General features: G+C 43.3%; 5 protein-coding genes, 1 long non-coding RNA gene and 1 pseudogene across 19 annotated transcripts; 3 read left to right on the top strand and 4 right to left on the bottom strand.

Annotated features, from left to right (window-relative positions):
* The first annotated feature begins 555 nt into the window (after nucleotides 1–555).
* Nucleotides 556–39,516, top strand: LOC138439628 (uncharacterized). The gene is made up of 4 exons (XR_011256783.1): nucleotides 556–706; nucleotides 2,324–2,413; nucleotides 38,062–38,195; nucleotides 38,838–39,516. It is a non-coding gene; the product is annotated as an uncharacterized lncRNA (long non-coding RNA).
* LOC138428440 (protein BEX3-like) lies at nucleotides 3,093–4,106 on the top strand. The gene is given in 2 exon segments (XM_069569178.1): nucleotides 3,093–3,123; nucleotides 3,691–4,106. Coding segments are annotated over 2 exon segments (357 nt in total). The 3' UTR covers nucleotides 4,017–4,106.
* Nucleotides 39,517–44,341: 4,825 nt separating the features above from the next.
* ZNF691 (zinc finger protein 691) lies at nucleotides 44,342–50,133 on the bottom strand. Of its 6 annotated transcripts, none has more exons than XM_069588534.1 (4): nucleotides 49,648–49,684; nucleotides 48,912–48,981; nucleotides 47,864–47,911; nucleotides 44,342–45,900 (listed from the first exon to the last, which is right to left on the bottom strand). In XM_069588534.1, the coding sequence occupies exon 4, from the start codon at nucleotides 45,789–45,791 to the stop codon at nucleotides 44,943–44,945; it is 849 nt and encodes a 282-aa protein (XP_069444635.1). In that variant the 5' UTR covers nucleotides 45,792–45,900; nucleotides 47,864–47,911; nucleotides 48,912–48,981; nucleotides 49,648–49,684; the 3' UTR covers nucleotides 44,342–44,942. The 6 variants fall into 6 exon arrangements, with proteins under 6 accessions (XP_069444635.1, XP_069444653.1, XP_069444644.1 ...); XM_069588552.1 differs by having other exon boundaries at nucleotides 44,342–45,800; XM_069588543.1 differs by lacking the exon at nucleotides 47,864–47,911 and having other exon boundaries at nucleotides 44,342–45,800; nucleotides 49,648–49,719.
* Nucleotides 50,134–51,327: 1,194 nt separating this feature from the next.
* On the bottom strand, nucleotides 51,328–72,452 carry ERMAP (erythroblast membrane associated protein (Scianna blood group)). Of its 4 annotated transcripts, none has more exons than XM_069588370.1 (10): nucleotides 72,232–72,452; nucleotides 63,053–63,142; nucleotides 60,680–60,796; nucleotides 59,954–59,986; nucleotides 58,914–58,946; nucleotides 56,175–56,195; nucleotides 55,409–55,429; nucleotides 55,287–55,313; nucleotides 55,134–55,160; nucleotides 51,328–53,269 (listed from the first exon to the last, which is right to left on the bottom strand). In XM_069588370.1, the coding sequence occupies exons 2-10, from the start codon at nucleotides 63,135–63,137 to the stop codon at nucleotides 52,545–52,547; spliced, it is 1,089 nt and encodes a 362-aa protein (XP_069444471.1). In that variant the 5' UTR covers nucleotides 63,138–63,142; nucleotides 72,232–72,452; the 3' UTR covers nucleotides 51,328–52,544. The 4 variants fall into 4 exon arrangements, with proteins under 4 accessions (XP_069444471.1, XP_069444460.1, XP_069444490.1 ...); XM_069588359.1 differs by having other exon boundaries at nucleotides 72,235–72,418; XM_069588389.1 differs by lacking the exon at nucleotides 60,680–60,796 and having other exon boundaries at nucleotides 72,232–72,412.
* Nucleotides 66,420–67,448, bottom strand: LOC138439617 (peroxiredoxin-1-like; annotated as a pseudogene).
* Nucleotides 72,453–84,894: 12,442 nt separating the features above from the next.
* SVBP (small vasohibin binding protein) lies at nucleotides 84,895–90,789 on the top strand. 4 transcript variants are annotated; one of them, XM_069588651.1, is made up of 3 exons: nucleotides 84,895–84,955; nucleotides 85,635–85,784; nucleotides 90,617–90,789. In XM_069588651.1, exons 2-3 carry the CDS (start codon nucleotides 85,671–85,673, stop codon nucleotides 90,701–90,703), a joined length of 201 nt encoding a protein of 66 aa, XP_069444752.1. In that variant the 5' UTR covers nucleotides 84,895–84,955; nucleotides 85,635–85,670; the 3' UTR covers nucleotides 90,704–90,789. The 4 variants fall into 4 exon arrangements, with proteins under 4 accessions (XP_069444752.1, XP_069444761.1, XP_069444779.1 ...); XM_069588660.1 differs by having other exon boundaries at nucleotides 84,896–84,965; XM_069588678.1 differs by lacking the exon at nucleotides 84,895–84,955 and adding an exon at nucleotides 85,076–85,193.
* On the bottom strand, nucleotides 87,146–111,498 carry TMEM269 (transmembrane protein 269). 3 transcript variants are annotated; one of them, XM_069588607.1, is made up of 6 exons: nucleotides 111,370–111,484; nucleotides 106,749–106,887; nucleotides 102,288–102,385; nucleotides 101,455–101,598; nucleotides 100,637–100,837; nucleotides 87,146–87,887 (listed from the first exon to the last, which is right to left on the bottom strand). In XM_069588607.1, the coding sequence occupies exons 2-6, from the start codon at nucleotides 106,838–106,840 to the stop codon at nucleotides 87,751–87,753; spliced, it is 672 nt and encodes a 223-aa protein (XP_069444708.1). In that variant the 5' UTR covers nucleotides 106,841–106,887; nucleotides 111,370–111,484; the 3' UTR covers nucleotides 87,146–87,750. The 3 variants fall into 3 exon arrangements, with proteins under 3 accessions (XP_069444708.1, XP_069444707.1, XP_069444709.1); XM_069588608.1 differs by lacking the exon at nucleotides 87,146–87,887 and adding an exon at nucleotides 93,712–94,993 and having other exon boundaries at nucleotides 111,370–111,498; XM_069588606.1 differs by lacking the exon at nucleotides 111,370–111,484 and having other exon boundaries at nucleotides 106,749–107,017.
* Nucleotides 111,499–113,867: the final 2,369 nt, after the last annotated feature.

Raw genomic sequence — 113,867 nt, 5'->3', positions numbered from 1 at the left:
GAAGGACTCGGGGTGGGGTTAGGGCCGAAGAGGCACGAGCGGCCACAACTTAGGGATGCAAAGCAGATGGCGCCGAAATAGGGCAGAGCCCGGAAACACTCTAGCCCCGCCACAGCCCAGGGCTCCAGACCTTGTTTGAAAAGGTCCGAGAATCCACTCCCGGGTTCCCGCCCTTCACAAGGCTTGCACCAACGTGCTGGATGCCACCATTTCCCAAACTGCGAGGTGCACGCAGGCGCCTGGAGTTCCGGCCCGCCCCAGCCTGGGTCCACAATTCTTAAGGAGGCACAGTTTCTGGTCCCTTGCCGCCTGTTCTCTAGAGGCCGCAATCCATCGCGAGTGTAGAAGATTCGGTGCCAGGGCGATCTTTCATCTTCACCATAGACCCCTAACACTGGTGCTTCAGGGCTGGCTGGGCACTCGCGCACCCACGTGGTTAGCCTCCATTGTCTACTCGCGGGGAGGGCGGGGCTACGCAGTGTCTTCACCAATCACTACTGCAATGTTGGGCTGGTGAGGGGCGGGCCTCAGGCTCCCACCAATCACAGCCTGGCTGCTCCGGGCGGTGGTCCAGGACCATGTTAGGGACTCTGTGGTTCTATGTCTTCAGGGAGGTGCGTTTGCTCTAAGAGCTGGCGACCGTGGCTGGGTTAGCGCTGGCATCCTGAGGAATGTAGCTCACCTGGGATACCTTATAGCACAAAAGGTGACGCCTTGTGACGAAAAGGGGTAAATAGGTAACGGGGCTCCTCCCAAACTCCCTTCTTTTCCAGTGCTTAGCTTACAGTTTTGTGAGAACCTTTATCTGATATCTCAGGCTCAAAAGCCTATTCTCCCTGGACCCCTGAATCAGGTTCCCCCGCTGGACCCCACAGTGTCCTGTATTTCCTTCAGCAAAGCCCCCTCCACGCTGTACAGGAGTTGACTTATTCCCGCAGAGTGGGGAGGCGACTGCTAAATCATTCCTTGGTTGCCAGTTCCCACCACAGACTGATGAGAACTGCTGGGTGAATTTAGACCTAAAGGAAGTTCCACGATCTGAGTTCTCCCAATGCAGTTTTAGGGAGAAAATCCAACAATTCAGAATGAGTTCTTAATGGGGAGAGAATATTCATTCTCTTTTGTGAAAACTACATTTTGATGCCCTCTTTCTCATTCTATGGTTTTTATGCAAGTCTCTTACAAATCTGACCTGTTCTGTCCACTGACATTGCTGGCCCTGGTTCAGACCACTCTTCTCTACACAGATCACTGCAGCACCTCCTCACTGCTCTCTTTACTTCCTGTCTCTTTCCCTTCATTCTCCACACAGCAATCTTTGTAATCTTTCTAAAAGGCAAATCTCGGCATGTTTCTCTTCTACTTAAAACCCTTCCTGAGCTCCCATTTCCCTCAGGGTAACATTCAGCTTTCTTAGCCTGGAAGCTCGAGGCCGTTTGCAATGTTTCTAGCTCTCAGATGTAGACTCCTCTTTCTCCACTGCCTCCAGCCCCCACCCCCTACCCCTGCCCCACTGCAACCATCCTTCAGGCATTGATCACTCTGTCCTCTGACCTCCACATACTCCTTGCCCTATGTGCCTTTGGGGTTCCCTCCACAAAGACTGATCCCCCACTTACTCTGTGTTCCACCATATCCCAGGACAGCCCAAGGAGTTGGCTGAGGGAGCTGCTGCTTGCGGGGGCTGGCTCACTGATTTCTTGGAACATTGCTGCCAACTAGTGGCTATTGTGTGAATGTGTAGGTGGGAGCTGATTTTAACCTCAACTTCTCATGGATTGAGAATTGATTTCTTTGGCAATAACCCTTCACAGCTGCTGCTCCTGCTGCTCAGTCACTTCAGTCGTGTCCGACTCTATGTGACCCCATAGACGGCAGCCCAGCAGGCTCCCTCGTCCCACATAGACTATTACAAAAGATGCTTTTTCAACCCAGAATGACTTCCTAGAGCAGTGTCTGACCGTATTACAGCTTAATGCTCCCTATTGTCTTGTGGTAAAGCTCAAATTCCATAACCAAGCAGTCAAGATCTTTCACATTCAGGTCCTTGGAGACCTGATCTTCCCAAATGCTCCTTCAACACTTTAAGACCCAGCTAAGCTGAGATACTCAGTGTTCCCTGGACAGCCCTTCACCTCACTGCCTAATCTTAAAACGGTCTGTCCAAGCTTCTTCTTTCTCTTGGTTTGCTTTTGGTCTCTCCATAACTCTGTTTGATCTCAAAAAAGACCAAATGAACAATCACCTTCTTTATGAAGCATTTTTTCATTCCTTCAACAGTTGCTTAACTGAACAAATACTCTTTGCCAAACTTTCTCCTCAGCCGTGTGGTGTCTTGGAAAGAACATTGTTTCTAGAGTCAGATAGAGCTGATTTCAGATTCCGGCCCTGCTACTTAGCTGAAAATCTTTGGGTAAGTCACCTCACCTTTCTGATCTTCAATTTCCTCATCTGTTGTGATACTAAGATGGAATAAGACGATGTGTGTATGAGACAGGTGTCCATTAGAGTTCCACTCCTTTCGAAAGTCTGGTACTCACCCCAAGGTTTCTGTGAATCCCCAGGGATTTCAAGGTCATGTCTGGCCCTATGATCTGCAGCTCCTAAACTACCTGGTATAGAGTTCCCAGTGCAAGCTCTTTCCTGTCATGGAACCCAGATCTTTTGATTAGTTTCACTTCATTCATTTACTGAGTACCTGCTGGGCACCAGGCATTGTTCTAGTGCTGGGGATACAGCAGTAAACAAAACCAAGATTCACTTTCATGGAGCTTACATTCTAGTAGGGGAAACAAGCAATCAACAATCAACAGGTATATAATAAAGTATCAGATGGTGATTTGTGTTATGGGGAAGAAAAGGCAAACCAAAGAACAGAAGATAATAGATGTGAGCGTGGGGTGAGTGGGTCAATTTTAGATGAGATAATTTGAAGGTCGCCCTGAAGGAGTGATAAGTGATAATAAATTGGAATGAAGTAAGAAGTGATAACAAACTTGAATGAAGTAAGGGTGCAAATCAGACCCTTAATTTGGGGGAGAGGCTTTTCTAAGCCAACAGAACAGCAAGTCCAAAGGTACAAAGGCAGGACCATGTCTGATGTGTTAAAGGACCAGCAGGGAGGTCAGGACAGCTGGACCAGGGCAGCAGGGAGATAAGGGCGAAGAGGTGGTGGCAGGACACTAGACCCTGTAGGGCCTCATATGTCACTTGGGGACTTTGGGTTTCGTTTTGGGGGTTTTTTAATATAAAAAGAAACTTCCCAGTTTTGATATTTTGTTTGTATGCATTATAATATGCAGTTATGCTCAGCAGGTTAGTTATCATAGGGTTAGTGAGCAAATCCATCTTCCTATAACCTACTTTACAACTTTGGAGAGGACCTACATTGTAACGCATTTAGTTTTCTATAACAAAGATATAGTTGTAAGGTGAAACAAACCCATAAAGATAATTATGAAAACAAATCTCTGACTCTTACAGAAAATTCACTGGCATTTCCAGTAAGAAGTCTTAGAAATTTCAATTAATTTATCTTAGCTCTCCAAGATAGAAATAAGTATAAAAAATAAGCACAGACTCCTATCTGGGTACCAACTCCCTACTGCTCTGTGCACAGCAGGCTGGCATCAGGCCAGGGGAAGAGGATCAGGTCTGCAGGATTAAGTGGTGTGGCAGGGCACTTGTGAGAATCAGAGGAGCAGGAGACACTGAGGATAGGCCCAGAAAACAAAGGAAGGGAACAGCCCATGCAGAATGGAGAGGAAAACTGTCCTTAGGGCAGGGGCTAGGGCCACCAGCCAGCAGGAAATAACAGAGGAGGACAGGCTTGCCAGCTTGCCCCTAATTTCCAACGGACCATACCCAATGATGATGGAGATAGAGATGATATGGAAATATTCAAAGCAGAGATGAGAAAAGTAAGGGAGCTGCAGCTGAGGAAGTGTCTGTGTATCCTTATGGGGCAGCTCTCTAATCACCCTGACCAGCATGAGGAATGTTGCCTTTGGCCTTGACTCCTGCCATGTTCCGTGAGATTAATAGTGTGATTCCCACTGTGGTCCTCTTTTTCCTTGCATTTTCCTGATACACCTTTACTGATACATTGGCTGTGAACCTTATGTAATTTCTAAGTGTCAGGTGGGTTCTGCGTGACCAGTTTATAATTGGAGATTGCCGTGGCACTCTTAAGTTTCTGTCAACAGTAGAGTTTCACCATTTGCATGGAAAAATGTAAAGTTAATAAAGCAATTAAAAAACAGCAACAGCAAAAAAGAATAAGTATAAATTTAACCTAAACTTTATAAAAACTGGGAGGTAGATATTTTTCCTCCTCCCTCCTTTCTTTCTAAATAGAGAGTACAAATCTGTTGGTGTTTTGAACTTTCAAATGCACTTGTGTCAACAGGCTTCACTCAGAGTTTCTCAGACAGTACCATTGATTCTTGTGGCCTAGGGTTTAAAATCTAATTTTAAAGGAGGGAACGCAAAGTATTTGGGGGGACTCAAAATATTTCCACAAACCTGTGATGTAATTATGGTGTGTCATATTGCCCAGGCAGGAATCCTCATCACTTTTTTTTTTTTTAGTTTTAAAATGAATTTATTAAAGAATGGTCTTAGGAAGGCAACAATGTTTGATATGTCATTTTAACAAAAATTCTACTTCTTCATGCTGTATAATAAAGGTAATATAAGAGGGTACAGAGTGATAAGCTTCTTTCTACTGGAATTATCTGATAGTACGGCACAGTATAGTCATTTCCTCAATGCTAGGATACATTTTTTTTTTTTTTACGTTTTCTATGCTTTTCTTCAAAAAGCCATGAACGATAAAAGGATGTTATTAAAAAGCCATTTCTCCCTATTCATTCTGTGGTACTGGAGCAGTGTGTTTACCATTACAGGCTACAATTTTCACTTTATCCAATTTAATAAATTCTGTCACCTCTCTGAATTCAACATCATTCAATTCAAAAGTCTACACATTATTGCAGAATCTGTGAGTATTTAGAGAGCCCTTCAGTCCTGCAGGTAATGTCTCAGATGTTTAAAATCTCAGTAACTCCTCAGGGAAGGGAGCCAAACATACATAGGCCTGAAACTGACTCTGACGTTTTGTGCATTGTTGAATTTACAGCTTTATCAAACTGAAATAGAACTTGAAGGGCAAGTTGGGGGGTAATGTGTCTAGACAGTATGAGCTCATTGAGGCTCTCCCGAAGACAGCTTCCCATACTGGTATTTTTCTACAGCTGATGTGCCATGGCTTAGGAGGGAGAAATTATTTTTCTTATTCAGGCTTGCATTGATGTCCTTGGAAAAGGCACTTACTGCCTGGGAGTGTAGAAAAGCAGTGCAGCCAGGAACCCCGCAGGAACCCCAGCCCACCTCCCACCCCCCACCCCTCACCTCCCCCATCACTTCCTATTGTCTTTTCACAGAGGTGGAAGTGGAAATTGATAAGGGAAAGTTACTAAAACCTACCCGAACAGAACTGTGAGGATTAGGCAAGACCAAGTTGGGATACTCTTAATGTGATGCTTGATTATAGAAATGGTAAAGATTAGGAGCTATTATTATTTTCTGATAACCTCATTTCTCCATCCTTGTCATATTCTTTGAGCTCTGCTTACCATTGGCCAAGACTATAGCTAGCCAATCATCCTGACTAAATGCCTACTGAGAAAAAGCCAGGGTGAGAGGGGACTTCTCCCCTATTTCTGCTTGGTGGTTATGTTATGTTTATGGCCACAGGGATCCCTGGTAGCCAAGTTTCTATTTTTAATACCAACAATGGCTAATATCTAGATAGTGAATGCTATTTGTCAAGCACTGTCCTAAATCTATGACATATATTAGTACATTAGGTCCTTAGCAACACCCTAGGAGGTAGGTACTATTATTATTATACCCACTGTATAGATGAGGCAACTTCAGTTGGGCCACCAACATGAACCACACTCTGTAAGTGGCCTCTAATTTCTATTCACAGCTATGAACTGACATGGCCTAGCTGCCTTCTTTGCAATCAAACCAAGAGGGAAAACCAGTCTTATCTCCCATTACTCTGCCTGATAAAGAGGCAGCTATTATGTACACTTGTTGCTGAGCAAATCAAACATAAAGAAGTCAAGCAGTTCTATTTTGTCACATCATCATCCTTGGGGGTAGTGCTGTACGCTCCTGCCAAGCACAAGTGCTTAGGTACATGAATTGCAGTGGGTAAAGATGTGATTTTGAAATGAGAAGCACATTCCATTTTAATCCAAGCGATGCTGTGTATTGACTCAGGCCTATCTTAGACTTGGTTTCCTTATCTATGAAATGAGGATAATAAGTGAATCTTTGTCATTGGGTTGCTGTGAGTATTGAAAGAGGAAAGACTACGGTACCTGGCTCATAGCAAGCACTCATTCAGTGGTTACTATAATTTTTTTGTTGTTTATTTGTTTTTGCTTCCCTGTGGCTCAGCTGGTAAAATATTCCTAATATTCTCACCTGCCATGTGGGAGACCTGGTTTCTATTCCTGGGTTGGGAAGATCCCCTGGAGAAAGGAAAGGCTACCCATTCCAGTATTCTGGCCTGGCGAAGTCCATGGACTGTATAGTCCATGGGGTCGCAATGAGTCAGACACGACTGAGCGGCTTTCACTTTTACTTTATTTGTTTTTAATTCTTTTTGTAAACTGAGGTATGTTTGATTTATAGTGTTGTATTAGTTTTATGATTATTATATTGTCACACAGCCAAACTATGCTGGTTCTCTTAAAAACCAATTAGATTCAAAGCAACTTGGTCAAGATCTATAAATTTGGTTTTTCTTTTATTTTGGGGCAACAGGTTCTGGAACTTAGGCAAACTTTAGCCTTTCATCATATACTTTCAAAAATCATGTCTAACTCTGAGACATATCTTCAGAGGCAGGCCCTATTAGGAATATTTTATATCAGGACATTTATGGGAAAAGGTATATTGTTCTCTGAGTAAACTGAAATATCTCAACCAAATTCACTTTCTCGGTGCTCTTCCCATTTCATTCTTCACACTCAGGTCTGGGATTAAAGCCCCTCCTTGGTGGATGACCTTAGTGACTGCACACTCCAGAAAGAATACCTCAGTTCAGTTCAGTTGCTCAGTCGTGTCCGACTCTTTGCAACCCCATGGACCACACCACTCCAGGCCTCCCTGTCTATCACCATCTCCCAGAGTTTACCCAAACTTATGTCCATTGAGTCAGTGATGCCATCCAACCATCTCATCCTCCGTTGTCCTCTTTACCTCATGCCCTCAATCTCTCCCAGCATCAGGGTCTTTTCAAATGAGTCATCTCTTTGCATCAGGTGGCCAAAGTACTGGAGTTTCAGCTTCAGCATCAGCCCTTCCAATGAACACCCAGGACTGATCTCCTTTAGGATGGACTGGTTGGACCTCTTTGCCTACCATTTAAAACTCTGTACTCTCTGGCCTGCTTTTTCATACACCCTACCTCTGTGCTGTTGGAGAATACTCTTGAGAGTCCCTTGGACTGCAAGAAGATCAAGCCAGTCCATCGTAAAGGAAATCAGTCCTGAATATTCACTGGGAGGACTGAGGCTGAAGCTGAAGCTCCAGTACTTTGGCCACCTGATGCAAAGACCTGACTCATTGGAAAAGACCTGGATGCTGGGAAAGATTGAAGTCAGGAAGAAAGGGGACAACAGAGGATGAGATAGTTGGATGGCATCACCCACTCAATGGATATAAGTTTGAGCAAGCTCCAGCAGTTGGTGATGGACAGGGTGGCCTGGCATGCTGCAGTCCATGGGGTCACAAAGAGTTGGACAGGACTGAGCGACTGAACTGAACCGAACCTCCGGTAAAACCCCTAGTTACCTGTAACCTTTTTTGACTAAAAGTCTATTTTGTCTGATATTAGGATAGCTTCCTTTGCTCTCTTTCGGTTACTATTTCCTTGGACTATCTTTTTCCATCCTTTACTTTCAACCTATTTGTGTCCTTGCATCTAAATGAATCTTTTGTAGATAACATTTATTGAATTATGTGTTTTCTATCCATTCACCAATCTGTTTTTTGATTAGAGAACTTAATCCATTTACATTTAAAGTAATTCCTGGTGAAAGTGAAAGTCACTCAGTCATATCTGACTCTTTGTGATCCCATGGACTATACAGTCCATGGAATTCTCCAGGCCAGAATACTGGAGTGGGTAGCCTTTCCCTTCTCCCAGGGGATCTTCCCAACCCAGGGATCAAACCCAGGTCTCCCTCATTGCAGGTGGATTCTTTACCAGCTGAGCCACCAGGGAAGCCCAAGAATACTGGAGTGGGTAGCCTATCCCTTCTCCAGCGGATCTTCCCAACCCAGGAATCAAACTGGGGTCTCTTGCATTGCAGGCTGATTCTTTACCAACTGAGCTATGAGGGAAGCCCAATTCCTAGTAAGGAGGGACTTACTTTTATCATTGTACTATTTGTTTACTACATGCCCCCAGAGCTTTTTTCTCCCTCACTTCCTGTGTTACTGTCTTCTTTTTTATTTACTTGATTTTTTGTAGAAAAACATTTGCATTCCTTTCTCATTTTTCTTTGTTTATATTCTATAGTTCTCTTCTTTGTGATTAGCATGGGAACTACATTTAACATCCTAAACTTATAACGTTCTAATTTGAATGTATTACAGCGTAATTTCAATAAGACACAAAACGTCTGCTCCTTTATATCTCCATCCCCACCCCTTTTGTGTTCTGATGCCACAGAATTGTAGAATTGTGGCCCCAAACATAAATTGATAATCCTTTTAAGTTCATTCAGTTCAGTTCAGTCGCTCAGTCATGTCCGACTCTTTGTGACCCCATGAACTGCAGCACACCAGGCTTCCCTGTCCATCACCAGCTCCCGGAGTCCATCCAAACCCATGTCCATTGAGTCGGTGATACCATCCAACCGTCTCATCCTCTTCCTCCTCGTCGTCACCTTTTCCTCCTGCCCTCAGTCTTTCCCAGGATCAAGGTCTTTTCAAATGAGTCAGCTCCTCGTATCAGGTGGCCAAAGTATTGGAGTTTCAGCTTCAATATCAGTCCTTCCAATGAACACCCACGACTGATCTCCTTTAGGATGGACTGGTTAGATCTCCTTGCAGTCCAGGGGACTCTCAAGAGTCTTCTCCAACACCACAGTTCAAAAGCATCAATTCTTCTGTGCTCAGGTTTCTTTATAGTCCAACTCTCACATCCATACATGACCACTGGAAAAACCATAAACTAAGTTCATTAGTGTCTCAAATGATGTCAAAAACAAAATTTGGAGTTACAAACCAAAGTTAGAACAGTACTAGCTTTTAGACTAATAAATGGGTTTTTTTTTCCTTTAAATATATTGAAGATGAAGGTGAAGTCGCTCAGTCGTGTCCAATTCTTTGCGACCCCGTGGATGGTAACCTATTAGACTCCTCCATCCGTGAGATTCTCCAGGCAAGGATACTGGAGTGAATTGCCATTTCCTTCTCAAGGGGATCTTCCTGACCCAGGGATCGAATCCAGGTCTCCCGCATTGGAGGCAGACGCTTTAACCTCTGAGCCACCAGGGAAGCCCACTTAAATATGTTAGTCTCTCAAATCAAATATGCAGTTACAAACCATCGTTACAATAATGCTAGCTTTCACAATTGCCCGTGTGTTGTGCTCCAGGTTACTGTCTAATGTTGTTTCCTTTCATATTGCAGGACTCCCTTGAGAATTTCTTGCAGGTCAAGTCTATAGATCACAAATTGCTTCAGCTTTTGTTTGTTGGAGAATATCTTGATTTCCCCCTCACTTTTGACGGACAGTTTTGCCAGCTGTAAGATTCTGGTTCACAATATTTTTCCTTGAACTCTTTGAATATGTTGGCCCACTGCCTTCTGGCCTCCAAAGTTTTTCATGAGAAATAGGTCATAAATCTTATTGAGGATCCCTTGTGTGTAATAATTTGTTTCTGTCCCACTGCTTTTGTATCTCAACATGAGTCTCTTTGAGTTCATCTTACCTGAAATTCATGAAGCTTCCTAGATGTTTCTATTCATATTTTTCATCAAATTTGGAAAGGTCTCAAACATTCTTCAGATAATTCTTTCTGCCCTTTTCTCTCTCCTCATTCTGGGACTCTCATGATGCATACTTGATGTTGTCTCCCAGGTTCCTTAAGCTCCATTCACTTTTCTTTCATCTTTTTTCTTTCTGTTCCTCAGACTTCATCATTTCTATTGTCCTGTCTTCAAGTTCGCTGATTCTTTCCACCTGCTCCAATCTGCCTTTGAATCCTCTAATGAAATTTTCATTTCACTTATTGTACCTTCTAGCTCCAGAATTTCTTTTTTGCTTCTTTCTAGGTTTTCTCTCCCGTTACTGATATTTCTGTTTTGTTCACTCATTATTTTCTTGACTTTCTCCACATCTTCCTTTAAGCATCTTTAAAACAGTGGTTGTAAGGGTTTTCTGGTAGAGTTGTCATCAGACTCTTCTCAGGGATAGTTCTGTTGGTTTATTTATTTGTTAAGTGGGCCATAGTTCCCTGTTTCTTTGTAAGCTTTGTGATTTGTTGTTGTTGTTGAAAACCGGACATTTAAATCTAATAATGTATTACCTTTGGAAATCATACTGTCCCCCTTCCCAGGACTTGCTCCTTTCTTTGTTTGTTTCATTGTTATAGGCTGTCTCTCTACCAAATGTCAGCCTGAGATATAAATCTAAGGTCTCCTCAGGTCTTTTCTGGGCCTTCATCTTTCCCTAGGTATGTGCAGTCACATTCTAATTTCCCCATATATGCAGTTGTTTTTGAATGTCCTAGTCTTTACTGTTTTGGCCCCGAAAGGAGAGAAAGAAAAATGGTGTGAAAAAGAGTACTGGTCCTTTAAATCCCCTGGGAGACATTTGAGCCAGAGGGAGAATGGCTTCTAACAGTAAGGGAAGAAGCAACAAAAGCTGCCCTCTTTGCACCTCTGTGAGAAGAAACTGCAATCAAACGCCATTTGCAGCAACATGGATGGCCCTAAAGATTGTCATACTGAATGAAGTAAGTCAGACAGAGAAAGACAAATATCATGACATTACTATAGGGGGAATCTAAAAAAGTAAAAATGATACAAATGATTTGATTCACAAAACAGAAATAGGGTCACAGGCACAGAAAACAAATTTATGGTTACAGGGGTAAAGGAGGAGGAGGGATATATTGGGAGATTGAGATTGACATATACACACTACTGATATAAGACAGGACCTACTGTATAACACAAGGAACTCTACTCAATACTATGCGATGACCTATATGGGAAAAGCATCCAAAAAAGAGTGGATATATATCGAGATAGATAGATATGTATAACTGACTCACTTTGCTCTATACTTGAAACTAACACAACACTGTAAATCAACCATAATACAAATTAAAAGAAGCAGCAGCAATCAGAGCCCAGATCCCCAATATTTGGAGGACAGTGTCCTTTTTGCTCACCATGGCTCCCACTCGCTGTGTGTAGGTTACTCAAGAAATGTGTGTGTTGCCTGCCACGAGGCTAGAGTGGAGGATGAGAACCTGCTGCTGTACGAGAGCTGAAACTGACTGAAATTAACTATTTATCACCTAAGCCTTCCCATGGAAGTTGCAAGCCTTCAGTAGACTCCAGATCTCCCCAATATAAAGTTACATCAGACAGATTCTGCCAGTTTGATTGTTGTCTTGGTGGGGATACAGATTCCAGATGCTTCTTATTCTGCCATCTATTCTACAGAATCCAGGTTCTTCCTATTCTGCCATCCTATGCTACAGAATCCTCCCTCTGTAATTCTTTTTATACATCGTTGGATTCTATTTACTAATATTTTCTTGAGAATTTTCAGATCTATGTTCATGAGATATTTTTCAGCAGTTGTCTCTGTTTGTAAGGCCTTTGTCTAATTTTGGTGTTAGTTTAATGATGACATCATAGAATGAGTTAGAAAACAGTCCTTCTTGACTGTATCTTCTGGAAGAAATTGTAGAAAATCGATATAATTTCTTCCTTAAATATTTGATAGACTTCACCAGTGAAGCCATCTGGATCTAATGCTTTCTGTTTGGGGAAGCTATTAAATATTGATCAAATTCTTTAATAACTATAAACCTATTCACATTGTCTGTTTTTTTCTTACATGAGTTTTGATAGCTTATGTCCTTCAGAGAATTGGTCCATTTCATCTGTTAATGAATTTGTGGGCATAGAGTTGCTCATGATCTTTCTTTATTATCCTTTAGTGTCCATGAGATCAGATGTCCCTGTTTTCACTTCTGATATTAGTAATTTATGTCTTCTATTTTGTTAGTTATCATTATTTATTACTAGCGAGAGGTTTATCAATTTTATTCATCTTTTCAAAGAATCAGCTTTTGGCTCTGTTAATTTTTTTCTGTTGATATCCCGTTTTCAATTTCATGCTTTAATTTTTCTCCTTACTTTGGATTTAATTTTCTCTTCCTTTTCTAATTTCCAAAGGTGGAACTTAGACTATTGAGTTTAGATCTTTCCTCTTTTCAGTGCCATCAAAGCATTGCTTTTGCTACATCTCACAAATTGTGATTAGTTGTGTTTTTCACTTGCTTCAAAATATTTTTAAGTTTTTCTTGATATTTCTTCTTTGGCCCACATTAGAGGTTTTGTGTTATTTAAAGTTTATTTAATACTTTAACTTCCATGTATTTGGGGATTGTCTAGCTATTTTTCTGTTGTTGATTTCTAGTTTAATTCCACTGTGGTCTGAGAGCACCCACTCCATGATTTCTATTCTGCTCCTGAGTGTCCTAAGCTGTGCCAGCTTGGGAAAAGGGCTATTGTGAATGAAATGAAATGGTTCCTCTTATCTGTTTCAATGCAGCTGTTCTTGGCTTTTAGTTTGCCTGGGTACTGTGACTTCTTAACTGGTTTCTAGAATTCTCATAAAGGCTTTTTGGACTGAATACTGTTGTTAAGTCAGTGTCTCTGTTGGGGAAGAAAGAATGGGCTTCCAATTATACCATCTTGCTAACGTAACTCCTGTTAGATTAATTTTTGTAAAGAGTACACTTGGAAACTGAGGATCTTTACACTGATTCCCTTTAAACTAAATATGCTCACATCCTCATGGAAAGTTTTTGTGAACCACCAGGGGTATGCATACCAAGTCTGAAGACCACTTTTCTGGAGGGTCCAGATTAATATTCCTCTGCTTCCCTTGTTTTGTTTTCTAACTCTGCCTCTGATATGCCAACAGGGTGCCCGCTCCCTATCCAGGGTCTCTTCCATCCTCCGCCTGGGGCATCTGGATCAAGGGGAGTGTCTGGCAGCTCTTGAGTGATGAGTGTTGGGTAGCTGTCCTGGGCTCATGTGTAGCAACAGCAGGGTTTCCATTTGACCTGGAGGACAGACTATTCCCTCTTCTCAAGAAGCCCTCCATGTTTATTTCAGACCCACGTACACTGAGAAATGAGTATCATGGTAGGCCTTTTATCACTAGCCTCTCCCTCCAGGAAGGTAAGAGGGAAAAGGAATGAGCTATGGTCTCATAGAGCCTAATGACTCCTTCTCCAGCTCTGCTCCTGATTTCCCACACTTCCTAAACAAGCCTTGGCTTCTGAAAGACATAGACAAGTTTTCGGAATGGGTGCAGTTTAACAAAGATGTCCTTCCTCTGAACAGCCAAGGCGAAACGTGTGATCAGCTGCATTTCACAGAGTCTCAAGCTCAGGCACCCTGCACACCTTCCCTCTGGAACTAGTAGGTACTATTTTTAAGACATGCCATCTCTGGGACAATGCTCCATTCCCATGGGTGTCTGGAAGCATGGTCTCTGCTTTGCCCAATTTGCTCCCTATGTCTGTGGTTTTGTGGGTATCTGGGTCTATTTATGGCTAGGTTCTTCACACTGTGAAGTGGTAGTTTTAACCCTAAGCCAGGGTCTGGGCCTATTCTGGGAGATTTCTGACCTGCCTACCCCCAAGTGTCAGGCCTTGGATAGCAGGAACTTGATAGGGGGGCTCAAATAAATGGAAACTAAAAACCTTAAACCCAACCAACATTACACATGATAACCCCAATCCATTACCAAGGGCTCTGTGGCAGCCCATTCTAACCCAGATCTGGGCCAAAACCAAATCACAGTAACCAACACCCTCCACGTGTCTCTTTCTCTAGCCTGGTTGCTCCTTGAGGGCCACTGGAACACTGTCCCCAGTAGGAATCAGCCTAACACAAAGAAGGTATCAGTAAGTGTTTGGTGAATTTGACCTACCCTCCTTATACTACTGTCTGACCCACCAGGGAAGCCACCCCACAATACCATAAAAACATGTTACCATCTGCCTTATTTCTTTTCTGGGCTAGCAAACCCAGGCTTCTGTAATCTGGGTTTCATTCATTTAGACAAGTCCCTGGACAGCTTTAATGTCAGTCACTAAAGAAAGGCAAGACAGAGATCCCTGCCCACAAACTGAAATCATGGGCAGAATAAAGGATGCCCAGTTAAGTTATAGTGTTGTATCATGATTCCTGGTTGAAAGGAAGTCTATGTCAGCAGTACCTCTGAATGCTATAGTGAGGTATTAACTAAGAGAGAAGATGCCTTGGTGGACATCTGTTTTTGCTGCCTGTCATCCATTCAGCCTTCTTGAGGAGGACTGCCCCTTCCCTACTCTTAGCCCACATATTTGTGGTGGATCTGACTCCACCTCCAACTCTTGTGGTCAACCTGAGACCTCAGACATAGTCAGTTAAACCATCACATTTCTTCAGGCACAGTGATTAGTTCCAGAATAGCTATGAGCTAATCGGAGTCAGTGAGATGCAGTGGTTCCTTTGTGGGAACATTGGAAGAGAGGCAGCCACGTTTTCTAGCTGTCCTTGAGCCCAGAGGTACAATGCCAGTCATCTTGCACAATGAGGGAAAAGAGAGCCTGTGTCTGAAAGGAGCCAACACAGACAGATGGACAGAGAGAAGCAGGGTTTGAGTCTGTAGCAGCCCTGCCTGAAGCCAGAATTTTCTGTCATATGAGCCAGTAAAGTCTCTTTCCTTGATCTGAAATCGACTCTTAGTTGTGAAGTCGACCTAAAACGCACATAAGCAGACACTGATTAAGTCACACCTGACTTTTTAGGAGGTTGGTCCATCAGGAAACCACATGCATACTGGTTAAGAGCACAGGTTTTTAAAGACACACATGCATGGAGTTGATCCCTTGTTTCTTAACCTTTCTGAGCTTCCATTTCTCCATCACTTAAATGCAGATGATAATAGTGTTGATATGCTTTTTTCCATGTCTAAGGGCAGATTTTGTGAGCCACAAAAGACTACAACATCTTGAATTTAAATCAATATTAAATTTTTCATCTATAAACTCAAAACTTTGGTTTTGTTTAAGACTTGAAAGTTCAACTTATAAATGTATTATTCTACTTATAAATTGATTATATTTATATAAAACTAATGATTAGGGCTAAGAGGATCTTATTGTTCAGAGAACTCAGGCAGAACAATATAAACTGTCTTAAACAATTAATCCCATTTTAAAATTTATAAAATGTAATTTCATTAAGTATTATAAACCAAATATAAATTTCATATACTCTCTTTTCATTTTATGCCTATCATATCAGTCAAGTTTCATTTCTAATAAGCAAATTCTTCCCAAGTACTTAACAAAAATTTGTTACATGTATATAAATAGCACATATACTTGATATAGTAGATCTAGTATTCTAATATTAATTACATGGGAGCTCCCTGGTTGTCCAGTGATTAGGACTCTGTGCTCTCACTGCCAAGGGCCCAGGTTCAATCCCTGGTCAGGGAACTAAGATTCCACAAGCCATGTGGAGTGGCCAAAACAAATTAGTTTTAATAATATTTTTTACAAACAATTAATTAAATTCCCTTACATTTAATAAATCTAATCTATCAAATTAGGTTAACCTCTCAGATTTTTCAATATGTCATATTATTTCAAAATTACATTTTAAGTACCAGACAGTCAGAATTATTTTAAACACAGAAGTATGTATATGGTGGTTTTGATTTATTTGTCATGTCTAAATTTAATTCTAAACCTTTTCAGACTTGAAAAGCCACTTACTCACCAAGAAAGAAGTTCTAACATCTCTAGGGAGTTCAGATTACTGAGTCAACAATTCACAGTCATGATAGAGTTACCATCTAGCAGGGCAACATTGAGGTGATTGGCTCAACAATCAGGCCATGATATAGTTACCTTCTTAGGATCCGGCTGAGGTTGATACCTTAATTGGGTTGACAATTTATTAGCCCAATAAGGTCATTATCAGTCAGAGATTTGACCCTGGGGGCTACAACCTAAGCTTCACCTGCTTCCAGGATGACTCCACCTGACCACATATGGATACAGTGAGCCCTTTTTATAGTCTCCACTACAGCAGGGCACTTCGAGTCCCTGTCCTTCTCCTGGGTTCAAATTACACCCCTCTGTAATTCATCTGCTTGGAGTATGCAACTTTACCCAGGGTGCAAGAAAGGAAACTTACACCACAATTGGAGTGGATTCTTGAGTTCTCTTAAGACATGTTAGTGCAACTGTTCTGTAAAACTCCTGAGACTTCACCATTCTTTCAAGATTCACTCGTAATTGGTCTGGGTGCAGCCTGGACATCAGGATTTTTCAAAGCTCTCCGAATGATTCTAATATGCAGCCAACATCGAAAATCACTGTTGCACCTTCTCTCCCAGCTATGAAGACATGTTAATTTTATCATATTGGTTCTGGAATACCTCTCTCTGTCTGTCGCAAGTTGTGTTGATCACAGTAAAGTTATCAAAGAGTGGTTAAAACTTAAAGCTCTAGAATTAGACTGCTTAGGTTGACCTTGAGCGAATTTCTTACCTTCTCTATGCCTTAGTATCACTATCTGTAAATGGGGATAATAGTTATACCTATCTCCTAGGGTTGTTTTAAAGTAGGATGAAGTGGCATTTATACATGTAATGCTTACTGAACAGCTTCTGCATATATTAAGTGCTCAATGCATGTTAGCTATTCTTATCATTATTTTTATGCAAATAATCATATAAGCTGCAAATATATCTCTCTCTTTCCAGTCCTCATAGTTACTCCTTCATTTTCCGGTCTTATTATATCGGTCAGGGTCTCCAACATCATGCATTAATGGTGACAGAGGTACCCCCGCACCTTATTGGTCTCCTTCATTACCAGTGTTGAAGGAAATGCCTCTGAGGTCCATAAGGATACTCGTACTTTAACATATGAGGTTTGATAGAGGTTGTGCTATCAGGCTGTTTCTCACATTAAGAAAGTTAGTTTCTTACTTTTGAGAGGGCATGGAAGTTTATTGCATGCTTTCCTTGCATGGAGGGTAACAATCATACGATTTTCTTCCCTTAAGCTATTAGGGGCTTCCCTGGTGGCTCAGCTGGTAAAGAATCCACCTGCAATGCAGGAGGCCTGGGTTCGAACCCTGGGTTAGGAAGATCCCCTGGAGAAGAGAAAGGCTACCCACTCCGGTATTCTGGCCTGGAGAATTCCATGGACTATATAGTCCATGTGGTCCACTGGAGAAGGGAATGGCAAACCACTTCAGTATTCTTGCCTTGAGAACCCCATGAACAGTATGAAAAGGCAAAATGATAGAATGCTGAAAGAGGTACTCCCCAGGTCGGTAGGTGCCCAACACGCTACTGGAGATCAGGGTAGAAATAACTCCAGAAAGAATGAAGGGATGGAGCAAAAGCAAAAACAACACCCAGTTGTGGATGTGACTGATGATAGAAGCAAGGTCCAATGCTGTAAAGAGCAATATTGCATACGAACCTGGAATGTTAGTTCCATGAATCAAGGCAAATTGGAAGTGGTCAAACAGGAGATGGCAAGAGTGAACGTCAACATTCTAGCAATCAGTGAACTAAAATGGACTGGAATGCGTGAATTTAACTCAGATGACCATTACATCTACTACTGCAGGCAGGAATCACTTAGAAGAAATGGAGTAGTCATCATGGTCAACAAAAGAGTCTGAAATGCAGTACTTGGATGCAATCTCAAAGACGACAGAATGATCTCTGTTCATTTCCAAGGCAAACCATTCAATATCTTCAATTTAAGTTAATATCACGGTAATCCAAGCCTATGCCCCAACCGGTAATGCTGAAGAAGCTGAAGTTGAACGGTTCTATGAAGACCTACAAGACCTTTGAGAACTAACACCCCCAAAAGATGTCCTTTTCATTATAGGGGACTGGAATGCAAAAGTAGGAAGTCAAGAAACACCTGGAGTAACAGGCAAATTTGGCCTTGGAATACGGAATGAAGCAGGCAAAGGCTAATAGAGTTTTGCCCAGAGAAAACACTGGTCATAGCAAACACCCTCTTCCAACAACACAAGAGAAGACTCTACACATGGACATCACCAGATGGTCAACACTGAAATCAAATTGATTATATTCTTTGCAGCCAAAGATGGAGAAGCTCTATACAGTCAGCAAAAACAAGACCAGGAGCTGACTGTGGCTCAGATCATGAACTCCTTATTGCCAAATTCAGACTTAAATTGAAGAAAGTAGAGGAAACCACTAGAACATTCATATAATCCCTTATGATTATACAGTGGAAGTGAGAAATAGATTTAAGGGATTAGATCTGATAGACAAGAGTGCCTGATGAACTATGGACTGCGGTTCATGACATTGTACAGGAGACAGGGATCAAGACCATCCCCATGGAAAAGAAATGCAAAAAAGCAAAATGGGTGTGGCCTTACAAATAGCTGTGAAAAGAAGAGAAGTGAAAAGCAAAGGAGAAAAGGAAAGATATTCCCATTTGAATGCAGAGTTCCAAAGAATAGCAAGAAGAGATAAGAAAGCCTTCCTCAGTGATCAGTGCAAAGAAATAGAGGAAAACAACAGAATGGGAAAGACCAGAGTTCTCTTCAAGAAAATTAGAGACACCAAGGGAACATTTTATGCAAAGATGGGCTCGATAAAGGACAGAAATGGTATGGTCCTAACAGAAGCAGAAGATATTAAGAAGAGGTGGCAAGAATACACAGAAGAACTGTACAAAAAAGATCTTCATGACCAAGATAATCACAGTGGTGTGATCACTCACCTAGAGCCAGACATTCTGGAATGTGAAGTCAAGTGGGCCTTAGAAAGCATCCCTACAAACAAAGCTAGTGGAGGTGATGGAATTCCAGTTGAGCTATTTCAAATCCTGAAAGATGATGCTGTGAAAGTGCTGCACTCAATATGCCAGCAAATTTGGAAAACTCAGCAGTGGCCACAGGACTGGAAAAGGTCAATTTTCATTCCAATCCCAAAGAAAGGCAATGCCAAAGAATGCTCAAACTACTGCACAATTGCACTCATCTCACACGCAAGTAAAGTAATGCTCAAAATTCTCCAAGCCAGGCTTCACAGTGAACTGTGAACTTCCAGATGTTCAAGCTGGTTTTAGAAAAGGCAGAGGAACCAGAGATCACATTGCCAACATCTGCTGGATCATCGAAAAAGCAAGAGAGTTCAGAAAAACATCTATTTCTGCTTTATTGACTATGTCAAAGCCTTTGACTGTGTGGATCACAGTAAACTGTGGAAAATTCTGAAAGAGATGGGAATACCAGACCACCTGACCTGCCTCTTGAGAAACCTATATGCAGATCAGGAAGCAACAGTTAGAACTAGACACGGAACAACAGACTGGTTCCAAATAGGGAAAGGAGTACATCAAGGCTATATATTGTCACCCTAGTTATTTAACTTATATGCAGAGTACATCATGAGAAACGCTGGGCTAGAAGAAGCACAAGCTGGAATCAAGATTGCTGGGAGAAATATCAATCACCTCAGATATGCAGATGACACCACCCTTATGGCAGAAAGTGAAGAGGAACTCAAAAGCCTCTTGATGAAAGCGAAAGAGGAGAGTGAAAAAGTTGGCTTAACCCTCAACATTCAGAAAACGAAGATCATGGCATCTGGTCCCACCACTTCATGGGAAATAGATGGGGAAACAGTGGAAACAGTGTCAGACTTTATTTTGGGGGGCTCCAAAATCACTGCAGATGGTGACTGCAGCCATGAAATTGAAAGACCCTTACTCCTTGGAAGGAAAGTTATGACCAACCTAGATAGCATATTAAAAAGTAGAGACATTACTTTGCCAACAAAGGTCCGTCTAGTCAAGGCTATGGTTTTTCCAGTGGTCATGTATGGATGTGAGAGCTGGACTGTGAAAAAAGCTGAGCACCGAGGAATTGATACTTTTGAACTGTGGTGCTAGAGAAGACTCTTGAGAGTCCCTTGGAATACAAGGAGATCCAGCCAGTCCATCCTAAAGGAGATCAGTCCTGGGTGTTCATTGGAAGGACTGATGCTGAAGCTGAAACTCTAATACTTTGGCCACCTCAAACGAAGAGTTGACTCATTTGAAAAGACCTTGATGCTGGGAGGGATTGGGGGCAGGATAAGGGGATGACAGAGGATGAGATGGCTGGATGGCATCACCGACTCGATGGACATGGGTTTGGGTGGACTCTGGGAGTTGGTGATAGACAGGGAGGCTTGGGGTGCTGTGGTTCTTGGGATCACAAAGAGTCAGACACAACTGAGTGACTGAACTGAGCTGGAGCTATTAAGGTGAATTCCACTTTTTGAAAGGACAACATTGATTAATGAGGGGAACTGAAGAGGGGAATTTTTTATATAAGAGGTGGGAAAGGCAAGTTTAACTTGGAAGAAATAATTCACTAAGTAAATTCAGGAGAAGCTATTCATATGAGTCAGACCTTATGAGGGGAGAGGAGAAAAACAAGTATGGAATGTTTCGACTTTTGTGACCACAAAAGTGAAGGTTTTAAGAACACAGTGGATGATTAACCAAGTAAGATTCAATTTCTGTAATTTAGCACTGCACATCCTTTCTTCCTTGAAGCCCTTGCCTTTTTCCAACTGTAGTAGGTGCCTTTTTGTTTTTGATGTTTTCTTTTTGCTTTTACCCCAAATTTTTATTTTGAAAAATAATCCCCAGAAAAGGTGAATTTATGGTATTAATATAATGAATTAATAGTTGATCCATTACCTAGATTCATCAATTATTAACATTTGGCCACATTTTATTTATCTAAGATGTATCTGCGGAGAAGGCAATGGCACCCCACTCTTGTACTCTTGCCTGGAAAATCCCATGGATGGAGGAGCCTGGTAGGCTGCAGTCCATGGGTCACAAAGTCAGATAAGACTGAGTGACTTCACTTTCACTTTTCACTTTCATGCATTGGAGAAGGAAATGGCAACCCACTCCAGTGTTCTTGCCTGGAGAATCCCAGGGACGGGGGAGCCTGGTGGGCTGCCGTCTATGGGGTCACACAGAGTCGGACACGACTGAAGCGACTTAGCAGCAGTAGCAGCAAGATACATCTGTGTATTTTTTTTTCTTTTTTTTTTGCTGAGCCATTTGAAAGTTTCAGATCAGACATGACGAGACTTTTTGCCTGAATAGTTCAGCACATAGCTTTTTACAGAACATTCTTCTAAATATCTGCAAAGCCATTATCACATCCAGGGAATTTAACGTTAATATATTTAATATACAATAACATAGTAAAATTTCATCATTACCGCCAGTTTCCTTTAGAACCTTTTACGTATTTGATCTAGGATCTAGTGAAGGGTCCAGCGGTGCCTTTGGCTGCCAGTCTTTTGCATACTCTTTAATCTTTATCTTTAATCAAGAACAGTGCACACAGACATGCATGGTCTTCCATGAATCTACTGTTTTTGAAGAGTCCAGGGAAGTTGTCTTTTAGAATGTCTCACAATTTGGATTTGGTCACCTTCCTCCCACAATTAGATTTAGGTTAAACATTTTTTGGCAAAAATACTATATGTGTGATGTTGTGTACCTTATATCCCATCAAAAGGTACGTCATGTCAATTTGTCTTGTTATTGGTGATGGTAAGTTTGATCATTTGTTTCAGGTGATGTCCATCAGAATTCCATTTTAAAGGTACCTTTTCCTCTTTCTAGTTAATCAAGTAACTTATGGAATGATACTTGGAAACCATGTAAATATTCTGCTCTGTAGCAGTCTTTCACCCAGTGGTTTTAGCATCCACTGATGATCCCTACCTGAATCTGCTCATTACATGATGGTTATAAAAGAGAGATCTTCTAAAGCAATAGTACCACCTGCAAATGGAATAAGTGGCGATGTTATTAGAGGAGATGAAATAAGTTAGAGATGTTAACTCTACCTTGGAGAAAGATCTGGGAGGCACCTACAGGGGATTTATGTAGAAGATAGAGACATGAGGTCCTGAAAGAAAACATAATCTTGAACCTTTACACCCAGGAGAGCTTCTGGGTTCTGGATCCATAAGGTAGGTGTTTTTCCTGTCAACTTCAACCTAGTCAGTTTAAGCTAACAAGTCGTGCAGTTACACATCTGTGTTATCTGTATGTTGAAATCATTAGCCTTGCTGTATGAATGAACCCCAGACATTGATTTTGTCATCCTCCGTATAATTTGGTCTGGATCACAGTAAGTGTAGTGACCTACGGCTTGGATTGTTCTCCTTGTTTGTGCCATTTATTGCCTACAAAGTCATGGGACTAGGTTAGGGAGTCAAAAGCACTGATAGTCTCTTATTTTCAAAAATCCTTATATTTCTAGATTATGCTGTATTCTGATTCTAGCACACTATTTTGAAATTTACTGCTGGATTTAAATTTTAATATTTCATTTAAAATTTTCACACCCATGTTCACAAATGAGGTTGCCCTTAAATGGTCTTAGTATCTGTATTATATTAACCTCTTAAAAATAAGTTGGATAATTTCTCCCAATGAGCTGGATGATTTCACATGGAATAACAAGTAAAAGATAAGAATTATCTGTTCCTTTGAAAACTTAGTAAAGATTCACCAGTAAAACCATCTGGCTTTAGTGCTTTTAATGAAGAGAGTAGTTAAATAAGTTGTGGCGTTCCCTAATACAATAGTATTCATACAGTAGAGTGGTGAAAATCAAATACAGCTTCATGGAATAACATAGAAAAATCTTAAAACTATGAAGCCATCAGTTTTGCTATTATAGGCAATGCAGCTCTCAACACTCCTGTACATGTCTCTTGGTGCCAAGCTGCAAGAGCTTCTCTAGGAAATATACCTCAGAGTAGAATTCCTAACTTGTAGAGGATATGCATGGTTCAGCTTATTAAGGTAATAACAGACTATTATTACCTAGGGAACTGCTCCAGTTTGCACCATTATCAGCAACACGTAAAAGTTCCCATTACTCCATATTCTAGCTAACATTTGGTATTATCTAACTTTTGCATTTAATGGCTGTGTAATTGAATTTTATTACGATTTCAGCTTACACTTCTCTGATATCAAATGAGCCAGAAAATTTTTTCATATGTTTATGGATTATTTATGCTTTCTCCTAAGTGAAAATACCATTCATTTCTCTGTCCATTTTACTGATTGAACTGTCTTTTCTTATTGATGTATAGAAGTAATTTATATAGTCTAGATATTAAATCTTACTCAGTTTTATATGTTACACTTATTCTTTCAGTTTGTGGCCTATCTTTTCACTTTATGTGATTCTAAATGCTTAATATAAATGTAGTCAAGTTTATTGATTTTCTTCCTTTTGAACATTTTTTCATTTGAACATTAGATTTTTTCTTTTTGAACATTAGGAAATATTTTCCTATCTTGCAGTCACAAAGACAATTTCCATATTTCTTCTCTAATAATTTTCTATTCAGATTAAGGCCTTTCATATTCTAGGCATTGACTTTCATGTATATTGTAAGATAGGGATCCAATTTTATTTCCTCCCTAAATATGATCAGTTGTTGAAGCACCATTTATTTTACAATGTCTGTGGGGTTTTTTTTTTTTTTTTAATAATTTTAGATTCACAGATAGTTGCAAAAATAGTACAAAGGCCCCTTATACTCTTCACCCAGATCCCCCGAATGGTTACTGAGTTAGCAAAACCCGGGCTTCCTCCTGTGTTTCCCCTTTACTCTCCCACCACCATCACACACGCCGTCTCACACTCACAACACTCCCGACACCAAATGTGGGGGTCGGGAGGTTCCTCACAAGCAGCTCTCTGCAACACCAGCTAGTGTCCTACAACCTAACTCCATTTTAATACAATCTTCCCGGAGGAAGTATCAGATCCCAGAGGTTAAGGGATCAGTTCCACGACGCTTCCCCCCGACCACACACACACAAGCCAGTAGCAAACAGTAGGATCCAGATTAGCCGCAACTTCTGTCCAACTTGGTTCCCATGACCTCCTCTCCCTTCAGTTATTTGCTAGAACAGCTCATAGAACTCAGGAAAACACTGACTGATGTTTAACAGTTTACGAAAAGATATGATAAATGACATAAATGAATAGCCAGATGAGCGGATAGATCCAGAGGGTGAGGTCTGGGAGGGTCCCAATTACAGGAGCTTCTAATCCTGTGGAGTCGGGTTGCATCACCCTCCCAGAATGTGGACATGTTCACCAACCTGGAAGCTCTGCAGACCCCTTCTGCTAAGATTTTTATGGAGGCTTCCTCAGGTAGGCATGATCAGTTATTAACTCCATTTTCAACCTCTCTGATGGGGGAGGGGTTATGCAGAGTAGAAGGGAGAATTCCAAGCTTCTAATCATGGCTTGGTCCTTCTGATGACCAGCCTCTATCTAAGAGCTATCCAGGAGTCCACCCAGAGTCACTTCATTAAAACAAAAGACCCTCCTATCACCTAGGAAATTCCAAGGGACTTAGCACCTTGTATCAGGGATGGTGTCAAAGGCCAGATACTGAAACAAAAGATGTTCTGAGTGCTCTAATCACTTTGGAAATTGCAAAGGTTTTAGGAGCTCTGTGCCAGGAACCAGGGGCAGAGACTAATATATATATTTTCTATTATCTAGCATTATATAATTATGATATACTATCAAAACCAGGACTATAACATTGATACTGTGTTATGTATTATTTATAATATGTGCGATATTTTTGTAACCACACCACTATGAAGTTACAAAACTATTTTATTACCACAAGGATCTCCCTTATTCTACCGTTTATAGTCACACAACCCACCCGCACTGGTGTTTTTATTCTCTTAACAGTGTCTTCCAAAGGTTAGAAGTTTGGGGTTGAAAAAGAAAACAAAAAACCCAATGAAAAATGGGCAAATATTTGAAGAGACACTTCACCAAAGATGATAAATGGGTGATGAATAAGCTCATAAAAAGATTTTCAATATTATTAGTTATTGTGGAAACGAAAATTAAAACCACAATAGTACACTTTGTAAAACAGTTCAGCAGTTTCTTCAAAAGGTAGATAAATATATATCTATCATCTGATCCAGCCATTCCTAGGGAGAAATGAAAAGCATGTGTCTACACAAAGAATTCTACAGGAATGTTCAGAGTAGCTTTATCTGTAATAGGCAAAAACTGGAAACAATCAAAATGTCCATTAATAGGTGAATGGACCCTTATGGCAGAAAGCGAAGAAGAACTAAAGAGCCTCTTGATGAAAGTGAGAGTGAAAAAGCTGGCTTAAAACTCAACATCCAGAAAACTCAGATCATGGCATCTGATCTCATTATTTCATGGCAAATGGGGAAACAGACTTTATCTTTTGGGGCTCTAAAATCACTGCAGATGGTGACTGCTGCCATGAAATTAAGACACTTGCTCCTTGGAAGAAAAGCTATGACCAACCTAGACAGCAAATTAAAAAGCAGAGACATTACTTTGCCAACAAAGGTTCATCTAGTCAAAGCTATGGTTTTTCCAGTAGTCATGTATGGATGTGAGAGTTGGACTATAAAGAAAGCTGAATGCTGAAAAATTGATGCTTTTGAACTGTGGTGTTGGAAAAGACTCTTGAGAGTCCCTTGGACTGCAAGGAGATCCAACCAGTCCATCCTAAAGGAAATCAGTCCTGAATATTCACTTGAAGGACTGATGCTGAAGCTGAAACTCCAATACTTTGGCCACCTGATATGAAGAACTGACTCATTTGAAAAGACCCTGATGCTGGGAAAGATTGAAGGTGGGAGGAGAAGGGGATGACAGAGGATGAGATAGTTGGATGGCATCACCGACTCAATGGACATGAGTAAGCTCTGGGAGTTGGTGATGGACAGGGGGGTCTGTTGTGCTGCAGTCCATGGGGTCTCAAAGAGTTGGACACGACTGAGTGACTGAACTGAACTGAGGTGAATGGATAAATATATAAATGTACAGCTATATGATGGGATACAACTCAGCAATAAGAACAGATGAACTATTTATGAACTCTTCATCATACGTGAATTTCAAAATAATTACGCCAAGTGAAAGACAAACAAAACAAGAGTACATAAAATAAAATAAAAATTAAAAATAAAATAAAAAGTGCAAGTGATCTACAATGACCAAAGCAGATCCAGTGGTCACCTGGGACAAGTAAAGGGTGAAGATGAGAGGGAGGATCACACGGGACCCAAAGAAATTTGGGGATGATGTATGCATTCAGTATCTCGATTGTGGTGATGGCTTTACAGGTGCATATCCATGTCAAAATTTAACAAACTGTAGACTTAACTATGTGTAATTCATTGCATGTTTTTTAATATTTCGTTTTTTAATATTTATTATTTATTTATTTGATTGTTCCAAGTCTTAGCTGCAGCACCATTGCATGTTGACTATACCTCAATAAAGCTGTCAAAAACAAACAGCCCAGGGACTTCCCTAATCCACCTGCCAATGTTCAGTCCCTGATACAGGAAGATTCTACACGCCATGGCGCAACTAAGCCCGTGCACCACAACTGTTGCGGCCACCTGATGAGAAGAGCTGACTCACTGGAAAAGACCCTGATGCTGGGAAAGATTGAGGGCAGGAGGAGAGCGGGGGTGTCAGAGGATGAGATGGTTGGATGGCATCGCTGACTCAATGGACGCATGTTTGAGCAAGCTCTGGGAAATAGTGAAGGACAGGGAAGCCTGCCGTGCTGCAGTCCATGGAGTCTCAAAGAGTCAGACACAACTTAGCGACTGAACAACAGCAACTAGAGCCCACAAGTGGCAACTGCTGAAGCCTGCACACCCTAGTGCCCGTACTCCACAACAAGGGAAGCCAGCAGAATGAGAAGCCTACACACGACACCTAGAGTGGTCTCCACTTGCTGCAACTAGAGAAAACCCACTGCTGCTGCTGCTAAGTCGCTTCAGTCGTGTCCGACTCTGTGCGGCCCCATAGACGGCAGCCCACGAGGCTCCCCCATCCCTGGGGTTCTCCAGGCAAGAATACTGGAGTGGGTTGCCATTTTCTTCTGCAGTGCATGAAAGTGAAAAGTAAAAGTGAAGTCACTCAGTCGTGTCCGACTCTTAGCGACCCCATAGACTGCAGCCCACCAGGTTCCTCCTTCCATGGGATTTTCCAGGCAAGAGTACTGGAGTGGGGTGCCACTGCCTTCTCCGAGAGAAAACCCACAGGCAGCAACAAGTACCCGATGCAGCCAAAAACAACAAGAAGAGGAACACAAACAGCACAGGAGAGGGTTGCTGCTTAACTCATGCTCCGTGTGCATCGTGAACTGCTGGTCATGTTTTCATTTCCTCACTCTGGGCCCCCGGCTGATGGAGAAGCTGCCATCTGGCCAGTCCTGATTGCCATGGTGGAGGGAACGCGCATGCGGCCACGCACATGCTAACTCTCAGAGCTTCCACCCGGGAGCAACAAGACCACGCCCACCTTCTGAGGTTCTACTGGATTCTTACGGCTTCAGGATCTCTACGTGTTACTGATGAGTTACAGTTCATCATTATGTGACCCTTTTTAACCCTAGTAATACATTTTCCCTTATAGTCTGGTTTCTTCATATTAAGGTAGCTACACACTGACTTACTTTTGATGAGTAATTGCCTGGGATATCTTTTAAATTCCTTTACTTTCTCTCTGTGTTCTTCAATCTTTATTTATGCATTTTTTATTATGGTAAGAAGATTTAACATGAGATTTACCCTCTTAAATTTTAAATGAACAGTGTTGTTCCTTTAAGCACTGTGTTTTACAGGTAACGCTATGTTGTACTGTAGTTCCTATGGGCACTGTGTTGTCTTTAAAACTTGTTCATCTTGCAGGACTGAAACTTTATACTCATTGAACAGTACCTCCCATTTCCCTTGCACCTAGCAACCACCATTCTACTCTCTGTTTCTATGAGTGTGACTATTTTAGATTAAGTGGGGTTACGCAATGTTTGTCCTGCTGTGACTGACTTATTTCACCTAGCATGTCTTCAAGTTTCATCCATATTATTGCACATGGCAAGATTTTCTTCTTTTTTAAGGATGATCAATATATATTGCATTTTCTTTATGTAGTCTACTTTAATGTATATTTATAAGTGGTTTCTGCATCTTGGCTATTATGAATAATGCTACAATGAATGTAGAGTCTCTTTGAGCTCATTCTTTCAATTATTTTAGACATACGCCCAGAGATGGGGTTGTTAATCATATGGTAGTTCAATTTTTAGTTTTTTGAGGAATCTCCATAGTACTTTCCACAGTGCCTGCACCAATTTATATTTCTACCAGCAGTGTACAAGGGTCCGATTTCTCTGCATCTCACCAACACTTGTTTTCTTTTTTTATAGTGGCCATTTTAACAGATGTGAGGTAACGGTTCATTATGGTTTTGATTTCCCTGATGATTTGTGCTCTTGAACACCTTTTCATATACCTGTTGGCCACTTGCATGTCTTCTTTGTAGAGATATCTATTCAAGTCTTACCCATTTTTTAATCAAATTTTTATTTTTTTAACTGGATTGTGGGGCTTTCTTGTTTATATATTGTGGATATTAACCCCTCAAGTATAATGTTCACAATATTTTCTTCCTACCAATAAGGGGTAAGTTACCTTTAATTTTGTTGATTGTGTCGTTTACTGTTCCAAAGCTTTTTAGTTTTATGTGGTTACAATTGTCTATTTTTGCTTTTGTTACCTATGATTTTGGTGTCATATCCAAGAAATTACCAAGACCAATGCCAAGAAACTTTTCCCGTATTTTTTATTTTAGGAGTTTTACAGTTTCAGGTGTTATGTTTGAGTCTTCAGTTCATAAGGGTTCAATTTCATTGTTTTTATATATGGATACCCAGTTTTCCAAAACCATTTGTTGAGGAAACTACCCTTCCCCCTGTGTATTCTTGGCTCTCTCTCTTTTTATTATTATCATTGATGTATAGTTGACTTACAGTGTTGTTAGTTTCAGGTGTACAGCAAAGTGATTCATATATGTATTTATATCATATTCTTTTTCAGATTTTTCCCATTATAGGTTATTACAAGATACTGAACACAGTTCCCTGTGCAATACAGTGGGACCTTGTTGTTTATCTCTTTTATATATAGTAGGGTATATCGTTAATCTCAAACTCCTAATTCACCCCTCCCTCCTCCTGCGCTTTCCCCTTTGGTAACCTTGCCTTTGTCTTCAATGTCTGTGAGTTTATTTCTGTTTTATAAATAAGTTCATTTGTGTCATTTCTTTATAAGTGATATCATATGATATTTGCTGACATTTCACTTAGTGTGATAATCTCTAGGTCCATTGATGTTACTGTAATGGCATTATTTCATTTTTTATGGCTGAGTGATATTCCATCATGAATATCTATATCACGTCTTCTCTATCCATTCATCTGCTGTGGACATTAGGTTGCTTCCATGTCTTGGTATATAATAATACACCAAGTATATAATAATGGTACTGCTATGAGCATTGGGATGCATGTATCTCTTCAAATGAGAGTTTTTGTCCTTTCCAGATACATACCCAGGAGTAGGATTGCCAGGTCATATGCTAACTCTATTTTTAGCTTTTTAAGGAACCTCCATACTGTTCTCCATAGTGGCTGCACAATTTACATTCCCACCAACACTGAAGGCGGCTTTCCTTTTCCCCATATTCTCTCCAACATTTATTAGTTGTAGCCTTTTTGATGATGGCCATTTGGACTGGTATGAGGTGATAGAGCTACAATGATGTAGCTTTGATTTGCATTTCTCTAATAATTAGCAATGTTGAGCATCTTTTCATTGCCCATTGGCCAACAGTATGTTTTCTTTGAAAAAATGAAACATTCCTATTTAGGTCTTCTGCCCATTTTCTGATTAAATTGTTTGTTTCTTTGATATTGAGCTGTATAAGCTGTCTATATATTTTGGAAGTTAATCCCTTGTCTGATACATCATTTGCAAATATTTTCTCCTGCTGCGTAGGTATCTTTTTGTTTAGATTTCCTTTGCTGTGCAAAATGAATTGTTTAATTATGTCCCATTTATTTTTGCTTTTATTTCCATCACAGTAAGTCTCCTACATTCACACCTTCAAGCTGCAAACTTTCAAAGAGGCAAATGTGCGTTTGCATGCCCGTTCACCTTGTTAGTTCACATGTTTGACGTACATTGTTACATGAGTGCAAGTCATGGAGAGTGATTCCTCCAGCTCTATTCTTCTTTCGCAAGATTATTTTGGCTACCTGGGACCTTTTGCATTTCTGTACAGATTTTAAATTATTTGCTTTAATTATGTGAAAAATGCCATTCAGTTTGAAAAACCTGAATGAACTTTTTGGCTAACCCGATACCAACGGCATTTTCCACATAACTTAGATGTTATAGAAAACCCAAATGAACTTTTTGGCCAACCCAGTTATTTGATAAGATTGCACTGAATCCGTAGATTGCCTTGGGTATGATTGCATTTTAATAATATTGATTATTCCAGTCCAAGAACACAGTAATTATCCTCCAATCTACTTCTTTTTTTTTTAATTTTTATTTTTACTTTATTTTATTTTACAATACTGTATTGGTTTTGCCATGCATTGACATGAATCCACCACGGGTGTACATGCGTTCCCAAACCTGAACCCCCCCTCCCACTCCCTCCCCACAATATCCCTCTGGGTCATCCCCGTGCACCAGCCCCAAGCATGCTGTATCCTGCATCGGACATAGACTGGTGATTTGATTCTTACATGATAGTATACATGTTTCAATGCCATTCCCCCAAATCATCCCACCCTCTCCCTCTCCCTCTGAGTCCAAAAGTCTGCTATACACATCTGTGTCTTTTTTGCTGTCTTGCATACAGGGTCATCATTGCCATCTTTCTAAATTCCATATATATGTGTTAGTATACTGTATTGGTGTTTTTCTTTCTGGCTTACTTCACTCTGTATAATCAGCTCCAGTTTCATCCATCTCAACAGAACTGATTCTGTTCTTTTTAACGGCTGAGTAGTACTCCATTGTGTATATGTACCACAGCTTTCTTATCCATTCATCTGCTGATGGACATCTAGGTTGTTTCCATGTCCTGGCTATTATAAACAGTGCTGCGATGAACATTGGGGTACATGTGTCTCTTTCAATTCTGGTTTCCTCAGTGTGTATGCCCAGAAGTGGGATTGCTGGGTCATATGGCAGTTCTATTTGCAATTTTTTAAGGAATCTCCACACTGTTTTCCATAGTGGCTGTATTGCCTTCAGTTTCTTCCATCAGTACCTTATAGTTTTGGGAGTAGTCTTTTGCCCACTTAGGTAGGTTTATTTCTTGGCATTTTATTCTTTTTGATTCAATTGTAAATGGAATTGTTTCCTTAATTTCTCTTTCTGATATTGTTAGTGTATAGAAATGCAACCGATTTTTGTATATTAATTTTGTATTTGACAACTTTCCTGAATTCATTGATGAGTTTTAGTAGTTTTCTGATATGTCTTTAGGATTGTTTTTTAATTGAAGTATAGTTGATTTACAGTGTTGTGCCAATCTCTGCTATACAGCAAAGTGACTGAGTTATACACACATCCTTTTTTATATTCCCTTCCATATGATTTATCACAGGTTACTGAATCTAGTTCCTTGTGCTATACATTAGGACCTTGTGATGGATCCATTCTGCATGTAAGAGTTTGCCTCTGCCAACCCCCGAATCCCAGCCCCTGCCTCTCCCTCCCTCACCCCCCTTGGCCACCACAAGTCGCTCTCTCTGTCCACGAGTCTGTTTCTGTTTTGTAGGTAGGTTCATTTGCGCCACATTTTAGACTCCCCATATAGATGATGTCGTATGGTATTTGCCTTTCCCTCTCTGACTGACTTCGCCTAGTATGATAATCTCTAGTTGCATTTAGGACTTTCTATGTGCAGTATCATGTCATCTGCAAAGAGTAACAATTTTACATCTTCCTTTTAAATTTGGATTCCTTTTATTTTGACCTCTGATTGCTGTGACTAAGACTTCCAAAACTCTGTAGAATAAAAGTGGTGAGTGTGGGCATCCTTGTCTTGTTCCTGATCTTAGAGGGAATGTTATCAGCTTTTCACCATTGAGAATGATGTTCGCCGTGGGTGTTATTGGCTCTCTTGTGAAAGATCAGGTGACTCTGTGTGTCAGTTTCTTTCTAGGCCCTTTATTCTGTTCCATTCTTCCATGTGTCTGTCTTTATACTGATACCTTACTATTTGATTACTGTAGCTTCATAATATTAATATATTTTGAAATCAGAAAGTATGATGCCTCCAGCTTTGTTCTTCTCTCTTAAGATTGCTTTAAGAAACCTTGAGGGGGGAGCCTTTTGTGGTTCCATGTGAATTTTAGGATTTTTTTCTATTTTTGTTAATAATGTCAGGATATTGATGGGGATAGCACTGAAGAGTGAAGAAAGGCTAAAGGACCCAAGTTATACTTTGGGTAGTCTAGACATCTTTAAAGCACTGTCTCCCCAAGATGAGCATGGGGTGCCTTTCCACTCATTTGCACCCAGTTTCCTTTATGTCTCTTGCCTCCTTGGTCAAGTTTATTCTTTCATATTTCATTCTTTTTGATGCTATTGTAAATGGGATTATTTTCTTAATTTTCTTTTCAGCTAATTCATTATTAATATATAGGAGTGTTGTTACAAATGCGACTGATTTTTGTATGCTGATTTTTTTATTCTACAACTGTACTGAATTTATTAGTTCTAACAGTTTTTTCATGAAGTCTTCGGGGTTTTCTACATGTAAGGTCAGTTTATTTGTAAATAGAGAAAAATTTACTTCTTCCATTCCAGTGGATGCCTTTTGTATCTTTACCTATCTACCTTTCTTATGCCACAGAAATAAGAAGACTCATAAGAGACTTCTGTGAAAAATTATGTGCCAGCAAATTGGATAACCTAAAAGAAATGGATAAATTTTGGAAACTTATAATATATCAAAGATGAATTACAAAGAAACAGAAAATCTGAACAGACCAATAACTCCTAAAGAGGTTAAATCTGTAATCAAAATGCTCCCAACAATAAAAGGTCCAAGACCAGATGGCTTCATAGGAAAATTCTACGAAGTATTTAAAGAAGAATTAACACCAATCTTTCTCAGTATGGGGAGATTTTTGACCATTATTTCTTCAAACATTCTCTCTGTCCTTTTCTCTCTCTTTTCTCTTTCTGGAACTCCCATAATGCATATATTGGTTTACTCTGTGTTATCCCATAAGTCCCTTGGCTTTTCTTCACTTTCTTTTTCGTTGTTGATCCTCTGACTCTAAATAATTTCAGATGACCTTCTTTGAGTTTGCTGATTCTTTCTTCTGTTTGATCAAGTGTGCTGTTGAACCCCTCTAAAAAGATTTCAATTCACTTAATTGCATTCTGTAGCTCTAGAATTTGGTTCTTTTTTTATAGTTTCTCTTTGTTGGTATCCTCCTTTTGTTCATGCATCATATTCCTGATTTAATGGACTGGCTTCATTCAGGGGAAGACCTTTAATAGCCTCACTAGAGATTCTGGGGATCTCTGAAAACATTTTTGGTGGATACAACTTCTCCAAGCTTGTGTAGCAAATTTTCCAATTAGAGAGGGCTGCTGGTTTCTTTTTCATAATCTCTTGCTCCCTCTGGTGTCTGTCTGTGGCCACTGAAAGTTCTCTGGTGCTACAGCATCAAGCCACCTCACCAAACGGGATCACGAAGTATGTTGATCCCTGAGTCAGGAAGATCCCCTGGAGAAGGGCATGGCAAGCCAATCCAGTATTCTTGCCTGGAGAATCCCATATACAGAGGAGCCTGGCAGGCTACAGTCCATAGGGTTGCAAAGAGTCAGACACAGCTAAAGCAACTTAGCACGCAGGCACATGCTGGTTTCGTCTCGTTTTCTTTTTTGCAATCTCTTGCTCCCTCTGGTGTCTGTCTGTGGTACTGAAAGTTCTCTGGTTCTACTGTCACAGCAGATGGTGACTGCAGCCATGAAATTAAAAGACGCTTGCTCCTTGGATGAAAAGTTCTGACCAACCTAGACAGCATATTAAAAAGCAGAGACATTACTTTGCCAACAAAGATCCATCTAGTCAAAGCTATGCTTTTTCCAGTAGTCATGTATGGATGCGAGAGTTGGACTATAAAGAAAGCTGAGCGCAGAAGAATTGATGTTGTGGTGTTGAAGAAGACTCTTGAGAGTCCCTTGGACTGCAAGGACATCAAACCAGTCCATCCTAAAGATCAGTCCTGGGTGTTCATTGGAATGACTGATGCTGAAGCGGAACCTCCAATACTTTGGCCACCTGATGTGAAGAACTGACTCACTAGAAAAGACACTGATGCTGGGAAAGATTGAAGGTGGGAGGAGGAGAAGGGGACGACAGAGGATGAGATAGTTGGATGGCATCACTGACTCAAGGGACATGAGTTTTGAGTTAGCTCTGGGAGTTGGTGATGGACTGGGAGGCCTGGTGTGCTGCAGTCCATGGGGTCGCAGAGTCGGACACGACTGAGCGACTGAACTGAACTGAAGCCACCTCACCTAGCAGGATCACAAAGTATGTTGTGCTCAGTGGCATCGCAAGTATTTTGGCTCCGCATCAGTATCGCAAATCAAGGGAAACAGAAACTAGTCCCCTGACAACCCTCTGAAAAGCCAGAACATTGCATGCATATTCCACTCTTCTTCCCAGTCTCATCCCAACCCCAGAAAACCAACCCACGTTGAGCTGTGCTTGCTTGTGGGTTTCTGGAGTTCTCAAAAAAGGTATTTTGGTCTGTACATTGTTGTTAAGTTGGTGTCTTGGTTTAAGACTGATACCTGGGACTTCCTATTCCACTATCTTGCCGAGATCATGGCCTCCTCTCTTTCTTATAATATGGTATTTTATCTAAAACATCCAATCAATTATTGGATGTATTTTAGCTTTAGAGATGCTAAAATGTGGAGGAGACATGACCAATGGCAAGAGTAAGACATCATACATAGTATGATGAGCCACAGTCTTACTATAGCAGAAACTCACCTGTAAATATCAGGATGAAAGATTAGGGTGCTGTAATAAAGAGACCAAACAACACAGTGGTTTGGAGTACAAAAAAAAAAAAATGTGTTTCTGTCTCATTAACAGCTGTGAAATGTGCATCCAACTAAAAATGATTCCTTGTTTATCTGAAATTAAAATTTAACTTGGTGTCCTGTGCTTTATCTGGCAAATCCACACTAGGACATTGTACAGTCTGCAACCATCAAAGTTGGGTTCCTGCAGGTTACAGCTGGTGAAAAAGGGAAAGAAAATGATGTGAAGGCACGCTTGCTTTCCTGAGTGCCTTGGCTGAAGAACGTCCTGTATCATTTCTGCTCATTTTCCATTGGCAAGAACTTAAATGAGAGGATTACATCTAATGGCAAAGGAGACTGGGAAATACTAGTTAAGTGCTCCAAATAAAATAGGTGGACAGATTTTGGAGAACAGTCAGCAGTCTTCATCATACGAAGCTGATCTTCTGTGTCACTTATTTCCTCTTTCCCTATCTCTGTATTTTTGCCTTACATTTTAGGGGCTTTTCTCAATGTTATCTTCCAAGTGGTTTCTTGAATATCTTATTTTATCTATCAAATGCTTAATACCCATAAGGGCTTCCCAGGTGGCGCTAGTGGTAAAGAACTCCTGCCAATGCAGGAGACATAAGAGACGCGGGTTTGATCTCAAGTTGGGAAGATCTCCTGCAGGAGAAAATGGAAATCCACCCCAGTATCTGCCTGGAGAATCCCTTGGACACAGCCTGGCAGGCTACAGTCCATGGGGTGCAAACAGTCAGACACGACCCAAGCGACTTAACACACAATTTTAATATCCAAAAGCTGTTTCTGATTTCCAGTTGGTCTCTTTCCACTAGCAACCTTCTTGTTCTATAGAGGTAGTATCTTGCCAGATCTCCCTGAGGATATCTCTAGAGTTTTTAAAGATTCTATTGTGCCAGAGAGCCCAGAAATAAGCCCACACCTTTATGGTCAATTAAGTTCTAACAAAGGAAGTGAGGATATACAATAAGGGAAAGGCAGTCTCTTCAATAAGTGGTGCTGGGAAAACTGGACAGTAACACGTAAAAGAATGAAATTAGCACATATTCTTACATCATATGGAAAAGTAAACTCAAAATAAAGACCTAAATGTATAACCAGAAACCAAAAACTCCTAGAAGAAAGCATAAGCAGAAGTCACAGCAGTATTTTTCGGGATCTCCTAAGGCAAAGGAAATGAAAGAAAAAATAAATGGGACCTAATTAAACTTAAAAGCTTTTGCACAGCAAAGGAAACCTCAACAAAAATGAAAAGTCAACCTAATGAATGGGCAAAAACATTGACAAATTATATGTCCAATAAGGGGTTAATATCCAAAATATATAAACAGCTCATACAACTCCACATCAAAACAATAAACAATTTCAAAATGTTCAGAAGAGTTAACACACTTTTCCAAAGAAAGTATGCAGATGGCCAATAGGCATATGAAAAGATGTTCAACACCACTAGTCATCAAAGAAATCAAAACCACAAGATATCACTTTATACCTGCCAGAATGGCTATCATCAACAAGACCACAGATAACAAACGTTGGCGAGAATGTGAAGAATAAGGAAACTTGTACACTGTTGGTGGGAATGTAATTAGTGCTGCCACTATGGCAAACAGTAAGGTTTCTCAAAAACTAAAAATAGAACTACCATATGACCCAGCAATTCTATCCTGGATATATAGCCAAAAAAAGACAAAAATACCAATTCAAAAAGATAAATGCATCTCAATGCTCATAGCAGCATTATTTACAATGGCCAAGATATGGAAACAAGCCAAGTGTCCCTCAACAGATGAATGAATAAAGAAGATGTGGTGTACATATATATATATATATATATATACACACACATACACACACACATGCACACACACACATATATACATACAGTGGAATATTACTCAGCCATGAAAAGAATGAAATTTTGCTATTTGCAATAACATGGATGGACCTGGAAGCATTATGCTTAGTGAAATGAATCAAATACTTTATGTTATCCCTTATATGTGAAATTTAAAAAGGAAAATGAATGAATATAACCAAACAGAAGCAGACTCACAGAAACAGAGAGCAAACTAGTGGTCACCAGTCGGGGAGAGGGAGGGACAAGATGGGGTTGGGGACTAAGTTACTAACTACTCTCTATAAAATGAAGTACAAGGATATATTGTACAGCACAGAGAGTATAACCAATGTGATCATTTTAAATGGAGTATTAGCTATAAAAATCCCGAGTCACTATGTTGTATACCTGAAACCAATAGAGTATTACAAATGAACTATAATCAATTTTTTTTAAATGATTCTACTGGACTTCCCTCGTGGCTCAGACGGTAAAGTGTCTGCCTACAATGCAGGAGACCTAGGTTCAGTCCCTGAGTCGGGAAGATCTGGAGAAGGCAGTGGCACCCCACTCCAGTACTCTTGCCTGGAGAAGCCCATGGACAGAGAAGCCTGGTGGGCTGCAGCCCACGGGGTCGCACAGTCGGACTCCACTCACGTTCACTGTGCCATTATAACTTTCTGTTGTCCGGAGTCACCTACTCTGTTTACGTTGCCTCTCACGCTTCTAACTGCCTTTATAATTCTAGTGCTGCGGATTGTGTGTTCACAGAGTCACAGACCAACGATCTCAGTAGTGGCGCTGGTTGCTCCCGTTGCTGTGTTCCTCCGCGGCCGTGCCTGCTTCCTGAGCGGGACCATGAAGAACATTCGGCAGTAGAGTTTTCTGTCGGGAATTACTACAGGGTGAGTGTTTGGGTGATTCTTGGTGGGGAAGGGTGGGGGGCTTATAAATGTCAGAATAACAAAAGTTTTATTCTGAGATGTCAACACCGCATTAAACACCCTAGATTTCTCCTAGGGACTCAGTGGATTTCCATAGAATGATTCTTCTTGGTTTGGCTGTGTGTGTGTGTCTGTGTGTGGTGTGTTGCTTGTCTGAAAGTAAGTGCCAATCACTCTCCATTTTGAAGGCTGAGGGGTAGGGGACTGACTGGTACAAGCTTCTGCACAGAAAGAGCTCCTACCAGCGCCCTCATTTTTAGGTCCACTTTTCATGTCTGTCCTCGGACATGACATGAACTGGTTATGAACTCAGAGCCTCTGTGGGATCTGGCCAGGAAGACTGGCTGTCACGTCCATCACCTACCTTCTGGGCCATAGCTTCCTCCACTCTGCTGAACCACAAATGTGTTGTCATCCACTTCTAGAGAGGTGTTGACATTGCTTCACCTGCCACCCCCTCTCCCTGCCATTCTCTTTGCTGTTAGGTGTTTATATTCTTATTCTGTCCTTTTAATGGGAGTCTCAGAAAGAAGTGGAAACCACTTGTGCTCACATGACCATCTTGAACCCTTAATATGTTCACGTGCTTTGCAAATCTTCCAGGATATTTGTCGTTTGGATTTTTTTTACAACTGCTTTTTGGAAGAGACTCTGATGCTGGGAGTGATGGGGGCAGGAGGAAAAGGAGATGACAGAGGATGAGATGGCTGGATGGCATCACTGACTCGATGGACGTGAGTCTGAGTGAACTCCGGGAGTTGGTGATGGACAGGGAGGCCTGGCGTGCTGCGATTCATGGGGTCGCAAAGAGTCGGACACGACTGAGCGGCTGAACTGAACTGAACTGTACCACTGTCGCCAAGAGTTGGACACAACTGAGCGACTGAACTGTACCACTGTTAAGTGGTGAGGCCTTTGTTCTGCTGAGTCCCTTGATGTGTTTGCATATACAAATTATCAGAAGTTGAGGACAGCTGAACAGCTTTTTTATAATAGAGTAAAATGACCTGGAGTTTCCACAGCAATCTGAGAGAGGAATAAGGACAGTGATGGGAGGAAAGAAGGGCAAGTTAGTTCCACTCCCTGATGAGACCCCTCCGCAAGATTCCCAGTCTCTCGAAGGGATTTGAGCTGTACAAATGCCTAATGTGACAGGACGTTCCAGGGAACTCATAAAGGTGCTTAGTTCTGTGATTAAGCAAATAGAGACAAACAAGTGATGAAATAAAATTGATATTTTATGGTAAGACAAATTTTTAAATAAAATTTTTATTTTCTCCTCTCCCTCCCCTTTACTTTGTTATGCGCCTGCACTGACCAGACCTCATTTGGAGATAACATTTCTTCTTAATCTCATCAAGGGTTATAACTTTCTGGGAGAAAACCTTCCTTCTTCATCTTGGAAGGGGCCATGATGACCCATGGCCCACTGCTTGCTTTGTACACACAGATCTGGATTGTGTAAACTGTCAATAACAATGCACAACCCTCTATCTCAAAAATTTATATAACTTTTCTTTGGCCTCTAATGGGTGGAACGGTTCTCGGAGCTTTCTGAGAGGCTGTTCCTGAGTCATAATCCTCAGTATGGCTCAAATAAAATTTTCCATTTCTTTCTTAGATCGCCTGATTAATTTTTTGTTGACACAGAGGATTACACAGACCACAGGAACCTCAGGCATGAATGTGATCATGCTCTCTCTTGGCTTTAAAATTCTCTACCATCCACAACCTGAAATTCTTTATCCTGGCATCCAACACCCTTCAGGACCCAGTCTCCAACTACCTTACCAACCTCATCTTCTCACCCAGGACAACCTTCACTACCTCAAATATTTCACTGTTCCCTAAAACACTAAAGCTTCCCTTCCATCAGAAATAGCCTTCCTCTTCTTTAACTAGTAAACACTTACTCATTCTCCAAGACCAGATTCAATCTCTCAGCCTTCTCCTCTCCTGTGAAGAGTTTAGGCATCCTGCCTGTGTTCCCCCAGCACCTTGTTCAGAAGGGAGTTTCCCTTCCTCTGAGTTCCTAGCAGGAAGGACTGTCCTATTCACTCCTGGGGGCCAGTGTCCAGTACAGGCCAGGTTAGGGCCCTCCCCGGGGCTGCTCCCACAGACCCCTGGGCACGACTGCGAATGACACCTATCATCCTGCCTTGGAACGCTGGGTTTAAGTGCCAATCTCCCACAGTCAGAAGGAATGACTCAGAAAAACAGAGTAGGAATTACTTTTTTTGAAAGGCAAATTTACACTTATAAAGGAAATCTCTATTTGTGAGGGTGTCTCCCTCGCTGCACTAGGAGAAAACAACTAAATAGTAAGAGAATCTTACTGATGGGGAAGGCAGACACTTAATCCGCATAACAAACCTTAAGCTGTTTACCCTGCTCTTCCTGGCAACCTCCTGGAACTGGCTGGCTTCCTCACCCTCACCTTTATTTGTCTTTGGCTAAAGATGGTATTTAAACTGCTGGTTTAGGCCACGTAGGGCTTCCCAGGTGGCTCAGTGGTAAAGATCGCAGGAGATGTGAATTCGATCCCCAGGTTGGGAAGATCCCCTGGAGAAGGAAATGACAACCCACTCCAGTATTCTTGCCTGGGAAATCCCAGACATAGGAGCCTGGTGGGCTACATGGCGTGGCAGAGTTGGACACAACTGAACACATCAGACCACCTAGGTGAGTTCACTCATTTTCCCTGGGTGTCTCTCAGGTTTGTGAAATATACACATGAATAAACTTGTTTTTCTCCAGTTCATCTGTCTTTTGTGACATGGGTTTCAGGCAAGAACTCTGAAGGGTCAAGTGGTAGTTATTTTTCACCTCTTCCTGGAGGCTCCTCCCTCTCTCATCACTGGCCTGCTACTGCAGGTGAAGGAGCTCTGCAGCCTGTACCCTGGTCTGGTGTCTCACATTAGGGTTGGTGAAAATTAAACCCAGGGTAGAAGCCTCGGGGGAGTAAGCTGAGACCCAGGGCAGTGTCCCAGAGCAGAGGAAAGAGTCCGCTTCTCAGTGTCCAATGAAGAGGAAGAGCAAGCCCTGGTTGTCCCAGGGTCCCAAATCACCCCGGGGACTAGAGCAAGATGTTGTACTGCCCAGAAGACAACCTACTAGGGAGGGAGAACAAGGAGGAGCCTCACAGGGCTCCAGCTGATCCCTGTTCTTGTTCAGACCTCACCCGCAGCAGCCTGGCCTCGGCTCAGTACACCCCATCTTCTCCAGGAACATCGATCCCTAGGCCAGGCCAAATAACCGTGACAGAGATGTGAAAGACCATCCTGCTGGGACAGGACCCCTCTAAGGAGTAGTGGGACCTGACAGGGAGTCAGGGTCCAGGGAGCAAGGTTCAATTACCATGTCATTAAGAAGGCCTTAGGATCAGGTCTGGGATGGTTAAAATCCCAGGTGAGCCACCTAGTGGCCACATGACCTTAAATGAGCAAATTACTTAATTGAACTGAACCTCGATTTCGTCGGCAAAATGGCAACAATAATTACCTTGCAGAACTATGAAGACTTAAAATTAGGATCAATAGTAAATGCTGTTATAATCACCATTTCCCAATAACCAAACCTGTGTAGGGCTGGTTCCAGGCCTATCTTCTGGGCTCCATCAAAAGCAATCCTGTAATTTGCCTGCACTATGGTGTTGTGAGACAGAATGGGAAAGAAGTATTGTTACCCAAATCGTAATGGGGTGACGTCTCTCTGTGGACTAGAGACCGGGAAAATGCCTTGATTCCTAGGAGTACTGGATGGTAGGTGGCAAGACCTGCAGGTAAAGGTACATGTGGGTCTCTCCTTTCATCTGGGATCTCATAGCAGAAGGAACCCAGAACTTTCAGAGCATAAGGAGACCAGGGGTGACTGCCTATCCCAACAGAAGTCGGGACCCATGAGCTCTGGCTATGGCTGTGTTGATGTCCCTTAGATCTTTCCTATCATAGAGGAGAGTTCAGGGGTCAAGGTCCTCCAGTGCTGAAGGAAGAGAGAGAGGGCCTGTACATAGGCTATGCGTGCTCAGCTTTTCCCTTCTCCACACCTGCCCACAACATCTCTTCCCTGCTCTGGATCCTCTCAGGAATCCAGTTAGAACTCCGTTAGGTGAGGCAGGGAGAAGTCCCTGCTTCCTGACACGTAATAGCTGCTTCATAAATGTTGGTGGATGGAACTGAATTGCATGCATGCTGATGGGAGAGGAAGGGGCTTCATGTGAATTCAGTCCAGGGGCAGGGAGGCTGTGGGTGGTCACTACACGAGGATCAAGTGCCAGGTGTTGATGGGAGCCCCACCCTTCCAGGTTTGCCTGCTGTTGAAACCTAGCAGCCACCCCACACTAGAGAATACAGAAGCCATATCCTCACTGTCAGTACTCCTAGTAACTAGGAGGAAGCCAGAGGAACAGAATGGGGATGGAGGAGAGAAGGGGAAGGGAGAAGGGAAGAGGAAAAAGGAATGAAGAAAAGGAAGTTAGCAAAAAAAAAAGAAATCAGAGAGTGAATGAATAGGCTAATCAGAACTCAATAGCCTGGACCAACACCAAAAGAAACGGGTAAATGAAATGGGCCAGCAAGCTCAAAGCAGGTCTTACTGGCAAGACTCCAAGTCATAGCAGTTGTCACTGAGGCTCTGGGTCTGGAAGGTTAATGTTACCGAGCTCCCCAGACTGAGAGACCAGCAGACCTAGCTTGGTAATGAGCAAAAATGAAGAGCTGGCCTAACTGGAATCCTAGCTCAGGCATTAAGTCAGGTCATTCAAACCCTCAGCATTTCCTTATCTTCAAAATGGGGATACTGCTACTTTACACACTAGTCATGCAAATCAGAAATAACTGGACCTCAGTAGGTGTTAGATGGCAACTTCTAAGGTTTATTTTTGGCCACATGGCATGAGAGATTTTAGTTTCCCAGCCAGGATCAAACTCGCAGCCCCTGCAGTGGAAGCAGTCTTAAACCACTGTACAGCCAGGAAGTCCCTGGCAACTTCTATTATTAGGGAGCAAGTTATACATACAAGTTGGGTGACTGTATGTTTAAAATACTTTGTATGAAGATTTTCAAGGAGCAGTAAAATGTATACGAAATAAAAGTGCTTGGTAAACTAAAAAGGACCCTACAAATATCAGGGAATTGTTTGGAAATCATCTTTTATGGTTAGAAAAAATAAAGGCACATCCCCTCCTGGGTGGATGGCAGGATCCCATTGTAGTCAGGTCATCAGCTGTGCCAGGCACATTCTGCCAGCTGGTGACAGATGAAGAAGGCCCCTCACTCTGGAAGAACAAAACCCCAGAGTGGCCAGAGACGGGAGTCTTTTGGATTTGTTGGAGGAAATCTGGGTGAACTCTATAAACTTTAATGCAGAAAACACTGAAAACTTGCCACATGGAGCCAAGCCTTCAGAAGGGCAGGAAGCCACCTGACCTCTACCAAGCTGTCCCAACCTTAGGAACTAAACTGCTGCTACTAAGGGCAAAGACTCTCTCTAGGTTCATCTTGTCCCACCCCTCAGCCCCTATTCCAAGTTACTATCCTATTTCCTAGGCACAGAATAGTGTCAATCAACTATCAGTCTAAGTTGAAAAGGTTCTCATGCTTGGCACTGACGTCCCACAGCGCAAAGGGTCCGGGACTGTCTCAAGAGGCCGTGCGCTAGCTCCCGCTTCTAGGAAATCAGCTGGCCCCAGGCCAGCTCCCTGAGTGGCTTCTTCGGAAGCCAGCAAGGTGAATGCAGTGAAAGAGCGTCAGCTCAGAAACAAGGGGGACCCAGGCGTGAACCCCGGCTCCACCAGCATTCCCATCCTGTGACCACAGCAGGCGATTCCGCCTCTCCTCACTTGTCTCCTCCACATCCGCCCCTGCAGCTGCTGCAGCACTGGATGAAGAATGGGAACGTGGCTGTGGCCTCCAGGGCGCACAGCAGACGCTCAGTTACTACCACTCCCCCCTCTCTCCCCTTCCTCCTCACAGACCTCAGTCAGCTGCTTCCTTCCGCTTTTCAGAGCAGTCGCCCATTCTTTCTTGAAATTCAACTCCCTTCCAGAGTGGTGGCAGTGCGACCATCTCCCCACCTCTTTGATGCCCCCAAATAAGTACACAGGCCCTTTTCATTAAAGGGTTTTACTGCTAATCCTGGGGAAACAGATGCACGCTGGGCTGGGGGTGACAAGTCACACACCTGAGGGAATGTGAAGGTCCCTGGATCATGGCTCCTTGAGGGTTTCCCTTTCATTCCTAAAGTAGGACCTCAGACCTCTTCTCCAGGCCTGGGAAGCCCCTTCCTCCCTGGCCAGCTGAGGCACAGCGGGCGCACCCCTGCAGTGCGCCCTAAGCTCAAGCAGTCCATATACAATAGAGGCCCTCCAGACAGTGATGCTTATATCACAGGAACTTCCTTAAAGGCCCGGGAAGGTCACCCTAAGGATATAAGCAGGTACTAAGCCTACCCTATTTCTTTCACCTCAAGGAGATGAAACTAAGATAGAGTCCTCTGACTATCTCTACCACAAGAAATTGGCCTGAAAAATGTAGATTTTTACTCAGAGTCCCTTCTCTGACTTCCTGGAGATCCTGGCTTCAGAGGCAACAGAAAACCCTTTTCCAAAATGGAAGAAGGGCTTGAGCTCAAGGGGGCAGCAGCGGCTCCTAAAGACCTTTCTGTGCTAGGCTGGGGCCCCTTGCCCTGTCCTCGCTCCCTCGGCCTCTTCAGCTGGATTCTCTCCCGGCCTGCTCCCCCCGGTGTGTTTTCTGGTGGCGGATGAGGTTGGAGCTGCGGGAGAAGTGCTTCCCGCACGCGGTGCACCGGTAGGGCTTCTCGCCCCTGTGGGTCCGCTGGTGCGCCCCGAAGTTGGAGATGTCGCTGAAGGTCCGCCCGCACTCGGAGCACTCGTAGGGCCGCTCGCCCGTGTGGGTGCGGTGGTGCACGCCGAAGCTGGAGCTGTTGCTGAAGCTCTTCCCGCACTCGCAGCAGATGTAGGGCGCGGGCTCCAGGTGGGTCCGGTAGTGCACGGCCAGCGCCGCGCTCTGGCCGAAGCTCTTGCCACAGAGGTCGCAGCGGAAGGGCCGCCGGCCCAGGTGGTCCTGCTGGTGCGTGGTGAGGTCCGCGTGCCGCCGGAAGCTCTGCTCGCAGTTGGGGCACTTGTACTGCTTCTCCTCCAGGTGGATGCGCTCGTGCCGGATCCGGTTGGAGCTTCTGGAGAAGCTCTTACCACACTCGGAGCACTGGTAAGGCTTCTCGCCCGTGTGGATGCGCTGGTGTGTCCTCAGGTTGGAGGTGTTGTTGAAGGTTTTGCCACACTGGACACATACGAAGGGCTTCTCATCCACCTCGGGCCTCCGATGAGCAGAGAGGTCCTCTGGCTCTGCAGCAGAGACAGCGACTTCCTGCGTTGGCTCTTCTGGACCGGGCCCTTGTGGCCCCTCCGACGGGCTTGCTTGCCCAGGCTCTTTTTCCCCGTCCAGTACCTTGGAGTCATCCACTCTCCATGGCTTATTACCCCGTTCCCCTTCCTCGGGCAGGTGCTGTTCTGGGCTCTGCTCCTTCTCACTGCCCATCTCTGAACCCTGAGAATGAACACAAATGGCCAACACCTTTATTCCATGGGTCAGGCCAGCCCCCAGCGAATCTTCTATCCTGGGTTGATTCTGTCCCAGTTCATGATCCCTATAGAAAGAACCATTTCATTCCATTAACTGAAATACTCGGAAGAATGCCTTTACTAACTTTCAAGTGACAAACCTCCACAGATACATAAAGTAACCCACCAGAGCAAAAGGAAGGCCCCCAGCTTTGTCCACCCTCAAAAGATGTTATTTGTGAAATTTGCATAATGTCACTTATCTTACTACCACACTAAACCAAAACAGTCTAGACTAATTCACCTGCAAGTACAGGACCTTCCATTAGGGGGTGAGTTTGATTTTTCTAACTAAGTTAACAGAAATTCCCATTCTGTTTAACCTTTTCTGGAAAAACCTTCCTTACAAGTATCCCTCTATCTGCCTGCTTTCAAACTGAAAAGAACAGAGCCTCTAAGTCCTGAGGTTCTCCTACCCACTCACAAGGCCCAGCTCTGCATCCTCTCAAGTGCTCTGCCACCGTCCCTTCCTCATCTCCCCACAGTCTAACGAATAAAGGGGGACATCTGGGTCCTCCAAGACCCCCTGCAGGGGCTGCACTGTGTCTGCTCTGCCTGGGCAGTGCCCACTTCCACTCACACACCCCAGAGAGCAGCGCCTACACACACAGTCTCACACCACACACACAGTCATACTCACCAAACACACACAGTCACTCTTACAACACACGTGCATATCATGCAGTCACACGTACACAGCCACACACGTACCAATCACACACACCATACACAGCCCTCCCATACACAGAACCACATACATGGCTACACAACCACACACCATACACACAGCCAGCTGTACTCTCACACCACACAGTCTCACAGGCACACACTGCCCCCCCTGCCCTCCTGCCCCCAACACAGTGCCCAGGCCTATTGTGCACACGTCAGTAGGCGCTCGCTGAGCCACACAGACTCCTTTAGAGTCCCTACAGGCACGGACGGCAAATGAGGGGGAGAAAGACTGACAAGAGGAGAGCGGTGTTTCCTCGGAACCTTGAGGAAATAACGGCACTTCAAAAGGCAGAGCGGACTGGTGGAAATACCGCAGAGTGACATGAGCAAGGGGATGAGGGAGGCGAGCCCAGGCTACGATGGGACACTGAGGACGGTGAGTGAAAGACTGGCAATTCTTCATCCTTTGTGGAAAACAACAACAAACAATAATGGAAGGGACACCAGCTACATTTAGGGCTGGATCCCAATGGTGGCATACACTGTCTTTACAACTCTGCAAATTACTCAACCACTCTGGGCCTCAACTCCTGTATCACTGAAATTGTGATACCAACTGACACAGCAGGACTGTTAGAGGAAATGCCTACCATACGCTCAGTGTAAACTGTGGCACGTACTAGTCATTCAGTACATGACAGCTGCGACTAACTGTTGAAGACGCTATATGCTAGCCCTGTAAAGAAGGCAAGAATGAAAAAGATTCCTTACATGATCGTGTTAGGAAAGGAAAAAATTCAATTAAAAAAATGGTACAGTGTATATAATCTAAAATGTGAAACATGGACAGTACGTTAAACCTTTAAGGAGTGGGGTGGGGGAGTGGTTAGTAAACTTATTCTGTAAAGGACTAGCGAATATATATTTAGTAAATATTTGGGGGTCATAGGATCTCTGTTGCAACTACTCGACTCTGCTGTTGTATCATAAAAGCAGACATAGAAAATCCGTAAATGACTGGGTGTGGCTGTATCCTAACAAAACTTTATTTCAAACAAAAGAAAGCAAACTATAATCTACCAATCTGTTAAGAGTGTTTCTTTTTTCAAGAATCTAGGTAAGTAATGTTTAAAAAAAGAAAGCTGCTTCACTTTCAAAACTGCAAAAAAAAAATCAGAAACTATTCCTTGATACTTAATCACTATTTTCTGACCATCCCTTTAAAAATTACAACCCCTCCAAAACAAAAAGTTAAAAATAAAAATTAGAACCCCTTTCCCCACACTCAGTTCCCCCTTGCCCGATAGCATTTCTCACCTTCTAATGATCTGTTCTTTATGTCTATTATTTAGTATAAGCCTCCCCCTGCAAAACATAAGTCCCATTAGGGCCAGGTTCTTTGCTTTATTCATTAATGTAAACCAAACTCCTAGAGCAGTGGCAGTCATACACAGAAGATCCTTAATAAATATTTGCTGAATAAACTGAATGAAGACCAGGCCTGTCTCCACAACCCATTTCATGCTTACTTGTGTCTATTCTCACCCACCATTCCTTAGCAATCTCTTAACTCCTGCTCACTTCCTCCTTTATGCACTCACAGAGTCTTGTACTGGCTTTTATGGTGTTTTATCTGTTTACAAATTTGTTCCCACTATTAGTTTATAAGCAACTTGTGGGCAGAGACTGGTCATTTTGGTAATGTCTCCAGCACAAGACCTTGTGCTCAAAATTTTTTAAGTATCAGTGAATGGATATGACCTTAATTAACCTCCTACTCCTGTCCATCCCAGCTAGGGCTCCAATATCTCTCTATGCAACAAGCTACACGGCCTCCACTCACTGCCAACCCTACTATACTGAGAATCCACAATATACCAAGCTCTGACTCTTCCCAGAGCTGAATGCTGGGTTGAATAAGAAGACTTAAGACTATAGTCACCACCCTAAAAGACTTTATGGTACAGTGCAGCGTCATGGGCCACTAACTCCAAAAACTGTCATACATGTGTAGAAGGTTAAGTTCCAGACGAAGCAGGAAACTTGTAGTTTGCCCAAGGGCAATGAGTGGCAGAGCTGGGAGCCATGCCCATCGCTCCAAAGCCAGTGCTTTTAAGCGCTACACCAGTAATAAATACAGTCCCCTGGGAGTTCTGATGACACAGGCATATCTCCCTGAAGAGTTCAGGGATAAGCAGCTTCGTGGAAAAGGCCGTCTTTGAGTCAGGACTTGCAGGATGGATGAGCAAGACTGACAAAGATGGGGAACCCACCATCTACTAAGAAGACAGTGCCAGGTAAAGAAGCATTTCCATATCACATTTCAGAGATTTGGGGAAAAAGGGACTCATGGGGTTTGACTTACCAGGAGGTTCAGAGGTACAGGGAGGGCCACAGGTGGAAGGGACTGAGACCGTGTGGAAAAGGATCCAGATCTAACAAGTAAGAGCCAAGAAGATGGGGCTGGTGATCAGAGATGCTGAAGGCCAAGGGCCTGGGTTAGATGGAAGGGACCAAGCTGGAAAGTGGTCTGAGGAGCCTTTAGGGTCAAGTCAAGACTTGGAGGGAGCTTGGAAATATCAGGGGAAATGTGTGAGAGCACTGCGAACTGAACGGGGGTGAGGGGATGGATAAAGAGTCAGAGAGAGAAGAGGACCAAGAGAGTCAGAGGGTCCGAGGAGACTGGTCAGGGTGGGAACCCGACCCAAGAGGCTGGGTTGTGTGCAGCCGGGCAGAGTCTGAGGTTGGAGCGTTGTAGAGGAGCTAAGTTCAGAGCTGCCGGGCGGGCGTGGGGCCGGAGGGGTGGGAGAGAAAGAGAAGCTGACCCCGAAGATCTGGTCAGTGGCAGCGGGACTGGGTACTCAAAGGCAAACAGAAGGGCGGGAAGGCAGGGGCTTGGAGCCAGACGCTGGCCGTGCAGGCCGGGGGAAGGGGCCAGGAGTTGGGACGAGGGACCACAGGGCCCCGTTTGCTCCCCAGTGGGTCCGCGGAACAAAGCCACAGCCCCAGCTGCCCGGTGACAGGAAAGGGACTAAGCTGAGAGCTCCCCGCGAACCCACTAGCACCTCCCCACCGCGACCTCGGGCCCGACCCCAACCCACCTAGCTCCAGCGTCTCGCGGTCAGGAACAGTACCGCCTCACTGAGCCGGGGGGCGGAGCCGGAACCGGAACCCGGAAAGGATCCGCCCTACCTCTTCAGGATTGGTTCCTGAGGATTCCCTTTCCTTTCTACTGGCTGCCACAACGCTAGAATCCCTGGCGTGGCCTGCTGGGAGTCGTAGTCCTGTGGAAAATAATAGGCTCGGAGAAGAAATTTGAGAAGTTTAGAATTTAGTGGTGGAGACTGGATTCCCTTTAAGGTCGAAGGCTTCCTGCTGCACTCCGGCGTTAAAAGCCCAAACTGCGGGCCACCAGTGTGGGAAGCAGTAGGCTACGTAGCGCTAACCTACATGATCTGCTGCTGCTGCTAGGTCGCTTCAGTCGTGTCCAACTCTGTGCGATCCCATAGACGGTAGCCCACTAGGCACCCCCGTCCCTGGGATTCTCCAGGCAAGAACACTGGAGTGGGTTGCCATTTCCTTCTCCTAGGGGTCACGAATTCAGAATTTCTTCTTCACTCTAAATTTGACACCCTTGGCGGCCCTGTAGACATCCCCGAACCCAGAATCCCGCGCCCCACTGGAGGTTTATAATTTAAAGTCAAAGGATTTGGGAACTGGAAAGGAGTCTATTTATTTATTATGCAGTATAGTTAGGGGGCTTCCCTGGTGGCTCAGAGGTTAAAGCATCAGCCTGCGATGCGGGAGAGCTGGGTTCGATCCCTGGTTGGGGAAGATCCTCTGGAGAAGGAAATGGCAACCCACTTGAGTATTCTTGCCTGGAGAATCGCAAGGACGGAGGAGCCACGGGCTACAGTCCACGGGGTCGCAAAGAGTCGGACACGACTGAGCGACTTCACCTTTCGTAGCTGATTTACAATATTGTGTTAGTTTCAGGAGTGTAGCATAGTGATAAGGGGCTAGTTGTTGTTTACAGATTATATTCCATTATAGGTTATTTCAAGATATTGCCTGTGTGCTACAGTAAATACATGTTGCTTATCTATTTTATGGATACTAGTTTATATCTGTTAATTCCGTGCTCCTAATTTATGCCTCTCCCTGAAAGGGAGTTGAAAGATCAACTAATCCAATACCGTTATCGGCGAAGCTAAACATTCCCTGGCCAAGGAACCACCTCCAGTTTCCCGAAGTCCCTGCAGAGAGATTTCTCTGAGTGCTACTTAGTTAAACTTGACTTTTGTTCATCGATTCAGACACAACAAGACCACTATCCAGGATTAAGGGTTTTTTTCTTTCAGGTTTAATTTTTAAAAAATCTAATCAAATATGTAGGCTAAAATTCTACAAGCCTCTCACATCTTCAAGGTATTTCAGTGCAAAGCGAAAAAAGAGTATTGTCTTCAGAGACAGACACACTAGATTTATAATCCCAGTTCTACCACCTTGTGTTATTTCCTTCCCCTGTAAAATCCCTGGCTGAATTACTGTAAGAATTAAATGACTTAACATATGTAATACTTCTGCCACCACAAATGTCAGTTCTCTTTCCTGTTGGTAAGTTTTCTTGGGTGCAACCAGTGTGAACAATGTGAATCCGTTTTAAGACTGGGATAGTCACAAATTATGTTTGAAACTAAATATGGATGAGTGAAATATAAATTGCCCACATACACTACAACTTTATAAATGGATATAAATGAAATACTGAGAAGGCAGACTCAGAAATAAAACTGTGGCTTTATTTTTAACTGTGGTTAAACTCACATGGGTGGAATCAAGGCTCTTCAAAAGCAGTCCTGTAATGTGCCTTTTGCTTATCAGTCCAAAGCCTTTCCCTACAACTTCTCATTCCCAATGAAAATAAGAGCATGCCAAACGACAAATACCAAGCTTTTATTTAAGGACTGTACAAAAGCAAACAAAAAATTCCTTTCTGAATCTCAGAGGGGATTCAAAAGGATCAGTGTAACACACGGCCTCACCCACAGCTGCCTTTTCAAGGCCACACACAGCTGGTCTACCCTGTATGAAGCCTTGCTTCCTATCTTCCTGATGGTGATCCTTAGGTTTATCAAAATTAAGATTACGGCTACCACGTTTACAGTCCCCATACCCGGCTATCACCAAGTTAGCTTTGTAAACATCCTCTGGTGGCTCAAATGGTAAAGAATCTGCCTGCAATGTGGGTGACCTAGGTGCCATCTCTGGATTGGGAAGATTTCCTGGAGGAGGTCATGGCAACCCACTCCAGTATTCTTGCCCGGAGAATCCCCAGCGATGGAGGAGTCTGGTGGGCTGCAGTCTGTAGGGTCGCAAAGAGTTGGACACAACTGAGTGACTTAACACATCCACATATTAGTTCTGCATGTCACCAAACTATGTTGTAGATAGCATCAAGGGAATAGAAAACAGTGACTTTCTTTTTTTAAATCTCTCTGGCCCTCTGCTCTATATTCCAGAAGAAAGAAGGAAGAGTATGTGATCCAAAAAAAGTTTACTTTTAAAAAGCTGTCCTTGGGGGTTAGAGGCCTGAACTGAGAAAAGGATAAAAGCAATTCTTGATGTGATAAATAAGTCAGGACTGGGCATCCTAACTTCATAACTACAAGCCTGAGTGCAGGGTGAGGCAGGATGAAGGCTTTTAAGAAGCCCCTTGAGTAGAGAGTCCCTATATCTCAGTGGCACACATTCCACACCATCACCTAAACCTAATCTGATTGTTCATCTGGTTTTCAAGAATTCTTCCAGGGCAATGGAAACTTCAAGTTCCCAGAAATTCTAAAACTGAGCCCTAGGAGAAAGTGGTGCCAGAGAAACCATAAAGGGGTTTGGGTTGGGTGAAAGGAGTGGAGATGGTCCAGAATCACTGGACCAGGAGACTGAAGTCCAGGGCACTGGGCTAGAGAGTCTGAGAATCAGGTGATGAGGCCCATCCCTAAAAAGAAGGAACCTTGAGCCCCTGAAGGGCTGGGCCAAGGTCAGAGGACCAGGACAGGATCATATCTTTGAGTGGGACAAGCTCTGACGTCTGAGCAGGGAGCAAGAAAGGGTCCACCTGCAGAGGCACCTCTCCATTAGCCTGGCCTTTTTCTTCTGTGTTGGGGTCAGTTGATTCCTCTGGTTTCTGGAGTTCAGAACAGATTATTAGAGGTGCCGTGTTTTTCCCTCCATCACGAAGGCAAGGTTCAAAGAAAGGGCGGAGGGGGCCGGAGAAACTGTGGGTGAAAGTAAAGATGTGGGACTGGTTGGTCACATCATAGAAGGAGATGACTCCTGCTTCATAGTCCAGAAAAATCCCCACACACCTCGGGGGCTCTTTCAGGCGGAAGGAGGTCTGCGGGGATGTGAGGGCCTCGTACTCATTCCATTGATTCTGTCGCAGGAGCCAGTGTCCGTTGGCGGGCGAGGCGGTGACCTTCCCCTTCCTGCTCACTGACTCACTACACACCCCCAGGGCCCATTTGGTCTTGTCTGCCACAGACACCTCCCAGTAGTGACAGCCAGCTATGAAGTACTCGGAGCCCAGGACGCTGACAACGAAGTCAAATCGCTCGGGATTGTCGGGCACAGGCTGCCTTGTGTCTCCAAGCTTCACACACTTGCGGTCCTCAGACAGGATGAGTTTGGGATGCGCTGTGTCTGGGTCCAGGGTCACAGTCACTGCAGAGAGTCACAGAGAGGTGAGGTTTTAGGAAGCTAAGTCTCCAGCGACCTCTGAGTAGCTGTGGGGGGAATAATCATCTCTCGGTCTGCAACCATGGTGCCCTCATCCCCACATGTCCTGGAACTAAAAAAAATATGTTGTCCAGTCTCCCAGATCTACTAGTGGATTAAGTAAAAGAGGGAAATGTTTTTCATCTGTCTGTGAAGCTGTCTTAATCCTTAAGAAATACTGCTTTTGTCTTTGCTGGTCCAAAGGGCTCTCACGTATGGTAATAAACAAGTTGTGATGTTAGACCCAGTAGCGTGATAGCATATTGGAGCCCCAGCTCTGTCTTACACTAGTTATGTGATACTGGGCTTGTTAATCATCTCTAAACCTTCATCTGTAAAGTGGGAATAATAGCAGCACCGATGTTGGAGAGCTGTTGTGCAGATTTGATGAGCTAATGCACTCGATAATGAGTGTGTGATGCTCATTTTCTTAACTAAAATTATTGCTTGTAGTCATCATCTTAAAATGTTAATGTAGAGAGATAACTTCCTTAAAATTATAGATTATGAGGGTGACAATGAATCTCCTTCCTTCCCCAAGTGAAAAAACAGGCTCCTTTCGTAGAGTTAAATCCACAAAATGCACACTCAGTCAAGTAGTGGGAATGAATCAGACTAGGAGAGTGAAAAGGGTTTGTGAGTTCCCAGAATATCAATAGCAATGGCACCCCACTCCAGTACTCTTGCCTGGAAAATCCCATGGACAGAGGAGCCTGGTAAGCTGCAGTCCATGGGGTCGCTAAGAGTCGGGCACAACTGAGCGACTTCACTTTTGCCTTTCACTTTCATGCATTGGAGAAGGAAATGGCAACCCACTCCAGTATTCTTGCCTGGAGAATCCCAGAGACAGAGGAGCCTAGTGGGCTGCCATCTATGGGGTTGCACAGAGTCGGACACAACTGAAGCAACTTAGCAGCAGCAGCAGCAGCAGCAGAATGTCAATAGAGGTAACCCGGTGTTTTCTCAATGGGCCGACTCATGGATTCTATTGTTCCTGCCTAAACAAAAACCTTCTGAATGGAAGGGGGATGAGCATCTTGGAAAACGCAGGAAGGGCAGAAAAGCAGTGAAAATAACAGGTCTCATTCAAACAGCAACAAAAATATGCGATCTAGGGAAAAAAATGAAGAGATGTGCAAATCTTTTCAAATAAAACTATGAAACCTTTTTGCAGTCTACATTGCTGGGGCTTCTGCCCAACTCACTCTCTTCTCTGAGAATCACCACTCACCAAGGAAACGGATCTTCAGAGAAAGAAGGCTGTGGCAGATGCGTAGAAAGAGACAGGAGCACTGACTAGCTGTCCAACAGTGGGAAAAGAAGGACTGCTCAACCTGAAAGCACAGCAGAGACTACACAGGAACAGATGAATAGAGTTGACTACAGAAAAATAAGACACTCATGCTTCAAAAGAAATACGTCGAGGACATTAACATGTAAATGAAAAACTCAGAAACATACTGTGTGAAACATACGACCAAGGGTTAATATAGCAAAAAGTCCCCACAAATTGAAAAGTAGCCAGAATAGGACAGGAGCAGACAAGTCACAGAGATAAAATACAAATTTTAAGAAAAATCTCAAAAATCATCGAATACCCTTAAGAAAAGTAAACCAAATATTTATCAGTGTTTTAAAAGAAAGGAGACTTTCTAAATCTAAATTTGATCCTCCCAAAATAAAAGATTTTCAAAATTTGATTAACAGATAAACAGATCAGACCTAAAATTTGTTAAAATTACAATGTGCCTTCTAAAGGAACAGAGTCATGGGCTCTCAACTGTGGATCCATCTGACGGGTGTACCTTACCAAAGTGCAGTCGGGCCCTTTTCCAGCCTGAAAGACAGGAAAAAAGGGCATTGTTAAAGTGACGGAGAAATAAATGGAGACTTTCTGATACAGGGTGGAGGTGGGGAATGGTGGAAGGATGAGGGGGTGCTGGATGGGGAAAGTGCATCTCACCTGAGTTTGCTGCAGCTCTTTTTAACTCTACAAAAGAAGAAACACAGAGTATGAGTTCTCATTGGAAACAGAATCAACAGGAAAGAAGATGTTATGGAAGTTATAAGAGCAGGGGTACTTACTCAGTTCTCTCCGGAGTTTCTCTAGAGAATTAAAAGAATTTGACAAATCAGAATGAAAGCTTCTACATGCCTGTGATGCCCCAGTCCCATCCCAGCCACACTCCTAGAGCAGATCCTTCCCCCACGACCGTGTTTCAACAGCAATGACTCCCAGCCCAGGGCCCCAGTGGTAATGCAGAGGGTCAGCAAGTTCCTATGGGAGCCAAAATGACCTGCAGACTGAATGTACAATACATCTCACATAAATGTATGCAATATTGTGGGAGAAAAATAAAATATAGATTCATTTAAAACTGTTATTGAATTTCCATTAGATTTTCTAATGCATATTTTCTGTGTGAAATCATGTAGATACGTCACGTGTTTGAGGATTTGGGATAGTTGTTATAACGAGGTTCTCATACATGAAAGGGTTGAGAAGCACTGCTCCATGTATCCAGTTGAATGAGGATCCATCTACCTTGGATTCCACCTAACTGAATGTCATGCCTGAGTGATAGAAGTGTCTTCCTGATGACTTCACCTGTAGGAGGTACCCCTCTTCTTGCTAAAACATGTCCTTTTTAGAGACCAGATAACAATTGTGCAGGAAACAAGAGCAGGGGATATTTGAGAAAAAAAAAAAAGAGGCCTTTATGAAGCCAAAAAATCCGCCCCCCATATGCTTGCCCCCTCTCTTTTGCCCCAGGAGGTGAATCTGGGACTCTCATCCTAAAACAAAGATGTCTGCAGAAGGTTTGGAGCACAGATGAGAAGCAGAACTTACTGAGAGCTTTATGGAGTCGTCCTAGAAAACAGAGAAAGAAGCACAAGTGAGCAGGAGGGCTCATCATGCCAGTCACCCCCCCCCCGCCGCCCCCCAGTGGAAAAGATGATGACGATCCCATCAGCCCCCAATCCAGTCACATCTCCCTAAGGGCAGATGTGGAAATTCACTGGTGCCAGTTCCACTTTCCGGATGACCTGGACTACCCTGACTCTGGTTCCTCTTCCCTTCCCTTTGTCTGTCTGGTTTCCTTTCACTGTCTGTATGAATTTTTCCATATGTTTTTAACCAGTGTCCATGAGTGTATGCCTTGCTGCTCTTTTATAACTGTTGGGCTTCCCTGGTGGCTCAGATGGTAAAGAATCTGCCTGGAATGAAGGAGACCTGGGTTTGATCCGTGCATCAAGAAGATCCCCTGGAGAAGGGAATGGCTACCCACTCCAGTATTCTTTCCTGGAGAAGGGAATGGCTACCCACTCCAGTATTCTTTCCTGGAGAATTCCTTAGACAGATGAGCCTGGTGGGCCAGAGTCCATGGTGTTACAGAGTCAGACATGACTGAACATGCACCACACTATGCTATGCCATCATATTCATGGTGTAAAACCAGCTGAAGACCCACTGTTCACTTACTGACATGTTCTATTATTCTCTACAGTGGCCCTCCCTGAAGAACTGTGACCCCAGGAGGTCTGGGACACGTGCATATGCTTCTGCGCTTTGGGGAGCACCACCAGCTTCTCTGGAAGGGTTGCCCGCCCACGTTTCCGCTCAGCACTGGCCCCACCACAGAGTTAAAGTGATCCATCTGAGTTTACTGTCAGGCCCTGTGCTAAGGGCTGGACATGCATTAGGTGCTGGGCACTGGGGCTGCTGCTGCTGCTAAGTCGCTTCAGTCGTGTCCGACTCTGTGCGACCCCATAGATGGCAGCCCACCAGGCTCCCCCGTCCCTGGGGTTCTCCAGGCAAGGACACTGGAGTGGGTTGCCATTTCCTTCTCCAATGCATGAAAGTGAAAAGTGAAAGTGAAGTCGTTCAGTTGTATCCGACTCTTCGTGACCCCATGGACTGCAGCCTACCAGGCTCCTCCATCCATGGGAGTTTCCAGGCAAGAGTACTGGAGTGGGTTGCCGTTGCCTTCTCCAGGGCATTGGGGCAGTGAAGCTGAATATGATACAGCCTCCCAATAAGACATTATTTTATCATTCTCACTACCAACAGCCTCCATTCATTGCGTCCTGTTCTTATGATGTAGGTCCTGAATCCTCTCAACAATGTGAGGCGCATATAATGATTATTCCCATTTTACAGAGTGGTGGCCTGGGGCTCAGAGGGACATGGAAATTTGTCCAGATTATCCAGCTAGTAAGTGGCCAAGGCGGAGAAGGCGATGGCACCCCACTCCAGTACTCTTGCCTGGAAAATACCATGGATGGAGGAGCCTGGTAGGCTGCAGTCCATGGGGTCACGAAGAGTCGGATACAACTGAGTGACTTCACTTTCACTTTTCACTTTCATGCATTGGAGAAGGAAATGGCAACCCACTCCAGTGTCCTTGCCTGGAGAATCCCAGGGACGGGGGAGCCTGGTAGGCTGCCGTCTATGGGGTCGCACAGAGTCGGACACGACTGAAGCGACTTAGCAGCAGCAGCAGCAAGTGGCCAAGGAGGCAGGATTCACACGCAAGTCTGTCTGACTCCTAGCTGGAGGCTTTCCTCCTATCCCACACGGTACCTTCCCTTCTAGGACAGGATGGTCATTGCACGGTCATCGCATCCCTGAGGCTGCATCCCACACTTTAACCAGCCCAGAGGAGATGAGAGCCGGGAAGGGAGGAGATGCCGAAATCATTGCATGTGGAGCCATTTCTGAGCTAGAAGACAATGATTTGTCTTCCCAGATAGACTTTCAAAGGGCAGAGTCCCACCTGCTTTTTGAATCCAGGGTTCTATCTTTTACCCTCAGTGGCCCAGAGCAAGCATTTAATTAATGAAGACAAAATGGTAATAAGAGAAAGGTTTCAGGAATTGTAACAGGAGGGTGTTGTGGTTTTGTTTTTTTTTTTTTAAGTTGTCTTTGATAATACTGAAAACAGTCAGGTGAGAGGATTTATTATCACAATTTTACAGATGAGGAAACCAAACCTCAGAGTAGTAAAGTGACTTAACCCAAGCCTGTAAATGGCAGATCTGAACCAGCTGCTGCTGACTCCAGCACCTATGATCCTCCCACTGTATCGCACCACCTCTGTCAATGCAAAGTTTGTATGGGTCCTTGAGATTCTCGTACATCCTGTAATACCTTGTTTTAAAAAAAAGTTGGGACCTGTACCACACAGCCTGCAGGGTCTTAGTTCCCCAACCAAGGATCAAATCTGTGCCCCCTACATTGGAAGTTCAGATTCTTAACCACTGGACCACGAGGGAAGTCCCCCATAATACCATTTTAATATATTTTTACATAGTGTATAGATCTTCTTTTTAGGTGATTGCTGGAAAAGCCAGTGAATGGCCCAATGAATTCTGACCACAGGCGTCCCCTCACCCATAGCTAACAACCCTTGACAGTGGAAAGCAAAGCCCAATAATACTAACAGAGGAGATATGTGTGGGGAGTGTGTGCCTGTGTACACATACACATATGTATATTGTACGTTTAACAAGCGACTGTCAGCATTTATGCAGAAGGAGAAAAAACATGCTGTCTGTTCCCTGCCCCTTATGCTATACATAGAATTACCTTTTTCTTTCGCATGGTCGGAGAGAAGATTTTCTAGAGGAAGGAAAAGTAAAAGAAAATGAGATTCTATGCCATTTTCTTGAGGGTCCCTGCTTCTAACTGAGTTTATGGGCTCTTGAACATATCCTCGCCTATCTCATACCTCCTCCTCCCTGATTCAGGCCCTCATCACCTCCCATCAGGATGCCAGAAAGAGTGGCCCAAATTGCCCTCACATTCTGTCTCCACCCTCTGGTCTCCTCTCAACACAGCAGCTGAAAAGAGCTTTCTGGAAGCATAGTTCTGGTTGGGATATCCCATGCACAGCTTCACCACTGCTCCAAGGAGGAAGATGAAGACCTTCCTGGGATCCCCAGGGCCTCACATGCTGGTCCCTGGCTCCCTCTGCAGCGTCATCTGCTGCCACCTTTCCCCTCATGCAGGCACCACGTCTCTTTCTCAAGCTCTTCTGCTGCGGGTGGTTTTCTGAGCTCTCTTCCCCCTTGTCAGTCCATCTTCCAGGCCAAACATCACTTCCTTTGGAAAGTCCTCTTGTATCCCTGAAGTCAGGTTAGTTTCATCCAGCCACCATCTCTCCAGCCTTCAGAACTTCCATCTGAGGCATTTGTCTCACTATTAAATTCGCGTGTACCTCCCTGACTGGATCAAAGCTTCCAAGAAGGCAAAGACTGTGTCCACTTTCACCCACCATTGTGTCACAAGCATCTGGTATATATAGTCTGAACCACTTAGCAGAGAATTATCAATTATTTGTTGAATGGATAAACATGTCCCCTATGTTAGACCTCCACGACTCTCCCAGAATCAGATCAAGCCATGAGTTCACAGACAAAACCGCCAAACACATTGGAAGGCAAGATATTACAAGAAAGAGTCGTCAGAAAGTGGAAATGACAGGTGCTGATCCCCCTCCCTACTACTGTCACCACCTAGGACAGCAGATGCTGGGATCTGCAGGTCCAGACTTTAGATTAGTGGGTCCTGGGGACACAAAAATGAACAAAACGGAGAAACATCTCCACCCAGCCCAGGACACTTACCTACCTCCATCGCATGTTCATAGAGAAGCCTCTCTGGAAGGGAGAGAGAGAGACGTCAGCTTAAGGAAGGGTCTTTTCTTTTTTTTTTAAGGAAGGCCCTTTTCTAACACCCACTCCAGTGTTCTTTTTTTTTTTTCTTTTTTTTTTCACTCCAGTGTTCTTGCCTGCAGAATCCCAGGGACGGAGGAGCCTAGTGGGCTGCCATCTATGGGGTCGCACAGAGTCAGACACAACTGACGCGACTTAGCAGCAGCAGCAGCTTTTCTAACGAGCAGAGCTGTCCACAGGCGGCCTGAGCAGGATTTTGTTCCCTGTCACTATGAGTGTGTGACCATTAGAAAGGATTAGAGGGTCTTCAAACCATCCGATGCAGAAAGGAGCGTTGGATTCTGTGATTTTCAAAGTCCTTTGCAACCCTGAGAGCCAGGAAATGCAAGCCTATTAAGGGTTTCATCCAGTGGATACAACCTGAGTTCTTAGTTTAATTGGAAGATTGGCAGGATGTGTTATGTGCTAATTTCTCTAAAGATAAGAATTCACAGCCCTGCCCAGGAGTTTCCTATTGATCCTCTCTGCAATGTGGACTCCGAGAGCATGGCTTTACCAGTTTTCTCCCAGACAACCTATGGATAACTGTTGAATCTGTGTCGGCATCCTCCCAGCCTTTCCCTAGAGAGTCTGGAGTACTATTTCCTGCCAGTCTGGGCTCCCTTACCACTCAGTTACCTTTTGACCTTCTTTGCTTCCAGATGATGTAAAGGCCCACCACGATGAAAATCCCCAGAACAGGTAGGATCACAGTAAGAGCCACGGCTGATGGCGAGAAGCTATCTGGAGATTCGGCTGAAACAGAAACCACCTGTGACCACCCACTCAGAGCTGCTCCCGTGCCAAGGGAGCAGGTGTCTCAGGCACATCCCAACAGCCTTTGTCACCTCAAGAGACACCTTAAGCCAAGATGGTGAGGGTCTCTGCTTCTCTCAGCAACTCAAGGCCAAGATGACCAAGGGATGACTTTAAAGTGAGATGTTTATCTCTCAGGATTGGTTTCAATGACCCTGCCTGAGGACAATGAGTCAAACTCAGCAACTTGGACTTCCCTGGTGGTCCAGTGGTTAAGAATCCTCCTGCCAGTGCAGAGGACACAGGTTCCATCCCTGTTCCAGGAAGATTCCGCAGGCCATAGGACAGCTAAGCCCGTGCACCACAGCTACTGAGCCAATACTCAGGAACCACTGAAGCCCACGCACTCTAGGGCCTGTGCTTTGCAACAATAGAAGCCGCCACGATGAAAAGCCCGAGCACCAAAACTAGAGAGCAGCCTCTGCTCACCACAACTGCAGAAAGCTGATGGGCAGCAAGAAGACCCAGCGCAGCCGACAATAAAGTAAATTTAAAAAAAAACTCAGCATCTAGGGACTTCCCTGGTGGTCCAGCGGATAAGACTCTGTGTTTCCAGTGAAGGGGGCATGGGTTCAATTCCTTATTTGGGAGCTAAGATCCCACATGTTGTGCAGCATGGTCAAATAAATTTAATTTAAAAAGAATAAAAGGTGTAAGACAAGACCAAAAAAAAAAAAAGAGAGAGAGAGAGAAACTCAGCACCTAAACCACAATCTCACCCTACCCCATATGGAAAAACTACCCAGAGACTTTGGAGAACAGGAGCTGCGCCCTCAGGAATCCCCTATCATCTTGTGAGCACCCACCTGCTTCCCCTTCCAGTCCTCACTCCAGGACAGAACAGCAGTCAGTGAACCCTTTGCCCTGAGCCCTGTTGGCCAGGGCAAACCAATTTCTATAGAGCTACAGCAGCAAGCTGAATGTCTAGGCGGGAGAGAAAGGAGAAAGGAGAGACAAAGTGGAGGAGGAAATAACAGCAGAAGAGGCTCTATGACAAGCAGCGAAGAGCATAAGCTGGATGCGAGTCTTTTGCTCAGCACTGCGTGACCCCAGGCCAGAGACAGGCTCACCAAGCCTGGCCTGCCAATTCTATTCCATTGGGAGATTTAATGAGGTCAGGCACTTAGCTCTTAGTGAGAGACAGTGGCAGTAGTAAGAGAAAGGGGGGACAGAGAGAAAAGACAAAAGGGGCTGGCAGAGGTCCATGACTCCTCCCCATCTGGGACCCAAGACCACAGTCTTTCTTGGCTCTAAAACCACTCTGCTCTGCCACAGGGCTCCATGTTTCAAGAGTCTTTAAAAGAGTCATACCGTTTTGACCCATTAATTCTACTTCCAGAAACTCATTCTAAGAAAACAATCAGAATCACTCCCCAAAATATGTGCTAAGATGTGCATTGCACCGTTTATGATAATATAAGGAAAAAATGGAAACCTTCAGATGTCTAGAAATGGAGATCTGAATAATTGCGTTTTGCTAGAACCACACAATGAAATACTATGCAGCCCTTAAAAACCATGCTGCAGAGAATGACTTAAGGACATGGGTGAACAATGTTCATGGTGTTGTAAATGGAGGGAAACAAATAAACCCGGGCAGAAGAATACATACACGTAAACATATGAACACTCAGAGATACAGACATACAAGAAAGTCTTCAAAGAAATCCCTCCACTGTATATCTACATATAGACATATATAGTGTATAGACATATATATGTCTATATATGTAGATCTATATAAAACTGAATCACTTTGTTATACATCTGAAACTAACACAACATTGTAAATTAACTATATTTCAGTTTTTTAATGGTAAAAAAAAAGAAATGCCCTCAAATGTTAGCAGTTGTTCTTTCCAATTTATGAGGTTCTAGGCCATTTAGGGTTTTCTTTAAAATGTTCTGTATTTTTTCAAATTGTCCACAATAAACACTTGTTATTGACAGAATTTTAAAAACCCCAAAATTGCTTTCTTAAGTTTCAGCTAGCATAGGAGTTTTCTCTGGAACCACCAGGGACTTCAGGCTTTTTTCCTGCCCTGCATTTATCTCCTAGGACCATGGCTGGTCTCCTCTTGGCCAAGGGCCATGCCGCAGATGGTGCAGTACACACTCCCCAGAGTGCTGTCCCTGGCTCTGTTGGACACCTTTGCCCAATGTCCTAGGCAGGGAAAGAGGTTCAGAAACTCTTACCTAACATGTGCAAAGGCAGCTGGAAGAAGACCAGTGTGGTGAAGCATCTAGAGAGCCAGGAGCCTGAGCAACTTGGCATCTTCATCCAAACTAGGAGGACAGACACAGGGAGACATCAAAAAGAGTCAGTCAGCTTGATGTGAGAAAGGGTACCACCCAGCAGGTGAGGCGGAGATGGAGGTTGCATAGCGTATGCTCTGGTGTCACAGAAACCAAGTGTCTAATCCCAGCTCTGCTGCTTAGCTCCATGTAAGCCAAGTCTCTGGGACTCAGTTTCTCCATCTTTGAAATGGGTATACTTACCATGCCTCCTGGCAAGATTACTATGAAGACTGAAGGAAGCTAGCAACACAGAGGCTGGCATCATGGTTAAGTCTATAAATGCCTTTAGTGGGGACAGGAGGGTGAGACACCAACTACGATATAGACAGCACAGGGAGGAGTCTGGAAGAATGAGAACTTATACCCAGAACTAGCCAGATAAACATGGTAAGGACTGACTGTTTTTTGCATTTAGTGTCCCAGGTCAAGCTTGGAAAGTGCCTGTTGCAAGCCAATCATGGGCCCACGATGTAGCCTGAAGCACTTCCTGGACAGCTTTTCAAGTCTGACTGTTGGGAAACAAGAAACTAAGGCAGTGAGATCCCTTCATTTCATCATGAAGGCACTAATTCTACAAGTTCAGCTAACTCCTTGGGGTTAGAAGGACCTGGGCTCAAGTCATAGCTCCACCCATGTCCCAGTTCTGTGTCCCTGGGAAAGTTGTCTCTTTTTTTGATAGTGCTGTGCTGCCATGGGGAATTTCTTCGTTTCCTAACCAGGAATCGAACCCATGCCCCCTGCAGTGTAAGCACTGAGTCTTAACCACTGGACCACCAGGGAAGTCCTGGGCCTTCAATTCTTAGCGTATAAAGGGGGGACCTTCTTCACTTGCCAATGCGAGGGTTCAAGGAAATGATGCATGTAGAGCACCTGTCACCAATACCTGTTGTTATTATTTCTAAACTGAAAGAGACCAATCATCCCTGGGAGGTGTGGGTCACCATCCGCACTTGCTATTGTCTGAAATTCCTTATTGTCGCTAAGTCACTAACTCATGTCCAACTCTTTGCGACCCCATGGACTACACCACTCCAGGCTTCCCTGTCCTTCACTGTCTCCCAGAGTTTGCTCAAACTCATGTCCACTGAGTCAGTGATACCATTCAACCATCTCATCCTCTGTCTCCCTCTTCTCCTCCTGCCCCCAGTCTTTCTCAGCATCAGAGTCTTTTCCGATGAGTTAGCTCTTTGCATCAGGTGGCCAAAATATTGGAGCTTTAGCTTCAGCAGCACCCCTTCCAGTGACTATTCAGCGTTGATTTCCTTTAGGATTGACTAGTTTGATCTCTTTGCTGTCCAAGGGACTCTCAAGAGTCTTCTCCAGCACCGCAGTTTGAAAGCATCAGCTCTTCAGTACTCAGCCTTCTTTATGGTCCAACTCTCACATCTGTAACATAACTACTGAAAAAAACCATAGCTTTGACTATACGGACCTTTGTCAGCAAAGTGATGTCTCTGCTTTTTAATACACTGTCTAGGTTTGTCATAGCTTTCCTTCCAAGGAGCAAGCGTCTGTTAATTTCATGTCTGCCATCCAGAAATTCCTTGGGCAGGAAACAAATCTTTCATGGCACCCCTGGGGTTGAAGTTCAAATGCAAACCCTCAAGAAAGAGAGAATCTATCTCTTACACTCTTACCTTCTCTTCAAGATTTCAAATCCTTTCCAGAAAGTCATAAGGCTGGATCCCTGTAGGTCTTGGAAGATGGCAAAACGGAGCTTGGAGTGGGTAGGACGGTCAAAGCAAGGTTGTGAAACTGAAGATGGACTCACGATTTGAACATGTTTCCAGTTCTGTTTATCTCATGGCAAACAGCACACTGGTTTAGGGTTCTATTGTCAGTTTTTGTTTTAAAATTGTGATGCATGCATATAACAACTATGCATAGGGACTTCCCTGGTAGTCCAGTGGTTAAGAGTCCACCTTGCAATGCCGGGGACACAGGTTCTATTCCTGGTCAGGGAATTAAGATCCCAACTGCAGCTGAGCAACTAAGCCTACGTGCCACAACTAGAGAATCCGTGCACCGCAACTAAATCCCGATGCAGCCAAATAAAATAAATATCTTTATAAAAATTATGCATAGTCAGATACAATTTAGGGGGAAGATGCTTAGAGAAAAGGCAAGAATGTAGATATTAAGCAGTGGTTATTTCTAAGAGTAGGAGAGGAGAACAAAGATGATCTTTACAGTTTTCTCTGTGTTTTCTAAATTATCTGCCTTGAATGTGTATAACTGTGAGTATCAGGAAATAAATCTATTAAAAGAGGCAGTAGGAGGATGACCAGGAAGGAAAGGAGAAAAAGGAGGAGAAATAGAGTTCACTTTGGGCAAGGGAACACACAGTCCAGGAGGAACCTCTCTCATTCTTGCTATTGGTAATTTATGTCTCTTTTTTCTTGATCAGTCTGACTAGAGGTTCATCAGTTTCATTGATCTCAATGAATCGTCTTTTGGTTTCATTTATTTTCTCTAATGTTTTTCTGTTTCTTATTGTATTAGTTTTTGCTCAGATCTTTATTAATTCCTTTCTTCTGCTTACTTCGGATTTAATTTGTTCTTCTTTCCGTGTTGCTTAGGTCAATGATCTGTGGTCTTCTTTCCTAATATTGTCACTTAGTACAATACAGATGACTATATTACTCATCTTTTCTAATATAGTCATTAGTCATTTATCACAAGTTTCTCCTTAGGAATTGCTTTAGCGACATCCAACAAATCTTGATACGCAGTCGTTTTCATTTTCGTTACAGTCAAAATACATTCTATACTTCTGATTAAATTCAGGCATCCATGGACCCAGTATACATGGAAGAACTAGGTGGAGAGAGGCATTTTAGGGCAACAGGGAAGCACTAGGGCTCTGAGCCTGAGTCACCACTTACCGACCAATTGTTTAAGCAGAACTTCTAAGCCTCAGTCTCTGTCTGTGAAATTGTGAATAAAGACAGTGTTCATTTCAACAAGTAAAAAAAGAAAAATGTTCTAATTTCCTTTTAATTTCTTCTTTTAATTAAATGTATTATCTAGTTTCCAAATATTTGAAATTTTTTGAGATAACTTTCTATTAGTTTCTTTTTTCCCTTTAGCTCACGTTTCATAGACACTACAAAAGATTAAAAGTGATATCCTACGACTATATACCCTACTACTGTACACATCAGTTGGCCTGCCCCAAGACGCAGCTCAGGTCGTTCCCTCCAGAGGAAGGGAGGCTTGCCTCCCCAGCTCCCACAGGAAAGGCCTGTCCTGTCCCACACCACGTCTAGGAGGAGTGTAAGGTCTTGGTTTTAAGCACGGCAGTAGGACAAAGGAGGTTTTGTTCTCAAGGCCCTCTACTGCAGCCTGGCCCTAAGATGGCCCAGGGCCACTTGGAGAAATATTCTTTGCTCTTCTGAACATCAGACTTGATGGTATTACTGCCAGGCTTCCAGCCAGCTGGGCACACTTTCCCATGTGTGTCAATAAACTGAAAGGCCTGAACTAGTCTCAATGTCTCATCCACAGAGTGGCCAACAGGAAGGTCGCTGGTGGTGATCTTTCAAAGGATACCTTTATCGTCAATAGTAAGAAGGGTCTGAATGAGATGCCTTCATCAGCCTTTAAGATCCCATAGTCCTGAGCAATGGTGCCCTTGGAGTCTGATATCAAGGGAATGTTCACGGGCCCCAGTCCTCCTTGTTTCTTGAGTGCATTAATCCATGCTGGGTGACAAGAAGTGAAAATCCACAGAAACATCCATCACTTGGCAGTTGAGTCTCTTTTTTAAAATTTATTTATTTTAGGCTGCACTGGGCCTTCATTGCTTCTCTAGGGCTTTTGCTAGTTGCAGCAAGAAGGGGCTGTTTTCTGCTGTGGTCCCCAGGCCTCTCGTTACAGAGGCTTCTCTTGTTGAGGAGCACAGGCTCTGGGGTGCGCAGGCTTCGGTAGCTGTGGCATGTGAGCTCAGTAGTTGTAGCACATGGACTTCATTTCCCACAGCACATGGAATCTTCCCGGACCAGGGATCGAACCCGTGTCCCCTTCTTTGGCAGGCAGATTCTTAACCACTGCACCACCAAGAAAGACCGGCAATTGAGTTTTTTCAATTCTTCTGCCCTATCACTGAAAGCAATGATCTCCATGGGGTACACAAAGGTGAAGTCAAGAGAGTGAAAGAAGAACACAGCATATTTTTCTCTGTAGTCAGATAGGCTGATATCTTTGAACTGACCATCTGGCACAACAACTATTGCTTTGAACTAAGGGGCACGGTGCCCAATTTCAGCATTTCCTGAAGACATATTGCTATCAGCAGTTCTCAGGCGGGAACCACAGAGACCAGTCAGGAAGAAGACTGATGCTGCTAAGCCGCTTCAGTCATGTCCGACTCTGTGCGACCCCATAGACGGCAGCCCACTGGGCTCCCCCGTCCCTGGGATTCTCCAGGCAAGAACACTGGAGTGGGTTGCCATTTCCTTCTCCAGTGCATTAAAGTGAAAAGTGAAAGTGAAGTCGCTCAGTCGTGTCCAACTCTTAGTAACCCCATGGTCTGCAGCTCACCAGGCTCCTCTGTCCATGGGATTTTCCAGGCAAGAGTACTGGAGTGGGGTGCCATTGCCTTCTCCCAGGAAGAAGACACACCTCTCTTATTGATTTCTAGTTTAATCCTGTTGGGGCCAGAAAACATACTTCGTGTGGCTTCAACCCTTTGAAATGTATTTACTTATTTTATGGGCTGGCATATGGTCTATTTTGGTAAACGTTTCATGCGTATTTTGCTGTCATCGGGTAGAATGCGACTCACATGACACGAGACTTGAGCATTTTGATTGAAGGTGTGAATTTTATTTCTCATACTCTCACGTGAGAAGAGCAGAGAGTAAGCTACTTGACAACATTCCCAAACATCTAAGGTTATATAAAACCAAGAGTTAAAAGAGGGGCTTATGTCCCTAGCGAATTGAGGACTAGAGCCAGATGCTTGCTTTCAGTCTTGGCTTGGGCTCTCTATCTGTGTGACTTTGTAACTTGGAGCAAGTCACTTAAACTCTTAGGCCCTGATTTTTCATCTTTAAATTGGGAGATTCACTTACATTTGCTGAGTACACTGTCGATTGGGAAGTAACAAGAGGTAAGGAAATGTATTTGGCTTTTGATCCAGTAAGAAATATTCTGGAAATCTACTCTAAGGAAAGAATCTGAAATACAGAAGTTTACATGATGTCAGTAGTATTTGTATAATAGTGAAAAACAGGACCATCTATAAGTACATCAATAAGGAAATGACTAAGTTAATTACAGTTCATCAAGCCTATGCTTCAAATGTAAACTAATGATGTGTTAAAAGCAAAAAAAGGAAGGCCTATAAAATATGAGTAGTCATTAATCATTAAGGTGGTTGGAAATATGGGCAATTTTTTCTCATCTCTATTTCCCAACTTATTAATAAAGTATAATATATTGATGAGCAAATGTGTAACATGAAACTAAATTTAGCAAAAATAAAATGCATTTAATTAAAGAATTTTGACTAGTTGAAGTTTTTAGTTCCTTTCCCCAGCTCCATTATGCTATAATCTTGCTTCCTAAAAGGAAAAACAACATATCAAGAATGTCTAACTTTCAGTTCTCCATTCAGTTCAGTTCAGTTCAGTCGCTCAGTCATGTCTGACTTTGCGACCCCAGTTCTCCTTTAGAAATATCCTAATTTGGAAATATGATACTTCAGATTACAAAATTACTGAGTTAAGAGGGGCATTATTCAAATTCTATTTTTGAGAGAGCCTTCAGTGGGCAGAGCAATGGTAAAGGAAAACCATGTTATTCAGTGGAAGTTTCCGAGCCAGATGGGAAGAAAAAAATCAAAGAAAGGGACTGGAAAGTAAAAGATGGTAGAGGGGAGACAAGGTAGAAGAAAAAGACTGAAAAAATAAAAGGGTGAACAGATGGTGAGGAAGAATTTGCCATCATCAGCTGTCTAGATGTTACCTTTGCTGTAAGTCACCAGGTCCCCAAATTGCTATATGTAAAAGAGTATTTTTTTCATTGCTATACATGTGATTTTAATTTTTTCTTGTATCCATCCTACTTTAAGGAATTAAAAGTCCTCTCTTCTTACTATCTCCCCTCGTCTTAAAAAAAAATGTTATTGGCGTATAGTTGATTTATAATGTTCTGCCATTTTCAGGTATACAGCAGTGAATCAGGTGTACATATACATACGTCCACTCTTTTTAAGATTCTTTTCCCCTATAGGCCATTACAGAATATTGAGTAGTTCCCTATGTTATACAATAGGTCCTTATTAGTTGTCTATTTTATATACTGTAGTGCGTATATTGGAGAAGGTGATGGCACCCCACTCCAGTACTCTTGCCTGGAAAATCCCATGGACAGAGGAGCCTGGTAGGCTGCAGTCCATGGAGTTGCGAAGAGTCAGACACGACTGAGCGACTTACTTTCTCTTTTCACCTTCATATATTGGAGAAGGAAATGGCAACCCACTCCAGTGTTCTTGCCTGGAGAATCCCAGGGACGGGGAAGCCTGGTGGGCTGCCGTCTATGGAGTTGCACAGAGTCAGACAGGACTGAAGCGACTTAGCAGCAGCAGTGTGTATATGGGCTTCCTGATGGCTCAGACAGTCAAGAATCTACCTGCAATGCAGGAGACCCAGGTTTGTTCCCCGGGTTGGGAAGATCTCCTGGAGAAGGAAATGGTAACCTACTCCAGTGTCCTTGCCTAGAGAATCCCATGGACAGAGGAGCCTGGCGGGCTGTAGTCCATGAGGTCACAAAGAGTCGGCCAAGACGGGAGTGAATGAGCGCACACCCACAGTGTGTATGTATCAATTCCAGTCTACCTCTCCCCCATCCTTACTCTCTGGTAACTGTACATTTGTTTTCTACATCTGTGACTCTATTCCTATTTTGTAAATAAATTTATTTGTGCCCCCCATAAGCAATATCATGTGATATTTGCTTTTCTCTGTCTGACTTACTTCACTCAGCATGACACTCTCCAGGTCCATCCACATTGCTGCAAATGGCATTGTTTCATTCTTTTTAATGACCGAGTAATAGTCCAGCGTGCATATGTGCATCTTTACCCATTTCTTTGTTGATGGATATCTAAGTTGCTTCCATATCCTGGCTACACTAAACACTGCTGCAGTGAACACTGGGGTGTATGCATCTTTTTGAATTATGGTTTTCTTCATGTATATGCTCAGGATTGGGATTGCTGGGTCATATGGCAGTTCTATTTTTAGTTTTTTAAGGAACCTCCTTACTGTTCTCCAGGCGGCTTTATCAATTTACCTTCCCACCAGCAGTGTAGGAGGGTTCCTTTCCCTCCACATCCTTTCCAGCATGTATTGTTTGTAGAAAAAATTTGGATAATGGCCATTCTGACCAGTGTGAGGTGATACCTCATTGTAGTTTTGATTTGCATTTCTCTGACAATTACTGATGTTGAACATCTTTTCATGTGCTTTTTGACCATCTATAGTTCCCTTGCCTTTGGCCTCAAATTCACTCCGGCTCTGGGAACCCTTCACACTGCCTTCTGGAAATGGGTGGTCCCTGCCCTGACAGGCACCCATGGTCAGCCAGCTCTTCTCACCTCTAGCATAGCCCCATGATATTTCAGCTGTTTTATATTTTTTATCAAATAAAATTTATTACTTTTTGTATACTAGTTATTTTAGAAAATCTGGATATTACAAGGAAAAAAAAAAAAACCAAACGACCAAAACATGTGAAATTACCTGTAATTCCTTTACCTGAAGATAATATAGTTCTTCAAATATTTTTTCTGGTAGGTGTATAACTTTTAAAGTAGGACTATAACCTCTGGAGGAGGGAATGGCAACCCATTCCAGTATTCTTGCCTGGAGAATTCCATAGACAGAGGAACCTGGTGGGCTGCAGTTCACGGGATTGTAAAGAGTCAGACACGACTGAGCAACTAAGCACAGCACATACTCTATGTGCTCTTTTCATACCCAGCATTTTTACCAAGGACTACATTATGTAGTTTTTCCATGCCATCAAATATTCTTTTAATAATTTCAGTATTATGTCATGAATGTGCAAGAATTTTTCAAATAATATAATAATTTAAAATAAATTTAAAAATAATATTATAGACTATTCAGGTTTTCCCCAGTGCATTTCTATTATAAGCTTCGCTACAACTAACTGTGGATTAAAGCTCGGGTTATAAGGCTTAGTCCTAGTCTTAGTATGGTCTCTAACTAAGTGACTTTGTAACTTTAAGGAAATCACAAACTCTTAGGCCTTGATTTTCCCATCTTTAAAATGATGAGACTTTTAATTTGCACTGCCAAATTGCCCTCCATAGAGGTCATATCAATTTACCAAAGTATATGGAATTGTTTTTCCACAATCTTGCCATTACTGGGTTTTATTTTTTTATTCTTTGTCATTTTAATAAGTAAGAAAATGGTATCTTATTAAAAATAATGATGTATCATTTTAATTTGTACTTCTTTGATTATTTCTTTGCCATTTGAATTTTGTCAGCTACCTGTCTTTATACTTTGTCCATTTTTCTATTTGGACATTTGTCTCTTAAATGGCTTCTTTAAGCAATATAATTCTTCATAGAATAACAATTTTTTTTTCTATTACACATGTTGGAAATATTTTCCCCCACAGGAAATCATTCACCCTTAAGTTTGAAACAGTTTAATTTCAAAAACTTCTAAATCAGAAAAAAATATGCAACCAAAGCTCCCCTGACAAGTCAAAGCAGCTTAAGAAGACCCTGCATATATACAGATGTTCAGTCTGAAAGCACACAGCCAGGACCTGGCTAAGAGTAAGGGCTAAGCAAGTGTTAGCTGTCATACTTAACACCGATGACAGTAATACCTAAAGGAGAGTCTTTTGACAAAACCCGTTGGGTCCCCTTGTCACTTGCCCCCTTTTGTGTTCCTCATTTCCCCATTTTATCCTCTAAAATGTTCTTGTGAATATGGAGAAAGGAGATAGTTTCTCCAACGAACCTGAGGATCCCAAGAAAGTCACAGAACTGAAAAGAATAAAGAGAGGGGAGAGGGAGGAGGACTCACCACCTTTGGCATTGGCCCTTTGTCCCTCACTGGCTGCACTGGAGTCTCTAAGCTGGAAACACCCTCTGCCCGTTCAGGGAGACCAGGCATCAGGCAGAGCAGCAGGAAGGACTCCAGAGATGGGTCTGGGAAAGGTTTGTCTTTTATTCTAAGGCCTGAGGCTCTCAGCCAGAGCTCCCTCAGCCACACAGACTCTCTTCCAGCTGTTCCTAAGCACCAACAAGCCACGCCCTGCCTGTCTGCCCCTGATAAAGGAACAGAGCAAAGAGAAGGTTCCTAAAAGCAGGGAAGCCTCCCAGTGCCGCCAGGTGCCAGGTAAGGAACAGGACCTCTGCCCCTCAGCTCCTTCTCCCATTCAAGCTAATGGCATGCTGATTGCTTTGATACATTTTGCTCCTATCACACCCAAGCTGAAAAGCTTGCTCCTCTTTACTTTCCAATTCAGAGTTAAATTGAAGACTGGTTGCAGACACCCAATTAGCCACCTTCTTTAACTCGCTACTTTTATCTCCAACTGCACTCTGACATGTGCTTTCTGACAAACCTGCTGACTGTCCCCCAGTTGTGATAAACCCTTTCCCGCCTATCTTGCTCCCAGAATATCCATAATTATATGTTCATAATATACATAATTGCATTCTTACCCATGCATTATATACTGTTATGTATTTTTGAACTTTACAAAGATGGAGCACATTGTACATGAGTTCCTGTGATTTCCTTTTCTCACTCCACATTAGTTTCTGAGTCTAGCAGCACCTATGGTTGCTCACACCATGTCCCCTCAGCCCACTCAATTTCAGGGTAGCTGAGTGAGACTTGCAGGCAAGCTGCCAGCATTCCACCTCACAGGCCAGAGCAGTTCTTTGCCTACCGAACTGGGAGTCTTTTCAAACTTGAGAAAGCTGTTCAGCCTGTGAGTAGCTTAGAAGTTCAGGAAAGTTAATGCCCCAGGGGGTCAAGGGGGCTTGGGCTATCAGGGATGGAAGTCAGTGGAAAATGGTCCAGCCCCACATCTCCAGAGGAACAGTTCTAAGCTGTATTCTACACGATTCCTCAGGGAGTTCCCAGCAGGAATAAGGACGATCCCCACCATCATCAGTAACTCAGTAATGCACATTTTATCGGTTTGTCTTCCTTTTCTTCTCATTCACCATTTCTGATTCCTGGGATCACCACCTAAATACACTCTTGCACTGAAGAATTTATCTTGCACTCTGATTTTGTGGAGTACAAATTAAGAGAGTGAAATCAATCCCTACTGATTGATAGAGCTTTAATATATTCATCCAACACTGTGGTGTGTGTGAGGGTGTGTGTGTGGTCAGTCATGTCTGATTCTTTGCAACCCCATGGACTGTAACCTGCCAGGCTCTTCTGTTCGTGGAATTTTACAGGCAAGAATACTGGACTAGGTTGCCGTTTCTTTCTCCAGGGGATCTTCCCAACCTAGGGATTGACCCGAAGTCTCTTGCGTCTCCTGCATGGCAGGAGGATTCCTTAGCCACTACATCTCCTGGGAAGCCCCAGTGTGTGGCAGATCATTGTATTTAATATGAGTATACCAACAGTCTGCCCATTTCCTCACTGATAACAGTGAGGGTTATTTCTGGGCTTTTGCTTTTACAAATAGCGCTGTTATGAACATTCTTGACCTGTGTTACCCAGTTTATATTTGCAACAGTTTCTCTGGGACAGCAGTTCTCAATGTGGATCCATTAATTCTGAGAGTCCCTGAGATCCTTTCAGGGGACCCCTGTGCGATCATGTTCACTGAGCCATCATTTGTCTTTTTCAAAGTGTTGACATTTCCCCTGAACCAGCAAAAGCAATGATGGGTAAAACTGACAGCATCTTAGTATAATCAAGGAAGTGGCACCAAACTGTAGTAGAAGTTGCTGATTTTAATGAAGCTCAACCATTGAGCACATATCTTTTAAATATTCAGTGTGTCAAAATGGAAGTAGACTTAAGCAGTTCTGCTATGTATCAAGATACAATGGCTTTCTCCAGGAAAAGCACATAAATGATGACTTGTGAGCTGAACTAGCTCTTTACTCATGACCTTCATTCCTACCAAAAAGTATAACCAACAAAGTATGATTATTCAGACTTGGGGACTCGACAGTTGTTTTCTCTAAAAGGAACAAAGGACACTTTGTCACTTCAAGGAAAACAACTGACAGTATTTGTTGCCAAAGAGATTTTATATTTTGGTTGGAAATTAGAAGTTTGGAAAACATTTATCTGCTACTGTGAGCTTAATGGTTTCCCACTAAAAGAAGATTTTCCCGATGAGACTGCTAGTGACCTTAATGAATACGAACTGTGTTAACATTTGAAAGACCTGCACAGTTCAGTGAAGCAGTAAATTCAAATTGACTAATACATGTGTTGACAACCATGCATGAGTAAAAGATAAAATTCAGGATAAGCTAGTGTGTTTTACTGTAACAGTATGAAAAGTTCATTGGTATATAATATATTTGAAAGTTGCTAAAAAGAGTAGATCAAACCAGATAATCCTAAAGGAAATGAACCCTGAATATTCACTGGAAGGATTGATGCTGAAGCTGCAGCTCCAGTACTTTGGCCAGTTGATGCGAAGAGCCAACTCACTGGAAAAGACTCTGATGCTGGGAAAGGTTGAGGGTAGGAGGAGAAGGGGGCAATAGAGAATGAGATGGTTGGATGGCATCACTGACTCAATGAACATGAGTTTGAGCAAATTCAGAGAGATAGTGAAGGTCAGGGAAGCCCGAATGCCACATTCCTTGGAGTCTCAAAGAGTCAGACACGACTTAGTGACTGAACAACAAAAGAGTAGATCTTAAACGCTCTCACCACAAAGAGAAATGGTAATCTCATGTGATGTGCTGGTGGTGGTAGCTACCTTTATGATGGTAATCAGATTGCAATCTGTAAGTGTGTCAAATCAACCTATTGTACACCTCAAACTTATACAATATTATAAACTTATACAATTATATCTCAATAAAAACAGGTGAGGAAAGATAGGAAAAGTTCACTGGTATAGTTTTAGATTCTATGCGGCAATAATTTTTAAGACAAGTGGTAACTTGTCAAGTTTCTTCTAGCATCAAAGAAAAAAAATCCACAATTATAAGAGGTGATTGAAACGTTCCTTTTCCAGAGAACCCTTCTATACTGTTGGTGGGAATGTAAATTGGTGTAGCCACTATGAAAAACAGCCTGGAGTTTCCTTAAAAAGGTGAAAAATAAAGTTGCCATATGATCCAGCAATCCCACTCCTGGGCACATATCCAGAGAAAACTGTAATTCAAAAAGATATATGCACCTCAGTGTTCAAAGCAGCACTATTTACAATAGCCAAGACATAGAAGCAACCTAAATGTCCATCAACAGATGAATGGATAAAGTAGATGAGCACACACACACACTCAATGGAATACTACTCACCCGTTAAAATGAATGACATGATGCCGCTTGCAGCAACAAGGATGGACCTATAGATGATCATACCAGATGAAGTGAGTCAGAAAGGGAAAGACAAATGCCATGTGATGCTACTTATACGTGGAATCTGAAATATGACACAAATGAGCTTATTTACAGAACAGAAACAGAATCACAGACAGGGAGAACAAAGTTATGGTTAACGAAGGGAAAAGGGGGTAAGAAAGGAATAAATAAGGAGTTTGGAATTAGCAGATACAAAACACTATAATAAAATAGATAAACAACAAGGACTTACTATATAGCACGGGGGCCTAGAGTCAATATGCTGTAATAAATCATAGCGGAAAAAATATAGAAGAATAATAAATACATATTTCTATAGATAACTGAATCATTCTGCTATATACTAGAAACTAATACAATCCTGGAAATCAACTACTTCAATTAAAAAAAATTTTTTTAAGAAAAAGAAAAATATCCATATATAAGTGGACCTGGGCAATTCAAGCCATCCTTGTTCAAGGGTCAATTGCACGTGAACTTCCTGATTGAATGCAGTAGCTTGTATGAGGATACAGCTGACTTCTATTAAGCCAGACACAGAAAAAGACTTACAGAAACAGAAAACAAGTCCATCTTTCTCACTAACTTTTTGTTTCAGAAAATAATTGTTTTCATAAAATATGCATGTTAACATGTAATGTGTTTATTATTTTTGTTTTCAAATGAAGCAATAATTGTAATTTAAGTATCTCCATTTTAATTTCTAATATGGTAAGTTTCAAAAAATATAACCCACAGAAACTGAAGCTCTTAGGAGTTCTCAGCAATTTTTAACACACACACACAACTACACCCTTCATGCCATCACTATACCTATCAAAATTGACAATCAGTTCAGTTCAGTCACTCAGTCGTGTCCAACTCTTTGCGACCCCATGAATTGCAGCACGCCAGGCCTCCCTGTCCATCACAAACTCCTGGAGTTCACTCAGACTCACGTCCATTGAATTGGTGATGCCATCCAGCCATCTCATCCTCTGTCATCCCCTTCTCCTCCTGCCCCCAATCCCTTCCAGCATCACAGTCTTTTCTAATGAGTCTTCGCATGAGGTGGGCAAAATACTGGAGTTTCAGCTTTAGCATCATTCCTTCCAAAGAACACCCAGGGCTGATCTCCTTTAGAATGGACTGGTTGGATCTCCTTGCAGTCCAAGGGACTCTCAAGAGTCTTCTCCAACACCACAGTTCAAAAGCATCAATTATTCAGCACTCAGCTTTCTTCACAGTCCAACTCTCACATCCATATATGACCACTGGAAAAACCATAGCCTTGACTAGATGGACCTTTGTTGGCAAAGTAATGTCTCTGCTTTTCAATATGCTATCTAGGTTGGTCATAATTTTCCTTCCAAGGAGTAAGCGTCTTTTAATTTCATGGCTGCAGTCACCATCTGCAGTAATTTTGGAGCCCCCAAGAATAAAGTCTGACACTGTTTCCACTGTTTCCCCATCTATTTGCCATGAAGTGATGGGACCAGATGCCATGATCTTCGTTTTCTGAATGCTGAGCTTTAAGCCAACTTTTTCACTCTCCTCTTTCACTTTCATCAAGAAGCTCTTTAGTTCTTCTTCACTTTCTGTCATAAGGGTGGTGTCATCTGCATATCTGAGGTGATTGCTATTTCTCCCGGCAATCTTGATTCCAGCTTGTGCTTCTTCCAGCCCAGCGTTTTTCATGATGTACTCTGCATATAAGCTGGTTTTAGAAAAGGCAGAGGAACCAGAGATCAAATTGCCAACATCCACTGAATCATCTAAAAAGCAAGAGAGTTCCAGAAAAACATCTATTTCTGCTTCGTTGACTAAAGCCTTTGACTGTGTGGATCACAATAAACTGTGGAAAATTTTGAAAGAGATGGGAATACCAGACCACCTACCTGCCTCTTGAGAAATCTGTATGCAGGTCAGGAAGCAACAGTTAGAACTGGACATGGAACAACAGACTGGTTCCAAATAGGAAAAGGAGTCCGTCAAGGCTGTATATTGTCACCCTGCTTATTTAACTTATATGCAGAGTACATCATGAGAAACACTGGGCTGGAAGAAGCACAAGCAATCCCTTAATATTATTTGGTGTCCAGTCTATGTTCATATGCTTTCAATAATGTCAAACATGTCTTTTTATAACAGGTTGTTCAAACTTGGATCCAAACAAGGAACACACATTGTATTTTGTGGTTAAATTTCTTAAGTGTCTTTATTCCATAATGATTCCTCTGCCCTACACACTTGATTGTTGGTAAATTGTCTTATACAAAGGGCCACATTGTGGATTTGGCCAATTACATTCCTGTGGTAACATTTAATGTATTTCTCTATTTCTCAGATTTCCTAAACTGGAAAGCTGGAAGTTTGATTACATTCAGGTTCACTTCTGAGCTGTGTGACCTGGGTGTGAGTCGTAACCTACTGTATCCCAGGTTCCCTACTAGTAAATTTCTTTTTCTGGCCTCACCACCCAGCATATCGGATCTTAGTTTCCCAGCCAGGGATGGCACCCATGCCCCCAGCAGCGAAGGCTCAGAGCTCTAACCACTGGACTGCCAGGGAATTCTCCTTACTAGTAAAATCTTTTACATTTCTTTGTAATTTTTTCAGGAAAATCAACTTTTAAAAATTTTACCACAGCCTCATATACCAGAATAGTAAATAAACCAAACACTTTTTTTTAAAGGTTATACTCCATTTATAGTTATTATAAAATATTGGCTATATTCCTTGTGTTGTACAATATATACTGTAGCTTATTTATTTTATAGGACTTCCAAAGTGGCACTAATGGTAAAGAACCTGCCTGTCAACGCAGGAGATTCAGGAGACGAAAGAGATACGAGTTGGATCCTTGGGCCAGGAAGATCCCCTGGAGAAGGAAATGGCAATCCACTCCAGTATTCTTGCCTGGAGAATCCCGAGGACTGAGGAGCCTGGTGAACTATCCACAGTAGTTTGTATCTTATTGGTAAATTGAGGATAAGAATGGTAACTCCTTCATTGGGTGTAAAGATTAAATTAGTTAAAACGTGTAAAATACTTAGAACTGTGCTTTATAACCAATGAAACTGTTAGCCCCTCAGTCGTGTCTGACTCTTTTCGACACCATCAACGATAGCCCACAAGGCTCCTCAGTCCATGGGATTTTCCAGGCAAGAATACTGGAGTGGTTGCCATTTCCTTCTCCAGAGGATCTTCCAGACCCAGGGATCGAACCTGGGTCTCCTGCATTGTAGGCAGAAGATGCTTTACTGTCTGAGCCACCAGGGAAGCCAACTTGAAAGCCAGGGATGAAAATAAACAGAGGCAGTCTAAGAAGTGGGAGGAAATGGCAGAAAACAACAACTGATACCCTCAGAAGCACGAAATAAGATCCTGAATCAACAACACAAAAGCAAGAGGCTAACAAAAAGAAAGCCAGGGAACCAGGAAAAACACAGGGAATTAAAATTTTATAGCAAAAAAATGAGCAAATTCAACAGAAAAACTAGAGGGTAAAGTTCAGAAAAATCTCTTATAGAGTTAGAATAAGCAAAGCCAGGAGATAGAAAATAAGAGAAAAAATGATGGGAAAAATGAGGAAATCTAACACAATGAAAATTTCCCGGAATTGAAGACTGTATGTTTCCTGATTGAAAGGGGCCACTGAATACCCACTGTAATGCATGAAAAAGACTAACATTATTATTACTTATCATCACAAAGGTTCAAAAGATCAAGCAGGGAAAATATGTGTCCTAAAAGCTTCTAGAAACAAGTGAACAAACAAAACAGAAATCAGAATAAATCAGACTTCTCAAGAGTCGGCATGCATGCAAAGCTGCTTCAGTCATGTCTGACTCTTTGCAACCCCATGGACTGTAGCCTGCCAGGCCCCTCTGTCCATGGGATTCTCCAGGCAAGAATACTGCAGTGGGTTGCCATGCCTTCCTCCAGGGGATCTTCCCGACACAGGGATCAAACCCACATCTCTTACACCTCCTGCATTGGCAAGTGCGTTCCTTACTACTAGTGCCACGTAGTAAGCCTTCTCAGAGTCTAGCCACATAAAAAGCTAGACAACAATGGATCAATGCCTTTAAAATTCTGAGGGAAAATGATTTCCAATCTGTACCACACCAAACTGTCGATCAAGGGTGACAGCAAAATAAAGCCATTTTTAGACAAGCAAGATTTCAAAAATTTACCTCCCGTGAAACTGTCCTGAGGAAATTACTGGGGAACGAACTCCTCCAAAGTGAGAGGATAAACCACAAATAGGAAGATCCAGGAGACAGGGGATTTGGCAAGAAGAGGAGATGGAAGTCCCCAAATGTGGTTAGGGGAAGTCTCAGGACTACAGTGGGACAGCAAAGCCAAGAGTACAGCTTGGAGTGTGAAAAGGATAAGCCTAAGGAATGTTTTTTTCTTCAAGGGAAAAAAACAGTTGAAATATATTGGATTTTTGTGACCAGATTACAAGACATTTTACAATCCTGATGGAAAGTTTATGGCATGATTACTAGTAGATGCATAGATAATTACACAAAGGAAAAAAAAACAGACAATTTTTGACTCCAGGGTAAAAAAAAAGTTGCTTAATAAAATGAATGAAATATTAATACAATATACACTGTAAAAATATTCTACAGTTATATTCATGTAAACACTGACTCAAGCAACCAGGGAATTGGTAGACTGGCCAAGACTCTGTTGATAGTTGAGAGACACAGAGAGAGAGAAATTATAAATTCATGGTTGAAGAACAGAGAGGGGACTTTCACTCCCTCCTGGCTCCAGCCTTCACCTTCCTGATGAAGAATCCCAAACCAGTACCTCCACACCTATGACTCTCTGGAGCCCTGTGCTTAGTGGACACCTCTTGCCTATCGCCATCTGTAAGTATAAACTAGCTCTCTCTCTCTGTATTTCTCTCTCTCCCTCTCTCTCTCTCACTTTCTCTCTCTCTCTCTCACACACACACACACACACACACACACACACACACCTCTGATTGATCCTCTTCCTCATCCCTTCCCAAGCCAACTCATCATACCTTCACTTTTTATCAGTGGTCCACTGTTTCTCCAACCTTCCAGTTTAGCTTTTCCACTACTTAATACTCTATATATCCAGTCTGTTTCCATTGGCTTTATAAAGCCTTCCAAAGGTCCCTGCCATGTCTCCAGCTATAATCTAATCCAGATTTATACAAATTTTATAAACTGTACAATGCGATAAAAGTGTAAAAAAATATAAATCTTGCTGAAGTTTAAATGTTCATTGAAAAAAATTTGGAAAATACAAAAAAACACAGAGAAAATAAAATAATCTCCACTCAAAGTAATTTGAATATGCAATTTGATGTGTTTCTATCCAGCCTCTTTTTCACAAAATGAAATGATAAAACAAATATTGTGACTATGTTGTATATTTAATATACTAAATTTATATTTAATATACTTGTCATGTTTAATATACTAAAAACATTTAAAAATATTCTTCTATGTCACTATAATGGCTGCATAGAATCCCATTTTAGTTATCCTGTGATTTACTTAATCAATCTCTATTTATAAATATTTTGGTTGTTTTGGTTTTTTACTCTTACGAATAGCTCTGATTATTTAGTTAGGATAACTTAAAAGTGCAGTTGTTGAGTCAAACGTTGTGCTTATTTTTTTTTGTTGTGATTTAAAACACCCACATAAAACTTACCATCTTAAATCTTTTTTAAAAATTTTAAATTGAAGTATAGTTTATATAGAATATTACATGTTACAGGTGAAAAAATTTAGTGATTCACAATGTTTAAAGGTTATATTCCATTTATAATTTATACAACATACTAGCTATATTCCCTGTGTTGTACAATATATCCATGTAGCTTATTTATAATTTGTACCTCTTAATCCCTTACCTCTTCTTGCCCCCTCTTCATCTTCCCACTGATTACCACTAGTTTGTTTGCAATACTTGTGAGTTTGATCCTTTTTTGTTATGGTTACTACACTATTTTATTTTTTAGATCCCACATATGAGTGATATCATACAGTATTTGTCTTTTTCTGTCTCACTTATCTCAGCATAATATCCTCCAAGTCCATCCATGTTGTTGCAAATGGCAAATTTTCATTCTTTTTTTTTTTTGGATTGAGTAGTATTCCGCTGTATATATGTACCACACCTTCTATATCCATTCTACATCCGTTCATCTGTTGATGAACACTTAGGTTGTGTCCAAATCCAAACTGGCAATTGTAGACAATGACACTGTGAACATTGAGGTGCATGTATCTTTTTTAATTAGTGTGTTCATTTTCTTTGAATATGTATATCCAGGAGTGGAATTGCTGGGTCAGGTGGTAGTTTTATTTTTAGTTTTTTGAGAAACTTCCATATTGTTTTCCACAGCGGTTGCACCAAATTACATTTCCACAAACAGTGTACAAGGGTTCCTTTTTCTGTACATCCTCAATAATATTTGTATCTTTTTGATGATAGGCATTCTGACAGATATTAGATGCTATCTCATTGCCATTTTAATTTGCACTTGATGAAAATTAAAGAGGAGAGTGAAAAAGCTGGCTTAAAACTCAACATTCAGAAAACTAAGATCATGGCATCTGGTCCCATTACTTCATGGCAAATAGGTGGGGAAACAATAGAAACAGTGACAGACTTTATTTTGGGGGGCTCCAAAATCACTGCAGATGGTGACTGCAGCCATAAAATTAAAAGACGCGTACTCCTTAGAAGAAAAGCTATGACCCACCTAGACAGCAAATTAAAAAGCAGAGACATTACTTTGCCAACAAAGGTCTGTCTAGTCAAACCTATGGTTTTTCCAGTAGTCATGTATGGATGGGAGAGTTGGACTATAAAGAAAGCTGAGCGCTGAAGGATTGATGCTTTTGAACTGTGGTGTTGAAGACTGTTGAGAGTCCCTTGGACTGCAAGGAGATCCAACCAGTCCATCCTAAAGAAAATCAGTCCTGAATATTCATTGGAAGGGCTGATGCTGAAGCTGAACCTCAATACTTTGGCCACCTGATGCAAAGAACTGACTCATTTGAAAAGACCCTGATGCTGGGAAAGATTGAAGGCAGGAGGAGAAGAGGACAACAGAGGATAAGATGGTTGGATGACATCACCTACTCAATGGACATGAGTTTGAGCAAACTCTGGGAGTTGGTCATGGACAGGGAAGCCTGGAGTGCTACAGTCCGTGGAGTCTCAAAGAGTTGGAAATGACTGAGCAACTGAATTGAACTGAACTAATGATTAACGATGTTGAGCATCTTTTCATGCGCCTGTTGGTCATCTGTGTATCTTCTTTGGAAAAATGTCTATTCAGGTTTTCTGCCCATTTTTCAACTGGATTGTTTGGTTTTTTGATATTGAGTACATGAACTGTTTATATATTTTTATATTAACCCTTTATTGAACATGTCATTTGCAAATATTTTCTCCTATGTCTTTTGATTTTGTTGATGGTTTCCTTTGCTATGCAAAATATTTTAACAACTTTGCACTTGTGTGTTACTTTTATTTCCTTTGCTTTAGGACATAGATCAAAAAAGTTGTTACAATTTATGTCAAACTTGTTATGCTCATGTTTTCTTCTAGGAGTTTTAAGGATTTGGGTCTTATATTTAGGCATTTAATCCAGTTTATTTTTATATATAGTGTTAGGGAGCATTCTAATTTCATTGTTTTACATGTAGCTGTCCAGTATTCCCAGCATAAATTTTTGAAGACACTGTCCTTCCTCCATTGTATATTCTTACCTCCTTTGTCGTAGATTAATTGACCATAAGTGCATGGGTTTATTTCTGGGCTCTGTATACTGTTCCATTGATCCCTGTGTGTATTTTTGTGCCTATACCATACTATTTTGATTACTGTAGCTTTGTAGTGTAGTCTAAAGTCAGAGAGCATGATTCCTCCAGGTCTGTTCTCCTTTCTCAATATTGTTTTCACTATTCAGGCTCTTTTTTGTATCCATGCAAATTTTAAAATTACTTGTTTTAGTTCTGTGGAAAATGCTCTTGGTATTGCGATAGGGGTTGCACTGGATCTATATTGCCTTTGACAGTATGGTCATTTTCATAACAGTAATCCTTCCAGTCCATGAACATGGTTCATCTTTCCATTTGTTTGTGTCTTCAATTTCTTTCATCAGTGTTCTACAATTTTCCAAGGGCAGGTCTTTACCTCCTTAGGTGGGTTTATCATTTAACTATTTTTTAAGTGTGCAGTGCTGTGGTATTAACTATTTACACTCTGTTGTGCAGCTGATCTCTAGTACTTTTTCATCTTGCAAAACTGAAATTCTATACCCGTCGAACAGCTTCCCTTTTCCCCACCCCAGTCTGTGGCAATCACCATTCTACTTTTTTAAGAATTTGACTACTTTAGATATCTCACAAAAACAGAATCGAGCATTATTTGTCCTTTTGAGGGGTTATGCTCATTATCAAGGCTTTTGCTGTGCAGTGATAAACTGGCTTCTCAAAAGGTTGTGATAATTTACATTTTGATTGAAAGTGTATGAGTGTCCATCAGGCTATACTTTCACTGCTGCTTAGAATCCCCCTTTTGTTTCGATTCTTGCCTAGTCCTTGAAGGAACAACAGGAGTGGACATGCCTGAGATTTCCCAGGCAAGAATACTGGAGTGGATTGCCATTTCCTTCTCCAGGGGATCTCCCTGACCCAGAGATGGAACCTGCAACTCCCGCATTGCAGGCCGATTCTTTACTGCTGAGCCACCATCGAAACCCAAAATTACTGTATATAGTTATAAAAATGTAATTTTTAAAAAAGTAACTAAAATTATCGATTGTCAGTGAACTTGAGCGTTTCTCGTTTATATTGGCTACTTAGACTGCTGTCAGGATTTCCTTTCTTCAAAGCATCCTAGTAAACGTGGTCTCACTTGATCTTCCTAACAAGTTTTCGAATCCAGAAGACAGCAATCACCATCCCTCAGCGAGTTACAATTCTAGCCCCAGGTTTCAGATCTCTCCCTTCAAAGCCTAGTAGCTGTCCCAGGAAAAATCCCCCAGGAAAAGTTTCAGCTACAGGTACCCACTCGCCCCAGCCCCAGCTCCAACTCCTGAGCTTTCTGCGCCCGCGCAAGCTGGCCTGTGGGCGGGGCCTAGGGCCGCCGGCCCGCCCTTCGTTTCGTTGCCCCGCCCCCAGGCCCCGCCCCATCCGAGGCGCGGCGGGCTAAGCTAGGCCAGGAGGTAGGGGAAGGTGAGGGTCCACGCGTGGGGCCTTGTCTGCGCCGCGGCGGGGCCGGAGTCCTCAGGCCGGGGAGGAAAGGCGCCGAGTCCCGAGCGCCGCCCGCCTCCCGCCGCCATTTTGTACCGGGAGAGGGCGGTGGCGGCGGGAGGAGAGCTCCCCTGGGGCCGGGCTTGGGCCCCGGGCGGGGCGGTGGCGGAGGGCGGGCCCGGCCGGCTGTTACCGTCTGGGAGGACAGAGGTGGGGTCCCGAGGTTGGCGGCCGCGTGATGCTCGGGCTCCCCGCCGCCCCGCTTCGAGACTTGGGCTGGCCGGTCCCTCTGGGCCGCGGTGTCCTGCAGTGCCACGCTGGATGCAGCCCGCGACAGTGTAGGAAACCGTTCACTGGGCTCTTCGCGTTTGGTGCTCATACCGCAGCTGGTGGGAGGGGCCAGGGAATGGACCGTTGTTCTCTTGTGCAGATGGGGAAAACTGAGGCTCGGAGTGGGGATGAGATTCGCCTAGAGACACTCAGTGAGGTGGTGGCAGTAGGACTCAGGTCTTATTCCGCCAATGCAGCGCCCTTCCCTCCGGGCCCCTCTGCCTCACCTGCCAAAGGAAGGAGCTGAGGTAGGGCCTAAGTTTCTGGAAGTTCGTTCGTTCGTTCTTTGTTTTTAGATCAGCCTTCCTCTGTACCATCCAGGTTAGAGCTGACTAAGAAGTATACGGAAATCAAGTCATGGATCCGCCTACACGTAAAGAAAAGCCCAAAGTTAAAGAGCCTGTCAGCAGAATCGAGAAGGCCAAGCAGAAATCAGCCCAGCAGGAGCTGAAGCAGAGACAGAGAGCAGAGGTGAGAGCGAGGAGGGCCCTTGTACCTGTAGTTTGCTGGAGGGGCTGCTGGAATAGGGGAGAGTGGAGAATGGTATAGGAGAGCCCCGCCTGCCTCCAGCCAAAAACAGGGTTCTCCTAGGTGTCCAGAGGAGATCACTGAGGACCAGAAGGTGAGGTGGCAGGCCAGAGTCACATGCCAAGTGTCAGGAACCCCACCCCCACCCCAGCCAGTCCCAGGTGGTCTCCTGATGACCCCGGTGCAGAGCTTTTGTGGTAGGGTCCTGAGGGAAGGAAGAAAGGAGAAAGAAGGGCCGTGTGAGGGAGGGTCCTGTAAGGGAGTCCAAGAACAAGTGTCAGACACCCTAGCGCAGATGTCCTGGATTTGGCCTGGAGAGTAGCTGCTCCTAATTCAGAAGTAGAGGCCCAAGCTCTGCACCCACCACTGTGTTCCTTTGTTCAGCCTGCCCGTAAAAGTCTATTTGACTGTTTACATGAGTATTTTACTTTAGTATTTAATATCAGGAAAAAGCTTACTCTGGTCTTTTCCCTCTTTCTCTCTCTCTTTTTTTTTTTTGAAATTTCAAAATACAGAAAAACAGAATATTATAACAAACACCTGGGTACTCAGCACCCCAGATTGGCAGTGTTTAACATTTTGTCATATTTGCATGTAGTCTTTTTTAAGATAAATAAAAATTACCTGTAAATTTGAAATCCCCTCTGTCCATTTCCTGTCTTATGCCATTTTTCCCCTCTTTATGGACAACCATGATTTTTTAAATACTTTTACACTCAAGTATATTAGTAGATATTCTTGAACAATATAAAATTTTTTGTTTTAGGATCTTATATTAAACTAACTGTGTATGTTTTATTTTGTATTACATTTTTTAGAATTATTCATGTTAATATAAGAATCTAGTTTATTCCTCATCACTGTTTATAGTAATCTACTTTGTGAATCCACTTAGTATATTTGCCCTGTCTTCCAGTGATGAATGTTTAAATGATTTATAGGGGGGTTTTTTGCTGTTACAAACAGTGCTGTAGTGAAAACCCTTTAGATGTCTCCTTTGACTCCTGTACTGGAATTCCTATAGGGCCAATATAACTAGAAGTAGAATTATGGGGTGCATTTTTTAATTTATTAGCTGTTGCCAGATTGTTTTCAAAGAGATTATGCAAATTTGTACCCATATTAGCAGAGTAAGAGGGGTCTCATCCCTCATTTCTTTTTCAGTGCTTAATAGTGTCAGACCTTAAATTTTTGTTGATCTGATCCAGTCACTAACAATAATGAACTGCAACTACATGCTAGGCACTGTTGCGGGCATGGAGGAGTCCCTGCCTTTGTGGAGCTTGCATTCAGTGAGAAGGCCATCATGATGAGTAAATTTAATAGTGTGTTTGAAGTTAATCTATAAGCTGAAATCTGCCTTTGGATTAAGTCAGACTGAGAGCTGTGGACCTGGCTTCCAGCAGATTGTTCCCACTTTACTTCACCTCCGCATCCCCACCTGGACCCAGGCCCCCAGGTGATTTTACTGCATTGCCCTTCGGTGAAAGTTGGAGAAGCACTGTAAGAAACAGCCCTAGGAAACTGTCCCTTGTGCACACTGCAGCGGTAGATGTTATTGAGGACATTGTTCATGCACTCATTGACAGCCTGCTGGTGAGGTTTCATGGGTTACGCTTACTTGTCTGACCTCAAATCCCAGCTCCTCCATAAGTTCCAGTTCTTCCCAGGTCAACTTGGGCAAGATACCTAACCTCTCTGAACCTCGGTTCTTCAGTTCCTCCTTGGTAAAATGAGGATGATGACATCAGTCACATGAGTTTGCTGTGAGCAGAAATGCTGTATCTGAAGCACGTAGTGCAGTGCCTGCCCCAGAAAAGGCACTCGAAAATGGCAATGATGGTTACCACGAGTCTCTGTGCTTTTATTGTGCTCAGTCTAAGCTGAATTGTGCTGACTTGCTAAGCTGTCATATTGGACTTGCACTGTTGTAGCAGCTGGCACTTGTTGAGCTCCTCAGATGTGCCAGGCACGTGCCTGACCACATGTAATCTTCATACTGGTGTGTATTACTGTTGCTCCCACTTTGACCTTTGTAAATCCATCCTGGAATAAAGATGGGAGATATAACATACGTGACCTTGTGAGGTAGGAGGCATTGTCATCATTTAAAGTGAAGTATGGTGACCAGAATCCCCAGGTGGTGATGGACTGAGGGACAGGGCTGCCATCTAAACAGGTCTCTTGACATTCTTCCCTGCTTCCAGCTTTGCCCCACAGCTGCTCGTCCATCTGTGTGGCCTGGAATGCAACCTCCTAAGATAAGAATGTGACAGGAGCCCATGTAGGGAGGCAGAAACTCAGTTTCCATTCAGTTTTGCATCGATGCCACATTCCAGGAGGTGAGATGAGCGGGGAGAATGGACTCAGAGGCCCATTTGGCAGTTGAAGCAACATTTGGAACTTTTGATGACCCTTTCTTTCTTGAAAGTCTTTCATTCCTTGGCTTGGACCCTTGACCCATTTTAAGTCTTCTTTCTCTGCTTAGTGTAAATATATACTTAATGCATAATAATATATATAATACATATAAATAATATTATATAAAATGTATTTGTACTCTTAAAGAAGGTGAATAAAACAAACACCCTACCACCCAACTACAGAAATAGAACATGACCGTACATGAGCAGGCCTCACTCTGGCCGTGTCTCCAGCCTTCCCACGAGCAGTACCTGTACCCTCGGTCCTTAGCTTATGCTGTTCTGTATTAATTTACTGCTTCTATTTGTACTCCTAAATGATACTGTATAGCATAACAGTGTATCATCTAGTTCGCATGTTGCTAAACTTTATGTATGCTACCATATTCCATGACTGGCCCTGCATTTTTTTTAGCCATTCAAATTTACTTATTTGTGTTTGTTAAACATACATAAAACATGACCATTTTAACCATACATTATGAGAATCATTTCAGTTGTTTGAAAGTGTTTTCATCATTGTGTGGAGTTCTGTTTTCCTTGAAGGTTATAGAATCTTACCACAATTTTTAAAAATTGGGGGGAAAAAGATTGTAGGATTATTCAAGCTTTCTGTTTAGTCAGTTTTGATCATTTTACTCTTCCTCAGAATTTGTATCATTTAACTTTTCAGACTTATTGACACAAAGTTCATAAATTTTAATTTCTACTCTGGCTTCCCTTGGTGTGAAGAATCTTCCTGCAATGCAGGAGACTCAGCTTTGATCCCTGAGTCAGGAGGATCCCCTGGAGAAGGGAATAGCTACTCACTCCAATATTCTTGTCTGGAGAGTTCCACGGTCACAGGAACCTGGCAGGCTACAGTTCATGGGGTTGCAAAGAGTTGGATACAACTGAGCAACTAACACACATGTATCAATAATTATGACTTCTTTTTAATTCTGATGATATTCGTGGAGCCTCCCTTTTATGTCAACAAGTCTCAGAGGTTTGCAGTTTTCTTTAGAATTTTCAAAGAACCACCTTACAGTTTCAGTGATCCTCTCTCTTGTACATTTGGTTGCCTTTCCATTAATTTCTGCTCTTATTTTATATTTTTTGTCTCACTTGTCAGGGTTTTTTCCCTTCTCTTCTTTTTGATTATTCACATTTTATCCCCTACACACAAACATGACCCTTTTCTTCTTCTATACAAATTTGGAGGTTTTATGTTGTCTCTGGTTCTTTGGTGGACTGATGAATTACTGGGAGGTGAAGCAGTAAGGTAGATGCCCTGCCTTTCACCTTGGAATGGCTCTTGCAGTTTTCTCCTCCCTCCACTGCCTGCCCTGGGGCGCGTTCCTACTCCCTCCTGCCTGGACTGTTGTAACAGATGTCTCCTAAGTGCCTGTGACCTCTCTTCCCTGACTGCATCCTTCACATGGTCTTCAGTTTTCTTTCTCAAAGCACAGATATAATCAGGTTTCTTCCCTGCACACTTATCTCTCCAGAGTTGGTCAGATAAAGTACAGATTACTTAGTATGGCATTTAAGAGTCTAACATACCTTTCTTTCTTTCTCCAGCTCCCCAACCTTTCGTATTTAGCATACTTGGAGTTTCTAGAACTAATGCTGTGCTTTTACAGTATTTAATCATAAAATCTATTGTTCCATCACTTAGGTTCTTTCCCCTGTCTCTACCTGTTTAAATCCTGTGTGTGTTAGTCTTTAGTCGTGTCTTGACTCTTTGCAACCCCATGGACTGTAGCCCACCAGGTTCCTTTGTTCATGGGGATTCTCCAGGCAATAATACTGGAGTGGGTTGCCTTTTCCTTCTCCAAGGGATCTTCCTGACCCAGGGATCAAACCCAGGTCTCCTGCATGGCAGGCAGATTCTTTACCGTCTGAGCTGTAGGGAAATCCCACCAACCCTTTTTTTTTTTGGCTTTGCGGGCTCTTCGTTGAGGTATGCAGGCTTTTCTCTAGTGCTGTGTGACTTCTCTTGTTGTGGAGCATGGGCTCTGGAGTGAACAGGCTCAGTAGTTGCGGTGTATGGGCTTAGTTGCCCCGCATGTGGGATCTTAACTTTCCAACCAGGGATTGAACCACATCCCCTGCATTGGAAGGTGGATTCTTAACCACTTGACCCTCAGGGAAATCCCCTGTCAGACCTTTCAAGACCAGGTCAAGCACCTGCCTCACTGCTTCTTTCCTGATTCCCCAGTGGAGCTACCGTTTGCCTCTCCGGTTGCTTTATCACTGCCCCTGCATTACTGATGCAGTTCTGGCATTTTCACATAACACAGCCTGTGGTGTCTGAAGACAGGTTGAGCAGCTGCCTCCATTGTTAACATATCTTTTCCTCCCATTCAGATCTATGCTCTCAACAGAGTCATGACAGAGCTGGAGCAGCAGCAGTTTGATGAATTCTGTAAACAGATGCAGCCTCCCGGAGAGTGAACCACCCCTGCATTCACACTAGCTGGGACCCTGGAAGCTTTGTTTATGAACGTGTTACCAGTTTGAATCTGAGATGGCCCATTTGGCGCCTTACACAGCTAGACAAGAAGAGATTTGTATTATTCCTGAAACTGGGTAAATCAGAACTTCCTGTATGTAACTTGCTTCACTAGTTCCTCCAATCTGAATTGGCCCATTACTTGCTGAAGAGACTTCTTCTATTCTTCCAAGACAATACTTTTTTTTTTTAACTTTTTCTATTGTTTGAAAAAAATAGTGTTTCTTCTGAAACTGTAAACCTTCTCCAAAAATACAAATAAAATACTAATAAAATGTTTGTTTGCTTATACTTTAGGGGTGCCTAGTCATAAGAAAGTGGAGTCAAAATGAATGTAATAAGTAGGAAAAGTTGACATGAGCAGAGGGGAGCCTTTTTCCTTCAGGAAGGGAGCAGAGGTGAGAGGACAGAAAGAACATGACTGTTTCCAGATTCATTCTTCCTGAGGCTAAGGCTCTGCAGACCCTATAGATCCTAAGTCTTTACCTATTCAGGTGTAAATATATGACTTTTACTCCCAGATGAGCCACTACTCAGAGCCTTGAAACTAAGATTCCTGTCACTCTATGAATGTGGAGAGCTAGCAGGAGGCTTGTACCAACAAGGGGAGGAGGGGAGCGAAGTGCTTTTGGTTTTTCATTTTGTATTTTATTGGGTGTAGAAGCAGAATAAGCATGGAAATGAGGCTGATTACTTAGAGGGCACAACAGCCAACATTGCCTCCTCTGTTACTCTCTGCGCTAGACATACCTGTATTTTCCCTAGTGGTTCTGGGAACATCTCTAGCAATTCCCACCTCCTCTGTTTCCCCACCACTCTGAAGTCACTGAGAATTCTGTTCCCATTCCTATGCTTATTTTGGCAATAAACCGTGATGTTAAGGAACTTGCTGTCCCTATGGAGAATGTGTTCTGAGAGCCTAAGTCGTAGTTAAGGATAACCTTTACACAGATTATCCCCAGAAGTAGTAATTAGGTTCTATAGTGTCCTATTGAATTTGGATTGAACGCAAATTTTTCAATGTTATGTTTTGGAGGAATGGAGGTTTGGAGTAAGCTGTCATCATAAACATAAGGAAATGATGTAGTATACTAGAAAGAACAGTGTTTGGGGGTCAAGTATAGTTCTTACTACTTTGGATAAGTTATTAACCTCTCTAAGCCTCACTCATCTCCCATCTGTGTAGTGGAGTAATATTTCCTTCCTCTCAAGATCATTCATCAAAAAAATAATATATGTAATAACTACTCAGTAAATATTACTTCCCAGCTACCTTACTTCATGGGATATGTTTCAAATTTCATATAACCAATTAATATATGAGTGTTGGTTGGAAAGATTCTGATCCTTAGTTGGGAACTGCTTGTATTAACATGTCACAGCCCTGGATATAGTTTATCCTAGAGAAGTGTTCTAGTATTGCAAACTGTAGGTGGTTGTCAAATCAGTTTAATAAATTATGACTAGCTTATCTTTATAATTAAACAATAGGGGCCTACCTGGTGGTTCAGTGGTTAAGAATCTACCTTGCAATGCAGGGGATGCCAGTAGATCCCACATGCTGCAACTAAATAATGTGGTGAGGATATTGTTTCATGAAGCTTTTATTTCAGCTTTCAGTTTTTTACCATTGAGTACAATGTTAGTTGTGTGTTTGTATATGTGGACTTGAATATGTAGAAGTACATTCCTTCTATACGCACTTTATTGAGAGTTTATCATAAATAGGTGTTGAATCTTGTCAAACACTTTTTCTGCATCTAGTGAGATGATTATATTATTTTTATCCATCATTTTTTTAGTGTGGTGTAGCACATTAACTGGTTTGTGCATCCTAGAATCCCTTAATCCTTTCAATATATTGTGCATTTGGTTTGCCAATATTTTGTTGAGGATTTTTGTGTCTGTATTCAGTAGTGACACTTGTCTGTAATTTTCCTTTTTTGTGTGTTTTCTGTTTGCTTTTGGTGTAGGGTGATGTGGGCCTTACAAAATAGGAAGTATTCCTTCCTCTTTAGTTATTTGGAGTAGTTTAGAAGGATATTAAGTCTTCTTTGAATGTTTGATAGAATTCACCTATCACCCCAGCAGGCCCTGGACTTTTGTTTTGGGGGAAGTTTTTGATTACTCTTTCAGTCTCTACTAGTGATTGATCTATTAGGATTTTCTATTTCTTCATGATTCACTCTTGGAAGACCTTCCTTCTAGGTTGTCCAATTTGCTGATTTATAGCTGATCTAATCTTTTGTATTTCTGTCATATCCATTGTTATTTCTCCTCTTCCATTGTTGAGTTTATTGGTACCTCCTCTTTTTTTTGCCTTAGTGAGTCTCACAGTTTGTCAGCTCTCAGCTGATCTATAACTATCCTCATATTGCTGACCTAAACTTTTGTTTGAGGCGATGTAGTATGATTATTATTGTATAAACAAAGTACAATGTGTATTTTCCCTTTCAAAGCATTCCTCTGGAAGTCTACATATTTATTTCGGCTCTGCTACTATGGCTCAGAATGGATGTGGAAATCCTCTTTCAGAATTGCATCTTCTTCCTTTGAACATAGCTCAAGTTCTAGAAATAGCCAGAAGTCATTTGAGGCCAAAATCAATAGCTAATTTGGTTTTGGTTTAAAAAGAGGATATCATTGGCTAATATTAAATATTATTAGGTTTTTAGACTAAATTTGGTTGGCTCGAGAGAAATAAGTATTTTTTGAGCACCTATTATGTCTAGGCACTGTGCTAAGTGCTGACCTCTAAGAGCGGATGTGAAGACAGTTATCATCTTGGAGTTCCTAAAATATTTTGATAAAGGATAGCAACAGTGAAATGAGGATTCAGCATTTAAGGGCATCACACTGAAATGTCTGAGCCCATGCATATTTGTAAGATTCCTACTATATTATTCTAACCTTGTACATAACTCACTAGAATGCACAACCAAATGAATTCATCTACAAAGTATATGTTTCTGAGTGTGGGGCACTGTGGCAGGCAGCAGAAACACGAAAATGTAAACTGAAGGAACCTAAAAATCTAGGAAGCAGATCTATTCATCTATCCATGAAAAAAAAAAAAAAAGTAAGTGCTATAACAGATATGAACAGAAAGCCATGGAGAAAAGAGGGTGCTGTCTTTTCCTGTAGAGCCAAACCATAGCAAGGTGGACCTCACTGGACTTTTTTCATATAACTTTAGAGTTAATGCATACTTGCAATATATATTGTTCTGCAAACTTCAAGAAGTTAGACCTGAGGTAAAGGAGGTCTGGTGCGCTGGCCGAGGAAGGGGCAGAATGAGCCAATAATCCTCTAGTACACCAGCTGGAGGTGGAAAGTCCAGAGGCAGTGCCGTGAGTGTGACTTTTAGTGGGCCTGAGTTCTCTATGACGTGCCACTTTAGGGTTCCATACAGTTCTCTTTATTTCTATTCAATTTGGATTTTAGAATATGAAATGTCCTTTGAATATCTTCAGTTTAATATTTTTAGAGCTTAGGGGAAAAAAAAACACATAATGAGATCCTAGAGGCCAAATGATGCCCTCAAGATGCCAATGTGTCTAATCTCTAAACAAAGCAAAAGGCAGAAGTTTTCGTTGTGAAAAAAAAAAAAATCCTACGCATATGTGGGGCAACAGGATTGCCCTGCCATCAGCTCTGCTCTACAGAGCCAGAGTCTATAAACATAAGAATCCCGTTAGTAAGCCCCACCTTACCACTGGAGTTATTATATTCAGGCAGGACAAGGTGGAGGCTACACCAATTCTGAAGGGTTTCATTCATTTCTAAGGGACAAACCTTAGTGCACCAGGTCACACAGCTGGTAACAGAACTAGAACTCAAACCCAGCCCAAGTTTAGCTTGGAAGAAAAAGCTGTTCTGTATGACACAGACAACTATTGTCACCAAGGGATTCAGAATCCTGAACAAAGAGGAAGAAGTACAGGCCACTGGCCCTACTGTGGGTTGCTCTGGTTCAAGGCCACATGAACCTAGCACTGCACAACACAGACACAAAGAAAGATTTAGTGAGGGTAAGGCAAGCTTTGGCCCACCATGCTGGCAGAAACCCCACAGAGGCCCGTGGGAGTGGCTGTTTTAATATCTTCAGTACTGCGGCCTAAGACATGCTGCCTTGCCCCACAGAGCATCTGGAAAGAAGATGTAGGAGAGTGACCACGTCAGGCAGTAAAAAGCAGTTATCGAGAATGGACACAAAAACAGCATGATGACACCTAGAAGACAGAAAAAGGCAAACACTCAATTCTTATGAAGCTGTCTTATGTGTATTTTCCACCCTCTAAGTCCAATCCCCATCTTTCCAGCCTTCAGTTTTTACTCACACTAAAAAACCATTGGCACATGAGCCTTACCTTTATGAAGCTTGTGTAACTAGATAATTACAATCTAATGCAATCTCTATTTCTTTGCATTGTTCACTTAAGGCTTTCTTATCTCTCCTTGCTATTCTCTGGAATTCTGAAAGTGAAAGTGTTAATTGCTCAATTGTGTCTGACTTGTTACATACAACCCCATGGACTCTATAGCCCACCAGGCTCCCTTGTCCATGGAATTCCCCAGGCAAGAATAGTAGAGTGGGTAGCTATTCCTGTCTCCATGGGATCTTCCCAACCCAGGGATCAAAGCCAGGTCCCCTGCATTGCAGGCAGATTCTTTACTATCTGAGCCACCAGGGAAGCTCTGACTATTGAATATTCATTGGAAGGACTGATGCTGAAGCTGAAGTTCCCATACTTTGGCCCCCTAATGTGAAGAGCAGCTCATTGGAATAGACTGTGATGCTGGGAAAGATTGAGGGCAGGAGGAGAAGGGGGCGACAGTGGATAAGATGGTTGGATAGAATCACCAACTCAATGGACAAGTTTGAGCAAACTCCAGGAGATAGCAAAGGACAAGAAAACCTGGTGTGCTGCAGTCCATGGGGTCACAGAGTCAGACATGACTTAGCAATTGAACAACAACAATGCCATCTCAGATTCTGTGTCGTCAAATTCAGATCAGAAATCAGTCTTGCCAAGAATACATTTGAGTTGCCTGGATCTCTTGCTAGAAAAAGAAAAGGAAAAAAGTATATTCATACTGTTTCAACTTTAACATGTGATAGGGGTCAATACAGTATTATACACATGTGGAAGAGTTAACATAGCAGGCCTAAGACTGCTATCCTTAGAAAATCCTGCTTGCAAGGTGGGCCAAGAGCCTAGAATCTTGAATAATAAAGTTTCCTACACTGATAAAAACTGATGAGAGCAACTGGATATACAAGTGAGGTGGTTAATGCAGAACATTGATTTCCTTCTGTGGAAGTCTGGAATTTTGGTACTTGCTAGGCATGAGAAATACTGGACTGGAAGAAACACAAGCTGGAATCAAGATTGCCGGGAGAAATATCAATAACCTCAGATATGCAGATGACACCACCCTTATGGCAGAAAGTGAAGAGGAGCTAAAAAGCCTCTTGATGAAAGTGAAAGAGGAGGGTGAAAGAGTTGGCTTAAAGCTCAACATTCAGGAAACTAAGATCATGGCATCTGGTCCCATCACTTCATGGGAAATAGATGGGGAAACAGTGGAAACAGTGTCAGACTTTATTCTTGGGGGCTCAAAAATCACTGTAGATGGTGATTGCAGCCATGAAATTAAAATACACTTACTCCTTGGAAGAAAAGTTATGACTAACCTAGATAGCATATTCCAAAGCAGAGACATTACTTTGCCGACTAAGGTCCGTCTAGTCAAGGCTATGGTTTTTCCAGTGGTCATGTATGGATGTGAGAGTTGGACTGTAAAGAAAGCTGAGTGCTGAAGAACTGATGCTTTTGAACTGTGGTGTTGGAGAAGACTCTTGAGAGTCCCTTGGACTGCAAGCAGATCCAACCAGTCTATTCTGAAGGAGATCAGTCCTGGGATTTCTTTGGAGGAACTGATGCTGAAGCTGAAACTCCAGTACTTTGGCCACCTCATGCAAAGAGTTGACTCATTGGAAAAGACTCTGATGCTGGGAGGGATTGGGGGCATGAGGAGAAGGGGATGACAGAGGATGAGATGGCTGGATGGCATCACTGACTCGAAGGACGTGAGTCTGAGTGAACTCCAGGAGGTGGTGATGGACAGGGAAGCCTGGCGTGCTGCGATTCATGGGGTCGCAAAGAGTCGGACACAGCTGAGAGACTGAACTGAACTGAGGCAGAGGGGAGGGGCTTCCCTAGTGGCTCAGTGGTAAAGAATCCGCCTGCCAACGCAGGAGACTTCAATCCCTGGGTTGGCAAAATCCCCTGGAGAAGGAATGGCAACCCACTCCAGTATTCTTGCCTAGGAAATCCCATGGACAGAGGAGCCTGGAGAGCTACAGTCTATGGGGGTCACAAGAGATGCACACGACTGAGCAACTAAACCACCGCCAGGCAGAGGGGACCTATGTGTCCAGCCCCTGTAAATGCCTTCAGCACTGAGTCTCTAAAGAGCTTCCTAGAAGACAGACCTTCACAAGCAGTGTCACAATTCAGGCTGGAGAATTGTGTCCTGCGTGACTCCACAGGGAGAGGATGCTTGGAAGCTTGCACCTGGTTCCCTCCAGACTTGGTTCCTTTCAAGTTTCCCTTGACTGATTTGGTTTATCCTTTTGCTATAACACATCTGAGCTATATGTGTGACTTTCTGCAGAATCCTGTGAGTCCTCCTAGAGAAGCACTGACCCAGGGGTGGTCTTGAGGGAGCAGCCCCCCTCCACTCCCGCAACACAATTTCAATCTCAGATTTACCACCAAAGGGCACCAACATTTGTGGAGATCTACTTTGCACTAGAGGCTTCCCAGGTGGCTCAGTGATAAAGAATCTGCCTGCCAATCCAGGAAACACGTGTTCGATCCCTGGGTCAGGAAGATCCCCTGAAGGAGGAAATGGCAACCCACTCCAGTATTCTTGCCTTGGAAATCCCATGGACAGAGGAGCCCAGTGGGCTACAGTCCATAGCGTCACAAAGAATTGTACATAATAGAGCTCAGGCACACTTTGCACTAGACGGTCTGCTGGGTAGGTTACAAAAAGTACTTTATGCGCATTTCAGAATTACCCTGTGATTTAGGATTAAGTCTGTTTTTCAGATAAGGAAACAAAGGGTATATAATTCGGACAAGGTCCTGATTCAATCCCTCATCTGCTTGGATCTTAAAAACTAGACACAGTCTGCTTCAGAAAGCTCAAATGGAGGGAGGGAGTGTATAGTCTATGGCATTTCCACGGGAGGAACCGGCATGTATTCCTCAAGAGAAATCAGAGCATGGGACCTGAAAAAGACCACTTCTAAGGATAAGCAGCAGTTACAGAAAGGCATTCAGTTCAGTTCAGTTCAGTTCAGTCGCTCAGTCATGTCCGACTCTTTGTGACCCCATGAATCACAGCACGCCAGGCCTCCCTGTCCATCACCATCTCCCGGAGTTCACTCAGACTCACGTCCATCGAGTCAGTGATGCCATCCAGCCATCTCATCCTCTGTCATCCCCTTCTCCTCATGCCCCCAATCCCTCCCAGCATCAGTCTTTTCCAGTGAGTCAAGTCTTCACATGAGGAAGCCAAAGTACTGGAGTTTCAGCTTTAGCATCATTCCTTCCAAAGAAATCCCAGGACTGATCTCCTTCAGAATGGACTGGTTGGATCTCCTTGCAGTCCAAGGGACTCTCAAGAGTCTTCTCCAACACCACAGTTCAAAAGCATCAATTCTTTGGCGCTCAGCCTTCTTCACAGTCCAACTCTCACATCCATACATGACCACTGGAAAAACCATAGCCTTGACTAGACGGACCTTAGTCGGCAAAGTAATGTCTCTGCTTTTGAATATGCTATCTAGGTTGGTCATAACTTTTCGGACTACTACATCTAGAGAACAGTCATTGATTTGTTGAGTTAATGCGATAATATTTTAAACCAAAGTTGTCCTGAAAAAAGGTCTCAGTAGCCATAGAGCAGTTCCTCAGATGTACAGAGCTCTTGCTGGGGGAGAAGGCAACTTGGTCTAAAAAGATGACTGGCTGTCCTCCAATAGCCACAGCAGGTATTTTGAAATCTATCCAGCAGGGCTTCAGTATCAACTGGTGTCGGGTTTTGAGGTGCAGTCTCCCCCTTTACCCACACAGCACAGACAACCCATGGAAGGCTGTCAAGTGTGCCGTCTATTTTGAGAAGAGGGGATCGATGGTGTCTACAAAGAACACTGTGGGAAACACTGCTGCAATGAAATAAGAGAAGGGCTAGTGAAGGGAAGAAGGGGGCTAAGAAATTTCCATTTACAGGACACATCTGTGCCAGAGGATTTATATACATTACCTCATTTAATCTCAAGAATCTTGCAAGGTACGGATTATCAGCTTCGTCTTAGAGATGAAGAAAACTGCAGCAGGCTCAAATTCAGGAAACTAATATGTGCTGAAGTTAGAACTTGAACTCAGGTCTGTTTAGCTCCAAACCAGGTGTATTCTCCCCTCATTGTGCCTCTGCCAACTGGGACACAGGAGGAGCCAGCACTTGGAACTTGGACAGGGCTGTGAGTGCTAATGCTACAGAAGAAAGGGTGTGAGCTTAAAGGGGAGAGTCAGGATGGAACCCAGGACCTTCAAATAACCAAAAGCAAAAGTGTCAGTCACCCAGTCATGTCTGACTCTTTGCATCCGCATGGACTGCAGCCTGCCAGGTTCTTCTGTCCATGGGATTCTCCAGGCAAGAATACTGGAATGGTTGCCATGCCCTCCTCCAGACTCAAGGATTGAACCTGGGTCTCATGTATTGCAGGAAAATTCTTTATCATCTGAGCCACCACTTCAAACCAAGTGGACCCGCATAGAAACTAACCATAGATGTCATCCTGCTTACATGAGCGCATTTCAAAAGAAGAAAAATCGGTGTTCCTTGAAGAAGACCATCAGTCGGGGAAATCTTAGGGAGACATCTTCCAGGGCCCCAGTGTGACCGGGGCCTCAGGACCTGGCAGCCTTTACTCAATTGCTATAGCCCAGAACCTGCTTCCTCAGTATCAGCTGCACGGTATTTCCAACACTCATGTCACATCGCTTCATCTTTACCCCCACCACTACCTTTCATGCGATAAAAAGCTGGTTTTCCTACTTCCATTCTGAGTCTCCTACAGTCTATTCTCCACATTACAGTCAAAGTGAACATGTAAAACTGCTGCTCAGAAATCCCTTCAGAGACTTCTCATTTGCCTCTAGGATCCAGTCCCCAATCCCACCCAGTCTGCTCGCTTCACTAGCCTCAGTCTGTTGCCAGCCCTCTCTCAGCAAGTTCAGCCACACTGCTGCTCAAATGCATCTGGCTGCTCCTTGCCTCAGAGCACTCACAAAGCTCTGCTTCATTTTCTGAACCACCCCTCCCACTGCTTTGCAAATCATCTTGTAGTTTTCATGTGTTTTTAATTTTTTCCAGTTTTATTGAGATATCACTGACATATAACTTGCTATTAGTCCAAGATATATCAACAACTTTGACATTTGTGTATATTGCAACATAATAACCATAATAAATTTAGTTAGTATCCATCACCTCACAAAGTTACAAATTTTTTTTTCTTGTGATGAGAACTTTTAAGATCTACTATCTTAGCAACTTTCAAATAGACAATACAGTATTGTAGACACCATGGTGTACATTACATGCACAGAATTTATTTATCTTGTAACTGGAGTTTTTACCTTTTGACCAATTTCACCCAGGTTTCGTTCCCTCTAGGCATTCCCATCTAAATTAGGTCATCCTCTGATGCCCTCTGAGATGCCATTATCATGGCAGTGAGCAGCAATGATAATAAATGATCACTAGTGACGTTAAGAGCAATACATTTCACTTACCTCCCAGATAGACCATTTTTTTCCAGCTCTCAGACTCCAGGATTTCATCATGTGGGTAGTAGCTCTGGTCCATCATGAACAGAATCATGAGTGAGGCCATGCAAGAGAGAATGAATGTGTTGCCTTTGGTCAGGAGGGAGGTGGAAGCCAAAACACAGGAAGCATAGGGGCAGGGTAGACCCTTGTATGTGAAAGGAATGCCTGCAGGGAAAGAAAAGATGGGGTTAACTGCTTCCCACTGCTCTAAAGCATCCCCAGGAGGAAGCCCTTCTCTCTTTGGGTCTTCCCTACCCCATTTTCCAAATTCCTTCACTCTCAGAGCAGCGGCCAGCTGTAAAGAACTTAGTTATTCAGAGATGACGTGTGGGTTTTGCACTGGATCCCCAAGGTAAAGCAGGCAGCTAGGACCAGGCCTGTGCCCTGGCACCTAGGAAGCCTCTGTAGAAGACGCCTTTGAGATATTTCTGTCTGCCTCCGCAATCCCTTGCATTGTTACCTTAGGCTAGGCAATTACCCTCCCTGGAGTTCAGTTTCCCCATCTGTTTTGGGAAACTGGAGTATGACCTCTAGTTTTAGGGTCTGTGAAGCCATGTGCTCCATCCAAAGGTCACACAGCAAGAAAAAAGCACAGCTGGTTCAAGAACCAAGGGTTCCCGCCCCCTAGACCAGGGCTCAGCCAAGGCAACCTGAAACCTCCAGTGGGCCTGCAGTGGGAGAGAAAAGGAAGGAAGAGTCTCCATGAAAGGAAGGAGAGGAGTCAGTTACTGCTCCCGGGTTTCTGACATCTACCCTCAGCCATAAGTCTGGTTTCCACTCACCTGTCGAATAAAAACAGAGGCGGAATGAAATAGCTAACACATAGATGATGGCCAGTAACCCATTCAGAGGTCCATCCACGCCTAGAAGCAGGGCTGAGGCCAGGCCGAAGGTGGTGAAGACTGCGAAGTCATTCAGTTCGGTTCCTGCTCCAGAAGGCCAAAGTTAGAGGAACTTCCGCTCACATGTCTTGTATCTTAGTCCCCTCTGCTGGGGGAGCTGGGGTGGTGACAAGCAGGATCCTGCTGTCAGGTCTCTGAGGGGCCGGGAGGCAATGCTGCTTCCTGGGGTGGTCTGCTGATCCAAAGACTAGGGTCTCCTTCTGGCTCTGCCTCAAGCTGACCATGTGGCCTTAGGCAAGTCTTGCTCTGTCTAGGTCTTAGTTTTCCTGTCCTTCAACATGCAAGGGTTGGACCACAATTGGAAACAAATTAATGATATGGAACCCTTTTTTTTTTTTCAAGCAAAATCTTACTTGGGAATATTTTATTATATTTTAAGTGAGTTGCTCTGCTTGGGGTATTTTTCATTTCTCCACACCTCCATTGCCAAAACCACAGCTCCCACTCCCAGATCCACCCTGAGAGGGAGACAGGGCAGATAAGCCAAGTCAAGGCCAGAAGGGCAGCCAGAGACCCACAGGTGAACCAGCAGAGCAGCCAGATCTAGGCTGCGGGGCCCACAGACTCCTGTTCTAGGGCTGCTTTGGCTACACTCAGAGGGACTGAACAGGGGTGGTGACTGCCGGAAGCCTGCTGGATATTACAGGACGGCGGAGCTGACCGGAATGGGTGCTCCTGGGGTCAGGGATGATGAATCTGAGGCCTGGACTCACCGGATTTGGAGCAGATGTTCAGGTGTCTGGTCGCTGACCCGATAGCCATGTCTAATAGAAAGCTGACCAAAACCATCCAGGAGGCGCAGGAGCATTTCCTAAAGTGCAGGACCACAGGCCAAACAGGACAGCTCTCTCGTAGTATCAAAGAGACTCCACCCCTACCCACCCCCAACTAAACCAATATGCTTCCTGTGCTAGCCAGCACACATATACACACTCCTACATGCTCCCTAACTCACATCCTTTCTGATCTGTGCTGCCTCACACACCACACACACATACACACACACAGACTTACATCCCCTTCATACTCTCAACCCACATATTCTCAACCCACATTCTCAAAGGGCTGCCCTCTATAGGTAATCATTAAGAAACAAGGTCCCTTCCAATTCTAAATTCTAGGCGTATTTGATGGCAAGGGAGATCCTAGGTCCTAGCCCAGCCTCCACAACCATCTCACTGTGGCCTCTGTTCCTCCATCTGTAAAATGAAAGGTTTGTATCAAATGATTTCTTTAACAGATACAAGGCTATTTAGATTATCTATTTCTCCAATGTGAGTTTTGTATCTTTGAAGAAGTTGATCTGTTTCATCTTAGACTATCGAGTCTGTGGACACAGAGTTGTTCACAATATTCCTTTATTATACTTTTAATGTCCATGTAATGATTCCTCATTTTTTATTTCTGATATTCGTAATTTGTATCTTCTCTTTTTCTTGGATAGCCTGGCTAGAGGTTTATCAATTATATTGATCTTTTCAAAGAACTAGATTTTGGTTTCATTGATTTTCTTTATTGACTTCTTGTTTTCAATTTCATTGATTTCTATCCTAATTTTTATTATTTCTTTCCTTTTGCTTACTATGGATTTAATTTGCTCTTTTTTTTTCTAGTTTCCTAAGATGGAGGCCTACGTAATTGATTTTAGATCCTCCTTCTTTTCAGTTTTTTCAAAGACTTTATTTTTGGGGGAAATTTTAGGTTTACAACAAAATTGAGAATAATGCAGAGATCATTACCCTTGTTCTCACATATGCATAGCCTCTCCCATTATCAATATCATTACAGAATGATACATTCTGGCCTTGGTATATACCAAAAGTGACCCTACACTGACACATTGCAATCACTCAAAGTCCATAATTTACCTTATGGTTCATTCTTGGTGTTACATTCTATGGTTCTGGGCAAAAGTTTAATGGCATATATCCATCATTATAACATCATACAGCGTATTTTCACTGTCCTAAAAGTCCTTTGTGCTCTACCTATTTATGTCCTCCCCAACCCTCCTGACAACTATGACCTTTTTATTGTCTCCATATTTTTGGAGACATATTTCCTCCATATTTCCTTTTCCAGAATGTCGTGTAGTAGAGGTCATATAATCTGTAGCCTTTTTAGATTGGCCTCTTTCACTTGGTTATATGCATTTAATGTTCCTCCATGTCTTCTTAGGGCTTAATAGCTCATCTGTTTTTAAGACTGAGAGTGATAGTCCATCGTCTGGATGTACCACAATTTATTTATTCATTCATCTGCTGAAGGATACCATTGTTTTTGTTTTTGTTTTTTTGAAGGATACCTTTGTTACTTTTAAGTTTTGGCAGTTATGAGTAAAATATCACAATCATCTAAGTACAGGTTTTGAACATAGTTTTCAATTCATTTGCTTGATTGTACCGTAGGAATTGGGCTTCCTTGGTGGCTCAGAGGGTAAAGAATCTGCCTGGAATGCAGGAGACCTGGATTCAATTCCTGGGTCAGGAAGATCTCCTGAAAAAGGGAATGGCTACCCACTCCAGTATTCTTGCCTGGAGAATTCTGTGGACAGAGGACCCTAGCAGGCTACAGTCCATGGGGTTGCAACAAGTTGGACATGACTGAGCAACTAACACTGACATACTGACTCGTGGTAGGAGTATGCTCAGTTTTGTAAGAAGCCACCAAACTGTCTTCCAAAGGAGCTGTACCATTTTGCGTTCCCATCAGCAATGAGTAGGTGCTCCTGTTGCGCCGCATCTTCAGAAGCATTTGTTATTGTCAGTGTTCTGGATTCTAGTCATTTTAATAGGTGTGTAGTGATATCTCATTGTTATTTAATTTGCATTCCCATGACGACATTTGATGAGTATCTTTTCATGTGCTTAAATGCCATCTGTATATCTTCTTTGGTGAGGTGTCTGTTAAATTCTTGGGCCCTTTTCAAACTGAATTGTTTTCTTATTGATGAATTTTAAGCTTTGTATATTTTGGACTATAGTTCTTTATCAAACATATCCTTTGTAAATATTTTCTCCCAGTCTGTGGCTTGTTTTCTAGTTCTCTTGACATAGACTTTGGCAGAGCAGATTTCTTTTCTAATATATGCATACAATGTATACATTTCCCTTTAAGTACTGCATTCACTGCATCTCACACATTTTGATAAGTTGTATTTTCACTTTCATTTAGTTCAAAATATTTTTTAATTTCTCCTGAGACTTTTTTGTCTATGTATTATTTAGAAATGAGTTAACCTCCATGTATTTTGGAATTTTCTAGTTATCTTTCTGTTCTTTCTAGTTTAACTCCATATGGTCTAAGAGCATACTTCGTATGATTTATATTTTTTCAAATTTGTTAAAGTATGTCTTACAGGCCAGAATGTGGTCTATCTGGGTGAGCTTGAGAATAACATGTATTCGGCTATTGTTGGATCAAATATTATATAAAATATCAATTAGATCCAGTGGGTCAAGGGTGCTATTCAACTATATCCTTACTGATTTTCTGCCTGCTAAACATCCAATTATGGTAATAGATCCATAACATTCTGCTTGTAGTTCTATTAGTTTTCATCTCATGTATTTTTGACACTCTAAATGATTTCCAAGGTATCTTTCATACCCTTCCTTCAGGGATTCCTTCTTTTTGGCTGTGCGTTGCAGTGCACAGGCTTTCTCTAGTTGTGGTACACAGTGACAAGCAGGCTCAGTAACTGTGGGGAGCTGACTTCTCTAGTCGCGGCACATCAACCTAGTTGCCCCACGGCATGAGGGATCTTAGTTCCCAGACCAGGGATCAAACCCACATCCCTTGCATTGGAAGGTGGATTCTTAACCACTGGACCACCAGGGAAATCCCACCTTCAAGGATTCTGTGTTTCTCTCCAGCACATGCTCCCAGACCCCGTCTGAAAGCAGCTATAACAATCTCAGGCCAACTTGCCCTAGGAGGCCACACCCAAGTCGCCGTACTGACTGCAATGCTTGGGTGGCCCAGCAAAAGCAGAGAGCCTGACCCTAGACCTCAGCAGTCCTAAAACAACCTTAGAATTTCCTTTGTTTAGACCCATATTTATGTGTCTAGAGGGGCTTCCCTGGTGGCTGAGCAGGTAAAGAATCCCCCTGTAATGCAGGAGACCTGGGTTCGATTCCGGGGTTGGGAAGATCCCCTAGAGAAGGAAAAGACTACCCACTCCAGTATTCAGGCCTGGAGAATTCCATGGAGTAAACAGTCCATAGGGTTGCAAAGAGTCAGACACAACTGAGCAACTTTCACTACACTATGTGTCTAAAGGGAATTGGGCCCACCATTATGGCCTTAAATACTACATTCCCAGAAGATTAGGTTGAACTAAGAAGATAGAGATTTTCTGCTGCAGGTATATCCCAATTTATGAGAACCCCCAAACCTAGATTTAGAGAATTTTCAAACTGGAAGGGAACTTAAACATCATTAGGTAAAACCATCTTATTTTATGGATGAGAAACAGATCCAGAGAAGTTATTTGCTAATGGTTAAGTCTCCATGAAGAGATTATCTTTAAACCTCTGATTTCACAAAGGCATTGAAATACAATTCAATTCATAGAAATATAATTTGCTTACAATTTTGGGGGGGACCCATACTCATGTCTCAGACTTTCCAGAACAGTTAACTTTAACTATTCTGCCAGGTCATATGCTGTAATTTAAGAATCAAAAAAATATTAATGGTAGCCTGCCTACCCAAGGATTGTGCAAAGGCTACAGGAATGGAATCTCTTGATTTTCTTATAGAAACCATTCTAGATTGCCATATCTGGAAAGATCTATAGAGATCATAGTTCCTTGTTTTACAGATGGAGAGGGACTCCCTGGCAGTCTAGCGGTTAAGACTATGTGCTCCCAATGCAAGGGACATGGGCTTGATCCTTGGTTGGAGAACTAAGACCCTGCATGCTGCACCAAAAAAAAAAAAAAAGATGGGAGAAACTGAGGTTCAAGATGTGACCTAGCCAAGGTTACATATCAGGTTGGTAGTTGAACTGAGGCTAGGATCTTCACCCCTCGACTCCTAACCCACTGCACTTTCTCCTGCCCCGAGTCAATCTGTATGCCTCAGTGCTTTGTTCTCTAGACAAACCCCTCCCTCCCTCATGCCACTGGCTCCAGCTCTTGGCTAAGAGCTTGCTGGGCCCCTAGACATACTTGCAGAAGCTGCAGAAGATGGAGAAGAGCCCCAGGATCATGTTGGCCAGGGATAAGGCATTGACAACATCCTTCCAGGTAAATTCATTCATCTGGGGGTGGCTCTGCTCTTTGGTCAGGAAGAAACTGCTGCACTCACCTGGGGCCCAGGAGAGAGGGTCATGGGGTTGCCAAGGTCAAAGAGTCCCAAAAGAATCTCTCAGGGACCAGGTACCTCCTGTTCCCCTAGACCCCACCCTAGAACTGCACCCTCCCAACATCATTTCACTGGCTGGAATGAAGAAGACTACAGGTTAATGGAGGAGACCCAGGAGGTGAGACAAAGGTGCTAAAGATGAATGCCTTGGAACGTTCAATAGCAAAATGAGTGAACCATAGCTATGAATCATCACCACAGCCTCCACCCGTCTCTGATACCTCTTGCTCTATAGCACAGACCTCTCTCCAGCCCATACAGTGACCTGCCTGGAACCCCCATGGCCCAGGGTCCAAGGGGTATGGGCCATTCCCCAATCTGAAAGATGAGCCCCTTGTCATAAAGACCTTCATTATAAATGAGCCTCCTTTATTTTTACATTACAAGGTAAGTAAGTGTTAAGTGTTAGTCGCTCAGTCGTGCCCGACTCTTTGCGACCCCATTTTCCAGGCAAGGATACTGGAGTGGGTTGCCATTTCCTTCTCCAGGGGATCTTCCCAACCCAGGGATCGAATCCTGGTCTCCTGCACTGCAGGCAGATTCTTTACCAACTGAGCTACAAGGGAAGACAAAGCTACTTTTAGTACTCTAGAGTGAGCCCACAGAAATCAAAACACTGGCAAGAGGTAACCCCCTCACCCCTAGAAGTGGCCCAGGAGGCGAGAGGCTGCCTGATGGGAGGGAAGCACAAAGGGCCTGCTGCAGATCCAGGCTCCTTTGCCCCTCCAGCCACACTCCCTCCCTCAGAAGGAGAGGGTATGGCTGAGGTGCCTCAGGGTCCTAGTTCAGACAGCCCCCAGCAGCAGGCCCAGTACCAACAGCGGAAGAGATGAGAAACACGAAATGAAGACAGACAGCGCTGGATAGTTCACAGGACCCTTTCACCACATTCTCTTTCCTGATCCTGACAACCTGGGGAGATGCTACTGTAATTTTCCCCATTTCATGGTTGAGGAAACTGAGGTCCTGAGAAAAGGACATACTTGCTCACAGTCACATATTAGGTGAGTAGAATCAATCTCACCTGTTTGATTCTAAATCTGGTGCTTCTTACTAGGGGCGTGATCTCAGCAGGAGGAGGTCTTTGGGGCAGGGGGGTGATGAGGGAGCTCCGATGGCCAGCCCAGCGGGGCACCTACAGCCTTTCCACGCAGAAGCGGCCCCTGCCAGTCCTCCTCTCTCCCCCAGCCTCCTTTGGCAGCAGGGATCAGCTGGCCCTGGCCATTTTCACAGTCCTGCTCTGTCTGTGTTCACTCTGTGTTCACCAAATATGTGCACTCCTTACACATAAACTGCATTGTGAACCTTGCTTTTGGAGAAAGAGCCCCAGTGCTCTCTGAAAGAGGGAGGCCCCACCGGTTGTAAACACAGTACCCACATACAGAATCCTGCACTTGAGTACAATATACAAGTTCCAAGGTGTTTCCACATCTGTTTTCTCATTTAATCCCCACTTATTTTCGAGGTGAGGAAGCTGAGATTCTGCTTCCATATAGCCCCTCTGTACAGCCCCAGGCGTTTCTGGTCTGGGCAAGAGCTAGGACAAGTCATTGTCCTTTCCCATAAATACTGCCGCCAAGATGCAGAGGATGAGAAGGGGCCAGATTTGGAGTTTAGAGCTAAGAGTTTATCAGGCAGCACGGCAGAGCTAACTGCTCCCATAGGCCAGCTTTATTCACCAAGGGGTATCAGTAGCTATAATCCCAAAGCCACTGGGACTCCTGAGACCTTGTCATGCCAGATTCCCTCAAAACGTAAGACAGGAAGCAATGCTAGCCAGACAAATCTGGGATGGGAAGGGGAGCAAAGGACCAGAGTTATGTTCCCTCCCTGTTAACCCTTCCCTCCTGGTCTGTCCTGAGTCTCAGGGCTCAGCTGGCGAGACCAAACACCTCTGTTCCAGTCTAGCCTACTGTTGCCTGAAAGAGAGCATCCTAGCATCTCTGCTTCTCTGCAGAGATACCTGGGGTGTGTCCAAAAGTTACGAGACACACCTCATCTACACTGCTTCACTGTTTAATGAATGTTCAATTAATTGTCTACCAGATTATCTTGTTCATTCACAAAGCACACTCATCTCTGTGGTTTCCAATGGCCCTGTGAGGTCTGCCAGGTAAAGCAGAGAAGACTCAGAGAGGGGAAGAACCTCGTTCAAGGTCACACTGGAAGTGGCAGAACAAGACTTCCAACTTCACCTTAAGGGTTCTTTCCTGTGTATTCTGCTGTCCACCAACCAACAGGACTGATCATTTTTTATTTGTTGTAAGCTCAGATCAAGCAAGGTGCTGAGGAAAGTCCTTGGTACCTGCCTAGACCATAGAGCTAACAGTCTATTCAGGAAAAGACTCATGCATGCGTGTGGAGACTTACAGACTATTCATGGTGATAAGTCATCTTACAGGTGGAGAAACTGAGGTTTCAGGACAGTTGAACAATTTGTCCCAGTAAATGGCGGAGCCAGGATTGGAATTGGGCCTCCTCTTTCCCAATTAAAACCCATCTGCTGCATAATGCATAGGCTCCAGGTATGAAAGGATGTGGACCTGAGAGTAAGGGCTGGTGAAATTTAGAGGGAAAAAGAACAATCCATTCATTCAGCAAACATTTGGTCTTGGGACAAAAAAGATTAAAACCTGGTCTTGTCTCTCAAAAACCTGGTCTGGCAGAGGCTTCAACCCTGCACAGAAAGGAAGAAGTGACAAGGCTGCTAAGGGAGCTTAGAGGAGGGGTCCTGCCTGTCAGGGGGCTCAGAGAAGGCTCCTCAGAGGAGGGGTCAGAGCCGAAGCCTTGCCCAGCAGTGGCCAGCAGGACTAGCCTGTGTCACTCCCCCGCTGCTTGGAGATCATCAGTGGCTCCAGCACCCTCAAGGTGGAGCTCAACTCCTTCATTTGGTATGCAAGTCCTTTCTGCATCGCCCCTTGACCCCTTCTCTGCCTGCTTCTTGTCTCAGGTTGGGTGGTGGTCCTCTTTGGGAAGCCTGGCACGCCCTCAAGTCTTGAGGTGCTCCTTCTCTGCACTGCCACACCTCCTTGCTCACCGTGTGACAGTTGGCACTCTGTATTGGCACCGCCTATGTAGTCTTCCTTCTCCAGTACAGGGAAAGGAACTTGAGTGCCGACCGAGATCCCCGGTGCCCAGCATGAGGCCTGACAATAGACGTTGTTTGGTGATTGTTAAATTAGTAGAGCACTCTGGTGCTTACCTGAGATCCTCTCCCTGCACTCAGTCACTCGAAGCCCGTCTAGTCTGTCCCATGAGAAGCCTTCTCAAACGAACAATCCAGCCTCTTCAACACACCCAAGCATCTACCTGACACTTACGATCTTCCATTTATTCATTTTAAAAACTGTGCTTGCTGATGCTTGCCCCGTGCCCAGCCTGCATGTTCTGGGCACACAGAGCACCCTTAGGAGGCTGGGAATCTGGTGGGGGAGGCAGATGTGTGCAGGGACAGTGAAGGCGGTGTGACGAGTGTTGTTGGACAAAGGTTCGTCAGGTTGCTGAGTGTGTCCAGGGAAGACTAAGTCTGTGAGGCGTGCAGGGGAAGGCGCCACCAACAGGAAATTTACGACTCTATAAGCATAAACAAAAGGGGTGGGCGGTAGCAGGGAGGGCAGGGCGGTAGCGAGGGTGGCTTCTTGGCAAAGGAAATTGCAAAAAGGAAAGCACAATGAGGAGGCTGGATCCCACGGAGAGCGGGGCACCTGGAGGCAGAGCCGGCAGGGAGGTCACCGTTGTGATAGCTGGTGTGAGCTTGCATTACCGCTGTGACTGGGCAGTAATGTTTAATTAGTAAGAGGGTGTAGGAGGGTGTCTTGCTCAGATGTGGGTTGCGAGTGGAGGGTGGTCTCAAGGGGAGAGGCTGAAGAAAAGGAAATCAGCCATGAGTCTGGTAAGAAGAAGGAGGTGAGCAAGCCGGAACGGCAAACTAGACTCGGGCTGCTACTGAAAGGAGCAAGGAGGGTTGCGTGTGACTCGGGGCTTTCTAGGGAAAGGCAAGGGCAACGGTGTGAGTTCTGTGCCCAGGAACCCAGCAGCATTGGTGCGAGAACGCTCCGAGTGACACTTCCCCACGGGCAGGCAGTGAGCCACGGGCACAGCCACTTGTGTGAGAAACGACCTGCCTCCCCGCAGCCACCCGACTCCACCCGCTCCCCTAGAGGCCAACAGCCCAACAGAGAACCGGCCTCCGTCCAAGCTGAAGACATCAGCGTGCTCCTCCTCGTCCCTCCCCCTCCACTATTCCTCGCGCCCTGCGGGATGGCAGCAACGGCGAAGATGCCCAGGTGAAAAGATGGACGAGACCAAGCCGGGACTGGGCGCCGATACCCCCGGACAGCTCTTTCCCCACGCCCCCCACCCCCCACCCCCCGCCGTGATCACTGACAGCACGTGGAGGAGGCACGTGCTGCTGCGGATGCTTACCTGGGGACTAGACATTCTTAGATGGGGTGGGGGCCCACGCTACTCCCCCGCTTTCTGTGCGGTGGAGGGGCCAGCCAAGGCGAGCGGGAGTTGCCGACCTAAGCCTCTCACCCCTGGCTCTTAGCTCACAATCCCCAGGAGGCAGGGGAGGGGCAACAGGGCTTCAGTTGGCAGGAAGAGGGGCCTCATTTTGCAGGGGAGCCCGAGGTCTTGAAGCGGCGGCACGGGTTGGGGGTGGCGGAACGGAGGGATCTGGGAGTGGACTAGCGTAACACGACTAATGTGCAAAGGCTCAGCAGGTGAAGAGACCAGCGTATGCACGGTGCATGGGAGGTAGGCGGGTAGTTGGGGGCAGGTAAAGCTGTAAAGGGCCCCTGAAATATAAGGCCCCTCCTCGTGGGCAGGGCTTCGGCTCTGCTTGGCTCACTGCTGTATCTTTGAGTCTGTACGAACGCTGGGCACACAGTACCCTCCTGCCCCCAGCCTCAGTATTTGCTGGATCCATGAAAAGCTGAGTAATTTACACTCAGCCCTGAAAACTAGTACATTTTAAGTAGGGAAATGACAAGGTCAAGTTGATTTAGAAAGATTATCCTGGCAGCCATTGTGGAGGAAGGCTCTCTTAAACACCCCATGAGCTGGGGGGTGTGGTGCTGGAGCAAAGACATCTTACTGGACAGCAGCAGACAGGACCAAGTAGCCTGACCAGGAGCCCCTGTGAGAGGGAATGCCAAGACAGCAGAAGGCTGAGAGGGCGGAGGAAAGGGCCCCTCTGAGGTATCCAGGTTCCATAACTGGACGAGTATGTGCCACAGACACCTGTTAGTATTCCGGAGGATCCCAAGCACCACTTCTAATACCTGACCCACATTCTCTGACCTACCCTGTCGCTAAGCCACTGCAGCAAGGGCTTCCAGGGCCGCACAGGAGACTATGCAAGAGAAGGGGTGGAGTCAGGTCAGGTGACCCTTTGCCTCACCTGGCAGCCTGGAGACGGAGAATAGGATCTAGCCTGTCCTGAGTGGCTGCTAGCCACTGGGCACTGTGCTCAATGCTTTACAGACATTACAGTCATCTTACTGGATTTCCTCAAATGCCCCTAATGTTAGTATTAGCATTCCCATTCTCCAGAAGAGGAAATGGGCATTAGTCAATTTTACCATTACTAATTAGTGGTTCTAAGAACTGAACAGTTTGACACTAAAGTCATACCTAAGGCATTTGAGAAACTAAACTGGAGATCCAGGATGGAGACAAGTAAAGCTGTGCTACAAGTCTAAGCCCAAGTGTCAGGTCAGCTTCTTTATGTCATTTGTATTTCTCTTCATTTTCCCAGGCAACATGAATCATTGAAGTGGCAAAATAAAAACTGTTACATAATGATTATAATACTGGCCTTAACTTTCAACCAGATTTACATTCCAGCTCTAGCATTAACAGAGGCGTACATCTGAACAAGTTACTTTGGTTTCCTGAACCTATTTCCTAATCTGTAAAATGGGATTGCTGTGACAATAAGCTTATAATTTATATTAAATAAAAAATACAAATAATAAATATATTAAATAATGCTCAGCACAGGACAGAAGCTCAACCATCATCATTATTCTAAGGACATGATCATGCATCTGTTACCCCGGACAACCCCAAGGCTTCCTTCAGAAGGGGGAGAGGAAGTAGGGAGATCTAATAAAAACCCTCCTTTCGAACTGGCAGAAGTTTGTAGCTTCCTCTCATTCTGGATCTCACAAAAGTGGAGAACAGGAATAGGGGAACATGTGCTTCTGGCTAGTCCAAATTGAGGCGGCAAGAGTCTGGACTTTATTCCAAGTGTAAAGAGAAACCTGGGGGTCGTTTTTATAGACAGATTATAACCTGATATACTTTTAAAAGATGTGATGACAAGTCTCTGTAGAAATGGACTGAAGGAGGCTGAGAACAGAGGCACAAAGGCACGTGAGGTTACTGCACCCATCCAGGCCAGAGACGCTAAGAGGGTAGCGTGGACTAAGAGGGTAGGGGCGGAGGCGCTGAGCAGCGGTCAGAGTGGGATATATTTTGAAGACAGAGCTGAGACTTGCTGATTGGTGCGGGAAGAACAGGATGGCTTGGGTTTGGGGTCTCAACAGCAGTGTGATGCAGGTGCTGATGCAAACAGGACAGGTGACAAAACAGCCTTGGGGTATAACTCAAGACTTCCATTTTGGACACGTTAGGTTTGTAATGCCATCAAGTGAGACTGTTGGATAAATTAAGTCTGCATGAAACTCAGGGAGAGATCAGGAGACACACATGTGAGTCAGCAGCATGCGGGTGGCATTTAAAACCAAGGGAAATGATTAGATCACCTAGCAGAGAAAGAACAGAGGACCAAGGGCTCAGCCTCAGAGCAGTCCAAACTATTACTGTCGTGAGACACGAAAGATGCAGGCGGTAAAGCGGAAGATGGTAATATTCCAAATCAAAATGAAGAACAAAGCTTTTAAGAAGGGAGTAGT

The sequence above is a fragment of the Ovis canadensis genome, chromosome 1 (assembly GCF_042477335.2).
Source record: "Ovis canadensis isolate MfBH-ARS-UI-01 breed Bighorn chromosome 1, ARS-UI_OviCan_v2, whole genome shotgun sequence".
Classification (NCBI taxonomy): Eukaryota; Metazoa; Chordata; class Mammalia; order Artiodactyla; family Bovidae; genus Ovis; species Ovis canadensis.
The sequence above is the reverse complement of the archived record's forward strand: the minus strand, read 5'-3'. Positions and strand labels throughout refer to the sequence as shown.

What these genes read in the sequence shown, in the direction of transcription:
- ZNF691 (XM_069588512.1), bottom strand. Translation starts at nt 45,791, where the DNA reads ATGGGCAGTGAGAAGGAGCAGAGCCCAGAACAGCACCTGCCCGAGGAA.
- ERMAP (XM_069588370.1), bottom strand. Translation starts at nt 63,137, where the DNA reads ATGAAGATGCCAAGTTGCTCAGGCTCCTGGCTCTCTAGATGCTTCACC. An exon ending in GAAGCAAAGAAGGTCAAAAG is followed by an intron (nt 59,987 to 60,679) that starts GTAACTGAGTGG and finishes TCTCCCTTCCAG; the next exon opens with AGAGGCTTCTCTATGAACAT. An exon ending in AAGGGCCCGACTGCACTTTG is followed by an intron (nt 53,270 to 55,133) that starts GTAAGGTACACC and finishes GACTCTCTGCAG; the next exon opens with TGACTGTGACCCTGGACCCA.
- SVBP (XM_069588651.1), top strand. Translation starts at nt 85,671, where the DNA reads ATGGATCCGCCTACACGTAAAGAAAAGCCCAAAGTTAAAGAGCCTGTC. An exon ending in AGCAGAGACAGAGAGCAGAG is followed by an intron (nt 85,785 to 90,616) that starts GTGAGAGCGAGG and finishes CCTCCCATTCAG; the next exon opens with ATCTATGCTCTCAACAGAGT.
- TMEM269 (XM_069588607.1), bottom strand. Translation starts at nt 106,840, where the DNA reads ATGAATGAATTTACCTGGAAGGATGTTGTCAATGCCTTATCCCTGGCC. An exon ending in CCTCTGTTTTTATTCGACAG is followed by an intron (nt 100,838 to 101,454) that starts GTGAGTGGAAAC and finishes CTTTCCCTGCAG; the next exon opens with GCATTCCTTTCACATACAAG. An exon ending in AAAAATGGTCTATCTGGGAG is followed by an intron (nt 87,888 to 100,636) that starts GTAAGTGAAATG and finishes TCTTTATTCCAG; the next exon opens with GATGGATTTACAAAGGTCAA.